This window comes from Callorhinus ursinus, unplaced genomic scaffold (genome assembly GCF_003265705.2).
Source record: "Callorhinus ursinus isolate GAN/ISIS: 27379988/994484 unplaced genomic scaffold, GSC_fseal_2.0 scaffold4, whole genome shotgun sequence".
NCBI lineage: Eukaryota > Metazoa > Chordata > Mammalia > Carnivora > Otariidae > Callorhinus > Callorhinus ursinus.
Genome location: NW_027397066.1, coordinates 154005672 through 154146447, shown reverse-complemented (window position 1 = coordinate 154146447; position 140776 = coordinate 154005672). Strand labels below are relative to the sequence as shown.

General features: G+C 48.9%; 4 protein-coding genes and 1 long non-coding RNA gene across 12 annotated transcripts in view; 4 read left to right on the top strand and 1 right to left on the bottom strand.

The window, feature by feature from the left end:
* The window catches only part of PTK2B (protein tyrosine kinase 2 beta), a 126632-nt gene extending 103168 nt beyond the window's left edge, over positions 1-23464 (top strand). The window contains exons 11-32 of one of the 4 annotated variants that reach the window (XR_003208782.2): positions 109-226; positions 778-817; positions 1271-1317; positions 2032-2082; positions 2560-2657; positions 3661-3745; positions 3995-4095; positions 4337-4452; positions 6106-6206; positions 6403-6492; positions 7358-7562; positions 10208-10316; positions 11580-11645; positions 12919-13044; positions 17309-17467; positions 17686-17721; positions 18097-18121; positions 19585-19631; positions 20288-20425; positions 20680-20760; positions 21484-21895; positions 22361-22498. Coding sequence is in view for 3 of the 4 variants with exons in the window: in XM_025873790.2 (XP_025729575.1) it covers positions 109-226; positions 778-817; positions 1271-1317; positions 2032-2082; positions 2560-2657; positions 3661-3745; positions 3995-4095; positions 4337-4452; positions 6106-6206; positions 6403-6492; positions 7358-7562; positions 10208-10316; positions 11580-11645; positions 12919-13044; positions 17309-17467; positions 17686-17721; positions 18097-18121; positions 19585-19631; positions 20288-20425; positions 20680-20760; positions 22361-22576 (2055 nt within the window). In the remaining variant the exon portion in view is untranslated. Of the gene's footprint in view, positions 1-108; positions 227-777; positions 818-1270; positions 1318-2031; positions 2083-2559; positions 2658-3660; positions 3746-3994; positions 4096-4336; positions 4453-6105; positions 6207-6402; positions 6493-7357; positions 7563-10207; positions 10317-11579; positions 11646-12918; positions 13045-17308; positions 17468-17685; positions 17722-18096; positions 18122-19584; positions 19632-20287; positions 20426-20679; positions 20761-21405; positions 21896-22360 lie in introns of those variants that run through there. The other 3 variants (XM_025873790.2, XM_025873792.2, XM_025873791.2) reach the window with 3 other exon arrangements.
* A 266-nt stretch (positions 23465-23730) lies between these two features.
* On the top strand, positions 23731-29516 carry LOC112825701 (uncharacterized). Its single transcript, XR_012378102.1, has 3 exons — positions 23731-25938; positions 26133-27663; positions 28129-29516. It is a non-coding gene; the product is annotated as an uncharacterized lncRNA (long non-coding RNA).
* Positions 25407-34861, bottom strand: CHRNA2 (cholinergic receptor nicotinic alpha 2 subunit). The gene is given in 6 exon segments (XM_025873796.2): positions 25407-25532; positions 26692-27706; positions 30466-30575; positions 34064-34108; positions 34513-34707; positions 34781-34861. Coding segments are annotated over 6 exon segments (1572 nt in total).
* Positions 34862-51742: 16881 nt separating this feature from the next.
* Positions 51743-118675, top strand: EPHX2 (epoxide hydrolase 2). 4 transcript variants are annotated; one of them, XM_073892564.1, is made up of 19 exons: positions 51745-51909; positions 65285-65369; positions 71779-71938; positions 73294-73376; positions 74850-74972; positions 78201-78275; positions 81775-81870; positions 82884-82962; positions 85829-85863; positions 90920-90946; positions 93107-93192; positions 96928-97039; positions 106767-106841; positions 108848-108881; positions 110760-110862; positions 111783-111852; positions 115834-115914; positions 117567-117625; positions 117809-118675. In XM_073892564.1, the coding sequence occupies exons 1-19, from the start codon at positions 51812-51814 to the stop codon at positions 117885-117887; spliced, it is 1560 nt and encodes a 519-aa protein (XP_073748665.1). In that variant the 5' UTR covers positions 51745-51811; the 3' UTR covers positions 117888-118675. The 4 variants fall into 4 exon arrangements, with proteins under 4 accessions (XP_073748667.1, XP_073748666.1, XP_073748665.1 ...); XM_025873789.2 differs by having other exon boundaries at positions 51746-51909; positions 73186-73376; XM_073892566.1 differs by lacking the exons at positions 106767-106841; positions 108848-108881; positions 110760-110862; ... (2 more) ...; positions 117567-117625; positions 117809-118675 and adding exons at positions 97533-97543; positions 97764-97980 and having other exon boundaries at positions 51743-51909; positions 73186-73376.
* Positions 118676-123371: 4696 nt separating this feature from the next.
* Positions 123372-140776, top strand: part of LOC112825696 (L-gulonolactone oxidase) — a 32045-nt gene continuing 14640 nt past the window's right edge. The window contains exons 1-6 of one of the 2 annotated variants that reach the window (XM_025873788.2): positions 123372-123542; positions 124463-124564; positions 126797-126922; positions 128849-128943; positions 132470-132560; positions 134791-134976. In XM_025873788.2, the coding sequence (XP_025729573.1) occupies positions 123540-123542; positions 124463-124564; positions 126797-126922; positions 128849-128943; positions 132470-132560; positions 134791-134976 (603 nt within the window). In that variant the 5' untranslated portion in view covers positions 123372-123539. Of the gene's footprint in view, positions 123543-123606; positions 123765-124462; positions 124565-126796; positions 126923-128848; positions 128944-132469; positions 132561-134790; positions 134977-140776 lie in introns of those variants that run through there. The other variant, XM_073892563.1, reaches the window with a different exon arrangement.

Below are 140776 nucleotides of genomic sequence, written 5' to 3'. Positions count from 1 at the left end.
GGTGGTGTCGTCTCCTCCTTCCGAGTATGCAGTTTCTTCTCCAGTCCTGTGGGGCAGACTCTAGCCAAGGATTTTGAGTCTCATCCTTGGCTGGTCTCTTCTCTGCAGACCTTGTCCATCAAAACCTCCTCTCTGGCAGAGGCCGAGAACATGGCTGACCTGGTGGACGGTTACTGCCGGCTGCAGGGGGAGCACAAAGGCTCTCTCATCATTCATCCCAAAAAAGGTGAGTTTCCATTTAAAGGCAAACTGGCCCAATGAGCAGATGTGGCACAAGCCCCCAGAGGCAGAGCAGGAGAAGTGAAACCACTGACCAAGATGTGAACGAAGAGCCTCGGGAAGTGGGACCAGGTGCTTGCCGAGTCCTTCCATCACAAGGATGCTCCTTGTGGACCCATCCTGGGTCCTTAGCTGCAGGCCCCGGCCAAAGGCAGTTTGGGGGCTGGCTTCTGGAGCGGAGGTGTTTGTAGCCCCAGAAAGAGCAAAGCTAGTGTTAGAACACGATTGGTCCCTCCTGTGAACATGTGTCTATTTGGGGATGGGATCAGGAAGCAGGGGTCCAGGTTGGAACATGTGGGTGGTGGCAGAAAGAAACTCGAGAATTTCTTCTACTAAGAGGACTCTATTTCAGGCCAGCTTCCACTCCGACTTTCGGAGGATACAGAATGGTGGGAAGGGATCCCCCTTGTGTTGGTTCATAGGGGAGCAGTGAGGTCAGCCATCCATCCAGGACCCTGTGTTCCTGGCTCCAGCTCCCCCTTTCTGCCCTCTCCCCAGATGGTGAGAAGCGGAACAGCCTGCCCCAGATCCCCATGCTGTGAGTACAACGGGAAGACAGGGAACAAGGTCTGCACTCAGCCTGTGTCTTCCTGGGAGGAGGCAGAACGAATAGGGAGCCCCCACCGCCATGGTTTCTGGTTTCCAGGCCCCAGGGGAGAACACAGGAACCCCAGCATTTCCTAAGTGGCAATTTCTCACCAGTAAATTTCACCCCATCAGTCCCTGCAAGGGTAGTCCCGTGTCCTAATGCCCTCTGGCCTCATCGTACGGAGAATGGCGCTGTCCCCTCTTTCCTGCCCCCCGACAGCGGGGGCCATGCTCCCAGGCTGGTGTCGCCAGGACAGGGTGTTCCTCCGCCAGGCAGGCAGAGGGACAGGGGCAGCTGGCCTCCAGGAGGGGCGGCCGGGAGAGGGTGGGCCGAGGCTGCCCCCGGGCCGTGTTGCCAGGCTCTGAGTTCACTGGGCTCCTGCCCTCTCTTCTCCTCCTACAGCAGCCTGGAGGCACAGCGGCCCCACCTCTCAGACAGCTGCAGCATAGGTGAGCCTGCCCATCTGCAGTCCTCTGCCTGTGTCCAGAGCCTCTCTTCTGCCTGCTCTTGTGCATTGCCACGGATTCCCTCAAAGTTGCAGAAAAGCACACTTCCCCTCTGACTTCTCAGTGACAGCTTAAAGCATCATGAATCCTAATAGCTAACATGTATTCACCAGTTAATACAGGGCGCCATGTTTGTCTAAGCTTGGGCCGCCATAACAAACACCACAGCGGGGGGGCGCCATACTCCTGACCTCCCCTAAGCCTAATCACTGCCCCCCAAAGGCCCCGCCTCCAAATACCTTCCCACTGGGGTGTCGGGATCTCAACATATGAATTTGGGGGAGAGACAAACATTCAGCCCCCAGCAGCGTTAAATCTATCATGGGTATTATTTTATTTGATCTTTATGACATTCCCTGGAAACATTCATTTCACAGAAAGAAAAACTGAGATTGAGGGAGAGTAACTTGCCCTAAATGATGCAACCAGGCAGTAGTGAGCAGGGATTCACGTCAAGGTGCCCTAGGCTCTGTGGCCACGCCAAAACGTGCGACGGGAGCCCCAGTTCTTGCCTGGCTCCCCTTCCCTCCATCACTCGCCTCCCCGGGATGTCAGCCTTGGTTTTGCTGGCCTGCATGTGGGAGCCCCATGCCCAGTTCCCGGTGGTGCCCGCTGAGGGCGTCTTACCCATAGGATGTTCTCTTTCTATCATTCCAGAATCAGACATCTATGCTGAGATTCCCGATGAGACCCTGCGAAGGCCCGGAGGTAGATCTCTGGCCCCACCACAATGGCCAGAGCCAGGGCCCTATGAAGCGACATTGTGGGGACACCTGTGACACCCCGGGGGGACTTTATTTCCTTCCTTCGTCCCCTCCCATGTGTGCCGCAGACAGGGACAAACCGAAGTGAAACACCTTTGATTTGAAAGCTGAGATCATTCTCTTATGCCCACACTATTGACCTTGTGTGTGCCTGTGATGTGTGTGGGGGTCCCAAGAGTGTGAATATGCGACCTGGCCTTCAGAGGGAACAGGGTGGTGGTTTTTCTCCAAGTCTGAGATGATGGAACCTTCTAGAACCCCTTTTCCAGGCCAACTCCTGCATCTTAGCTGAGATGTTGTTGAGGGGTTTGGTGATGCCTGGGCAGGAGGGGAGCAGAGCCTGGCGTTGGGGCCTACAGGTACTCAGATTCCCAGGGGCACCAGTGGATAGTGAGACTATCTGCTCTTTCCACCTGCCCAGGGCCGCGGTATGGCGTCACACGGGAAGATGTGGTCCTGAATCGGATTCTTGGTGAAGGCTTTTTTGGGGAGGTCTATGAAGGTGTCTACACAAATCACGTGAGTTCCAGACTCTTCGCGGACACTCCTCTCCCACCTTTCCATAGAACGAAAGGGGAGTTCATATATTCTGGGGTTGGAGCGGCCACCATGATATGTGGCTCTTCCTCCACTTGGCATTTGCAGTATCTATGAAATACCCAGGGAGTGATGGAAGCTAGGGTCATTTCCCAGAAGGATAGCAAGCCCGGGGAGTAAAATGGAGGCAGGACCTGGGGAAGAGTTGGCTGAATCTTGACGGGCAAGAACATGGGGAAGTGTGAGAAAACGTAGCTCTGGGAAGAGGAAGAGCAGGATCTGAGGCAGGGGCTAGTTTTGAGGCCCCAGTGGGGTGGGACCGTGCAGAAAGGGTAGAGCCAAGGAAAAGAGGCAGCAAAAATGCAAAAGCCAACAATAAAAAGAGAGAAAGAGACTGGAACACTGCGTCGGATGGCTTTGCATGCACTCCACACACACCCACGAACAAAGGGCAGAGCATTGGCCCTGAGCCTCAGTGTCCTGATCTGGACGGCCAGAGGCTTTAGTCTCAAAGGTCCTTTCTAGTCCTGACATACCCTAATCAAGAAGCAATGAAGTCAGGGGGCGCCTGGGTGACACAGTCGGTTAAGCGTCCGACTCTTGGTTTCGCCTCAGGTCCTGATCTGAAGGTCGTGGGATCGAGCCCCACGTCGGGCTCCACACTCAGCATGGAGTCTGCTTGAGATTCTCTCTCCCTCTCCCTCTGCCCCTCCTGCTCATGCACTCTCTCTCTCTCAAATAAATAAATAAATCTTAAAAAAAAAAAGGCAGTGAAGTCAGGACTTGGAGAGGAGTGGAGGAGAGTGGGGGGAAGAAGGAAGTAAGGGAGGGAGGTGCCTGGCAGAGACCGGGAGGCCCAGATGTTGCCTGTCTTCCCTCAGCTGCCAGCCAAGCCTGTGGGATGACCATGGTGGCGCCAGGGAGGGGACACTTTCCTTTGAGTCCTGGGCTGGCCCAAGGGGCTCTGAACAGACTTTCGTTGCAGAAAGGGGAGAAAATCAATGTCGCCGTAAAGACCTGTAAGAAGGACTGCACTCTGGACAACAAGGAGAAGTTCCTGAGTGAAGCAGGTACATGTTCCCTGGGAAGTGACACAGCCCCCGTGAGTGGGAAGAGACCCCCTGGGATGACATGGACCTGGATGTCCAAGATGGGAGAGGGGCCTGGAACCGGGGATGGGGAGGGTTCGCACAGTGCAGGGACCTCCATCGGGAGGAGGGGTTTCCCTCCCCGTTTCTCCCAGTTGGGACAGCCCAGCCTGTTTCCCCGTATTGGAACTTAGGGCCACTCTGGCCCATCCCTCCTACCCCCAACTTCAGTGATCATGAAGAATCTCGACCACCCACATATCGTGAAATTGATCGGTATCATTGAAGAGGAGCCCACCTGGATCATCATGGAATTGTATCCCTACGGTGAGGTGAGCTGGGGATGGCAGGGGTGGAACCCTGTTGAGCCGGGCCTCCGGGTGGGATGCATTTGGAGCATGGGCCCTTCACTCCCAGCTTCCTGCCGTCTGTATTCAGCCCAGACAACCCAGAGATTGTGTGTAGGGGAAATTTCCGGAACATCTTGCCAACCTGGGTTTGCCGGGGCAGGGCTTGGTGGCTGCCTGCGGCGTCTGTGCTGGGGTCCTGATGGCATCTTCCCTCTTCCTACAGCTGGGCCACTACCTGGAGAGAAACAAGAACTCCTTGAAGGTGCTCACTCTTGTCCTGTACTCGCTGCAGATTTGCAAGGCCATGGCCTACCTGGAGAGCATCAACTGTGTCCATAGGTGGGGCTGGGGAGGAAGCTGGGCTCCTCGACCTGACCGTTGGAGGGGTTGGGGCCATGCAGGGCTTTGGAGCCACACAGACGAGTACTGAGACCCCAGCATTAGTCCTGCCTCATGTGACGAGTCGAGCACCTGCTAGGAACCCATTGCCTCATCTGAAAGGTGGAATCGCCATACGTGCCTCATGGCATTGTTATTAAGACTAAATCTAAAGTGCGGAGCATCTGATTGTAGCTCAGCGCCGTCTAGCCCGTTTCCCGGAGGGGTCTAGGAAGTTGCTCCCCCACTTGCACGGAGCTGGCTCACCCATTTGGCGGCATGCGGCCCAGGCAGGGGGATGGGACTGGGGCAGCACCAGGAAGATCCTGGGGTCTGGGCCCTTCCCAGCCTGAGCAGCTGCCCGCCCCCGCCCCCGGTCCTCAGCAACCCAGCTGCCAAGTCCTCTCCTCCCTCTGGCTGGGGGGTGGGCCCCTTCTCCACCTGGCTTTGTTCCCAGTCCCTGAAAGGAGGTTCCAGCCACAAGGGATGTGATCCCCTGGAGGAAACAAAGGGGGTGCTCCCAGAATATTGGGGTGAGCAGATGAATTCTTCAATCCAACACCATGGACGTGGGGTATGTGGTCTTGTGGGTGATACTATGCAAAGCAATGTGTGGGGATATAAACATTCATTCATTCGTTCCATTCACTCATTCAGCACCTCTGGAACTTCCACCCTGTGTCTCCAAGTGCTGTCCTCGGCTCTGGGATAAAGTTGTAGTCAAAACAGACCCAAACTCCCTTTCCTTGTGGAGCTTACCTTCTAGCATGAGGGTAAAATTTGAGATGTAAATAGTCATGAGGGGAAGGTGGTGGGATAATAGATCTGTTTCCCTTGTTTGGGTGAAGCTGTCCTGCTTTGAGGTCAGCTTTTCAGTTATAAAGACAAATGACAGGGAATGGAGCCTGCCTGTGAGAAGCGAGCAGACGACCCTGGGTTAGAAACGATGCCAGGAACATGAGGTACACTGAGTCAGTGGGTGCTTCCCAGAGAGGGGTGAGAGCTCAGCTCTGGAGTTAGGCCGCCTGGGCTGACCCCTTTCCCCGCCCAGAGAACCTACTGGGCAAGCTCCTTCGGCTCTCTGTGCCCCCCACCCCCGTCTCCTCCTCTGTGCTGGGGCTGGTGAGGGGCATCTGAGGGTCTCTCTGTCACAAGGCAGGGTATGTACAGAATTTTGGTGGTCCTGACCATGCTAGTGCTCCTTAGAGGGTATCTGGGAGCTGTTGCTCTTAGCCACGACAGAAGCCTACAGTCCAATGGAGTTGCAGAAGCAGGGGAGAATAGTGACCAGGAAAGTTGCTAGGGCTCTCCCTTGAAGAATCAGCAGGGTGACAGCATCCCTGGCAGAGGGGAGGATATAGCCTTCAGGGCAAGTGTGCGGAGCAAGTCCTGGGAACCTGAAGTTGGCTTCACACTGGAGCCACGTGAGGAAGGGTAATGGGAGATAAAGCTCCTCGGGGAGGTAGAAGGAGGTGGCCGAGGGCCTCGTGTGGGGGGGGGACCTGGTTGGCCAGCCCAGCCTCCTGGGGCCCTGGCCGGCACTCTCCTCCTTTACCTCTCTGTCCATCTGTCTGTCAGAATGAAACATTCTGAACCTCCACATCTCTCTCCCAGGGACATCGCTGTCCGAAACGTCCTGGTGGCCTCCACTGAGTGTGTGAAGCTGGGGGACTTTGGCCTTTCCCGGTACATTGAGGATGAGGAGTATTACAAAGGTGAGGGATGTTTGGCCCCGGACTTGTCCCTGGAGGGGTCGCTGCAGCCCCACCCCACCCCAAAAAAAGAAAGGAAAAAAGGCTACAGTTGGTCAAAGCCCAGGCCAAGGGTCTCTGGAGAATAGGCTGTAATTCTGGATTTTTCTGGATCTTTCTTCACAAAATAACCCCTGTAAATCTCTTTGCCCACCCCAAGCCTCTGTGACCCGTCTCCCCATCAAGTGGATGTCCCCTGAGTCCATCAACTTCCGCCGCTTTACAACAGCCAGTGACGTCTGGATGTTTGGTCAGTGGAGTTTCAGAAGAGCATGGGAAAGGGTTCTGATTCTCCCCTCCACGACCAGGCTAAGAGGGGGTCCAGGGGGTAGAGGTCTGGCCCCCCATCCCTGGGTTGCAAGGGTTCTGTTTTGCTGTGGCCACTGAGAAGTCCCAGAAATGGGGCGGGGGGGGGGGCCGTGGTGGGTTGGGGATGATATGGGCTAAAGGCCTGCCTGGGCAGTATTGGTTAATCTTCCTGGAAAAGGCTCCTGAGGGGAGCATGCCCTCCACCAACCAGTCCCAGGGACTGACGTGATCCCCTAGAGGGGATCAAACTCTGAAGTTTGTTCTGAGAAGCAGGTATAAGGAGAGGTGAGAACGAGACCAGGTGATAGATGGACAGCCCCTTACAGAGCACACAGCCACGCAGATTATCCCTCTCAGTTCTCCATGGCCAGCCCAATAAAAGCTCATTATTATTATTCCCATTTTTCAGATAAGGAAACTGAGGCTCAAGCAGGCCAGGGGCTTGTGTTGGCAGCAAGTGTTGGTGCTAGGCTTCAAACCCCAGCTTTCCAATAGTCTGCACTCCCTCTTAAGGGAAGGCACTGGTGGTCCCAACAACATGCCCTTTGACTGGCCCCTCTTCCTTGTCCCACAAAATCTAATAACTCCATGTGGAAGGGCTCTAGGGAGGGAGCCTTAGTTCACTTGCAGATGCAGGTGATTGGTCCCTCAGTGGACCACCACACTGGGCAAGCCCTCAGGGATGCTAGAGGGGGAGGCTGGTGAACTCAGAAGGTCCCACAGTTTTTCCTGAGGAAGGTGGACTGGCCTCTCCGGGCATGCGTCCTCCCCAGTGCAGGTCCTGAGCCCTCTCTACCTGCCTTCAGCTGTCTGCATGTGGGAGATCCTGAGCTTTGGCAAGCAGCCCTTCTTCTGGCTGGAGAACAAGGACGTCATCGGGGTGCTCGAGAAAGGGGACCGGCTGCCCAAGCCCGACCTCTGCCCACCTGTCCTCTACACCCTCATGACTCGCTGCTGGGACTACGACCCCAGTGAGCGGCCCCGCTTCACCGAGCTCGTGTGCAACCTCAGGTGACCATGGAGCAGGGGTGGGGGGGCTGCAGGTGCAGGGACCCCAGATAGCAAGTCTACTCTCCAGCTGCTCTTAGGGGCTTAAAACGAACGTACTTCCCGAAACAAGATGCAGTTGGCCATGACCACCTTAAGGATGAGAGAATTCAGGCTCAGAGCTGTGGCCGTGACGGGTGGGGTTGGGACTTGCACCAGGACCTCCCCTCTGACCAACACGGAGCCATGTGTCCAGGCGGAATTGGCTGGTCCTCCCAGCAGAAGCACAGTGCCCTACATGTCACAGAGGCTCAGCAGCTCAGTCAGAGGACAGGGGACTGAAACCAAGTTCACTGTCAGACAGGAACTCACAGAGAGTGAGCCTGCGTAAGCCTCACCATCTTGGTATCTGTCAACCCCGAGCACGAGATGTTGCTCCTAGTATGCATTCCAAAAAATATTTTGCAGGTTTGAGCACAAAGTCTAAACCAGACTTTCACTGATGTGCCTAGGCTCTTTGCAGAGATTGCTCTTTACAGGAGGCCCAGCTCGGGCATGGGACCTGCATTTCCAGCAACACCCTTGAGCCTCTGTGCCTTTGATTGTTCCTCCCAGATAGTGGGGAAGAGAGTGACTGATTTTTGACCATTAAGACAGCGACCCGGGGGGTAGCCTCTCCCTTCTGAATGGAGCATTGGCAGCCTGAACGTCTGATGTTTCATCCAAGAGCCATTATTCTCTCCTGGTGAAGGGTGCTGTCAGATCACATTTTAGATTGTCCCCCTGTTTCCTGGGTGGCTTGCGTGCCAACAGCTTCTCCTTGGGTGGTCTGACTTTTTTTTTGGCCTCCTTTAGGGCAGGGATCAGCAAACGTTATGTAACAGGCCGGACAGTAAACATTTTGGGCTTTGCAAGCCGTATATGGCCTCTGTTAAAACGACTCAGCTCTGCCATAATAGCTCAAAAGCAGCCATAGAAAATACGTAAAAAATCAATGTGGGTAGCTGGGTTTCAGGAAGACTATATGGGGGAACAGAAATTTGAATTTTATATAATGTTCACATGTCATGAAGTTTCTTCTTTTTATTTTCTTCAGTCATTAAAAATGTAAAAAATATTCTTAGTTTGGAGCCATATAAAAATAGGAGAGGGCTGGATTTGGCCTGTGGGCAACAGTGTGCTGACCCCTGCGTTAGGGAATCTAGTGCTTAATTAATGTTAAAAACAACTGACTTTAAGCACTGCAGTCAATGTGTTGGCATTTTTTAGAGAAAGAAAGGTGCCCCTGGAAACTGCTTTGCAGGGAGGTACCCCAACGGGCAAGCTGGGACTGCCCATGCTGGGGCAGTGGGAATGACACTGAGTTTGCTTGTGGGGCCAGGGGTTCCAACACAGTCGCAAGGCCTCCAGCTTAAAAGACATCTCTGTTCCTGTCTATCCCTTTGTTGACACCCCTGATTAATTCTAGTCTCATCTTTTGGTCCTTCATATGGGAAATTTGAGAAGCAAAAGAGTTCCAGGAAAAGTATTTGAAAGATGTAATTTGAAAGGACCAAAGTTCTGAGGTGATGAGGGTAAGAGGGGAGATCTTAATTCATTCTGGGGGCTTAAGAACCCTGGGGAGTTGTGACAGGTGCTTCTCTGTGGGCTGAGAAGGATACCCCATTAGAGGACCCAGGCCAGCCCCCACCATGGATGGAGTTAGGAGCAGGCTTTCTGTGGAACTGGAAGGATATCCAAAGACCCCAAGGAGCCCGGGATACGCCCCTCAAGCTACAGCCTGGCAGTTCTCCATGAGAGTTAAGAAAGGATTAGATGAAAATTTCCTGATCTTGTGGGCATAAGAGGGGCCCTTTTAATGTCAAATTCTGAAAATTTCTCCCTGTAACAATAGTTACATTTTCAGAATTTATTGATTGGCAAAATGTGCTACGCTATCTAATGAATTATTTATATAATGTACAGTATAATTCATGTACACTTGAAAATACAATACAAATATTATGTATCTGGTAGCACATAATACTTGGTCTACAGACAATGAATACATGCGAATACAATGAATACAGACAATGAACATGTGAATTCAGGGACCCCCTGTGACCATTCCAGAGTCCTCTAGGATCTGTGATTCCCAAGTTGGGAAACAGTGGATTGAGTAAGAAGGGCAAGAAGCATGCACATAGCTAACCCAGGAGTTGAATCCACAGCCATTTCTCATTAGTATACACCAGGAATGTGTTGGTGGGTGGCTTAATGAAAAATAGGAGATGCAGAACACAGGCCTTGGTCATGAAGTTGGCTGGGATATCAGAAATCTGCATAGGGGGTTGGTGCCAGTAGCAAGCACAGGAAGGCAAGATGCAAGGATGAGGTGGGCGGGAGACACACTTATACTGCCCTGTAGGACTGGCTCTCCAAGGGCTTTTCCCACCATGGATCCATTCCTGTGATCCTCCCAACTTCACTGTTGGGGAAGCAGCCCCAGGGTCCATCTTCCAGCCTTCTCAGAGGGGTCTCCCCAGCCACTCTTCTGAGGAGACAGAAATGGGACCCAGAGGTCCTTCTTTGGGCCTCTCCAGGCTTCAGAGGAAGGACTGCAGAAAAGAGGCCCCAGGAGCGTCTTTAACTTTGTTCCTCTTTCTTTATCGGACCTGACTCCTTGGCAGTGACATTTATCAGATGGAGAAAGACATCGCTATAGAGCAGGAGAGGAATGCTCGCTACCGACCTCCCAAAATCTTGGAGCCCGCAGCCTACCAGGAACCCCCACCCAAGGTAAACCAAGCCCTGGTCTCATGGATCCTGTGAATCAAGCAGAGCTGGGTCTCCATCTAGCCCACTCCTGGCCTGACTGTGTAACTCCTCCCTCTTCCTCCAGCATAGGCAGGATGTGCTCCTGTGGTCCTCTTGGCCCTCAACCCAACTGTCCGCCAGCACCAAATTTAGCCCCCATCACATGGGTACCCTGGCAGGTGTGATCTGAGGCCCCAGGGGAGCACACCCCTCAGAGGGAATCTCGGGCAGGGAATCACCCTGGACACTCTTCCCTTGAGGGGCTGGAGCACTTTTGTCTCTGGTAATTTTTAGGGGCAAATTAGATGTCCCTGAGGGCATATGAATGGGGAGTGGTCTGGGTCCCTTATGTCCAGCCTCCATGTCCACACCCTCCATGGCATCTCTGGACTCAGAATCCAGTGCCCTGCTACCATGCCATTATGTGGGTGGGTTTTGAGGGACCATATCCATATTAGTCAGCTCAGACTGCCATAACAAAATACCATAGACTGAGTGTGGAGGCTGGGAAGTCCGAGATCAAGGTGCTGGCAGATTCACTGTCTGGTGAGGACTCTCTTCTTTGCTTGCAGATGGCCACCTTCCCACTGTGTCTTAGCACAACAGAGAGAGCAAGAGCTCTGGTGTCTCTTCTTATAAGGACACTAATCCCATCATGAGGGCCCCAGCCTCATGACCTCATCTAACCCGAATTATCTGGCAAAGGTCCTACATCCATATGCCATCACGCTAAGGGCTGGGGCTTCAACATATGAATCTGTGGGGGCGGGGGGCACAAACAGTCCATAACAAAGGCCTGTCTGGTCCAAGGCCTTTTCTCACTGTCCCCCCTTGCCTGGCATGCCCTGATCCTTCCCTCAGGCAGTTTTCATCTCCTCCATGAAGCCTCTGCACGTGCCTGAGCCCTCGGTAACTCGTTACCTCTGGAAGCATGTGGCTTTTGACAGCTGATTTGACAGGTGTTCCCATATCTAAAGAGGTTACACACCAGAGATCAGTAAACCCTTCAATTAGTGATGTCCCCCAGGAGGGCAGAGAGACTGGCTTCTTTGTACCTTCTCATCACTCAGCACATAATGGGTGCTCAGTAAGTGAATGCAAATGATTTTAATGATAACTTTGCCCCTCATCTCTCCTTTATTCTGAATAAGCCTGACCTGTGTCCAGCCCAATATTCCCCTTGGTGAGCTATGCTCACTCAAGGAGAGAGGCATGGACTGACTCATCTCTGTGTTTTCTCTCCAGCCCAGCCGGCCCAAGTATAGACCCCCTCCACAAACCAACCTTCTGGCTCCCAAGCTGCAGTTCCAGGTAAACATGTAACCAGAGGGCTGGGAAATTTGGGGCCATTCCTCAACTCGGACCTTCCTGAAATTCCATTCTCGTGCCTTGGAGGACTAGCAATTACCTGCTTGGGTTATGGAGTTGGCCTGCATTGACTATTCTTTGGTACCCACAAGAAAATTTGAACTCAGAGTGCCCAGAGATCAAAAGAATCAAAATGCAATTCCACCAGGCTCTCCTCAGCTAAGACTTGCCTTAAGCTCAGTCCATCTGTCCATAGTGCTTGTTGCTCTGTGTGCCTGCCTATAGCTACTTCTCTATGCCCAAGGCCTTCCTGGCCCCCTACCCAGAGCAGAGCTTTCTGAGAAGGAATTTCAGGCAGTTGGGGATAGTTGATGCTCCCAGAGGATGGAGTTGCTCCCTAGGGCTCCCCATGGAGACCTTAGGCAGAACCCAGGTGGCCAGAAGCTGAGAGCAAGGTTCCATTGGCGCTTTCCTCATGCCTCCACCATTACCAACCATGGGATCTTCCCAAGATGTCGATCCCTGTCTGAGAATGTCTCTGTCTTGTGTCTGTGTCCTGCATCTCAGTCACAGGGAGCCAAGGCCCATCTCTTTTCTTCTCTTACATCCCTCAGCTCGGAGTCACTGTTCAGCAGTGGAGCATCTCAACCAATAGAAACAATGTCTGTTTATCTAGTGCTCCTTACAGAAAGGTGGTGTCCCATGGTCATATATTTCTCAAGGAAACACTCTGGTACCAAAACAAGGCTAACCAAGAACTAACAGCTAAATCCTTGTTGTGTGAAGAAGAAAACCTTGATGCAGAAGATAGAAGCAATATTCCTAAAAAGAATCATACCTTTTTGTGATGTTTAAAATAGTGATTAAATACAAACACACATACATATTTCTGTGGGCTAATCATACCTGCGAGTTTGCGACATGTTTATGAAACAGAACTCCTTTCTGAAGAGTCCTGAAGGAGGAGACATGGACTCAGTAGGTCAGTAACATAATGTGGACCCCATTGTACGCAGAGCGTCATATGGTTGGCTGTCAGATGAATGAGGCCACAGGGGCTGCGCTGACTCCCAGCCAAGAGCCGTGTGTATCGCCCTGCCATGTCTCCCAAACAAGACCAACGAAATGCCCACACCACATTCTTAGCTCCTGAAGAGCAAGTCCGATGTCTCCTGTGGTGCCCATTATTGCTTCTTTGTGCTCACATTTGTAGCAGCTAATTGTCCACCTTCTTGTGTTGTCCCTGTGCTGGTGCTTCTTTACTTCTCCTGAATAGGTCCCTGAGGGTCTGTGTGCCAGCTCACCTACGCTCACCAGCCCTATGGAGTATCCATCTCCTGTAAACTCACTGCACACCCCACCTCTCCACCGGCACAATGTCTTCAAGCGCCACAGCATGCGGGTAAGAGGGCTCTGCATGCTGGGTCCTAGCCCGAACTCAGAAAGCTGGAAGAGGGAGGTGTCTGGGACACCAGGAACCCCACATCCTCCAGCTCAGGAGGGGCCCTCCATGCTTTAATGCACCAGTCAGTCCATCAAGGGGCTCTGTAACTTCCTCGCTTTTGCAAACACATTGGAAGCTGGGGGCCAAGTCAGGCTCTACTCCCAAGGACACAGCTGGACCTCAACCTGCCCCTGTCCATACTTTGGTGCTATGTTTCCTGAGCCCTGGGGGCAGGGGGGATAGTGTGGTGGCTTGTGGGCAGAGGGTAACCAAGCTTGATGGTGCCAGAGAATAAAAGATCCTGGAGGCTCTGCCCAGTTCTGCCCTTCCTGCCTGGTTGCTTCAGTTGCTAAATCTCTCCTCAGTCAAAGGAAAAGTTTCCTTGTGGCTATACTCCTGCTGCTTTTGTCAAAGTTGATGTTGTACAGGAAGGAGCTTGGGGGTTAGTGTGGGGCTAAGCCACCCTTCCCAGTCACGTCTTTGTGTAACCGCCAATGGGGCCCTGAGTACTTCATGGACTAGCTTCTAATCGTCAAGTTTTGTGGCGGTGGGGGGGGAAGCAGCTTTGCTTGTAAAAGAGATATGCACTTGTAACTTCTCAGCACCCATCTTCTCCTTCAATGGAGGTGTGATCATCTGGCATGAATATTTGATATACTTTACTAAACTGAGTCTTGGTATGTGACAAAACAAACCAAAGGCATTATTTTAGTTCTAACTCTGTATACATGCATGATATTTCAGGCTCAGGATACATGACTCTAAAAGTTTTTGGAAAAACTCCATGTTTATTACAACAGATTTGAAAAACATAGGAAAGTTATGTTGGTATATTCTGTACCATTATTTTTAATTTAGCAAAATTTTGAAATGCATAAGGTAACTTAGAATTCTAGGCAGTAAGATCTATTGTGGACTAAATTTTCCCCTGACCTAGCTCATTTTCCTCTTTTAAATTAATTTAACCAATTTATATCTTAACACATACTTAACAATAATAAAACTGCATTTTTAAGTATAAACTATAATTTAGGCAACGCTCAGTTCCTCCACCTTCCTGTCCTTGACTCTATTCGTAATTGAGTTTTGCTTTAAAATGTGTCCTTTTAGAAAAAAGCTATTTTGCACATTTCCGGGGTGGCACTGCCTTTGTCTAATCCCCCTTCACCATAAGACTTTGTTCAGTTCCATAAAGACATACTGTGCAGCAGGGAAGAAAAGACTTTTTGTGTTAGGGGTTTAGAAGTACTTGTCATAAGGAAGGTCTATGTAAAAGAATATAATGGATGTTTCTTTAAGTAAACAAAAAAAGTAAAAAATATAAAATCCATTTTATGATATACATCAGAAAGACTGAGAAAACCTCTTTTAGGGAGAATGCTGGAAAGGTATAATAGGCTTCCTGCAAAGCATCTGAAAGCATTTAACAAAAATCAGAGATGGTTTCCCCACAAAAACAATTTTTCTACTGACTGACTCTCTTGCCTGACTCATCTGGGAATCTGGCATTCCACACAAGAGTCAGGATGGCAGCAATCTCCCTCTTGAAGACCTCGCAATTGAGGTTTAAAATTATAATAAAATTCAATGAACTACCTTGTGCAGGAACGCTTTGCCAGGCACTGTCCTAGGTGCTGAAGGGAGAACAAGGGCGTTCTGCTTTCGGTGAGCTTCAGGCAGCCAGAAGGAATATGGCAGATGCACACTTACCTGTAATGCAAGCCATAAAGCTGTGAGTGGCACACAGAGATAATGGAAAGGTGCACTAGGAGTTTAGAGAAAAGAACAGCTCTTTCTTTTTTTTCAGCTGGGCCTTGAAGGATGGGGAAAATTTGGACAGGAAGAAACTGGGGTATGGGAGATAAAAGAGGCAGATGCATAGGTAGGATCCAAGACTGAGTAATGGGAAGCCACAGGGCAAGTGCAGGACCTGTTTGGCTAGAACACAGGAGGATGCATTTGGAGGTGGAAATAAAGCTGGCAAGATGGGAGGGGGTAGTCAAATTTGGAAGGAGTTACAGCTTGCGAGAGTCATTTTAAGACACCACGAGAGCCTGATTCCTTTTAAAAGTGACCAGCAATCTAAGTTGCTATTGCCTGATAAGAATATCTGAGGTACCTTGCAGACAAGTAAGCCCTAAAGTGATCAATTTTTTAAAATCTTATTTTCTCCTTGGGTTTCATTATGAAATTGTAAGACATAGGAACATTTTCCAATACATGTTAAAATATTTGGTGAGATGGTGGTCGGGCCTGGGACACCTAGACAGTTGAGTAGTGGGAATTTTCCTTTAACACTTACAAAACTATACAGTGTTTTCTTGAGTCTACTAACTTCCTCTACCAGTATTTAGTCTTTCTCAGTCTAGTCTAGTCTAGACTAGTCTAATCTCACCTAGAGATTCAATATTCAGAATATTTGACACTTTGTTCCTGTGTGTCACTATTTGTCAATAGCCTGGGGTAGCCATACCATTGTGTTTGTAGGTATTGACATTTAACTGCAGATATTTATAGCCTTCAAATACCCTCATTTTGGAGCATCAGTATCTGGGAAAAAAATCTTATTTTATCAATTCTGTGATTGTAAAATACTCTTATGACCTGAAATTTATTTTCTTAAAGTAAGGTCTAACTCGGTAGCCTTCAGCTGAGATGGTCTTGCCTCCGAGAGGACATTTGGAGATGTCAGGAGGCATTTTGTTACAACTGGGGAGATGCTAAAAGCATCTATTTTATGGACTTGCTGTTGAGCATCCTCCAATTTGCAGGAAATCTCCCCCAATAAAGAATGATCTCACCCCACAAATTCATGGTGCTGAGGTTGAGAAACCTGGTCTAACTGTTGCTTACTTCACCCTATGAGAACAGGGACATTGTATATTTTATTATCACTGCCCTCCCAGCACCCAGCCCTATGCCTGCCACATAGTAGCTCCTTAATAAGTAGGTGCTGAATAGAGTAACAAAGAATATTTCAGCAAGAAATCTAACTTGCGGGGGGTGTCAGGCGGGAAGTATTTTAGAAATCAAGAGCCGTGATTGAAACTCAGTGAGCACTAGGAAAAACACCAATATAACTAATCTGAAACTGTGTGGTTATATTCAAGTGTGTTTTAAAGGGTTTGGTGGGGAAAATCTTTTTTAGAGGCTTGGCAGTGATTATGGCTTGCTAAAGTAGATAGAGAATAATTTTTAGCATTCTATGCTAGTGACTTGTATGTAAAATGGCCACTTTAAAAGCAAGGATCTGAAGAGGCTGCTGGTCTGGATGTCACAGAAGTGTCCTGCTCCTGACAAAGGTCACCCTGGGCTTTCTGCAGTCAAAAGAATGACAATAGCACACATGAGTTCGGGAGGCCAAGGTGATCGTGTGGAGCAGAAAAAAGCCAGAGTTTGAAGGGACGAGAAGATACTGATATAAATGAACCCTGGGGAAGACTGAGGGGAAGGAAGGAGTAAGAAAACATGTAACACCTTCTGTTTAAGAACTCCCAAGTGAAACTATAGTTCCAGAGCCCTTCAGACGAGTTAAAAGGAGGGTTAGATTAATAAAGCTAGGGAGAGCAAGCATGTACTGCATATCTATAGATCCATATTGCTTTAAATTTTGTTCTTCACTTTTCTCTCAGCTCATGCATTTCTTTTAGCCTTTGGTTCGATAACCCAAGCTACTACTAGCTTAATAAAGAGTATGTTTTCATAAAAAGGCACAATCACATGGGTGCATACTGTCGCTCCTTCCCTCAGCCTGCATCCCTCCATGGTCAGCTTTGCAGGACTGCACACCGTGAGCCTAGAGGCGGCACCGCGCTCCTCAAAGCTCCCAGGCCCCCTGCCACAGTGTTCCGATGGTGGTGATAAGCACCCAAGGCTTTCCAGAGGGCTGGCTTTGCATTTTTAAATGTATGACATGACCACAACCATGAGAAATGCCAACTGAGAAAATATTATTAGGGCAGTAATTTGAAAATGAAATTGTACGAACAGATCCTCTAATTGTTCAAATACGATGCATGTTCAGTGCTGCGCTCTCGGGTTTGACATGACACTGCAACATAGCCAATAACTGTCTGCATCCATGGCTAAGGATTTAAGAACAAACCTTGCAAGAAACAAAGCAGCAGGCGAGGCCAAGGTCTGTGGCTCCCACAGGCTCTTCGGAGGATTGCCCTGCCTGGGTCTGGGCGCTGGACTCCTCATGTCCTCTCCTCTCTCCCAGCTGTCCTCTCAGGAGGAGGACTTCATCCGACCCAGCAGCCGAGAAGAGGCCCAGCAACTCTGGGAGGCCGAGAGGCTCAAGATGCGACAGATCCTGGACAAGCAGCAGAAGCAGATGGTGGAAGATTACCAGTGGCTGAGGCAGGAGGAGAAATCCTTGGTGAGCAGCCTCTGAGCCGTGGGTGGGAGGGGACCCCACTCTCTGCAGGGCTGCTGAACACAGTGATAAAAGTGCTTGAATGGGAGAGATATCCACACCACCGTGTCCACTTGGGTCCTCGTGCGTCACCAGCTGACCAGGAGGAATGCTCTCCATGCGTCCTTAGGGTTTTCGGTTCTAGAATCCTAAGTCGTTTGCTTCCATTTCCTCCTCTGCAGGACCCCATGGTGTACATGAACGACAAGTCCCCGCTGGTAAGTCACCGGGAGAGATCTCTGTCTTAAAGTCAAGGCCTGGGAAGGCGTTGGAGACAGCGGGACCCCAGCGCCAGGCCCCCTGCCTGCCCATTCCTTCCCTTCCTGCCTCTCCCTCTGGGAGCTCGACTCCTCCCTTCACCTTGATCATCACGAAACTCTGAAGCTCCGCTTGTGGTACCTTGGCTCCCGCTGGATCTATACCCATAGCGCATCCCCCGCCTCTGCCGCCGGGCCCTCGGGCTCTGAGACGGGAGCTCCCCGGCGGCCCCCTGCACCTCTGACCTCCGTGTGCACAGCAGGGAACAGGTCAAGGTGGGGAGCGGGGTGTGCCCAGAACCGCGCTGGTGACATGTTCTCTTTCCTCCCTTCCAGACCCCAGAGAAGGAGGCCGGCTACAGTAAGTGTTCGTGCCCTTCCTTTGGGCGGCAGCTTCCGCTTGACCTTGCGTGGGGAGCGCTCGCTCATGCTCGTTGCCCACCGCAGAGGCCGCAGAGTCTGTTCGCCGTTTTCAGAAACTCTGCCTGTTTCAATTCGGAGCGTGTCGTATCCGTTTGGGAACTGATACCTACCCTCTCCTCCATCTACCACCCCCGCCCTCTTCCTGCCTTGGCCGGTCTCTCTCGTCTCTCGCTCTTGCGGGGTCCTCAGCCCTCACTTCACTGATCTCCTCTTGCACGTATTTGGAGGCCTTGGTGGTTCTTCCGTCCTGTCTCCCCCTCACTCTGTGGGAGGCTGTCTGTGGGGGACAGTAGCTCTGCGCGCCTCTCTCAGCTGATGCCTCTCTTCGCTAGGCCCAGGGGATGGAAGGGAGAGGGCAGGCAGGGCCAGCTGAGGCCACGGGGCCTTTCCAGAAACTGCTGCTGAAGGGCGGGGGGGGGGGGGGCAGGAAGAGCCAGCAGTGAGCCAGGCTCATCATCATCCCACTAGGGAGGGTGTGGCTGGTGAGGATGGCGATGGGGATGATGACAATGATGACAATCACAGCGACCAATGACAACAGTCACTGGAAACGGAATACTAGCCAAGCGTGGGCCCAAGTTGCTTGCAAATGTCAGGTCTAACCTCACGGAAACCCTATCAGTAGATACAATGAATCATTATGTCCATTTTACAAAGGACGTGAAACTGAGGCACAGAGAGGTCAAGTAACTCATCCAAAGTCACACAGCTAGTAAATAGCAGAGCTCTGATTGGAGCCCGGGCAGTCCGGCTTCGGGGTCCCTTCTGAAAGAACCCTCCTATTTAACAGATGAAAAGTAAGGGCCAGGGAGTGTAAGTGAGCTGCCCCGGGTCACACAGCTATCTGGTGGCAGAAGGTTAGAGAGTAGAACCAACCAGTCTTCTGGCTTCCATTCCTGCTCACTCTTCCAGCAACTCCACACGCCTCGCACATGTCTTTGCTTTTCAAAGTGTGGAGTGAATAGTGTAGTTCCTCGGCTGTTTCACTTCCTGGACCCCCGAATGCTCAAGGCAGACCATCAGGGGATCCTCACAAAGCTACCCCATTAACTGCTCTGGCACCAGGCTGAAGATTCTTCCCCATGAATGTCAAGGCCAGAGTGTCTGCTCGGGGGCCAGCGTGCAACCGGCAGAATCTGGAGCACCTGCTGTAATCACTCCAACTCCACTGCAACTTTGGATTTGTCTTTCTATCACATGGACAGCAGTGCCTGACTGTGGGAGGGCCAGGGAGCCCAGAGGTTATTTTCCCAGCCACCTTCCCGGAAACACCTTCGACCTTGGCTTCCCTGAGTCTCCTGATAGCAGAGGAGAGGGGGTTGGCTTGGTTATCAGCAGGTGTGAGGGGAAGGGCCAGGGTGCCGAGACCTCCCCCTGACTCACTCTCCCTCCCCCTTGCAGCGGAGTTCACGGGCCCCCCACAGAAGCCACCACGGCTGGGTGCGCAGGTATGTGTTGGCGGTGCCAAAGCTGGTAGTGAGTTTGAGTCAGGGCTATACAAGACACAAGGCCATGGGCTGTGAAACCTTCAGAGGCCCTCAGAGAGAATCCAGTCCTGCATCATTATACAGCTGAGGCTCAGAGAGAAGAGTACCTTGTTTAAGGCCACATAGTGAATTCGTGAGAAAGCAGGGGGAAACCCAGTCTCTTCATCTCCTGTGCCCCGCTCCCTGACTTGGAAGAAAGCTCATTGACCCAGGCCTAGGAGCAGGAAGTGTGGACCCCCTTCCTCTCTCAAGCTGCCCCCTTGGCTTCCTGCACGCACACTGTTCTCACAGTAGCCTGGGGCCAGGTGCTCGCTTTCCTCACTCTGGAACAGTGGTTATGAGCCTTGGCTCCTGTTAGAATCATCCGAGGAGCTTAGAAAACCACCCGGCCCCCAAACCCAGGCTGATTCTTATCTGAGAACCACTGCCCTGAAAGCAGAAAGGGGGGATGCACCCCCCAAGGACGGGGCACCATTATTCTGGAAGAGTCTTTTCAAATTGGACTAGAGGCTGTGTTGGCACAATAGTGCCTGCCAAAGAAAGAATCACAGTGTCCCCCAGACTCACGACCCTCCCCTCTGGCCACTTGCTTCCACTCCCCCCCCCGCCGCCCACAGTCCATCCAGCCCACAGCCAACCTGGACCGGACCGATGATCTGGTATACCTCAATGTCATGGAGCTAGTGCGGGCTGTGCTGGACCTCAAGAATGAGATCTGTCAGCTCCCTCCCGAGGGCTACGTGGTGGTGGTCAAGGTGAGAGCCGTGGACAGGGCAGGTGGAGGCTGCTCATTCTGGCCCTGGGTGGAAGGGGGTGGAGGTGGGCTTCCTTGTCTGCCCAACAGGTGCCTTTCCCAGAAAGACTCCCTTTAGTGCAAAGTGGTTGGTGGGAATTTAGTGCCAGGGAGTCGTGGAGGACAGATGCCATCCCAGGAGGGCTCTTCCCCAGGGAAACACGGCTTTCTCCAAAAAGCAAGGGGTGATAGTCACCCTACCCCTCTCTCTCGCAGAACGTGGGCCTGACCCTGCGGAAGCTCATTGGGAGTGTGGATGATCTCCTGCCCTCCTTGCCGTCGTCCTCCCGGACAGAGGTGGGTATACTCCTGAAGCTGAAGACAGTTCATCAGCTGTCACTTCTGCCCTTCACCTTCACCCATCCAAAGCTGCGCTTCACACAGGAGACTCAGAAGGACCACATGGGCAGCCTCATGTCTGTCTGCTGAGCCTTCCACATGTGGCTCTCCACAACAGATCTGAGCGGGACCACAGGGGGGCTGAGTGGGTGCCCAGGGACCCGACCAGCCTCCTAGGGGGAGTCTCCCCGTTTAAGTCTTAGAGAGTTGCGGTGATTTCATAATGCACGAGGGTGTGCAAGGGAGGACAGACCTTCCTTTTCCCTTTCCCTTTCCCTTTTCCCTCCCCGTGACTCTTTATCTAATTACCTGCCACACTAAGGCTAAGTGTACTAAAGTACTGTGGTACCGTACTTTGCAGGTGTGATTAAGTTAAGGATCTTGAGATGGGGCGATTGTGCTGCATTATCCAAGTGGGTGCAATGAGGCACAAGGGTCCTTGTAAGAGGGTGTTGGAAGCAGACATCCTGTAAGAGTCAGAGAAGGAGATGGGATGACAGAAGCAGAGGTTGGGATAATGTCACTGCTGGAAGGATCCAGAAGCCAAGGAAGGCAGCAGCCTCTAGAAGCTGGAAAAGGCAGGGAACAGATTCTCTCCCCTAGAGCCTGTAGAAGGAGCATGGCCCGGCTGTCGCCTTGACTTTAGCCCCAGAGGACCCATTCCAGCCTTCTGACCTCCAGGAGTGGAAGAGACTACTCTGTTGTTTCGAGCCACCACCACCCCTCCCCGCCCTGGTCCTGGGTTGTTACCGCAGCTGTGGGAGACGCTGAACATAGTCGGACGTTGAACAGTGTGTTGAGCCTCTGAAAGTGTGTTGGTTGTCTGCCTGCAAACCAGCCATGGAGCTCAGCAGAACCCCATGCCCCCCACCAGGCTGTGAGCCAGCAACACAGCACAGGGACGGCCGCCTCACACCGCTGTCCCCACAGCCTGTGACTGTTGGAGACAAGACAATGCAGGAGGGCTTGGGCATTTCCCAGCCTCCCTCTGGGTGGCAGCAACAGCCCATAGAGGAGCCCCAGCTGGAGCTGTCCCTTCTGATGTGAGAGGTCCTTACCCTCCACGTGAAGGCTCCGTCATTCATTTCACTTGGTAAATATCTCGAGGGCCGAGTATGCGCTCAGCGTTGTGCTAGGCACTGGGATATGGTGGTCAAACAAACCTTACAGCTCAAGCCATGGTCCCTGGTCTCTTGATTTGAAGGTAGACAGTTAACACATGAATGAGCGCCCTTGTCCCCTGACCATTCACTCTGACCTTGGGCCAGCACGAGGGATGCAGCCGTGAAGGGGACAGTCTGTGGGGCTGCGTCAGACTGAGCTAACATGGGATGGGCTGGGGTCCGCAGCGTCTGCAATGTGTGTCCTTGCTGACCTGGCTCCAGCCCCCATGGGGCCTTAGGCTCAGTCCAGGCTTGGATCAGATCTGTCCCCCAAGAGAATTTCCGCCTGCCTCGGCCAACACCAAAGGGGATACTTGCACGGCTTCCCCAATTCTCCAGGCTTAAACTTTGCAGCCCCTCAGGCTCCCAGCCTCTCCTGTGTGCTTTTCTTACAGATCGAGGGGACCCAGAAACTGCTCAACAAGGACCTAGCAGAGCTCATCAATAAGATGCGCCTGGCCCAGCAAAACGCCGTGACCTCCCTGAGTGAGGAGTGCAAGCGGCAGATGCTCACAGCCTCCCACACCCTGGCGGTGGACGCCAAGAACCTGCTCGATGCCGTAGACCAGGCCAAAGTTCTGGCCAATCTGGCCCACCCGCCTGCAGAGTGATGGAGGGTGGGCGCCACCTGCCTGTGTCTTCTGCCCCTGCCTGTAGTGTTCCCTCCCCTGCCCCCCCCGGCCCCTGCCTTGTCTTCGGTCATGTGGGTCTTCTCAGGGGGAAGGCTGCGGGGAGTCCTTCTTCCCTTGCCACTTTGCACGACCCCCTCTCCCCACCCCAACCCCCGGACTGTGCTGCTCAGGCTGCAGCTGGACAGAGGGGACTCAGGGCTATAGATGCCAGGGGGTGACCAAGAGGGCTCAGAGGGAGCCCTGCTGCTGCTGGCCGCTCCCTCCTCACACCTGCCTGCCCCACTGGGGAGAGGGGGGGGGTCACACTGGTGCCCCTAGTGGTCACGATGGCTTTATGCGTGGACATGGCAGGCCTCTCTATTGGAGCCAAGCTATTCCTTCTTCTTCCGCCCATGGAGGTCCCCTGATGCACAGAGGGGCTGGGGAGGGGCTTTCCTTTTGGGGGTGGGCGGCTGGTGAGATGAGGGATGGGCCTGGCTTTCTTGTACAGTGTATATTGGAATTTATTTAATGTGAGTGTGGGCTGGACTGACAGCCATGTGCCCCCCTGAGGGGGGACCTGGGACCCAGTCCAGGAACAAGCTACTGGGAGTCCGGGCACAAGACGCTGTGTTGTCAACACACCAAGCGTCAGGGAGAAGGGGAGAGAGGAGGCCAAAACAGGACTTGGACCACAATCTGCTCTCTTCCCTGTGCCCTTTCTCTCTCTTCCCTGACTCTGCCCCTTCCTTCTCTCCCTCTTTTCTTACTTCTCCTTTTCTCCGCCCCCCTTTCCCATCTGCCCCACCCCTCCCTTGTGTTTGTGCAAAACACTCTTTTACCTTCTTTCTATTTGACTTGTGGATGAATTAAAATTGTACCATTTGCTTTGTGGTTTGATTGTTTTGTTTGCTTGACCTGCTCTTTGTAGGGAGGGCGACACTGACCTCGGGCCACCGCCCTGGAAGAAATCGATTGTGCTCTGGTGCGTGTAGATCAAGAGCCGACGCCAGGCTCGAGCATGAGCACAGAGCAGTGTGTGGTGACACCGGGGCAGTAGGGTGAGGTGCGTGCTCCAGCCCCTTCACCCCTGCGCCTGACCCAAGGGTGACTTTCCAGCAGGGACCCAGGGCAGCCCCCTCCTGCGCCACATGAGCAACGCCAATGGCACTCTCCCAGCTGTTGTGCAAGCAACTGGGGCTCCAGTGGAGCTTCAGTGGTCCTGGGGCTGCTGAGGAGGGGTCGTACAGCTGAATGAACACTGGCCATAGCTTTATTTCATCTCTTTACTCACATGCGAGGTGGATGGGAGATGGAATAGCATGAGGGAACATCACTGCACCAGAATGGACGGAGAAGGGAGGCTGGGAGGCTGCCCCCACACAGGAGCCGGGGGAAGCCAGAAACCAGATGGGCCGCCGAGTGGGGGTTCTTGGGAAGAACTGAGGAGTGAGGGTCTGGGCCGGGGTGTTGCAGGTTTCCTCTGTGATCGTCAGAGAGAGGTGAGTGGGGTACCTCAAAGGCCAAAGGGAAACCGGAAGTTCGCCCTGCTCAACTTCCTATCCAGTGTCCCCATATGGTCCGGAGAGCCGGTGTCCACTTCTGTTAGCTGCTGAGGTTCTGCCCTCTGAGGGCTGGACAGGCAGGGGGAGGCCTGACCCTGGGGCAGGAGCTCCTCCGGGCTCCAGCATGCGGCTGAGGGCTGTGGATTGCTGGATTGTGAGGTGCGAGGATTCTCGGGCTGCACAGAGTGGCTCAGAAGCCATTGCGGGGCTTCAGGAAGGACCAGGAGGCCAGGCTGGGAAGGGAAGCTGTCCTGCAGCTTCTGCATTTCCACAGCAGTCGAAGTGCAAAGCAACCCAGCTCACTCCTGTCAGTCACTCTGAGCAAACTGTCCTGCGGGCTGCCCACCACTTGCCCCGCCAATGGGTGGGAGGAGCAAGCTGCAAGCTTGAGTTGAGTCAAGGATGGCCCAGGATACCTTCCCGGTTTGTCAAGGTGCATTCAAGGACAGATGGCAGGAACTGCAGTGCGGCCAAGCCTCCTGGGGCTGGCTGGTGCTGAGCCAGTTTGCAGCAGGAAGGTGAGGGGGTGTTGCTAAAGGTGAGGGGAAGCCAGGGGTTCAAATGAGCTTCCAGGTGGGTGGGATGGCCCAGCTACCTGCATCCAACCACACATCCCCCTGCCACCCAGAAGGTCTGACCCGTACCTTTACCCCACCCATGGCCCTGCTTCCCCCTTTCTCTCCTTCCAGGAGAGTCTTGGCCATCGTTAGACCTGTAGGATCAGACTCAAGACACCCTAACCTGCCTTTCCAACCTCCTCCCACAGCTCCCACACTGAAGCCCCATCTCAGTCTGCCTGTTCTCCTAGACAGCTTGGGCTCATTCCTGAATGCAAAATATTGTTCACAACCCTTCCACCCCCTAAAACACCCTCTCCCCTCTCCACCACAAACCCATCCTTTGAGGTCTGTGCCTCTACCCGCTGGATTGCCCCTCCTGTTGCTCAGTGTCTTCATGGCTCCTACAGGAAAATCTTACATGGCTTCGCATTGTCACCACCATATTATAACCTTCTGCAGAGCAAGATCCTTAATTCTGAGTTCCTCAGCATCCAAAACCGGGCTCTGTGCCCAGCAGAGTCTCAGCACACAGTACAATAACGTCCAATGAATTGACCCAAGGAGCCTTCGATGATCAGGCCCGTGTAGGGACTTGACGGAGAGTGACTGCAGTCGGATGGCGTTGACCCCAAAGGTGTACTAGATGGGGCAGTGGTTAAAGATGGTCAGCAGTGCCACCACTGGGTGAAAGCAAGGGACAGGAAGTCAGATCATCCCAGCCAGGAACGGAGGAAGAAAGAGTCCAATGGTCCCCAGAAAGCAGACGATGACAAACAACCAGAGGAATATCCTATCAATGACCATGGCCACATACTTCCAGTCTTCCTTCACCTGCAGGTGGAAATGGGCTCACTGTGACAGAGGCCAGGCCTTGGGAGAGGGGAAGTGTCCCACCCATGAACAGCCTCTGTACGGATGACATGGGGCAGCCGTGACCCCACTGAGACCTGGGGAAGTTAAGGTTGTCTCAAGACTCAAACAAGCCTCTTCTAGTGATCCCAACCCTATCCCACCCCTATGGCATGACCCAGAGCCTTTCCATCGACTCTCAATTTCCAGATAAGGGAGACTAGATCGTTCTAGAACCACCAAGGGGCATGGACCTTCCCAGGGGGCTGCAGTGATTTAAACCCGACACCCGGCAGTTACAAAATGGTGAAGACCGTGCTGCCCCCATGTTGCCTCCCCACCCAACCCCCCACCCGCTGCACGAGGTGGAGAGGAGGAGCTAGGTGAGGTAGGTGTGGCCCAGGGAAAGGTGGGAGGGTCATGGGGGAGGGTGGGGGGCAGAGCTTTGTGGAATTTGGGCTTTCAGCCCAAGCAAGCAGGTCTGGATTCCCACCTGCTCTCAGATTAGATAATGATTAATTTTTCTAATCCACTCAACAAGGCCACCCCCTAATAACCACCTGGCCTTTCATCCTTCCCTAGGCTGGTAAGAAGTCTGTGATCCCGAGCAGTGGCCTGCTGACCTACTAATGCTGAGCATGGCAGGGGCGGGGAGGGGAGCCCACCTGGTACAACCAAGGTTCCTCAAGGTTTGTGGGTGAATAGTGAATTCCACAACATGCCCAGAGCCCACGAAACAAATAGAACTGGGAGGAAACCACCAGGACAAAGGAGGAAGGCTGAGGAAGCAGCAGCCTGATTTATCTGATTTATCATCTGATGATATCCACTTTGCCTCCCTCTGTCTCCTTCCTCCACCACCTACAGGGTAATGGTGACAAGGATGGTATGGGGAATTTCAGCATCTGAGGTGCCTCCCCCTCTGGCTTGCTGTCTTCCAGTTAGCCTTAGCTGGGGCATTCTTGATTGCTACTCTGCCACCAGCCAGCCAGACATTCTTTATCACACTTTAGTCCAGACTCCCAAGGGCCACAACTGAAGGAAATGGGTCCTCGTGGAGGAGACTAGGTGGTCTAAACGAACACCTTGGGATGAGGGGTAGTCACCCAGAGGAAGAGCCCCTCTCCCGGCCCCAACTCACCGAAGAGTCAGCATCCTCAGATCGCAGGTGATCAGCAATATAGTGCACACCTTCCAGTGCCTTCTGTATGCGAGGTGACAGCAGAAGCCCACCCTCCTGCAACCCGGCCTCCGCCTTGGGACCTGAGGCCCCTTGGTGCAGACCACCATGGCTGCAGAGGACACCCAGGGAGGGGGACGACTGAGCCGCCCACACCCATCTGTCTTCTTCCTCCTCTTCCTCTTCCCTCTCCTCCGCATCCACGTTAGTCTCCAGCCAGTGGCAAGAGGAGCTGGGCTTCAGATCTGGGGGGTCATGGGGCTCCAGGGAGGGCAGGGGCCGGTTCATCAGAAGCCACCGGGGCACACAGCCCAGAAAGGCCACCCGCACCCAGTGGGGCATCGTGTGGGTGCTGGGGGAGCGGTGGTGGACGTTGAGGACAAAGACCGTGATGACGATGGAGAGCGTGACGAAGATCATGGTGAAGAGCAGGTACTCGCCGATGAGCGGGATGACCAGGGAGGTGGAGGGGATGATGTCGGTGATGAGCAGGAGGAAGACGGTGAGCGAGAGCAGTACGGAGATGCAGAGCGTGATCTTCTCGCCGCAGTCTGAGGGCAGGTAGAAGACGAGCACGGTGAGGCAGGAGATGAGCAGGCAGGGGATGATGAGGTTGATGGTGTAGAAGAGGGGCAGGCGCCGGATGACGAAGTAGTAGGTGACGTCGGGGTAGATCTCGGCACAGCAGTCATACTTCTTGGTGTTGTAGGTGCCCGTGGCCTTGATGATGGCCCACTCGCCGCTCTCCCAGTAGTCCTTCAGGTCCACCGTCGGCTCCATCTGCTCCAGGTCGATCTTGGCCTTGTCGTAGGTCCAGGAGCCAAACTTCATCTTGCAGTTCTGCTGGTCGAAGGGGAAGAAGGTAACGTCGATGCTGCAGGAGCTCTTGTAGATGGCGGGGGGCACCCAGTGCACGGTGCCCGTGGAGAAGAGGTGGGCCTTGGTCATGTGGGTCACCGCAAACTCGCCATCTGCACTGGGGAGAGGAGAGGAGCTGGGGGACCCGGCTCAGCCCACCTGCCATGCCAGGCTGCTCCAGACAGCCTGCAATAGGGAACCCCAGTAACAAAGCCGGGCCTGGCTCAGTTGCTGGGATCTATGCAAGTGTGCGAGAGACTCCCCCAGCACACCTACATTTAGAGCTACCCGAGTTGTCTTTCAGACACTATCTTTTTAATGACAAAAGTAGGAATACTGAAGAATATAGGACAAGACCAAGAATTTTAAAAACAATCACTATTAACCTTCTGATGTTATATATATCATACATATTTGATTGACGTACAGATCATATATATAACTTTTTACATATTTATAAACACATGGGACAGACAGTCTTACGGCCTGTTTGTGTTTATTTAATATTTTAGGGTGATTATTTATATTTTCTCCCCACAGCAGATGGTGAGCAAGGCCCTCATCTAGGGTCACGTCTTTTCCACCCGGGATCCTTAGTTCCTGGCTCAGAAGAGACCTAACACCTTTGCTGGTGCTGGAAGATACCTCCTTGGCCCCGTCCATGTACTGGGCATTTCTGCACTCAGCCCCAACCGCTAGGCCCTTTAGAGGAGCTGTGGGGGATGGAATGTGACATAGGCCTGCCCTTAAGGAACCGTGAGGAACCACAAGGAAATGCGATGCAGCCCTAAACACCTATAACACAAGGGAGGTGGTTTGGCAACAGCATCACAGGGGTAGCCCACTGGGGGTGGGCGGGGAGGATGGGCCTCCCTTCTGGCTGGAGTGAGCAGGTTCACCCTGAAGGTTGCCAGTAGGATTGGTGGAGAGTTGGGGTGGAGAGCATACTAGCGGAATAAAGGTGGGGAACAAGGAACAGAGGAAGGGAAGGACAAAACTCACAGTGTGTGCTCAGGCTGGGGGGGCAGGGCATAAGAAAGGGTGGTGGGAAATGACCCCTGTGGCATCATGGGGCTAGGCATCCAAGGGCCCACCAGGGCTCTGGGAACAGTGGAGGAACAGTGACCATTTGCTGGGGCTTCCTGAGAGCCTGAGTCCCTGACTCCTCTGGGGGGATGGTGCTGTGGGCTCTGTGCCCTGGTGTTCAAGGAGCCTTCCTTCTCCCTCCAATTCCTTAAAGTCAAGGGAACCAGAAGAATACACAGGAAGACAGACTTCTTTCCTATGGAGAAATCCCAGGCTAGGGATTGGAAAACGGGAGACTTAGAAGGTTGGAAACAGGAACTTTGATAAACAATAACGACCAGATCAGTCCGAAGTTTAACTTTTTTTTAAAGGCATTTTTGTCACCACACAGAACTACCACTAGATGGCAACATGTGCCCCATTTGGAGGAAGGAAAGGCGCAATTTCCTCCATCCTCCTGTTTCACCTGGAGTGGAATGTCTGGCTAGAGGAGACCCTTCTTTAAATGTCTGCAAGAATCTGGTTTGGACTTTCGTCCTATCCAAAGAATTTCCTGTTATTATCAAGGACCACTGGTTGGAGCTTTATTGACGATCCCAAACTTCAGGTCATATCTGATGCTAGGACCTTTCGCCTGACTTTTCTGCCAGGTGCAAAGGGAGCAGTAACTAGAAGGATCTTGAGTGCTGGCTCCGGGGCATAAAGATATGGAGGAAGGGGCCCATGAGTCCAGTGACAGCCGCCAACACCAGGCACCTGCAGTTAGACCTTGCGGTAATCTGTGCTGAATGTGTGTTTATGGACATGGCTCAGGGACAAGGGCTTTGGGTCTGACCAGGACGGGGTGGTATAAAGGAGTCATTTGTCATGACTTTCTCTGAAGACACCAAAACTCAAAAATGGATCTGTCTCCTTTTATTTTATGTTTAAAGATAGTTCTTCCCAATTCGGGTCAAATGATTTGGGAAAACCTAGACTACATGGGTTTCTTGGCCGCGCAACTTCCAACAACACGGAAAATGCTGCCTTGTGCTAACATTTTCCTAAGGACTGGGCCAGGGTGGGGGAGTTAACAACATACAGAGTTATCCAAGATTATTTGACTGCATGACTGCCTTTCATACTTATTCATATCTCCGAGAACGGGTGCTCCTTAGAGCCCCACATTAGAAAACACCGTCAGACAAGCATAATGCCGAACATCTTTTAAGTTTTGATTTCTAAGTGAAGAATTACCTGACACCAAGCACACAGATAAAAAACTAGATCTATCTTCTTTTTTAAAAAATTGCCTTGTTGGTGTTCACTGGGACTCTCTTTCAACTCCCCTGCCTTTTATTAGCTTCTTGTCATTATGCTCAAAGATGGCTCCTTTTTTGGTCTTGAATGCAAGGCAACTATAAATAATGTGAGTTTTACAAAATGCCCATGCCAAGTGAGTGTGCCCCCTTGAGGGTGCTCCCCGGGGATGCCGCTTACCGGTTCCAAGAGTCCCGCCATCCTGCAAACTGCCAACTCTTCGGCATTGTTTTCAGAGCCTACATCAGCCAATTTTTCAAATACTGTTCGGTATTGGTAAATCGTGTCCCATGCACACAGCACCATGCACGATTTTAGAGTGGGTGCTCAGTGAGTTTTGGTGTACAAGTGAGAGAACAAAGTGAAAGAAAAGAAAGAATCAAGAGGAAAGGTGGAGGGGTGAGAATGAGCAAAGCAGGAGGAGTTGAGAGGAAGGCAAGGCAGCTGAGACACAAGGGGGACTTCCCAAGTCCAACCCAGGTGAGCCTCACTGTACCCGCCCCTCCCAGGGGCTCCCAGGGGCCTCCAGGACCGCTCCCCCCGGCTTCCTACTTGTTGTAGAGGACAATGTCAGGAATCCAGATCATCTCCGAAGGGACCCGGAGGGATGTGATGTTGCTGAAATCAGCCGGGTTCCAGTGCAACTTGTAGTCATTCCACTCCTGTGCACAGGGAGGGGCGTCGCATCACCCGGCACTGCCCGGGGAGGGGCCTGGGGACGCCCCAGCAGCTGGCCTCGGGAGCACCCCCAAGTGCCTCCCCTAAGCCCCAGAAGAGAAAGGGCTGTGAGGCTGGGACAGGGCTCTGAGCTGAGGGTCGGGAGTCCAGCCTGTGATAACCAACGCTGCTTTGCCCCAGCTCTAGTACTCAAAGTCCTGGGCACAGCTGGACGATAGGTCACCCTAGTCCCTCCTCTGATCTCATTTCGCCCCCCCTAGCGAGATGACCCTGGAGAGCCACCTCACTCATCTGTAGGAACAACATTGTCAGCGCCTCACAGTTTACCAAGGATCTGTACGCCTTCTGTCTAGGAAGAGCCTCCGTGGGAGAGCTGGGGAAGTGAAAGAATTTCCCCATTTTAACTGGTAAGGAAACTGAGAACCAGGGAAGTGAAAACGTCGCACCAGGGTTATGCTGCTGAGACCAGGGAGTCCACAGTGACCTCCAAACCGTGCTCCAGAGCGCCGCCCCTTGGGAGTCCCAGCAGGGAGGGGATGCTCTGGGCCCCAACTTTGATTCCAGGAGCAGGGCCAAGTGAATCTTCCTCCCCAGAACAAGGTTAGTATTATTCACTTGCTGAAATTCTCCTCTTGAGCATCATCACAAGTGGTGATCAATGTGGATTTGCATATGTATTTATTTAATGCCTATGTAAGTTCTACAGGCCAGGGAAGACCACTGGTTCACTCTGGCTCCCTAACACCAAGCCCCGGGGAAATGCTCAGTAAATGTGTAGCTGAGCAATGAAAACAATGCCTCCTCCCTCTGAAGTTGTCTGGTTCCATTTCTGGGAGGGCTGGCCACATCCCTTCTGGACCTGAAAGAAACAACCACCCCCAACAGATAATGACTTGGGTCTACCCACAAGGCTGTCCTTTGCCTCCCGGGGGCTTTTCATAATTAAAATAATAGCCACTACCATTTAGAAACCCAGTTTTTTTTACAGGGCCTTTAGATGGTTCTTTCTAATCTTCCCAACAAGCTTATGGGTTAGGGTGAAGAAAGTGAGGTGTGGAGGGCACGTTGCTAGTAGGTGGCAGCACTGGTACTTGAATCCTGGCCTCCCCGACTCTGAGCCTGCCCTCATTCCAGGGGCCATTTTGCTTTTGCACATCTTCACTAAAATAGTGCAGTAATGCACCATTGGAAAGGGTCCCATGAATGATGCCTTTTCCCCTCTAAGGATAGTTGTGTAACGTTTACACAAAGCATCCGGCTGGTAGAGATCCAGGAAGGAGTGAAGGGAAATAGCATTTTCAGGAAGCAGGTACATGAGAAGAAGAGCACTGGTCTAGCTCAGTGGTCCCCAAACTTCAAGCACCCAAGTCCCAATTTCATAATTTTTGCCAATATACCTGTATACTGCCTGTATCATCATGTACTTAGTATTTTCCTCTAAACTAGTTCACTATTTTTAAAATTACCTAAATTTTGAAACTTTACATCGCTGACTTAACTAGAAAATCAAGAGCATTTGAGAATATCCACTAACATATAAATATAAGACTATTACAAGAATATTAGCAAGGCAAGTAAAATCATTTCACGAAACACCGCTGTTGATGCCCAACCCACGCTTGAAGAGAAGACACTGGCCTCCTGGAGATATTGACTGCTCACCTGGAGGGGGAGGCTTAGGTGAACAAAGGAGCCAGGCCATGCAAAATAAGGAAGGTTAAAAAAATTCGTAAAATTGTCAGGACTTCTCAGGACATTGATGAACAATTTTGAAAGGGATTGGTACTCATTAATTTAGCCCCCTCCCCCTAGTCCATCATTTCTCAAGCTTTCGGGCTCAACCAACATTTGGAGGGCATCTACACCCATGGGTTATAGTAACTGGCAATCAGTTGCCAATGCAGGCAACAGATGATACTATCCCCATTTAACAGGTGAGGAAATAAGACTCTGATAGGTTAAGTAACCTGCAGAGTATCACAGGTTAGTCAGAGGCAGTGCTGGTCGGCCGGACTCCTGCTCTGGCACCCCTTGCTCCGATCCCCACCCCAGCCCCTGAAGCCAAGGAGACCGGCTCATGGGGACAGTGATGGTAACCCAGGTCCTAGAGCTGGTCCCTGCACTGCAGGACTGTGTGGTTTCCCAAGTCCCTCACCGCTCTGGGCCTCAATTTGTACATCTGTAAAGAGGAGCTGCATGACCCCCTGGCAGCTGCAGGATGAACAGTGTCAGAGGGGTCTGCTCTATGCCTCTCACCTCAGCATTCAGTTATAAACTAAATGGCCCGTATACAGCCCTGGGGTCATGCAAAGTGAGACATTCATTCAAAAGACTCAAAATAGAGTTGCCAATCACAATGCTGATTGTCGTGGTTTTTCTGAGTGCCAACCTCTGAGATAGGAGATGGTCAGGTTACCAGTGGGGCAGGAAAAGGGAGTAGCGGGAGGAAAGGAGGCAGAGGGCTAGGTCCTCTTTCTCATGTTCTCCACCATCTCCACTTCTGGGCCTGGGGAGGGGCTGGGCAGAGCAGGAAGGGGTGAAGTGGAAAGGAATCTATTCAGGCTCTAATAAAGCCTGTGCCCCCAAGTGCTGCCCCCAAGAAGGGTACATCAAAATGGGCCACACATTCTTTGCCAGAAGTGATGCTGGGCCAGTTTCCAGACCTTAAGAAACCAGCAGCTTCATTTCCTGTCTCTTGGGGACCCTTACTCAGGGGTCTCTGAACCTCCAGGTAAGGCAACCAACTCCCCTGCTAGAGAAAGACCCTGAGGTGGGCCCAGCTTCCAGAAACTTCCAGAACCTTCCAGAGCCTTCCAGACATCCCTGCTAAGGAATGGACATGAGTGAAGCTCTCTTAGACCCTCCAGAGCAAACCAGCCACAGGTTAAATAGCACCAAGTAACACCAGTAGTTGCCATGCAAAGCAGAAGAAACCACCCAAACTCCTGGCCATAAAACTATGAAGTATGATAAACTGCTGCTTTAGGCCATTAAGTATTGGGGTCGTTTGTTAAGCAGCATAGATGTGGAACACCCAGCATTCTCCTGCAGAAGGAGCCTGGGGTTCTGAGTTGAGCACACCTGGGTTCCCCCTTTCTAGCTGAACTGCACTCTGCTTCAGGCTTTCCTCAGCTGTAAAATGGGCAGAATGAAACCTCCCCTGGGTTTTCAGTGACTACTCAGAATGAGCTGATCTGCAAACAATGGCCGGCATGCAGGAAATGCCCACTCCCAGAAAGGGGATGACTAGGTTCTTGTAGGCGACCTTCTCGAGGACTGGACTCAGAATCTCAGAGCACAGCCCCTCCGAGAAGCAGCCCACAATTGGCCAGCTTTGGGAATATCACCAGTGGCAACTCTCCTGTGAAATGTGAATTCAGAATCCCTCTGTTTGTGAGAGAGTCCTGGGAGGGGTCTGGGGTCAGTGGGTTCCCACCTTCACTCTTGCCTCAGCCAGGGAAGAGGCTCTCACCTGCTTAAGCCAGACGTTGGTGGTCATCATTTGGTTCTTCTCATCCTGACCGGTGGAGAGAGTAAGAACAATAGAGTGATGGAGCCAGCCCCCCAAAACAGAGTGGAGTGGGATGGGCTAATACAGACCCCCTACTCCCCAGAAGAACCTCTCACATGGCACCCCAAGCCCAGCCTAACCTTCCATCCCCTCCTGACACTGTCACCCTTCCTCAGATCCTTCAGGAGCACACTGGCTACTTGGGTCCTCTGGGTTTGTGTCTAGTAAAACAAACAGGGCACCTAGACAACCCATTGCTGCCGATCAGTGCCCTCTCAGGGGCTCCAGGGCTGGCAGAGTGGAACGGAGAAGGGCTGGAGCTGGGAAGGGAGGGAAGAAGGACCCCGGGAAAGGGACCCGTGATCTGGGGGCTGATCCCAAGGGGGAGAAGCATGGGGGGACAGGCGCACCACATCGATGAGCTGGGCAATAGACAGCCCGAAGCGCACGATCACCACGTCCGAGGTGTTGGGCACTGGCCGTGCCCAGCGGTTGTAGCCCCTAAAGAGGTGTTTGAAGAGGCGGTCCTCAGCTTGGGTATGTGGGGCTCGCTGTGCCAACCCTGTGGACGGGAAGGAAAGTGGTTGGGGTCAATGACCCGCCGGCTAATGCTAACCACAAAATCTTCCATGCTGCATGGGAGCCTACAGGTGTGACATGATGTCGTAGTGATGACACCCACTCACCTGCTGGGATCAGAAGGAGCCACCACAGACTGAGCTTTGTCATGGACAGGACCGCAGAGTGGGAGGGGCCCATGGCTTCAGAGGACGGGGGCTGGCTTCCCCTGGACATCAGAAGGAGGGCAGGCCAGGGCTGTGCTGTGGCTGGAGGCTCGGATCTGCTTCCCCAGGAAGGCTTCCAGGTGCTGACGTGGCAGAGCTCCCACTGGATTCCACACAGCCCCTCTCACTGTGGAACCTGAGCAAGCCATGGAAAGGGTCTTGGGGTCGTGCATCCTTGACACACATGTGCTTTTGTTCCTCATACTTTACAGAGCCGAGAAAGGTGAGCAAACAGGCCTCCCAGGAGTCGAGGGCTTTGGGCTCTCCCTGGCTTCACTGAGGAACTAGCATCTTCTCTTCCTCTGGTGTCAACCGGTCACTCTGCCCTGACCCACTGGACAGAGGAGGGTGCAAGGTGGGAATGAAGTCCCCTTTGTTCTGGCCTCAGCGCTACATCTCTAGAAGAGAGATGATCATACCACAGAGGGTGGTCAAGAGAAGAATGCCGGTGCTATTCACAATAGCCCAAATGTGGAAGCACCCAAATGCCGGTCAGCTGATGAACACACACAAAACAGACGGTATGTTCATACAATGGAAGCCTAGGTCATAAAAAGGAACAAAGTGCTGTCACCTGCTACAGCATGGATGAACCCTGAAAACATGCAAAACGAAAGACGCCAGACACACAAAAACTACACATTGTGGGATTCGATATATATGAAATATCCAGAATAGGTAAATCTGTGGGGGCAGAGAGCAGATTAACGGTTGTTGGGGGGGATGGGGGGAAGGGAGAAGAGGGAGTGATCGTTAATGGTACAGGGTTTCTTTTTGGGGTGCTCAAAATGTTCTGCAGTGATGTTGCAGTGTTCGTTGTACAACTCTGCGAATATACTAAAATTCACCAAAATGAACATTTTCAAAGGATGAATTTTATAGTAATGAGTACTATATCTCAAAAGAGCTGTTATTAAAAAAATAAACAGACACCTTGTGGATTAGTAAAAAAAAATAAATAAATAGCCAACTTTTCAGACAATGATAAAGGCCAGAACATGGATATGGTTCCAGTGGTGAGAAGGACGCTGAAGCCAAAGATGGGAGTGAAGTGTTGAATGTTTTGTCACAGGGGGAGTCGGAGAAAAGGGTGGTGCCTTCATGAATGGGATCAGTGCTCTTACAAAAGAGATCCTAGAGTGCTCTCTCTCCCCTTCCACCGTGTGAGGACACAGCAAGAAAGCATCATCTGTGAACCTGGAAGCAGATTCCTATCAGACACCAAACCTGCCAGCACCTTGGTGTTGGACTTTCCAGGCTCCAAAACTGTGAGAAATAAATGTCTGTTGTTTACAAGCCACCCAATCTGTGGTGTTTTTGTTATGGCACCCCCGTGGACTAAGAAAACAAAATTGCTCTTTTCCAATCTTTTTTTCTGTATATATACAGATCACCCGTGTTATCTCTGGGTACAGAAATTAGAGGTAATTTTTACTTCTTTTTGACACTTTGCTATATTTTCCAAATTTCCTACCATAAGTATGTACTAGCTATTGAATATTATAAAGTACTCTGAATTGGGTGGTGACGTCTGCTGGGTGTTTTATGTGCCCTCCCCCCATCTCATGGGAGGGAGTGGGGAAGTGACTCTCATCCCCAAAATATGTGTAGAGTTAAGACTCCATTTCTCTAGCACTACTGTTAACTACCTAAAATTTAAATTAAAAAAAAAAGACTCCATTCCTCCATCTGAATGGAGTGCAAGTCATCAAAGTCATCTATGAAAAATGTGGAAGCAACCCAAATGTCGATCTGTGGATGGATGGATAAATGACTATGTTGTATACATACAGTGAAGTATTATTTAGCCTTAAAAAAGAAAAAAAATCTGACATGTCTATGGACATGGATGAACCTTGAAAATGTTAGGCTAAGTGAAATAAGCCAAATGCCAAAGGACAAATATCGTATGATTCACTTATTTGACTTACCTAGAGGAGTGAAATTGATAGAGCAGCTGGGAAGAGGCGGGGAGTGGGGAGCTACTGTTTAATGGGGGCAGAGTTTCAGTTGAGGAAGATGGAAAGCTGTGGAGATGGATGGTGATGATGATTGCACAATGAAGTGAATGTTCTTCATGACACTGAACCGTACACTTAAACATGGTTAAAACAATAAATTACGCATATTTTGCCACAATAAAAAAATACTTGGGGAAGAAAAACAGGTAATAAATACTCAAAACTCATAAAAAAAAAAAAAGAGTCAGCTGTGTTCCTGGGAATCACCTTAGGGCTGAGACAAAAAACGAGAACAGGAAATAGATCCTAGCACTGAACTCCTACAATGGGCTCCGAAGGTGAAACAAAAGCTGACAGGGGCTTGGGAAGAGAAGCAGAAGTCACTATTATGAGCTCCTTGTGGATGCAAACTGTGTCTCATTCACCGGCTATCTCAGCCCCAAGCACAGCCCTTATAACACGGGTTTGCTTTGTGCGTTCTAGGTATGTCGGGTCACCCATGAATGGGACCCAGGAGTGGAAGAGGGTTCTGGAAGAATCTATGAAGGAGACCCAGGCTTATGGCTTAGTTTAGGGAGCAAGATAACATTGAACACTTCCTCCATAATCTGATTATTTATTCTTCTCTTTACTCATTCATCTTTCCACTTCCTCTTCCATGATGGGGCCAAAAATGTGTCAGGCATTAGGGATGAAGAATCAAGAATGTGTGGCCCTGAGGGGGACACAGTAGAGAAGAAAGGACAGAAGAAAAATTCTGGAATCTCATCTGCTCATCCACCCCTGCTGTAAGTCATGACTTTATTCATTTAGTCCCATTGGTTTCAAAGCCATGCGGAGAGACCTCAAATTCCCCGAGATGTTCCTTCGGAGCTCTTTACAACTCCTCACACTGGGAAGCTCTTCCCTGAGTCTGATGTTGTGTAAGCACCTGAGAAATGCTTGAGTTGCGTTGAGTTGAGTTGATTTTAGAGATCCTGGTGTTGCCAACAGAGACAAATTTCATTGACATCCAGGGGAAACTGCAGAGCACATTGGTTTCTTTGTTTTTTGTTGTTGGTGGTGGTGGGTGGTTGGTTTTTTATCCTTCTACACTCATTCAAAACCTGACAATCACAGGGCTCCTTTTCTGGTTCCTTTTCTCTTTCATTCTCTACCCCAGATGCTTTAGGATTCTCATGTGTCCCATGTCTCCCTAATTGACCTGGGTTGTCAGTGACAAATTATTACCTGACACCATCTCTACCATTGAGAAGTTTCATTTGCTTGTTAAAATGAAGGGGAGCTAGAAAATGGAATTGTTCCTCTCCACCAGGACATATCCATGAAGATGCACTGCTTTGTTTTCAGTTAGCTATGAGAGAACAGGGCGGACAAGCACAGGGAAAGAGGTTGCCAGGGTCCCCTTTGATGTTAACGCCTAGATCTTTCTAAGAACAATTTACACTTGTGTAGTTTTAAGGCTTACAAGGCACTTTCACACCTTTGACCTCATTTGAGCCTCATATCATCTCTAGAAGGGAAAGGGGGAGAGATTTTATTATCTCTTTTATATAAATAAAAGAAATACTGATGCTTAGAAAAGATTTGCTCAGGGATGTGTAGTTCAGAATCGATACATTTGGGATTCATACTCAGGTCTTCAGCTTCTAAACTATAATCTGGTAAAGTGCTACCCAGTGCCACTGACTAGAAGGGCAATTTGTATGGGCAACTTATGCCTATACCTACATTTGCAGATCCTCGCTCTATTGACTGTCACTGCTGAGCCACTGTCAGGACTGAGGTCGGTGGCAGATGGGTGATGAGAAGAGAAAGGTGTCCCACCCCACAGCCATGTTTGCCTGGATCCAGGGTTCTAGGAGTTTCCACTATGTGCAGATTCATTCACTCCTCCTACCAACCCCTACCATGGCCACAAATCCCAAGGCTATGACCTGTTTCACCTTTCAACCAAGCGCACTAAATAAAAGGTTTTTTTCCCCATTAGTGACAATAGGAGGAAAAAAAATCCAGGCATGCTGAAATTGCATCATATAAAGAACCAACCAGAGATCGGCTGGACCCTCCGGAAGAATGTGCAAATAAAAGTCAATCGATCCTAGAGGATATAGTCCTACAAGAACCCTCAAGTTTGCATCCTTTGTAATTAGCCTGCGAAGATAATTTCCTTACTCTGTCACTGGAAACCAAAGGAGAATTATCCCAGGTAATTGACATAATTGGAGTTACCTTCTGCCTAAGGAAGATATTAAAAGCGAAAGAGCCCTGGACCCTTTGATCTTTAAGCGGCTGGATTGGCAGCTTTGGGGGAGGGAATGGCTGTGGGGTGACGTCCCTGCTTGTAAAGTGGGTCTGGGTGAATGGGACGCACAGGGAAATCTACATAAAGGACACTGTGTATGTAAAAGGCTCAGACACCAAGATCCCCACTATTGCTGCTGACGCACTTGGATGACCAGACCACCCCCCACCCCCATGCCGACCTCCTGAGTCCTGGTTCCCTGAAGTCAAGGTAATTTGGCCTCTTTGTCCATCTTCCTACTGCAGCTGATTTTCGGCTTCCCGCCCACCAGGTCACTTTCTAGTCTTTTCACAAACATCACCTTCTTCTGGAAGCCTGCTTAGATTCCACCAGCTCCTCTCTGCCATCCAGCACCCCATCTCCCCACATGAGAGTCCCATCTCTCTCCCAACTGTCAATACCCCAAAGAAAGCCCCTTGATTAGAGGAAATGATATTGTTTCTTCTTCCAAATAATTTCATGCCAGGTGCTTAGGGGAGAGAGCCTATATTTCTAGCTTGTATATCTGCTCTGCTCCATACCCTGCTCAATCAGAGAAGCCTAATATCTCAAGGTCAGAAGGACTCTTAAAGGTCATCTGGATTAGCCCATCAGCTGATGTAGGAAACCTCTCTGACAAATTCCAGCCTCAGAAAAACCCCGGCAATGAAGAACTTGCTAACCTTCCAAGTCAGTGAATACCATTGATGTCTGTCAGTCTTTACTAAAAGATATAGAATATTTACTTCATGAGTAAATAAATGAAAGAATAGTACACAGAAGCAGATTTGATATAGGAACGCCACTAACGCCTGAGACTGAGCTACCCCAGTAGAAGGGGTTGACTGTCACTGGGCTTTGAACAGCCCTCGCAGGGACAACCAGAAGATGAAAATTCTTCTAGGAGCAGGTGACTTCCAGCATTCTGACATACTCCCTTCCCAAAGTACCCAGAAGCCACTAATCTGCCGATATCCCCCTTGTCCCCACCCCCACAATGCCCCTACCCCCACATCCCCCGACGCAAGCTTTGGAGGCACCTTTCTTACCTGTGGCGACAGAAGAAGAAAGGCCTTCGAGAGAACACGGAAGCAGCCTGGCTTGGAAGTCCTGGTCAGCCGACAAAAGTCTCCCCCAAATGGAAAGGCAGGTGCAAAGCAGAGCGGGGTGACTTCATTTTATCGTCACCCCAATGCTGGAGCAGGACACACCTTGGTGGATGAGGGCGACCTGACTCTGAGAGTCAAGTTGGCTTCCTGGAGAGGGCTGGGCAAGTTCTGCCAGCTGATCGGTTTGCCTGGGGCTCCCAGCTCTGGCGGCCAGAGAGGCTTCCTGCAGGTGCTAAGGGGGAGGGCGTCATGGAGAGCCCGGCACAAAGGCTTCTGCAGGTAACAGCCAAAGCCAGTCCACAGGAGGGACTGCTGGCTTGACCAGCACACAGACTCATGCTCGCATTCTCTCTCTCTCTCCCTCTCTAACACACACATACACACACACACACACACACACACACACCCTCTCTGGAGGGGAGAAGGAGGAGCCTGTGACTATTCAGTCTGTGTCCAGTGGGAGACAGACAACAGATTTGCTTTCCCTCTGTCCAGTTATTAAGATGCTTCTCTCTTTGCTCTGAAGGATCCTGTGTTCTGGGATCACTGCCTGGACCCCCAGACCTCACAAGTGGGAGATCTCCTGGGTCCTGGGTCCTGGGTCCTGGGTCTGGGTGTCAAGAGATCAGTATAATTGCAAGTAGAATAGGACTGAGGACAGAGCCCTCAGTCAGCCAGCCTATGATCTCTCCTTCCCCTTCTCCTCTGGAGGAAAACCCCTCTCTCCCCAGCCTGCTGTCTGCAGGACCATCAGCTCCCCCATGCTGCCAGCTGGTTTGGCTGCAGCTTGCCTGTCACCTCCTTAGCCTCCCTGCCTGTGACTTTGCCTTCAATTCCCCAGAGAAGCAAGGTCAAGGTCATCTTCCAAACTGTAAACCGACACTTGCCTCCTTCTCTCACCAGGAGTCTGGTCCTCCTCTCCTTCCTGCACGGGGAAGCTTGGCCCCTGTGATCTTGATGGAGTCCCCATCTATTCAATATCCCCAGGCTTTCTCCTATCTTCACCGCTCCTACTGCTGGAACCTTTTCCTCAGCCCATAAATAAGCTCATCCTCCATCCTAAAAACACGCTTTGAGGTCTGCCTCCCCCTCAAGCCCCTTGTTATCTCATCTCCCTTACTTTGTTTAAAAGCAAAGGGCCCTAGGGGCACCTGGGTGGCTCAGTCGGTTAAGTGCTGCCTTCGGCTCAGGTCATGTTCCCAGGGTCCTGGGATCGAGCCCCACGTCAGGCTCTCTGCTCAGTGGGGAATCTGCTTCTCCCTCTGCCTGCCACTCCCCCTGCTTGTGCTCTCTCTCTCTCTGACAAAGACGTAAATAAGATCTTTTTTTAAAAAAAGGGGGGGGACCTAAATAACCTCCAGGGTTTGATTTCTGATTTGCTTCTTAAAAGCTGTGTGGGTTTTTGCACAGTGAAGGAAACCATCAACAAAATGAAAAGGCAACTTACTGAATGAGAGAAGATATTTACAAATGATATATCTGATAAGGGTATCCAAGATATATAAAGAACTCATACAACTAATAGCAAAAAACCCCACAAATAATCTGATTAAAAATAGGCAGAGGAATCAAATAGAAATATTTTCAAAGAAGATATATAAATGGCCAACAAAGATGCTCAATATCACTCGTGATCAGGGAAATGCAAATCAAAGCCACAATGAGATACCACCTCACACCTGTCAGAATGGCTAGAATCAAAAAGACAAGAAATAAGAAGTGTTGGCACGGATGTGGAGAAAACGGAAACCTTGTGCACTGTTGGTGAGAATGTAAATTGGTGCAGCCACTGTGAAAAAGAGTATGGAGTTTTCTCAAAAAATTAAAAATAGAAATACCTTACAACCCAGCAATTCTACTTCCGGGTATTTACGGGAAAAAAATGAAAACACTAATTGGAGAAAATACATGCACCCCTATGCAGCATTATTTACGACAGCCAAGAAATGGAAGCAATCTCAGTGTCCATTAACGGATAAATGGATAAAGAAGATGTGATATATACATACGATGGAATATTACTCAGCCATAAAAAGGAATGAAATCTCGCCATTCACAACAACGTCGATGGAGCTAGAGGGTATTATGCTAAGTGAAATAAGTCAGACAGAGAAAGACAAACACCAAATGATTACACTTATATGTGGAACCTAAAATCAAAACAGATGAACAAGCAAACAGAAAACAAAACAGAAACAGACTCATAAATACAGAGAAGAAACTGGTGGTTGACGGAGGGGTGGGATGGGGGATGGGCAAAATAGGTGAAAGGCATTAAGAGGGACAAGATTCCAGAGATAAAATAAGTAAGTCACAAGGTACAACATAGGGCATATAGTCAATAATTTTGTAATACCTTTTATGGTGACAGATGGTAACTACACTTATCGTGGTGAGCACTTTAAAATGTATATAATGGTCAAATCATTATGTGCTTCACCTAAAACCAGTATAATACTATGTGTCAAATATACTTCAGAAAGATAAAGCTGTGTAGTTTTTGATAGGTCTCTAGAGCTTTCTGTGCCTCAGTTTCCTTATACGTAAAATGAGGATGTGAATATTGGTTCCCACTTCACAGGCTGGACGTGAAGAGTGAATGAGTTAGCATAAATAAAGGGCTTAGGATAGTGAAATAATGTATGCTATATATAGCTATGTGTGTAAATACATGGGACGTATATGTGTATAAATATACATATATATTTACACATATGTACATGATTGCTAGTATTATCCTCTAAGAAAATTAAAAGACATGAAATACAAAAGAATTCACTAAACATCTATATTCTCACTGCCCATAATGAACAAATGTTAATATTTCACCACATGTACTTGCTTATTGAGGGTGTGTGTGTGTGTGTGTGTGTAAGGAAGGAAAGAATCATAGCTTATATCAACTAGGGTTCTTGGCTGCAAGTAATAAAAACCTATTAATGAATTTAAGCAGAAATGGATTTTATTAAAGGACAATGGGTAGTTCATAGCAGGACTTAGAAAGCTGGAGAACCCACTCAGGGCACAGGTGAGAACAAGGGAAACATCAACCAGACCACAGCCGAGCTCACAAGCCATTCACCTGCACGATGGGCCTTGTGCTGCTGTGGGACTGGATGCAAAGCCTCACAACGTCTGTCACTAGGACTGAGGTCACTGCTGTCCCTGGAAACAAGTCTCTCCTGCTGCTGCCAGAATTAATCCTCCCCTGTCCCTGCTTCCTTGTGGCACTAGCTCCCAACACAAGGGTGGGGACAGATGCATCTGATTAAGCATGTGCCCATGAACGAGGTGCAAGGAATGTTGAGGAAGCAGGAATCTGGGGTTTTGAGCTCCTTGTGAAAAGTGGGCTCTGCCTCCTTCAAGGTGAGAACATTCCCAAAATATTTGATAGGCGTTTTAAATGCCGGAAAGCTCCCCCAAATCTAGCTTTTTGGCTCCTAACATCAGTGCACACCCAACTTTCCATAATTTCACTTCAAAAACAGAATGCCTACATCGAACTGTTCAAAAAGTTGTCCCCAGAATTTGTTTTAATTCGGTATGGCAAGACATGCAGACACAAGAATGATTGTCGTGAAGGAAGAAGTTTATACTCACGGATCCCTGGAAATAATCACAATGTGCCATGCAGGGCCACACAGGGAAGAACCAGGGCTCAGCCAGGGGGCAGAAAAGGCAAAGGAGAAAGCATGGCCCAGAGCATTTTTTAAAAAGATTTTATTTATTTATTTGTCAGAGAGAGAGAGAGCACAAGCAGGGGGAGGGGCAGGCAGAGGGAGAGCTGAGGCTCTGAGCAGGGAGCCCAATGTGGGGCTCGATCCCAGGACCCTGGGATCATGACCTGAGCTGAAGGCAGACACTCAACCGACTGAGCCGCCCAGGCGTCCCCATGGCCCAGAGTATTTATTGGAGTTTCTGCAAGAGAGGCAAGGCAGGCCAGGGTAAGTAGCTTAGAACTGGATGGTTTGAATAATTTTGGAAGGCTGTGGGTATAGGGACAAGTCTCTAGTTGTCCAGTACCTGGCCGTGGGTGCTTTTGTGCAGGGCAATGTTGGCTTGGTGTGCGAGAGATAAAGGAAGTGGTTGGAGATGTTGACTCAGGACTGTTTGGAGAGTTTGTAATATGATTTTTGTGCCTCCATGGAAACTGGATCACAGGGATGATGTGAACAAGTGTGGCCATTAGTTTGGCCTCATGAGTAATGGTTGCCAACTAGACAAACACAGAATCTAAGAAAACACATTTAGAGCGCTAGCATGAGACAGCCATTCCTTACAGAAATAAAAGTGCTCGTCCTCACCCCGTATCCCTAGGGCTCATCAGTTACTCCCTCCAACTCCATATCTAGCCTCTCTGAGCAAAGCCCAAACTTGCTCTCATCCTGACACAATGTCATCTTGAAATTCTGTCTCCAGTGGAGTAAATCATAAAGTTCATCAAAAGCGTACTGCGTATAAAGTAATGGGGTGGGCAGAAAATGAAATAAATTAACCAAGTAAGGAAGAAAATATTGGCTGGTACAGCCCTCATTGTTATCAAAGATCATTAGGTTAGAGTTGGCGTTTACAGCTTTCCCCTTCACCCATTCTCCAGAAGAAGCATCTATTCCATAAAAGACGAATTGCTACCCCCTCCATTATGGAAGGAGTTCATTGTAATCAGCTTGCCACCAGGTGGCTAATTTGAGCCTCTGGGCTCAGGCACCCTATCTAGAGCTCGGGATTTGTCACTGCTGCTGGGGAGCTGGGCATTTGGCAATGGCAGCAGTACGGATCACATAGGGAATGGCATCTGCCATTAGCATCACCTAATTAAGTTTACAACGATGAATTGACACTCTGCAAGATGCATCCATCTTAGGTAAAGTTTGGTGGTAATCAAAAGTCCCTGCATAATTCTGGTCTTTGATGGTGGTTCTAACCCTTAGGATTCTCCCAGAGACATGTTGCGGATTTTATTTATTACTTTGTTATAGAGGCTTCATCTTGGTTCTTCCTCTCTAGACTGACAATGATGTGCCATGTACTGAGAAGTTTCCTTAACTCAAGTCTTGTCACCTAAGGTCAAACCACTTCCCACGGCTCCTATAAGAAGCTAATAGTCCTCCCACACCAGTGTTTTTCTCAAGGCCTTGGAGGAGTGTCTCATGAGTTCTCACATTAGGAAGAAGGTCATACATAAAAAAAATCCATTCCAATGTTTCTGTTTCGCCAAGTCTTCCCTTCCACTATACTAATTTCTGGTATCTCATAGTAACTTTGCATGGGCTGCCATTGAACAAACTGTGAATACCACCCTGTGATGGTTAATCTTTTTTTTTTAAGATTTTATTTATTTATCTGAGAGAGAGTAAGCATGAGTGGGGGGGAAGAGGGAGAGGGAGAAGCAGACTCCCCGCTGAGCAGGGAGCCCGACATGGGGCTCTATCGCAGGACCCTGAAATCATGACCTGAGCTCAAGGCAGTCGCTGAACCTACTGAGCCCCCAGGTGCCCCTGATAATACATTTTTATGCATGATCACCAAATTGTGAATATCAGGGGTCAGAATCCTGCAGTTTTGGGGTGTGTTTGTGTCTCCTCCCAGGTTTGTCCTTGGAACCTGTCTGCTGGGACATGTGGGGACCTAAACCTGGTTCAAGTCCAGAGGCAATGAGGAGGGGTAGGGTGGGGCATGTAGAAAGTTGGCTTAGCTGGCCCGTGATAAATCCTTCAGGTGAAGTTGTTGTAGGAATTTCAGCTAAGGTAGGAACAAGTTCATCAGCTCGAGAAAGAAAGATATCTTCCCCTGCTTCCTGGCTTTTTCATGGGACTCTTCCCAGTTCTTAGAGTCTCACTTCTTTTCCATCAGTGCTATGAATTAAACTGATGCAATAATTAGGCAAATCACAGGATTTTGAAATCAAATTCTTTTGAACTTGGATTGTAGCCATCTTGTCAGTTATCCATTTATTGCCTGTCATCGCTGAATGTACCTTCAATATATGCTTTTTAAAGCATTTCTTCTTTAAAGTGTACACAATAGTAAGCTTTCTCAGTGAAGAGCTCCAGAGGGATTGCAGGAGGATGAGAGAAAGGTTTCCTGCAATTTCTAGCACATGTGGGGGCACCTTTCAGCTTCAGCCTGGCGGTCACGTCTCTGCAGCCGTTTTGACACACAAACCAGAGCCCCCGGAGGCTGCGTGGAGCCACCTGTCCAGATCCCCCTGGCAAGCCCCTGCAAGGGCTACATGCAGCTGACTGTGGCCAGAGGGTCCCATGTGAGGAAGACTGCAGGACAAATAATTTAGAGAAGGCCAGTTGAGATCAGCAAGAGAGCAGTTGTAAATAAAGAAGAGAAAGGGTCCAAGGACTGACTTTAATCTAGAGATGAGGAAAACGAGGAGGAGCTAGCAGAGGAAACCAAGCAAGAGCAGTTTGCCGAGCAAGTGAGACCACCCCCTGCAAGAGAGGGTGCCAGAGGCCAAGTACAGAGAGCGTCATCAGGAAGAGGAATGAGCAATCAGGCCAAATGCTAATGCCAAATCAGACGTGGTTAAGGTATAGAATGACCTACAGTTCTGGCAATGCAGAGGTTTTCTGTGATGCTGGGAAGAGGATTTTCAAGGAAGGGATAAAGACGAAAGCATGATTCAAATGAGTTCGCGGAAGAAGGAGCCAAGAAGGCTTAGAGTCAATGAGCCTCAACAACTCTGAAAGACTTTTGCTGGAAAAGAAGGAAAGAAGATGGTAGTGGGAGAGAAATGTGGGCTCTCCATAGATTTATTCATTTTTTTAAATAAGTGAAGTTACAGACTGTTGGTGTCTTAGTCTACTTGAGTTGCCATAACAAAATACCGAAGACTGGGTGGCTTAAAGTACAGAAATTTCTCTCTCACAGTTCTGCGGTCTGGAAGTCCAAGATCAAGGTGCCAGCAGGGGGCGGTTTCATTCTGAGGCCTCTTGGCATGTAGCCGGCCGTCATCTGGCTTTGCGCTTACATGACCTCTTCTGTGTCTGCACAGAACAAGAGAGCAAGCTTTCTGGTGTCTTTTTTTATTTTTATTTATTTTTTTAAAAGATTTTATTTATTTATTTATTTATTTATTTGAGAGAGAGAGCATGGGGGGGGAGGGTCAGAGGGAGAAGCAGACTCCCCACTGAGCAGGGAGCCCGATGCGGGACTCGATCCCGGGACTCCAGGATCATGACCTGAGCCGAAGGCAGTCGCTTAACCGACTGAGCCACCCAGGCGCCCTGGTGTCTTTTTTTATAAGGACACTAATCTCATCATGAGGCCCATCCACATGACCTCATCTAACCCCAATTTCCTCCCAAAAGCCCTACCTCCAAATACCATCATATTGGGCACTGGGGCTTCAACATACAGATCTGGGCGGGGGGGGGGGGGGGATTAGACACATAAATACATCCAGTCCATAACATTTGGCATGTGAATGGGATGATCCAGGAGAGCAGATCATGGATGATGGAGTGAGAAGTTGTCCTTCTGCCTACAAGGGTACCAAATTCAATGCCTCAGTGGAAGAGTCAAGCTTAGGCAGGAGCAGAGGCAGCTGTTCAGGGCAGCTGGAGAGAAGGTACAGGTAGATGAATCAATAGAGAGGTGGGGGTTTGTGGAAGTTTTCTGATTGCTCCAATTTTCTCAGTGAAATGGGAAGCAAAGAGACTGGCTGAGAGTAAGGATGGATGGAAAGCACTGGAGACTGAGGGGAGAAAGGAATGTGTCCTTTGGTCTCCCAGGAGATCAGGAGAGAGAGCTGACTAGGGAAGAGTAGTAGAGTCGTTCGGTCCAGGGTGGTACAATCGGCTGAGGTGAGGTTAATGTTATGGGTCTTAGGGAGGATTTGGGAGCAGCGATAAGGACTAAAAAGGTCTTCCCCCTCTCCCCCTGTCAGTGGCACACAAGGGGAGGAAGAGAGAAGAGGGAAAGTAGGTGCCTCAGAGGAGAGCAACATTTGAGATCAAGCAAGAAGAGCAAGAGAATAGAAAAGAGGTTGAGGGAAAGAGTGGATCTTGCTGATAATGACCCTGAAGTTCCAGAGGGCATGGTGAGTTCCAGAAGGTTCCAGAAGGCACAGTAAGAAGGGTTTTGGGAATTGGTAAGGGGTGAGAAGTGCCTACGCTGGCTGATTTAGGCAGAGAATATATTTAATGATAAGCTATTGGTGAGGCTCTCAGGAAGCCTGGAGAACCAAACTTGGAAAACCAGCAGTAGAGAGGGCCAATACCAAATTCACACAGCAGAACCGGCCTTGGGAACACACCGCTGTTCTGTTGCTGAATGCTGAGGCCTGCATCATTCCTGCCAGCTGGGACCCCTGGATACTGCTGCTGTCCCAAAACTGCCAACCCAACCTTCTCCTCTGTCCCTGTTCCTTTTACCAGGAAGAGGTTATAGATGTTTGGCAGTCAAAACAAAAAACCAACTAAGAAAAATGACAAGTAGCCTCGATAAATATTACTAATGTCATTCTCATTGCCCCAGAAGCAACTAGAAATTCCTTGAATTCATCATTCCACTACAATGGAAGCTTCTTAGTCCCTAATTTTGTCTGTTGTATTTTCCAATGAATCCCAAGTGCCCAGAAAATGCTTAATACATAATTTTCTGAATGAATTAAAGAAATTCATTTGCTGCACTAAAGAAAGACAAAGCATCAGGTGGAATGTGGGTTCAGAAAACTACCAGAGACAACTTTAATTTAGCTTGATTCAAACACCTACAGTAGGAGCAGCAGCAGTGTGAGATCCTTTCTCAACCAGCAGGAATTAAATAGAGTGTTAAAATAGGGTTGGAAAACCAAGGTCTAGCAGGTGGTGGGAAAGGGTGCGGTGGCAGGAAATCCAAAACAAAACCAGATATAAGTTTACTGTAAGTTCATTGTGAATCTAGTGATTAGCATGAGGTGTAACTTCTGCATTTGCACTACCACATTCGTCATGTTTTTATGATTTCATGCTATCACCTCAAATGCATTTTATAAATATTAAAATTAGCAGACAAAAGGGTTGTGATTTACATTTTAAAAAGATACCCTGTTTCCAGAGCCCAGCTGAGTGAGCTCTTACCTTCCTCTATGTTGGCTGGCAGAAAACCTAGGGGAAGTGTGACCCATGAGAAAGAGCAGAGCACAGTAAAAGGATTGAGACCACTAAACCTTGGCTAAGCAGTTCAGCCAGGAAGTTCTGCAACTCATAAGGTATTACAAAATATTCCAGACCAGATCACTTTATCAGCGTAAACGCTCCTGAATAAACAAAGGTCCCTGTAAGAGCTTCATAGTTTCCTCTTAACCCGCAATGATCCCCATCTTAAAATGGGGTCTCGTGTTCTGTGTTTCTTACTTTCCTTCTCAAAAGGGGGATTTATAAAATCCAATTCTGTTAATGTGTCCTTCCTCTTTGCTTTGTTATGTTTACAAACATATATGGATATGTATTCCTAAATGGTACACCTGTGAGGCAGCAGAAATCACTCTAGTTATTAAATAGAGAGAGCTTTAATACGGGATATTAGGAACCTACAAAACCTTTGAAAGTAGTGGAGAAGTCAGCTCCCGGGTGAGCCTTTAAGAAAGACTGCCAAAAAACACCACTGAACCTGAAGCTATTACCTTTGCCCTAATCATCCGGACATCACTGGGACTGAGTTCAAGAGCACACAGCTTAAAGGGGAACGGGGAATCCAGAGGCGACTCCAAGTTCTTTGGGCTAAGTAATTAAGTGAATGGGGGTGCCATTGAGTAAGACTAGGAACGTACTGGGGAGAACAGGTTTGAGAGGTGGGAATGCAGCAAGAGTTCTGTTTTGGTCATGATAAATTCGAGATACCTGTTGGACATTCAAGAGATGTGGAGTAGGAGGTTGGATATGCAAGTTTGGAGACCAAAGGAAAGTCTAAGTTGGAGATTTAATTTAAGAGGGTTCATACTCTACAAGCCATGTTACAATTTGTTTATTTAATTATTATTTTTTTAAGGCTCAGTTTTGCTTTTGAGATCACCAACTTCATGAGAGATTGTTGTAGTCACTTCTTTACCTCTCTCAAACCCAGGTAATCCAGCTCCTATCTCCAAAACCACTAAAAGTGTTCTGAAGGAGGTCACCCAGTGTCATCCAAATCCAAAATCGAATGGCTTTTTCCAGTTCCCTCTGCTAAATTTGGCATTGTTGACTACATACTTCCTACTTCCTACTTTGTAGGGGTGGATTTCAGAAAGCACTAATAACAGCCTCAGACAGATCCCAGATGAGGTTATAAGGCAAGAGACGTAAGCATGGTCAAAGTTCACCAGAGCAAAACACCCAAAGTGGACTCATTTTTCTTCTTCCACAGATTGATAATTGGTAGATACAAAGAATGTTGTAGATGAATACCTCTTGATTTCAGTAAGGTATCTGATGATCTTTCACAACATTCTTCCAGCTAAATGGGGCAGAATATCTTGGATAAATTCAGAGATGACACATTCAACAGAGAGGTCTCCGGTGTTTGTGTCTTGAGGCATGCTCCTGGCAAGCTGGGACACTGGGCCCAAAGCATGTTTTAATTCACAGAGCTACACTACAGGCATGAGGAGTCCAGCAATCCTCAGGCAAGTACAACTCAGACACTCTTAAGCAAAGTCCAGAAAAAAAGGAGCCAATAGTGTGGAATCTGTGATTTAAAACAAAGCTGGAACATTTTTAGGCAGCATTAGTACAAGGAGAATGTTCCAAGAGGTAATAAGTACTCCAACTTTACTTCTAAGCCTCATCCCAAAAAGAGATTGGTGTAGATGTATTCTGAGTTGGCATACGGTATCTGGAGCATATTTTATTCTTTTTTTTTTTTAAGATTTTATTTATTTATTCATGAGAGACAGAGAGAGAGAAAGAGAGAGAGAGAAGCAGAGGGAGAAGCAGGCTCCCCGCTGAGTAGGGAGCCCGATGCGGGACTCGATCCCGGGACTCCGGGATCATGACCTGAGCCGAAGGCAGACGCTTAACCATCTGAGCCACCCAGGTGCCCTGGAGCATATTTTATTCTTGAAACACATTTTGCCTCGACAGATAAGTGTGTGATGAGGGGAGCGTGGTCAGGATAGTGAGGCATCCGTAAATATATGCACCAAAAGGAGGGGCAACAAAGCTATTAGTTTAGTGGATATGCCAATGGAAAGGAACATGGAAGGATCCAAACACTGAATGAAGCGCACACACACACACACACACACACACACACACACACACACACACATATACTTTAAAGGGTCTGTGGCCCCTGGCTCTTTCTCAGACCCCTTCTCTGAGGCCTGCCCCCGACCAGTGAAAGTCTGGCAAATTCGTGTGAAGCGGTCAGCCATCACGGGACTCGAGCCCGGGAACTCGATGCCTGGAGGCGGTGGAGATAGAGCCCGGGCTCACCCCGTCGGTCGCCACCCCTGCGGGACCAGGCCAGGGGGCGGGGCGGGGCGGGGCGGGGCCCGGGTGGACCAGTGCGAGGCGAGGCCCGGCGGCCAGCCGCTCCAAGCCAGCTCCCCGCCTCCGTGCAGCTCCGGGCGCTGTCTGCCTCGGTGGGCCGCCATGGCGCTGCGTGCGGCCGTGTTCGACCTGGACGGGGTCCTGGCGCTGCCCTCGGTGGCCGGCGCGTTGGACCGCACGGAGGAGTCGGCGCTGCCCAGGTAAGGGAGCCGGCGCCGGGGTCGGAGCGGGAGAGTCGGCGCCGCAGGGGGGCGGCCGCCCCCGCTGAGAAGCTGCCTCTGGGCACTTCACATTGCTGTAGGGTGAGAGCCCTGCGAAGGTTAAAACAATTACCCGGCCCTAAAAATACCCATGTATGCGACTAGACCCATTGTCTTTCTAAATGCTAAGTAATTAGATGTCTCTAAAGACTCCAAAATTGCCCTCTATATTGGATTCTTTTCCTAAAGTGAGAGGAATTGCTCTCCGCGCTGCTGCCCCTTAATTCTGTGTAATGGAATGGGTCTTTAAAGCCGCGCTGAAGTTGGGAAAAGAAAAAAAAGTTCTGTGCCTTGCGGGTTTACTTAACTATAATAGCAAACTAGAGAAACAGCCCCAAAGCCTAATCACTGAGAAATGAACTAGGAAGCGTCACCAGTAAACCAGGAAACAGGATGAATTTTCAGATCGGGAAAGACCTGTTAATGATATTTGAAAAAAAACAAACCCACCAGAATGTAAAACAATTTATACAACATGGTTTCAATTATGGGGCGGGGGGGGGGGGGAGCTACATGTAGAAAAATGTATGGAAGAAATATCCCAGAATGTGTTTGGGATTATTAATCCCAGATGAGATTATGAATGATTGTCTTCATTTTTCTACTTTTTTGCATTTTCCAGTTTATCTGCTTATGAACATATGTTTCTTCTATAGTCAGAAGGAAGGAAAGCATATTTGTTTACAAAGTTAAGAAGGGAGCGCCAGGGTGGCTCACTTGGTTAAGCGTCTGCCTTCCATTGGCTCAGGTCCTGGGATCAAGCCCCGCAGGGAGCTCCCTGCTCATTGGGGAGTCTGCTTCTCCCTGTCCCTCTGCCCCTCCCCCCACTTGTGCGCTCGCCATCTCTGCCTCTCTCTCTCTCTAACAAATAAATAATTAAAAAAAATTAAGAAACAGGGGCGCCTGGGTGGCTCAGTTGGTTAAGCGACTGCCTTTGGCTCAGGTTTTGATTCTGGATCGAGTCCCGCATTGGGCTCCCTGCGCAGCGGGGAGTCTGCTTCTCCCTCTGACCCTCCCCCCTCTCATGTGCTCTCTTACTCTCTCTCTCTCTCAAATAAATAAAAAAGATTTAAGAAAGAAAGATAGATAGATCACCCTGGCAACACCCAAGGAAGACTAAATTCTAAACTACTGGCAAGGATAAGGAGCAGGGTGGAAGCTTTGAGAGTTTGGTCTTGTTTTGTTTCATGGCAAATTAATGCTCAGAGACTGTTTCTTTTGGCAGCAATTTCTTTAACCCAGATTCACTAGGGGTATTTCACAAGCCTGTAGCATACAGGATAATGCCCCTTCATAAACCAATACACAACATACTCCCAAACAATGGTAGATTAATCCCATTATTGTTCCAGTCAAGGGGGATCTGAAAGAAATAAAGCCCAAATTCAGTTGAGATGTACTTTCACTTATTTTTTTTAAAGATTTTATTTATTTATTTGAGAGTGAGAGAGAGAGCACACGAGCTTGGGGGGGGAGGGGCAGTGGGAGAGGGAGAAGCAGACTCCCCGCTGAGCGGGGAACCTGACCGGGGCTCGATCCCAGGGTCCTGGGATCATGACCTGAGCCGAAGGCAGACGCTTAACGACTGAGCCACCCAGGCGCCCCTGAAGTGTACTCTTTATTCCCCAGCTGGTGGCTGCTCTGGAAAGAGTAGAGTCGCCTTTACTGAAGCAAAAGCTACTTGCCCCAAGGGCTTCAGAGTGCTGTTTTAATGGGCCGAGTCCCCTCACCCATTGGATGGTGTTCTCAAACTTTCGGTATTGCTGCTCCATGTTTTTATTGATAGACACCCAGAGAGGCCCTCAGCAATTGAGCTACTGAGTATCAGGGGCGAAGGAGCAGATGACCAGATATTGACGTGCTGTTACAGTACAGTTTACCTCACTCTTCCAGCAAAACAACTACTTCTAACAACAGCTTTACTTTATTAGCCTTTGTCAAGAACAAGTGGATTTCAAATCACATCAAACCAATACAGCACATGCCCCATTCTAGAATTCTTGTGATACCAAAGGCCAACAGGCTGTCTAACCTATTATACTATATATTATAAAAGACTGGTGTCTGCAAGCATGCCGAGCCAAAAGGCGTCTCAGAATCTAGAGCCACCCTTAACTTTTACGGATACAGAAACTGAAGCCTAGCAGGAGATTAACTTGAAATTCACATAGTAATTATGGGAGCTATGGAACCAGTTTTTTTTTTTACTCCCAGTTTAGGATTATTTCCTCTCTGATTCATTGAGACTTCCCACCTCCCTTGGCTATTACTGTTCTGGGAAAGAGGTGTAATTGTGCCTGTGACCTCATCAATGTGGGGGGGAACGTGACTGTAAGAATAAAAGTCACAAGTATACAAGTTTGCAAATGTGGGGTAATTAAAAGAGCACTGGTCTCTGAGTCAGACCCAGATTAAAAATCTCAGTCCTAACACTGACTGCTGGGTAACCTCGCTTAATCCGTTTCAGTCTTAGCCAACTCATCTAAAACCGTAGTCTTCGTTTTAAAATAGGAAAATGCCTTCCCCTAGACATTTTTGTGAGGGTTACATTAGGTAACATGTAAGGTGGATGGGCAGCTGTATTCCAACACATTTCTTTCTTTATATAAGTCCCGTGCGTATGCACGAGATGCACTGGGCACACTCTGTTTATCTAGTGTTGCACAGACGATGCACTCCCTCCATGACCATGGTTAGGATTGTTCCCAGCAGCCATAAAACGGGGTCATAGTAAAGCTGGCTGATTCCAAGACCTTGACCTTGTTAGCCTTTGGAGTCTGTGAACGAACTGTGAAGGTGTTGGTTCAGCAGGTGACCCTGAAGGGCCTGCCTTGCACGGGGCATTTTCACCAGGCTTGGCATCTGGTATGTGAATTCAGGCATCCACAGATAGCCAGAGTTCAAGGTGAAGGCAGTGTCATAAAAGGAACAAAGTTCTTAGGTGGCTCAAAGGAGGGAGGGATTAGGGCTGATGGGAGAACCAGAAAAGCTTTAATGGAGGCAGAGCCTGAGAAGATGGTTAAGAGATTGGTGGGAAGAGATGTGAAGGGAGAACATTCCAGGTGAAGGGAGCAGCATGAGCAAAGGCTTGGGGTTGGAGAGCATGGAGTGCGCACTAGAACACTGACTATCCCAGTGTGGCCAGAGAGGAGGAGCGTCGTGAGACAGAAGCAGGGGGCCGGCTCCGTAATGTGACATGAAGGTGAAGAACCTAGGTAGGGGCCCAGCCGGGGAGGACAGAGGAAGCCTGTGAGCCTGGTGCTGAAGCTGTGAGGGTAGCAGGGTGTAGACAGTTGTGTGCTTCGTTTAATACCTTCTCACACAGCCTCACTGTGGAAGGTGTGCCCGGGGCCACTGGACCGAACAACAGGGATAGGCAGAGCGTCAGTTCTATCAAAAAATGTGTGCTCTAGAACCTCAGGTGCTTGTCCTATGCAAAGCTCAGTAAATGTTTTCGTAGGGAGACAGACACGCGGTCAGCAAATACAGGAAGAGTATCTGAGAATCAGGACTTCTTATCCATGTCGTGTGTACTATTTCAGGAAGTATTTACTGGATGCTTCCAGGAGCTCCTGGGGCAGTCCCCAGATTTGTAGTGGCCTTTTGCCTCTTATTTACCACCTCTGGGATTTTATATCATCTCTGAAGCCATCTTTTTTTTTTTTTTTTTTTACACATGGGTTTTAATTCCACAACTAAGACACAAATCCATTCTTACTATGAAAATATTCAAACTAACAGAATAATGTGGAATAGGAATGTCAGACCCTCTTCACCCTTCCTTCTTCCTCTCGCCACCCCACATATAATCCTGGTTGATCCAGAACCAAGGGGTATTTTAGGTTCCCCCTCCCCATAATTCTTTATAGCAAAACCTGACCTGACTTCATTTCACCACAAAATCTGACTTGACCTCATTTGGGTAGTAAACATGATCTGAACAAGTGTGGGGCTATTTGTCATCTTTATCTGTCCCACTACGGTGAGGAGTCACGCATTTCCCGAGAGAAATACGAATGGGTTTGATTAAGAGGGCTGCCCCAGACCCTCCTGGAGGTGTTACTGACTATCTGGTATAGTCCCCCTTTACCTTTACGGTCTGAACAAGCCTGACTTTTGAAACTCATTTGGTTCTGAGGCTTCAGATAAGGGATTGTCATTCTGTCACCTGCTTATAGGAATTTGCAGGCACGTTTATGCACAGTTTGGTAGGTAGGTAGTTTGAAAGATAGATTTAAAAAAAAACAATAGGATCATAGTACACATGCTATTCTAGGTCTTAATTTTTTTTTACTTCATTTACTTCATTTTAATTATTTTACTTCACTTAACAATGGGACATCTTCCTGTGTCTCTGTCTATTTATATATCTACCTTTCCTTTTTTAACCGCTCCATGGTATTCCACAACAGGATGGTGCCTGGTTTGGTACTGGATTGTTTGTCATTTTCTTCTTAATTTCTCTGAACTCTTGATTCCTACCATGATGTTTTGTGTTTTGTGTTCCTTCTTTTATTCCTCTTCTTTTTTTTTTTTTAAGATTTTATTTATTTATTTGGGGTGGGGGGCACAAGTGGAGAGGAGAGGCAGAGGGAGAAGCAGATTCTCTGCTGAGCAGGGAGCCTGACGTGGGGCTCGATCCCAGGACTCTTGAGCTGAAGGCAGATGCTTAACCGTCTGAGCCACCAGGTGCCCCTTTTATTCCTCTTCTTTTTCCTGTCTATAGTTGTATTGATCAAGTTTTCTTTTTCTCCGGTTTTCTCTTGGGGAAACATTTCTCGTCTTTGTATGGGTACATTTTGTTTCTAGTTTCTTTACGATTACCTATGATTTTTTAATGTGCATAGACAGTAACTTAGTCTATTAACACAACCTTTTCTGTCAGCATGCATAATTATTGGTATCTTTATTTTTTGTGTAATGAAGAATTTGTCTGCTGTTTGTCCTAGCACAGAGCTTCTTTTTTTTTTTTTTTAAGATTTTATTTATTTATTTGACAGAGAGAAACTGTGAGAGAGGGAACACAAGAAGGGGGGAGCTGGAGAGGGAGAAGCAGGCTCCCCATGCGGGACTCTATCCCAGGACGCTGGGATCATGACCTGAGTCGAAGGCAGACATGTAACGACTGAGCCACCCAGGCGCCCCTAGCACAGAGCTTCTAAAGACCGTTGGGATTTCCTGAGGGAGAGGAATGCCATTGTTACAGTGAGATGGCTCATGGGGGCGCTTACTAATCTTCATGATTGGGACTGGTCACCAGCAAGGCCAACTGAGTGATTAGAGGTTTGGGACTTTGGGCCAGCCAGACCTCTAGGGAGGAAGCAGAGAATTGAGTTGAATCAGATAGCCAATGATTTACTCAACCGTGCCCACATAATGAAACCCTAATAAAATCTCTGCACACTCTAGCTCACTGGAGCTTCCTATTTAGTGAACGCTGATTTGCCTGGAGGGTGACATGCTCTGATTTCACAGGGAGAGGGCACAGATGTTCCGCATGCCCTCCCAGAACTTGTCTCATGTGTCTTTCAAATAAAACTGCAGGGGCACCTGGCTGGCCCAGTCGGTAGAGTGTGTGACTCTTGATCTCAGGGTTGTGAGTTCAAACCCCACGTTGGGTGTGGAGATTACTTGAAAATAAAATCTTTAAAAAAATAAAATAAAACTGTGATCATAGTAAGTATAGCACTTTTCTGAATTCTTTGAGTTGTTCTAGTGAATTATCAGACCTAGAGGGTTGTGGGAACCTCCAAATTTATATCCAGTAGGTCAGAAGTATGGGTGGACTGGAGACCCCCCTCCCCGAGACTTGTGGCTGGTATCTGAAGTGAGCTCATTCTGTGTAGGACTTGCCCTCAACCTGTGGGGTCTGTGCAAACTCTGCGTAGTTAGCATCGGAACTCAACTGCAGTACACCCCACGCTGCCATGCCCAGGCCAGCTTAGCTGTCCTGGTGCTCACTCACACCGGAACTTTCCCCAGGCAGGTGGATCACTTCCACTCCAGTTTTATCATGGGACACATCTGCTTCCAGCTGCTCTGACTCATTCATTATTAGCTATGGATGTGTGTTTTCAGCACGTGAAGAAGAATCCCTTTGGGGGACAGCAAATGAATTCTAGACATAGTGGGAGGTTTCAAGGGTTCCATTGTATGAAAACCACTAACAAAGATTCTCGTAGTTAATGGTATAAGATTAAATTTCCTATATAGTTGATATTTTGTGGAAGATTGAGGAGGTGAGAACATATATAAAATATAATCTGGTTTAAAATGATTGCCGGGAAGGGAAATGGGGAATTATTGTTTAATGGCACAGAGTTTTGCAAAGATGGGAAGATGAAGAGGTTCTGGAGATGGATGGCCGTGGTGGTGGCACAACAATGGGAATGTACTTAATGGCACTGAACTGTACACTTAAAAATGGTTAAAATGGTCAATCTTATGTTATGTGTATTTTACTGAAACAAAGAGGATGATTGCTGAATTTCCAATGTTATTAAAAATGGGAATCATTAGGGGCGTCTGGGTGGCTCAGTCAGTTAGGCCTCTGCCTTCGGCTCAGGTCATGACCCTGGAGTCCCAGGATTGAGTCCCACGTCGGGCTCCCTGCCGAGCGGGGAGTCTGCTTCTCCCTCTGCCCCCCCTCCCGCGTGTGCGCACATACGCGCACGCTCTCTCTCTCATAGATAAAATCTTTAAAAAAAATTGGAATCAGAATTTTAAATTTAAATTGTATGTAACTATACTCATAGGGCTCTGAGTCTTCTACAGTCTCCATACAGTAGAATATTTAAATCTGGAATGGAAGCCATTATGTAATGGCCTCCCCACCACTAGCCGTGTGACTTGGGACTAGCCAGTTAAGCTCTCCCAGCCCCATCTTTAAAAATAAAGTGATTGGAATAATTGTATTTTAGTTGTTAATTAAGAGAGATGACCTTCTACCCCTAACGTTATATTTTCTAAAGACGGCCGCAGCAGTATCTCCCACCCATGTGCACTTTTTACCTGTGATTCTGACACTTCCCATTGAGGTGCACTCCTTACTCCCTCTGCTAGAAGTGGGGTGGACTTTTATGACCAACAGAGTATGGCAGAAGTGATACCCTGCCCTGTGATTTTGAGTTTCGGTTATAAATGTGTTGCAGCTTTCTCTTTGCTCACTGAAATATCACTCTTGAAGCCTTCAGCCACTGGATAAGCAGTCTGACTGCCCTGAGGCTTCCATGCTGGGAGAAATCCCCAACTAGTGCTTAAAAAAAACCCTAAATTCAACCAAGTAAATTTGAAGATCTAATTGGCTTTATTAAATGATTCATAAGTCAGGCAGCATTCCATCTACTAAGTAGAAGAGCTGTCCAAAGTAGGTTTTTAAAGGTAAAGGGGGCAGAAAAGGGGAATTTACTAGCAAGGAATGCATTTTTTCCGACAACTCACCCTCCTAAGGGGAATGGAAGTGGTCTATCAGGGGCTTACTTCCTAGTGTTGGCCAGGAAATTCCAGTTTGCCCTGTTAAAGATTACGTGGTGAGGGCGGGGCAGTGGAGGGGGGGTTTGAAACTGCAGTTAGTTAAGTGTGAAGTCTTAACTGATGTGGGGCCTTAACATAAGTGACTCCATTTTGAGATGTGGTTTTCTTTTTAATGCCAACTGACCTGGAAAGACCACATGGAGAGGCCCTGAGACTATTTGGGAGAGAAAGACATGCCTGGTCAGTCCCCAGCTGCTTCAGCTCTCCCCTTCCCCCATCCTGTTCTGGCTGCCATCTGATTGCAGACACAGGAGAGATCCTGAGTCAGAACCTGCCCAGCTGAGCCCTTCTCTAACTCCTGACCCACAGAAACCTTGAGAGATAATAAAATGACTGTGGTTGTTTTAAGCCACGGATTTTGGGTTGATGTTTTATGTAGCAATAATAACTGGAACACTGTCTCCTTTACAGATTAATTTTTCTCAATATTTCTCACTAAAATACTATATAATTTACCAGCTTATTCTTTCTCCCCCCTCTCCCCCCACTAGAATGTGAGCTCCTGAAAGAGAGCTTTGTTCAATCTTTCCTTCACATTGCCTACAACAGTGCCTGGCACATAGAAGGTGCACAATGAATGTTTGCTAATGAATAAATGAAATGGTAGAAGGAAGGGGAGAGAGCAGATCAGCTGTCGGAAGCCCCCAAGTCCACTTTCTACTTGTGGAGTTTATTGAAGTGACTTTGAACCTGCTCTTGGGCTTAGTGGAGCAAGAGCAACAGTGGACTTCTTTTCACATGTTTGGGCTCTTGTTTTCCTCCTTTCTCTCTTTTTTAAATTAATATGTTCCAGGCTACATCTGTCTTCCAAGATTTTCTCGTGTCTTTTCGTCCAATAATTTACATTTTCTTGGTTTTCTGAACTACTGAAGGTGTTTTTCTTTTTAAATCTGTTAAGGATAGCTTTTGTATGATCTCAGTGGGATTTTAGGCAGAGAGAAATAGATACATGCTCAGTGTGCTGTCCTGATATAATCCCCACTCCCTTCGTTTTGCATTTTTTGATGCTATCTTAATTGTTGCATAAAGGTGTGTGCCTTATAACTTTATTACACAAAGGTTTGTGCCCCCTGTCGATATAAAAGTGCTTAATAGAGATTGCCATTTTCTAAACTGGTATCAAATTATACTCCTACCAGGAGTAGAAGAGAGGTCCACTTTCTCCACATGGTCTTTAGTCTTTGATATTCTTAGGGTGTTTAAATGTAGTGATTCTGGTGGGTATATAGTGGCATCTCATTGTGGTTTTTAAGTTGTATTTCCCTGATGAATAATGATACTGGGCTTCTTTTTATATGCTTATAGGCCATTTGATAATTCTCTTGAGTGAAACTCTTGTTCAAGTTGTTTGCCCATTTTTCAATTGGGTTGTCTTTCTCTTATTGATATTAGGAGTTCTTTGTATATTCTTTTTTGTTTGTTTGTTTGTTTGTTTTAAAAAGATTTTATTTATTTGAAAGAGAGAGACACAGAGAGAGAGGGAACACAAGCAGGGGGAGTGGGATATTCTTGATACTAGTCCTTTGTCATATGTATTGCAGGCATATCCATGTATATGACTTAACTCATTCACTTTCTCAGTGATATCTTCGATGAACAGAAAGTCTTGATTTTTATTACAACTAAGTTATCTTTTTTGTTGTTGTTTTATGTTAGTGCTTTTTGTGTCCTTTTTTTTTTTTTTTTTTCCAAATGGGCTTGAACCCACGACCCCAAGATCAAGACCTGAACTGAGATCAAGAGTTGGATGCTTGGGACACCTGGGTGGCTCAGTCGGTTAAGCATCTGCCTTCAGCTCAGGTCATGATCCTGCGGTCCTGGGATCAAGCCCTGCATCAGGCTCCCTGCTCAGCGGGGAGTTTGCTTCTCCCTCTGCCCCTCACCCTGCTCTCATGCTCTCTCTCTCACACTCTCTCTCTCAAATAAATAAATAAGATCTTTAAAGAAAAAAAAAAGAGTCGGATGCTTAACTGACTGAGCCACCCAGGCGCCCCTGCTTTTGGTGTCCTTTTATGAAATTATTGCTTACTTAAAGGTCATGAAGATACCCCACTTTCTTCTAGAAGCTAGATTGTTTTAACTTTCACATTTAGGTGTATGATCCACTTCAAAACAAATTTTGTGTATGGTGTGAAGCCTCCCCACCCCCTATGGATATCCAGTTGCTCTAAAGTCATTTATTGAAAAAAACCTTCCCCACATTAAATTTTAGTGGTGCCTTTGTTGAAAAAATCAAATGACCATATATGTAGAGGTCTATTTCTGGACTCCCTATTATGCCTAGTTGATATGTAGGTCTGTGCAATAATACTACATTGTCTTAATTTATAGTAAATTTTAAAATCATGTAATATAAATCCTTCATATTTATTCTTAAAGATTTGTTTGGCTATTCTGTGTCCTTTAGTTTCCAGATAAATTTTGTAATCGGTGTGTCAATTTTCACACTTACACACAAAATCTGCTGGGATTACGATTGGAGTGAATTAAATCTTTATATCAGTTTGGTGAGAATTTTTGCCCAAACCATATTAAGTCTCCTCATTCATAAACTTGATATAGATCTCTCCATCTATTGAGGTCTTTAATTTCTCTTAGTTTTGTAGTTTTCCAGAGAGAGGTCTTAAACCTCTTTCATTAGGTTTATTTCTGGTTTTTTCTAATGCTATGGCAAGTGGTATTTTGAGAAATTTCATTTCCAATTTCCTTTAAACCACATTTGTCCTATTCTCAACTTTCTATTTTGATCTATCTTTAAGTTGACTGGAAATCTTCCTTGAATTTTTTTTTTTTTCAGGAAATGCATGTGATGGTAAACATTAGTTTTACATGCTGGGATTTTCTGTTGCCTTCCAAAATGTATAATAAATTGTCTGGGGATAGAATTTTGGGGCCATTGTTTCTTTTTATCTCAATGTCTAGTGAATATTTTTCCACAATCTTCTGACATCGAAAGTTACAGATAAAAGACTAATGTCACTCTAAATTGTTTTTCTTTTGTGTATAATCTGTTTTTACATAAAAGGTTGTTACTCTTTCTTATTCTAGGAATTGACATAGTTCCCCCACATATGCCTATTGTGGGGGTCTTGTTTGTTTGTTTGTTTGTTATTAGTTTTGCCTTGGTAATTGGTATACTTTTGATCTAAGGACTCAAATCTTTCTTCAGTACAGAGAAGTGTTCTCCTGTTATTCCTACTGCTTCTCTGATCAATCCTAGTGGATTTTTTTTTTTAAGATTTATTTATTTGAGAGAAGGAGAGAGCGTGCGCACACACAGGCGTGCGCACGTGCAGGAGGAGGGGCAGAGGGGGAGAGAGAGAATATTTCAAGCAGACTCTCCAGTGAGCAAGGAGTGTCATGCAGGGCTCAATTCCACGGCCCATGAGATCATGACCTGAGGGGATACGAAGAGTCTGACACTCAACTGACTGAGCCATCCAGGCACCCCAATCCTTCTGGAATTCTTATTGTTTGCTTATTAAAGGAATTTGGCCCCCCTAGGTCTTTTCGTTTTGCTCATTAACTTCAGTTGCTTCATCGTTTTACTCTTTGTTCTTGAAAACTGTATCGTGTCTTTTTATTCACTAATTTCACTTTGTGTGATGGCCATTTCACTGTTCACTGCTTTTATTAGCCATCCTTAAAATTTGGAATTCATGTTTTCCAATCCAACAATGTTCATATTTCAAATTGCTTCCTTTATTATTATTACTGCCTGATTTGTCTTATAGATACATTGGTATCTCCTTTCTCTATAGTTAGATTCTTCCCTCAGCTCCTGTTCTTCTATCAGCCCCCATTCTCCAGGCAGAAAAAATAATTTTCCCTTTGCTTTCCATCCTACTCATCCAGTGTGTTATAGTTACTTGCTTATATGTTGACTCCCTTGTCTCCTGTGAGCTCCCTAAGAATGCAGTCACACTTTTCCATTTTTATATCACAGCACCCAGCACAATGTCTTGCATGCCTAGGTGCTCAATACAAGATAGTTGAGTTGAATTGTGTATTGATTCTTCAAACTGGAGGTCAGCTGCAGAAAGGTATGAGGGATCCTTTGAGGTGATGAATGTTCTAAAACTGGCATGTGCTGATGTTTGCACAACTGTAAATTTACTACAAATCATTGAATCATACTCTTAAAACATGGATTTGATGGTATGTAATTACAATTTAATAACTCTGTTAAAAAAAAAAAAAAAGACAACTGGCAGGGCAGTGCCTGGCTGGCTCAGTCAATGGAACATGTGGCTCTTGATCTCAGGGTTGTAAGCTCGAGCCCTACATTGGGTGTAGAGATTACTTAAAGATAAAAATCTTTCAAATAAATAAATAAATAACAACTGGTGGCAAAGGTGTGGCAAAGCCATTGCTGTTACTGGAAAGTTGAGCAAGGCTACTATAGTAGGAATATATCTTTCCACATTTCGTGCGAAGTCGGTCATTGTTACCTGCAAGACGGTTAGTGGGATAGAAGGGAGTTGACTGTTTTCAGAAATGAAACTCCCAGGTCAGAGATATTTATTGTCTTACTTGGGAACGGTAAATAATTTTAACTGGCTCACCAATTCCCGTGCATTGTAAATATTTGCCTGGGGCACTGTATTAAGGATTGCCCGTGAGCATCTAGGCTCAGGGGAATAGGATGTGGTGATGGATTATCAACATCTGCGGGGGGTGCAAGGGGGTGGAGGGGTGTGTGTGTGTGTGTGTGTGCGCGCCACATACGTACCACCCTTTATCTGTCCGATGACACCCAGCTGGCCATGTGAAGGTAGCAGATCCACCACGGGGGTGGGGGTGGGGGGACATTATCAAGAGAATGGAATGGAAACTTGTATTTCCTAATGTAAGGAGGTGAGAGGGTAATGAGCTGGTCTCTCTCCCTCTGTGTCTGCTCCTCCTTGGGTCTGTGTACAAGGGATGAATATGAGCTGAGGCGTGTTAGATGGCTAGGGCTGCCGTAACCAAGCACCACAGACTGGGTGGCTTCGACAGTAGTTCCAGAGGCTAGAGGTCCAAGATCAAGATGGCGGCAGGGTTGGTTTTTCCTGAGGCCTCTCTCCTTGGCTTGTAGACGGCCGCCTTCTACCTGTGTCCTCACGTGGTCTTCCCTCTGTTCAGGTCTGAGTCCTGATTTCCTCCTCGGGACGGCACTCATTACACAGGGCCCACCTTAATGACCTCATTTTAATGTAATCACCTCTTTAAAGGCCCTGTCTCCAAATACAGTCGCATTCTGAAGTGCTGGGGATTAGGACTTCGACATATGAATTGGAGGTGGGGGGGTACAATTTAGCTCATAACATGGGAAACTTTTTAAAAATTAAATAAAATTACAATGAAATAGAAACTATATGTTCAGAATCAAAACGAGAAAAAGGTATTTCATTCCCTTTGAAGAATATGTATTAATAAAGCAGTCCTTTGGAGCAGTGCCTTGTGCAAATGAGCTGAAGATGGGAGTGAATGCATACCCAGTCTTGAGTTTGTCGCTTAAGTGGCAAGCCAGAAGTACTAACAGTTGAAGAGTCTCTGCTAGGTGGTCCCCTGTGAGCTGCTTCACCTGCCAGCATGGTCGTCATTTAGTTTATGGTCTCACGTCCCGGTTAGATTGCTCTTTCAGGCTAAGCTCCCAACTTGAACATTGCCTTTCCCCCTCCACGGCAGAATGCCTTTCTAACAGCAGTTTGTCTATGGATAGGGATAGTGTCTGAACCCTACATGCTGCTGTGATGAAGTCTTCTGAACATCCATGCTGTTGTTCCTTTGTGTCTTCCAGAGGCTTTCTGAAAGAAGCTTTCAGGAGAGGAGGCCCAGATGGCTCCGGTGCCCGCCTCATGAGGGGAGAGATCACGTTTTCCCAGGTAAGGGGACACTTCATAGACCCCCTCAAGAAGGCATTCTATGCCCACGTGCCCATCTCCCACACTGACTAGAAGCTCTCTGAGGGCAGACCCATGTTTGCTTCACCCATGGACCCCACCTAGCACTTCCATCGTAGGACTGGGATGGGGGCTTAGAGACCCACAGGGAGATGGTTAAGACTGCTTTATTGTCTCTTTGCAGGATCCACCCCATGAGTGGAAAATTGCCAACCCCTTGAAAAATCTAGGCCAGGCAGAGTAGCTTTTTTTTTTCTTCTTCTTAAATGGTGGTAAAATACACGTCACACAAAATTTGTCACCTTGATCACTTTCAAGTATATAGTTGTGTAATGTAAAGTATATTCACATTGTGAGGCCATCATCACCATCCATTTCTAGAACTCTCCATCTTGCAAAACTGAAATCCTGTACCCCTTAAACAAAAACTCCATGCTTCTTTTCTCCCAGCCCTTGGCAACCTTCCTGTCTCCATGTGTGTGGCTACTCTAGCCACATTAGAGAGGTAGGATCATGCCATATTTGTCCTTTTGTGCCTTGCTTATTTCCCTTGGCATGATGTCTTCAAAGTTCATCCATGTTGTGGCATGTGAAAGGCTTTCTTTCCTTTTTAAGGATGGATAGTTTTCCATTATATGGATAGACCACATTTTGTTTTTCCATTCGTCTGTCCATGGACACCGGGGTGGCTTCCATCTTTTGGTTATTGTGAATAATACCACTGTGAATATGGGTGTGCGAATATCTGCGTGACACCTCGCTTTCAGTTCTTCTGGGTATAGACCCAGAAGTGGGTTTGCTGGATCATAGGGTAGTTCTGTTTTCAGTTTTTTTTTTAAGGACCCTCCATCCTGTTGTCCAGAGTGGCTACTCCAGTTTGCATTCCTCTGAGCAGTGCACAGGATTTCCAGTTCATCCACATCTTCGCCAATCCTCGTTAGTCTTTGTTTTGTTGTTTATTTGTTCTGTTGTTGTTGATAATTGTCATCTTTAGAGTAGCTGTTTTCAGACGGGGCCAATCGCGGGGAGAGGTTGTTACCTGGATAATGGGTGGGCTTTGGAGTCAGAGAGCAGGATTTGAATCACAGCTCCCACTTACAGACCGTGTCCCTCCAGCAAGTTGCTTAACCTCCGAGAGGCCCAGTCTTGCCATCTGTAAAATGAGGGTGGTCTACTATCTACTTCATGGATTGTTAGGAAGCTAGGAAAGTGTCTCACAAGGTGCCTGGCGCATAGCAAGTGCTCAATAAATAACAGTTACCATTGTGACTACAACCTCCACTGGCTTTTAACAAAGTAATCAGGATCTGAACCATTTTAATTCTCAGTGTCTGGAAGAAGAAAGGCTATTGAGAATCTATAAGCGCACAGAGAACATGGTCTATATGTTAACACTTTTTATGAATTACAGCCACCTATCAGTCTGTCAGAGAACTTAGGGCCCACTGTAGGAGAAAGCAGGAGTCCGCCTTTTCTGTGAAGACACAGTGGCTGCTGGTGAATGAAAAACTAATGATACTGCTGAGAATAAATGTGAAGTCAATAAGAAATCTGCAGTAATATTGTTGGAAGAGAAGGAAAGAAGGAAGTACGATGTGTTTTCAATGAACATAGGATTATAGAGTGAAATTCTAGTAATTGCTATGAAAACCCTGCACCCATTCTGACTTCTTTCGTCCGTATGTGTAGCTTCTAGGTAACTTGAATGGTTAGCAGATGAGGTCTGAAATAGCAAATTGCAGTTGATCCTTGAACAACATGAATTTGAACTCACAGGTCCACCTATCCATGGATTTTTTTTTTCAATAAATGCACATACAGTGCTGTAAATGCATTTTCCTCTTCCATTTGATTTTCTTAATAACATTTTCTTTTCTCTGGCTTACTTTATTATGAAAACACAGTGTATAATACATATAACATATAAAATATATATTAACTCTGATCGGTAAGGCTTCTGGTCAACAGTAGGCTATTAATAGTTAAGCTTTTGGGGAGTCAAAAATTATATGTGGATTTTCAACAATGTGGGGGTTAGGGCTCTCAACCCCCACATTATTCAAGGGCCAACTATATATTATGACAAAGGCTACTTAGGTTCAATTTGTCTTCAGAAATCATATCTTAAAAATGAATGTCTTTTAATTTTTCATTTGTGTATATGGGCACCTGGGTGAGAAATTTTTTCTCACTTGCGTATACGATACAAACAGAAAAGTACACAAAGTATACAGTTTAATGAATTTTCACACAAACTGAATGCACCCATGTCACCGGCACCCAGATTAAGACATAAAACATAATCAGCACCATGGGCACCCCACTTATGCACCTTCTAACACCACCCCTCCAAGAGTAACTAACCATCCTGACTTCCAACCTTAGAGATCACTTTTATCTATTTTGTACTTTATGCGAATGGAACCACACCGATAAATCTTTTGTATCTGGCATCTTTTCCTCAACATTGTATTTGTGAGAATCATAGATGTCATTGTGTGCAGGCATAGATAGTTTTATTCTCATTGCTGCATGATATTCCATTGTATGAAGATACTCTGATCTGTTTATCCATTTTTTTTTTCACCCTGAGATGGAAAGGCATTGGGAGGTTTGGAGCAGTGAAGTGACATTATGTATATATATTTGCAGCAAGGAAAAGTTTATTTTATTTTATTTTATTTATTTATTTGTCAGGGGGAGAGAGAGAGCGCACGCACGAGCAAGCACAAGCAAGCACAAGTGGGGGAGTAGCAGGCAATGGGAGAAGCAGGCTTCCTGCTGAGCAAGGAGCCCCATGCAGGACTCAATCCCAGGACCCTGGGATCATGACCCGAGCCAAAGGCAGACGCTCAACCCACTGAGCCACCCATGCATCCCAAGGAAAAGGTTTATTTGAGAGGCAGCCAGACAAGGAGATGGAAAGGCAAGCCTCAAATCCAGCTCCTGACTGATATTTTTAAAACCTCATTCTTGCTGCTGCATAAATAGACCAAAAGGGCAAGGATCATTATAGACTAATTAAGGAAGCTATTGGAAGATCTGGGTGAGAGATGGTGGTAGCTTGGACTAAGGTAATATTGGTGGAAGCGGTAAAAAGTGATCCAAGTCTGGAATATTTTGACAGTAGATTCCATAGGCTTTCCTGATGGATTGAGTATGAGTATGAGAGAGGAATGAAGGATAACGAAGGTTTCTGACCAGAACCAACTGACAGTTATCAGTTGCTGTTCGCTGCTCTGGGGCTGGGAAATCAGGTGCCCGATTTGGGATATTTTAATTTGAAATGCCTATTGATCTCCAAATAGAGCGTGCGAGAGGCAGTTGCATATACAAACCCAGAGTTGAAGGAAGATGTCCAGGCTGAATACAGACACACACACACACACAGCATATAGATGGCATTTTTAATGCCATTGGACTCAGTGTGATCACTGAGAAAGGGAGTATAAATGGAGAACCCAGAATCCCAGGTACTCTAGTATTAAAGGTCAGGTTGATGAGGGGGCCCAGGATTGAGAGATGGAGAATGAATCTCCACCGATAAGAGAAAAATTAGGAGGGTGTGGAGTCCTGAAAGCCAAGGATTTATTAAGTTTCAGATGAAGAGAGTGGCCATCCGTGCTGATGCAGCTGATGAGTCAGGCAAAATGGAGGCTGGCAAGTGCCCATTAGATACAACAACACAACGTGGAGGTCACTGATAACCTTGACGAGAGATGGTAGAATGTGGAATGTAGAGGTGAAAAGCCTGATCAGACTATGTTCAAGAAAGAATGAGAGAAACAGTTTGAAGACTATGTGAAGTTTTGATACGAAGTGGGGTAGAAAAATGGGACAGTAGAAGGAGGGGACAGGGTCAAGAAAGAGGTATTCTTTATGGTAACAATATGCTTGCATGCTGATGGCGATGATCCCGTAGGGAGGGGGATTGCTGATAAAGGAATAAGGAAGGGAGACCCACTGGAGCCACGTCCTTGAAACACACAGGGATGGAATCTGGTTGGAGGGGTGAGCTTTGATAAGAGCAATGGACCATTATCCATGGCAACAGAAGGGAAGATAGAGTTCTTGGCCACTAATGCTGGTAGGTGGATAGTGATGGTGAGAACTTGTGAAAATTCTCTTCTAATTATTCTCCCTTCCTCCACTCCTCCTCGCTGTTTCTGGGATGACCTCCCTAAAATGCAAATCTACTTATGTAACTCTCCCACTTAACTATATATATATATATATATATATTTTTTTTTTTTTTTTTTTACTTTTGTAACAGTCTAAGGCTGCAAGAGTTGTATTATTTTTATGGAAAGGTGAAGACTTCCATTATTTTTCCAATCTCATTAACGGTTTTAGTCTACTCACATTTTATATTTTATCTTGCATCAGTTTTGGCATTTGTATCTTTTTTTTTTTCTTTTTATCTTTTGGCCCCCTTCACCCTTTTCTCCCACCCCGTCCTCCACCACCTGCCTCTGGCGACCACATTCTCTGTATCTATGAGTTTGGCTTTTTTTGTGTTTTTTGTTTTTGTTTCCGTTTTTAATTTAATTTCCACATATAAGAGAGATCAGGCAGTATTTGTCTTTCTCTGTCAGACTTATTTCACTTGGCATAATGCCTTCGATGTTCATCTAGATTGTCACAAATGGCAAGATTTTGTTCTTTTTTATGGCTGAATAATATTCCGTTAAAGTTATATACAACATTTTCTTTATCCACTCATTCATCCATGGATGGGCACCTAGGTTGTTTCCACATCTTGGCTATTATAAATAATGCTGCAGTGAACATGGTGGGGGGGTGCAGATATCTTTTCGAGTTAGTGTTGTTTTCTTTGGATAAATACCAAAGTGGAATTACTGGATCATAGGGTAGTTCTAGTTTTAATTTTTTGAGGAACCTCCAAACTGTTTTCCCTAGTGGCTGCACCAAATTACATTCCCACCAACAGTGTGCGAGTGTTCCCTTTTCCCTACGTCTTCACCAACATTTGTTATTTCTTGTCTTTTTGATAACAGCCTTTCTAATAGGTGTGAGGTGATACCTCACGGTGGTTTTGATTTGCATTTCCCTGACGATTAGTCATGTTTTCATCTTTTCATGTGTCTGTTGGCCACCTATATGTCTTCTTTGGAAAAAATGTCTTTTCAGGTCTTCTGTACATTTTTTAGTCAGGTTGTTTGCTTTTTTTGCCGTTGGGTTGTATGAGTTCTTTATATATTTTGGATATCAGCCCCTTATCGGATATATCATTTGCAAATATCTTCTCCCGTTCAGCAGGTTGCCTTTTTGTTTTGTTGATGGCTTCCATCGCTGTGCAGAATCTTTTTATTTTGATGTAGTCCTAATAGTTTATTTTTGCTTTTGTTGCTTTGCTTTTGTTGTCAGATTCAAAAAATCATCACCAAAACCTATGTCAAGGAACTTACTACCTACGTTTTCTTTTAGGGATTTTATGGTGTCAGGTCTTGTGTTGAAGTCTTTCATCCATTTTCAGCTGATTTTTGTGTATGGTGAAGCGGTCAAGTTTCATTGTTTTGCATGTGGCTGTCCAGATTTCCCAACACCATTTATTGAAGAGATTGTCCTTTCCCCATTGTATATTCTTGGTTTCTTTGTCATAGATTAATTGACCATATATGTATGCATGGGTTTATTTATGAGCTCTCTATCATTCTGCTATTGGGGTTTGGGTAGTTTTCAGTTTGAACTATTACAAATAGTGTTGCTATGATAGTGTGTAAACATATCACAATCCATTCTGCTGCTAACAAGTGTTATTAGTTACCCAGGGCCGCCATAACAAAATACCACAGACTGGGTGGTTTAAACAATAGAAATTTATTTTCTCATAGCTCTGGAGCCTAGAAGCCCAAGATCAAAGTATTGGCAGGGTTGGTTTTTTTCTGAGGTCTCTCTTCTTGTCTTGTAGTGGCCATCTTCGGTGTCTTTGCAGTCTTTCCTCTGTGTGTGTGTGTATGTGTGTCCTCATCTCCTGTTCTTACAAGGACACCAGTCAGATTAGATTAGGGCCCACTCATGACCTCATTTTACCTTAATCACCTCTTTAAAGACCCTACCTTCAGGGACAATCACTTTCTGAGGTGTGAGGGCTTAAGACTTCAACACGAATTTTGGGGGAACCCCATTCAGCCCATAAACAGGGGCATTTGTGTAGCTTGTAGTTTGGGGGCTCTTGGAAATAATGCTGCTGTAAGTGCATACACAAACATGTCTTTTTTGGTGAACATATGTAGACATTTCCATTGGGTGTGGGTCTAGGAGCGGAATTGCTGGCTCAGAATGCATACGGTCAGATTTAGTAAATGCTGCCAAAAGCTTTCCAAAGGATGGTACCTATTGATTGTCTGTCATCAATTCACTCTTACAGTGGGTGCCACTCATGGAAGAAGACTGCAGGAAGTGTTCTGAGGACTCTGGAATCCGCCTCCCTGAGAATTTCTCTGTAAGTCAGATCTTTGGCAAGGTGGCTGCAGCAAGAAAGATCAACCACCCCATGCTTCAGGCAGCTCTTGCCCTCAGAAAGAAGGGTAAGGATCCAATACTTGCCATTCTCTGAACCAACCACACTAGAGCCCTTGGGAGGGTTAGGTCAGAATACATCTGTATGTGTTCCAAGAGCACAGATCTGCTGGACCTTGATGGAAAGCCATTCTTAAAAATATAGCCCTGAAGTAAGTTTTATCAAATGGCAAAAAAATAGCACTATCAGAATAGCTGGGGGAAAGAAATGAAAGCACTTTATTTAATAAAGCAATGTGTGCCAGAGACTGCCTTGTGAGCAAGGTTCTCTCCCTCCAGTGACACTAGTAGTGACCAGAATGACCCAACCTCTTGTCACAGTGATTGAAAATCAAGGCCTTTTAAGCAACTGTGATTGTCTCAGCCTCTGAATGTCAAAGTGACTGAGTTCTGAGCTGGCTGACATGAATTCAGATGGTATCCAATGGTCTGGGACATGAGATCATGTTCATCCAGTAGGGATTTATGTAGTTTTGGAGCCCAGCTCTTCTTCACAGGTATATTCGAAATCATTCTATCCACTTCTCAGCAGACTTACCTGGTCACGGCTAAACCATCCCATGTCCATGTTTCTCACTCATGTTCCATGGAAAGGGTCTCACCACTGACTCATCAGTGCCTTGTTTCCAGCACCCCCTGCTTCTTGCCCTTCTTGGTTAGGGAGAGAAAGCCAGGGATAATGCCATTTCTGCTGACATTCCTCTAGTTTTGAAAGGGGAATGCAGTCTCCGACAGCCAAGGCAAGAATTTTGAAAGATAGTCGAGCAGAGCTTTCAGTAAGATAGACTTGGAAGGAGCACTGGGGGGGCAGTCCAAAGGCAGGATTCTGGGCCTGGCCCAGTTCTGCCTTCACTGTGTGGCTCTGGGAAGCTTCACATTTGTCTGAGCTTCTGTTTGCTCATCTGGTAAGATCTGTTCTGCCTATTCCAGAAGTGGTGGGGATCACATGAGCTGATGAAGATCACAACCTCTTGCTCTACAATTGCAAGGAATTAAGGGATGTAGTGTTTTATATCAGTGCTTCTGAAAGCCCTTCATGTACCCGGTTTGCTTACTCTCCTGTCTCTGTGCCAGGAGGTGCTTATGGGTAAAGATGATTCTTGTACCATCTGTCAATTTAGAAGCTGGGCATCAAGAGATTGATGCAAAGAAGAACCCTGCGTGGCCCCTTCTTTGGGGTTCCCTGTGGGGTTACCCTGAGCTTCTTGGAGCAAAGTTCTGTATCTGGTCTGGTCACTGGTGACTTCTCACTCAGGATATACAACCTGCATCCTCACCAACAACTGGCTGGATGACAGTGCTAAGAGGGGCAGCCTGGCCCAGCTGCTGTGTCAGCTGAGGCCGCACTTCGACTTCCTGATAGAGTCGTGCAGGATCAGAATGGCCAAGCCTGATCCACAGATCTACAGGTTCGTGCTGGACACCATGGAGGCCAGCCCCAGTGAGGTATGTAGACACTTCCTTTAGTGAAAAAGAATGTTCTAGAGATATTGCAAATAAGAAAAATTGAGAAGGAGTGAGCAGATGGAGGACATCTGGGGCCTGGTGGTTTGATTCTAGGTCCAGTGGCAGGTTCCCATTATCCCAGGCCAGGACTTCTGAAGGACTTTACCTGTCCCTTCAGTCTAGAACATTCTACAAGAGATGGGCATGTGGCCCCTCTCTGTGGCTTTTATAGGTCAAAACAGGTATTGTCAAAACTGCTAGACCAGCTGCCTCAGTTTGCCTATAAAGAAATATAGACCCTGGGAGGATTTTCCCAAGACCACAAGGCTCATAAGGGTCACGGTCACCCTACCAAAGGGTGAGCGGAAGTGGGCTCCAATATTAGAGCCATCTCCTCTAGGAACCCCTAAATTCTGTCTTCATACTGTCTCTAAGTATCTATTCTAAAATTCTGTTTCCCTTGTATTCCCCACCTCTAATTTTCAAAAAGGCAATTAGAGCAAGATTAAATACCTTTCCCTGATTTTTGACCCTTCCTTGTTGGCCCCACCTCATCCACAAGCTGATCAGATGAAACCCTGAACCTCCTCACAGGGAATCCTTACCAGGCTCAATCCCAGAACCCTTCCTCTTCCTCTTAAACTTTGCTCCTGCCCCTTTCAACCCCTGGATCAAGCCTTGTAATAGTGCTCTGAATTTGAGTGTACCTATAAATAAATGTCTTCTCATTTCTGGCTTTTGGGTTGGATGAGCTGCTTAGAAGTCTGGGCCTGCCCTAATCCAAGATGATAATGCGCTTATGCTTTCTTCAACAACTTTAAAGATTTTTTTTATTTTAAAATTTAAATATTTGATCCATTCAGAATTTATTTTGGGCAAAGATGTGAAGGAAGCATCCACTGTTTTCCCCCAAACAGTTAAAATAATTATATAATCTTTTAAGTACTATTTTTCCTCACGAGGTGAACAACACAAATTGTCATTTATATTTGGGTTCATTCCTCGACTCTCTTCTATTTCATTTGATATCGTCTATATCTCTTCTAGCTCCCCACTTTTTTTTTATTTTACCTTTTGTAGCTTCATAATTTGTTTTAGTATCTGCCCTTATTACAGTTCTTTTCCAGATTTTTTTAAATCTATTCATACATGCTGATTTCCTAGATGAATTTTAATATCACCCTGTAACTTTATATCCTTCCTTAATTTTCTTAAGTTTCAGAATTCAGGCTGAAACCCACAAGTGTCTGTGGGAATCTGTACATTTCTGCATGTTTATGGGTATGCTGATGTAATTCAATATTTTTAATTTTAAGGGTAAACAAATATGTGGAGGAAAACATAATTCTTCACCTTGTCGTCATAAAATAACCACTATTCATGTTTTAATGTGTGTCTTTCCGATGCTGTCCCTCATGGATGAGTTTTGCTTTGGATTAAAGTGATGCTAGTGTCTCTGCTATTTGGATTCAGGTTGTGTTCTTGGATGACGTCGGGACTAATCTGAAGCCGGCCCGTGACTTGGGGATGGTCACCATCCTCGTCCGTGACACAGACACAGCTCTGGCAGAACTGGAGAAAGTAACTGGGGTGCAGGTAACTCTCTGGGCTGCGCTGGGTCGGGTTTCCTGCCCCTTCTCTGTGTTAGGGCTGCAGGAGACACAGCAGGTGAGAGGGCGACCGGTTCAGGGAGTTCCCTGCTCCCCGCTCGGCCGTCAGCATGCTGTCCTTGAAGAACTTCTTGTTTCTTTCTCTGCCGTCATGAGCAGAGAAATGATGCTCTGAGAGCAAGAATCCATACCATTCAGAGTTGGAGGAACCAAGACCCAAGGCAGGAGCGAAGCTTTCAAAGCCACCAGATTTCACTGTATGTATGTATGTATGTATGTATGTATGTATGTATGTATTTTAATTTTTTAAGTTAAAAAATATTTTTATTTTTAGACTTGACTTTTTAGAGTAAATATCGAGAATTTAGCTATTAGGTCTGCCCCAGTGGGGGTAGGGAGCACAGTCCTCACCTGGTCTGCCTGGTTATACTGCTGGGACTCAGTAGGGTAGTTTAAACCATCCCTCAGAGAGGATGGGATGCCCTTAATAATGCCCCAAGGGGGCTGCCTGGGGGCTGCCTGGGGATTAGCCTGTGGTGCCAGAGCTGAGGTCCCTTTTGTTATTTTGAGTTTACCTAAGATCTCCATCCCACTGAGCCCCAGAGTCCCAGGGCCAGTTACACAAGGCTTTTGCAGGAATGCAATGCTTGTGTTGGGGTGGCGGGGGGCGGGGGGGCCATACACCTGACTGAGCTAGCTGGACGGCACAGCCATTCCAACCTTTTCTCAAAGGGCACTGTGTCCATTTCCCTGAGCTGCCATAAAATACACAGACTGGATGGTCGAGACAACAGTCTTACCAGGAGGCCAGAAGTCCAAGATTAAGGTGTTGGCAAGGGCGGTTCCTTCCAAGACCTCTCTCCTTGGCTTGTAGATGGCCACATTCTCCCTGTGTCTCCACATGGTCTTCCCCTGGGTGTGTCCAAATGTCCTCTTCTTTTACAAGGACACCGGCCAGATTGGATTCTGACTCCAGTGACCTCCTCTAACCATAATGACCTCTTTAAAGACCTTATCTCCAAACACAGTCACATTCTGAGGCCCTGGAGGTTAAGACTTCAACCGATGAATTTGGAGGGGACACAATTTAGCCCCCCACGATAGGGACAATTGACTTTTCACCTTTTTTATTTAGTTTTATTTTATTATGTTAGTCACCATACAATACATCATTAGGTTTTGATGTAGTGATCCACGATTCATTGTTTTCATATAACACCCAGTGCTCCATGCAATATGTGCCCTCATTAATACCCATCAGTGGGCTAACCCATCTCATCTTTTTTTTTTTTAAGATTTTATTTATTTGAGAGAGAGTGAGCATGAGTGGGGGGAGGGACAGAAGGAGAGGGAGAAGCAGACTCCCCGCTGAGCAGGGAGCCCAATGCAGGGCTCGATCCCAGGACCCTGAGATCATGACCTGAGCTGAAGGCAGACGCTTAACCGGCTGAGTCACCCAGGTGCCCCTGGCTTTCCATCTTTAATGAATAAATAAAATCTATCTAATGACTCCACAGCCATAACCTGTCTTGCCCAAACTTGAGCTGTCCTGCAGCAAGCCTGGAAGTCTCATGCAGCAGAGGGGAAAACACCCAGACTTGGAATCCCAGCATCCACCTGCTTGTCCCACTTACTAGTTGTCCCCTTGTCACATACAAGTCACAGAAAACTGTCCCGTAATCGGGAAAGTAAGCCATGCCTCCCCTGTCTTCTCCGGAGTAGGAGGAAGATACAGGGAAGAATGGGAACTATTCCTTTTTAAATGGAGGAGACTTACCTCTTCTCTCTCAGGAAGGCTATGGGACTCAGTCCTGAACAGGGTTTGTAAATTGTAAAAACAGCAGAACGGTGAGAGCAGGAAACCCCCACCCCCTCACCCCTGGAAAGAGTAGCACATCCCCTATGAAGCCAGGGATACCTCAGCAGAAGGGCCCCAAGGGACCCTGGTCCTTGGTCAGCGTCTTGGCTCCCTCAGGCCAGGCAAGGCTCATTGCCATCAGAGGGCACCCAGCTGCCCATCCCTCCCACCACACCTTGAATCCTCTCCAGGTGCGATGGGGATGGGGGGCTTGCCTTCTGGTTCCCCCGCTGAGGACACCCAGGCAGACTCTTCCATGTTTAAAAAAGGAAGATAAATTTCGTGGTTTACTTCTCCCACTTTCGAGGTCGGAGCCACTTCTTCCTTAGGTCGCACATTTGGGACTAAAGATGAGTGATCTAGCAGTAGGAGTCGCTAATATGTCTCTTCCTGTGAATAAGTTCACTTACATGTGTCAGCATCCAGTCCTTTGTCATTTCCGTCTCAAGAAACCTGACATGAATAGGTAAAGAAGCCCCTTAAAGACCATGTGAGGGCCCAGGGCGGAGGTGCAAAGCCAAAGAGAGGACTCAGGAGGAGCCAAGCCTGAACCAACCAAGGTGTTGGACTCCCAGCTTCCAGAACTGAGAGACATAAATGTCTGTTGTGTCAGTCACCCAGTCTGTGGCACATGGTAATGGCAGCTGGAGCAGACGAATCCAAAGGCCCAGAGAATCTGATTTTGGCCAGCGTGAAGGAGAGACCCCTCAGCGGAGCCATACAGTGATGGGATGGCTGCTGTGTGAACTTGGCATTCCTGGTGGTATCCAACGTGAGCCTGGGTGACCACCTGAGGAACTGCCATAGAGAAGGATTGTAGTCCTTGAAGTACGAAAGCTCAGCGTTTTAGAGCAGGTGGTATTTCTTTCCTGCTGATGTTAAGTTCAGGTGGTGGTGGCCAGGGGCTTTGCTTCATGCAGCCATTCAAGGACCTGGGTTTGACAGAGGACCCACCGTCTTAACCAACTGAGCCACCCAGGCGCCCGAGGACCCACCGTCTTTCCCCGCTGTGTTCTCCCCAGTCACACCAGGCTCTCAGCTGGAAGCGGGGCGGCGGGGGGGGGGGGCAGTAGAGAATGTAGAGAATGGCGTGGGGATTTTAAGGGGTCAGCCTGACAGGCCACGCTCTTCTGTCCGAAGGACCCGGTCATGGGCTGCACTGAACTGAAACAGAGGAGGAGATGAGTACAACTCTGTGCTTGCAGGAGAGGGACGGGGCTGGGCAGTCCCCTGGAGGACTCAGGAGCCCCTGACACGGGTGCCTGGAGCCAGCACTCTGGACTTTGGGAAACTCTGTGTGAGAACTTTTCACAGAAGGAGGCTGCTCCCTCTCTTCCTGTCCCCTTTTCCTTCCAGCTTCTCGGAGGCACAGCCCCTCTGTCAGTCCCGTGCAATCTGAGCGATGCAAGCCACGGATACGTGCCGATAAAGGTATGTGAGCACTCCCTCCCAGTCAGCCGAGTCCTCCCTGACCAGCCCACCTACAATGGCCTGCAGAGACATTTGTTAAATATCAAGGGTAGCTGAACATCCGCTGTTCATAGGGAAATAATATTTCTCCATATAATCATTCCTCCAAAATCACAAGACATGGATCATGCCTTAGGATATACAAAGCAGTGTACAGATGTGGTCAGACTCCCATGGAAAAACAGGTCACACGGGGCCTTGAGTAGCCCGGGGGTGCTAATGTGCATCTGTGTCTGGCCTGGGTGATCTGGGGAGAACCTGTTTTCATCCAACAGGTATTTATCAAGCACTGCCTTGGTGTCAGCCATGGGCCAGATACAAGGGATGCAGTGAGGAACAAGACAGACCCATCCTCAGGATGAGGATAAAGAGACAGAATTAGTCATTAAAACAGCTGTGGTCAGGGCTACAGCAAGGCCAAGGCCATGTGCAGAGTGGCCCCGACTCCCGAGCCAGCCAGGATACAGAGCAGGGTGTTAGGATGTCTTCATGGATTCATTTGTCATTGGTCCCATTTAAATGGGAAGAGACCTAGAGCTACGGGTCAGCTTATAAGCAAACAAGATGGGACAGTTGCTTTGGGCCAGACAGAACCAATGTGAATCCTGGCTTCGGCACTAAGTTTGCAAATTTAGGTACTTTTTTTTATCACTCTGAATCTCAGTGTACACAGCTTTATGATGAGGTGATGCTAATACCTCCCTTCAGTGGTCATGTATGGATTACACTTGACCCTTGAACAATATGGGTTTGAACAGTGTGGGTCCACTTATCTGAGGATTTTGTACGGTACAGTGCTATAGATGTATTTTCTCTTCCTTAGGGTTGTCTTAAGAACATTTTCTTTTCTCTTATCTCACTTTATAAGATTATAGTATATAATATACATAATGCAAAATAGGTGTTCATCAACTGCTATTGGTAAGGCTTCCAGTCAATAGGAAGCTAGTAGGAGTTAAGTTTTGAGAGGAGTCAAAAGTTATATGCTATTTTTGACTATGCGGGTGGGGGTCAGTGCCCCTTATCCCCACATTGTGCAAGGGTCAACTGTCATTGAAATACTGTATGCAGACCATGGGGCATTGTACCTGGCACCTCCGTGCTCCATAAACTGTAGCTAATGAAGAGGAGAGCTGGTGGCACGAATGGGGCAGGTCTGCAGACCCAGGGGAAGTCCTGCTGCTTGGAGGACAGCCCCTCAAGGATTTATTGAGTATTTGTTGTTTTCGGGGCACAGAGAGAAATACCGAGATGAATGGAGTGTCTTCTAAGACTTAAGGAATTTTTTTTTAATTTTTTTTATTGTTATGTTAATCACCATATATTACATCATTAGTTTTTGATGCAGTGTTCCATGATTAATTGTTTGTTCATAACACCCAGTGCACCATGCAAAACGTGCCCTCCTCACTACCCATCACCAGGCTAACCCATCCCCCCACCCCCCTACCCTCTAGAACCTAAGACTTAAGGAATTTTGCAGTCTAGTGAGATACACATCCCCAGCCCCTGCAGTTACAACCCAGGATGGGGTCCTTGTCTGATGGTGGTGCCCCAGCACACTGGGGATGGGCTCTGTGAGGGTGGAGGCTGCATCGGGGAATGTTTAGCGGTGATGGTGAAGTGGGCATGAAAGGATGAGTGTGAGCTGGGTAGTAAGAAAGGGCTAAAGTTACTGTGAGGGTCAACCCAGCCCCTCCGGTAACCCTGGGTGCTCCTGAAGGGGTGAATGCTTCATGAGGTCCCTTCAGACCTTGTCTCCAGTATCAATGAGGAGCGAGGGGCTCTCGGCCTGGGATCTGGGCTGTGACCTGGTGTATTCAACCCCATGGACAGGGTTATTCTCATAATCCTCTTGAGGCTCACAGGTCCAGTCAGTTTCAATACCTTTCTCATTTGACCTTGAAGGAGGGTGATCAGAACTGCTTTATCACCCCCTCTGTCTTCATCCCAAATTAAAGGCCTGGGGCAGCGACCTCTGGGGAGTCCCAGCCGAGCCCCACTCTGCGGGGCGCTACTCCATCGATCTCCACTAAATACTAATGCCACCCAAGCTGGGTTAGGTCTTTCTGGTTTCTGGCTTTATGGCAATTTTATTAACATATCATTTAAAGGATGGGAAAGTATATGCATATGCTGAGCAGCAAAAGGGAGACTCTTAGTTTAGGATCCATTTAGATCTGGGGCAGGTTAGGATCATTTCCCTGGACATCAGTACTGCAACACTTTTCAATATAAGGAATAGAATTTCAAGTTAAATCCCTTCCTTTGCCAAGTATTAATGAGAAGACTGTGGGACATATTCTGATAAGATTGTAGACCATGAAAGAGTTTGTGAAATGTCAGCCTAATGTTTTCTTGAGCAGAATAACTCGCTGGGAATCATGAATGAAACTTCTGGTTTAGAACACGAGCTTGGAGTAATCTGAGATGCAGCTACATAGAATTGTTCCAAGTGAATTTCCATACGTAAAGCTTATTTTTCCCATTTATCTCCATTAGAAAGTTGAAGATACATACTTTTGAGGGAAATGGAGCACTCTGATTGGATATTGCTTTAGTTCATGTGCTTAGACCACATGGTAATAATTGGAATAGGTTAAGTACCAAAACAAACCATCCCAAGCTTCCGGTGGCTCAACATCAGGTTTATTCCTTGCTTGCCAGACAGTCCAGTGTGGGGTAGGAGTGGGCTCTCTCCATGCAGTCATCAAGTAACCCATCTCCTTTCTGCTGGCTCTACCTCGCCCAAGGCCCAAACTGTTCAGGGGCAGATAGGGAAAGAGGGAGGACCACGCGAGGGAGGTTTCTATGGGCCCAGGATGTAGCACACATTTCTTCATTCTCCTAGGCCATTTGGCCAGAACTCGGTCCCATGGCTGCACCCATTGCAAGGAAGTGTTGGGGGGAGGTCTGGAAAATGTTGTCATGTGCCAAGGAGAGAACACAGACATGGAGCTCTAGCAGGCTCTGACACAGCCCAGAAAGCACTCGGAAGTGTAGGAAAGCTTGGAAAAGATTTTGCATTCAAGAGAGAAACAATTTTTAACATAATAATCCTGGTATTCTGCATGTTAACATGAATATTATGCTGTGCACAAAATCAGCCCCAGTTTAAAATATGGAACACAGACCAGTCAGACAGTACCGGAAACTCTGACACTATTAGGGCCTCTTAGGGAGGAAGGCAAAGTTGTTTTGCTTTTGTTTTTTGGGGTTTTTTTTCCAACATTATAACCTTCTTTTCAGGCCTCCTATGTTCCTATAGAAGCTGCCAGTTTTATTGCAGTTTGGCCAGTTGTGTCTTCTTGAACATCTCCTCCTGGCATCGGGGTCTTGGGCTGAGAAATTGTGAGGTCCGGCAGTACCCAGAGATGGCCCAGCGCGGTCTGCAGAAGACGAGCTGGTTCTGTCCAGCCTGGCGCTGTGGTCACTTTCTGTTCACCTCTCTTTTCTACAGCCTGGGGTGCGTCTGCATTTTGTGGAGCTGGGCTCCGGACCTGCTGTGTGTCTCTGCCATGGATTTCCCGAGAGCTGGTTCTCTTGGCGGTACCAGGTAAAGGAAACTGGGGGGAGGTCTGCCCCAGTCAAGTTGAAGGGAGAGGGAGGTCTAAATGTTGTGTCCCAGTGTAGAATGCCATTAAGAAGCTGAAACCTTGGGTCTCCTGGGTGGCTCAGTCCGTTAAGTGTCTGCCTTCGGCTCAGGTCATGATCCCGGGGTCCTGGGATCAAGACCCGCATTGGGCTCCTTGCTCAGCAGGGAAGCCTACTTCTCCCTCTCCCTCTGCCCTTCGCCCCGCTCATGCTCACTGTCTCTCATGCCCTCTGTCTCTCTCTCTCTCTCTCTCTCTCAAATAAATAAATAAATAAATAAATAAATAAATCTATCTATCTATCTATCTTTTTTTTTTAAAGATTTTATTTATTTATTAGAGAGAGAGAATGAGAGATAGAGAGCACGAGAGGGAAGAGGGTCAGAGGGAGAAGCAGACTCCCTGCTGAGCAGGGAGCCCGATGCGGGACTCGATCCCAGGACTCCAGGATCATGACCTGAGCCGAAGGCAGTCGCTTAACCAACTGAGCCACCCAGGCGCCCTATCTATCTATCTATCTTAAAAAGAAGCTGAAACCTTATAGTGGAGCATTGTCTCCAACGATGACCATGATACCTCAGCAGTGTTGGAGCCAGAGATGGGTGCAGGCCTCAGGGCTGTGCTAGCCCACATAGCATCTTTGCAGATTAGAAGAAGACAGATTCTTCAGGACACTTTATGCCACCTGCTGGGAGGTCTTTGTAATGAATATAGAAATCTGCAAAGTCTTTGCTAGGAAAAGTGCTGTCTTAGATGTAGTATTAGATGCAGTACACAGACCCTACCACTGTCCGTGGCAGCCCTATCCAGATGGGCTCATTCCAGCCTCATGGCAAGGATCCCAGATAGTGCCACATGGCACTTTGAGTTGAACCATTTATAAGAACGTGGATAGAAGGAAGCGAAGCGAAGAAGGAGTATCTGCAAAAGACTGTTGAGACCACACTTGAGTGTTCCCGAACTGTTTGTTTTCCAGATCCCTGCTCTGGCTCAGGCAGGTTTCCGGGTACTAGCTCTGGACATGAAAGGCTATGGAGAGTCATCTGCTCCTCCTGGTAGGTTAGCTGTCTCACAGCTGTCAATGCCTTCTGACTGCCTGAGCTCTCCCAACTGCACCGTCTCCCCCTGGTCCCAGGTCAGAGCAGACAGCCCTTGAGGGGGGTCTGACTTTGCCCTTCCCCTCTCCTGCAGTGACCCTTGTCTATACACTTTGGGCTCAGATGTCTCTGCTCCCCATACTCTGAATGAATACAAGAAACCCAGTGGCCTGAGGAAGTCTCGTGCTGGATGTAGGGTATAGGAAGTACCATCCAGCTACAGAACTTTTTCTATCTTGCAGAACTCTGTACCATTAAGCACTAATTCCCCGTTCTCCCTTCCCTAGCCTCTGGCAACTACCCTTCTGCTCTCTATCTATGAATTTGACTACTCCAGGCATCTCTAAGTGGATCATACAATATTTATCCTTCAGTGACTGGCTGATTTCACTTAGCATAACGTCTTCAAGATTCCTTCGTGTTGTAGCATATATCACAGTTTCTTCCTTTTTAAAGCTGAATAGTGTTTCATTGTATGTATAGACCACGGTTTGTTTATCCATCCATCCATTGATGGACATTTGGGTTTCCTCCACCTTCTGGTTAATGTGAATAATGCTCTGTGAACGTGGGTGTGCAAATATCTGCTTGAGTTCCTCCTTTCAATTCTTTGGGGTGTATACCCAGAAGTGGAGTTGCTGGATCGTATGGTAATTGGTAGGCCAGATTCTTAAGCCAGTGTCTGTGGATCCCATTTGGCATCTATCCAAGGATGGGCATTGGGGGCCTATGAACACAAGTCCATGCGTGGGTTTATGAGCGCCTTCCTGGGGCGAGGGAGTCTACTGCTTTTATGGGTTTCAGAGGGGTTCTCAAGTCCCACACTGTTCAGCTCCCCAGGTAGAGATAGGAACGTGATGCAGTCAGACATGTAGCAGAATCCCTGTCCCTCCTAGTGTCAGCCATGCTGCTGACAGCAGTGGCTCAGTGAGCCAAACCAGCTGCTCACCACCCTTCTCTGAGCTGCTTCCCCATGTTCACATCAAGCCTGTCGAGTTTGAAGCCAGCTGACATGAACTATCACTCAGGTGACCACCAACGAGGCCATCCAGCCTGTCATGACTAGGGAGTGCCGCCATGATTGTTCCCTAAATGTCATGGTACCGACTCAGCGGCTGCTTACTACCTCTTGCATGGTCTACCTTTTAGACAAAAAGAAAACTTCTAGTCCAGACATCTCGGAAAGACATTGAAGGGTTTTTTTTTTTTCCAATTTAATTATTAAAATGTCTATTTTCATTCATCTAGACTATGATCTTCCCTGAATTCCCTAGGGATAACTTAGTAATTAATTTATCATTCATACTAGAACACCTTTGAAAGTAAAAGAAACACTATTAGTAATAACACACATAAACAGAACTGTTCTGGACGAACTGGGACTTATGGTTATACATACTCTGATTATAACTACTTTTTAAGAAAACAATAATTTACGGGGTGCCTGGGTGCCTCAGTCGGTTGAGCGACTGACTCTTGGTTTCGGCTAAGGTCATGATCTCAGGGTTGTGAGATCAAGCCCCGTGTCAGGTTCCATGCTCAGCGCAGAGTCTGCTTGAGATTCTCATTCTCCCTCTCCCTCTGCGCCTCCACCCACCCCGTGCTCGAGTTCTCTCTCCCTCTCCCCCTTGCTAAAATAAATAAATAAAATCTTCAAAAAAAGAGAAAACAATAATTTACATGTTAACTATTGCTGAAGATTATATATAACATGAGTTCTAAAGCCAAGCATGATGATTTGGAATCATACATACACATTGCAAATCATTTGTGTATAAATTTCATACATTTGGCAATAGATTTTAAGTAACAAATTGTTTTCCCTTAAAACTGTGAAGCTGTTGTCCCACTATTTTCTATCTTCCCTTGTTGCTATTAAAAAATCCCATGCCATTCAGATCCACGAGGCTTTCTATGTGCCTGTTTTTTTTTTCTCTTACCCTTAATAACCTTTAGGATCTTTATCTTCTTGTGTTATAAAATTTTATGATATTGTGCCATGATGTGGGTCTCTTTTCATCCACTTTTCTGGGTACATTTATCTTTTAGTTCTTGGAAGTTTCTTGAATTATTTCTTTGATAATTTTTTTCTTCTGTTTTCTCTTTTCTTTTTTGCCCCCTGGAATTGCTGTTTTTGTTAAAATTTTCATACTACCCAAAGTGATCTTTGGTATGATTCAGTGCAATCCCTATCAAAATCCCAATGATGTTTTTTTTTACAGAAACAGAAAAAACAATTCTATAATTAATATGGACCCACAAAAGACCCCAGGTAGTCAAATCAATCTTTAGAAAGAGCAAAGCTGGAAGGACTCACACTTCCTGATTTCAAAATATATTACAAAGCCACAGTAATCAAAACAATGTGGTATTGGTATAAAGGCAGACATATAGCCAATAGAACAGAATAGAGAGCCCAGAAATAAATCCACACATGTATGGTCAGCTGATCTTTGACATAGGTGCCTAGGACATACACTAGGGAAAGGACAGTCTCTTCAATAAATGATGCTAGGGAAATTGGATATCCACATGCAAAAGGATAAAAGTGGACCCTTACCTTGCACCATACCCAAAAATCAACTCAAAATGGATTAAAGACATATAAGACCTGAAACTAAAACTTTTAGAAGAAAACATACTGATTTTGGCGATGATTTCATGGACATGATACCAAAAGCATAGGCAACAAAAACAAAAATAAACAAGTAGACTACATCAATCTAAAGATTTAATAAGATATCTATTTTGGGGCAAAGGGGCCCTTTTAGTTTGTTGGTAATTTTCAGTCATGTGAATTAACTGTATTTCTTTTTAATTGCAGAAATAAAAGAATATTCCATGGAAGTGTTATGCCAGGTAAGAAAGATCTTTGGGTAACATTTGTAACATTTTTTCCATCCTGGTGTTTTTACTGATACAAGACAGAAGTATGGGTATTCATTTAAAATCCTAGGAAAGCATTTCACAGCATTTGGGTATAAAAATCTTACTGAAAGTTAAGATGGTATTTTAAAAATGATAGCCAACATTTACTGTCTATCAGTTACTGTTCTAAACCATTTGATAGAAGAGGAAACTGAGTCATGAGGAGGTAAAGTAATTGCTGGAGGTCAGCAGCGGGTAGAGCCAAGTCTGAACCCTGAAATAGCTCCCACGTCCCTCCTCGTGGCCACTCCACCATCTCGCCTTTCTGTCCTGAGAATTTAAAAAAAAATCACCTTATTTTGGTAGAGATGTTGTTGGCCAGACCGAGGGAGTCAGTGTGTGGCTTGGCGGATGTAATGGTGCTCCTATTCTAAGTGAAGCATGAGCACCATCGGGGAGGGGCCCTCATCTCAGACCTTGCCAAGGCTGAGGTGAGGAGACTGGGTACCAAGCCTCCATCAGCCCTAGGGCAGAAACCAAGGCTGGAGGGGCCGAGGGAAAGAAACAGCGTCCTGGTTGGCCATAAAACAGGCGACGCTAGGGACGGCTGGGTGGCTCAGTTGGGCATCTGCCCTCGGCTCCGGTCATGATCCGAGGGTCCTGGGATCGAGTCCTGTGTCGGACTCCCTGCTCAGTGCAGAGCCTGCTTCTCCCTCTCCCACTCGCCCTGCTTGTGCTCTCTCTCTCTGTCAAATAAATAAGTTTTGAAAAAATCTAAAAAAAAAACTGGCGATGCTGCTAATTATGCTAAATTTACAAAAAGGCTCCATGTAGGAGTCACAGCTCTGCTCGGACTGCCCTCCAGCCAGGCTCGCACGCAGGCTTTGGCGACTCATGAGAGGAGCCTTGATAAAACCGGACTTTCCAGTTAGGGTTGTCCTTCCTTCCTCGGTGTCCAAGTCTTTACTTCTTCCACTCTGCCACTTCTGATCTTGCTCATGTCCCCCCCGCCCCCGCCAAAATCCTACCAAGATCTCACTAGCGACCCTGTGGGGGGCCTCTCCCCATCCCCCTAATGTCCCTTCACTGGACCCCTGCTTGTTTCTGTCGAAATCGGTTCTCAAGACAGATAAATCGGGTCACTTGACCTAACTGCCCTTGTGAAGAAGGTCCTTTTACTAAGACAAGCAAGATAAAATGTGATGCTCCAGTCCTCCAACTCTACCCTTTAAGGTCATTAGTACATCTGCTACTAGGTCTTCACCTAAAAGAATTTTAAAAAGTATGTCCACCAAAAACTGGGACATGAATGTTCACAGCAGCATTATTCACAAAAGCCAAAAAGTGGAAACTATCCCAGTGTTCATCAAGTGATAAATGGATTAAAAATGTGCGGCATATCCATACAATGGAATATTATTCACCATAAGCAGGCATGAAATCATGGTGCATGCTTCAACATGAATGAACCTTGCAAACCTTATGCTAAAATAAGCCAGTCTCAAAGGGCCACACATTGTATAATTGCATTGATACGAAGTTTCCAGAAGAGGTCAATCCATAGAGACAGAAATGAAATTAGTGGTTGCCAAGGGCTAGGGGTAATGGGGAACAGGAGACACTGTTAATGGGTATAGGGTTTCTTTTTGGCGTGATGAAATGTTCTCTAACCATGTAACAGTGATGACCTCACAGTCTGACCACACTAAAAATCCTCTGAATTATACATTTTTCAAGGGTGAGTTTTATGGTATGTGAATCATATCTCAGTAGAGCTGTCATTTGAAAAATTAGCACAATACTTTTAGTGTAAAATTTTATTTAAAATACCCTGCATAATCTTTAAAAAAAAATAACCTGTGTAATCTTGAAATAGAGGATTATAGGAAACTGAATGAAGATCCATAATACTGCTTACCCTCAGTGCCCACAAAAACCCTTTTCTCAACTACATCCCCCCAAATATATTGAAACCTCTTTTTTCTCAACCACAGTTCCTTAACGTTGTGTGCCAGTTCATCATACAACTGTTATTTGTTTTAGAATAGGTACCTTTAAGGAACCATGAACCTGTTCTCTGTATGTCTATAGTCTTAGGATTCCAAATTAGGGGTGTTGGAATGCAACGTAGCAATAATGGTATCTTCTCAAGTTCATTAGCGTAGGGAGGCTTATTTACACCCAGTTGTCTCTGTCATTGAGTGTGACCTTGGTAAGTCATTTAACCTTTTCAGGTCATGCCATCAAGTATCAGATGCAGCAGGTGGATGGATGGACTTAGTGTTCTCCTAGACCCCTCCAGCCCTGAGTGTGAAAATTCAAGCAAGTAAATTGTAAAGATCTAAATGGTTTTATCAATCAGTTCATAAATCGGGCAACATCCCATCTAGCAATAGAGGGGAGCTCCAAAGGGCTGCAGAAAAGGGAAGGGTTTTAAAGGTAGAAAGGGAGTAGAAAGAAGGGAATGATCAGCAGAGAATCCATTGTTTTAGGCAAAGTCGCCCTTCTGAGGGGAATGGAGGGGCCCCCTCAGTGATTTTCTCGTGCTGACCAGGAAATTCCCACGTTGACTGCTTAGAGGTTACGTTTGTGGGGGCCTGAAAACTGCACTCAGGTTGGGTACTGAGTGTTGGTTTACTGATTGGGGCCTTCACCTGAGTGATGTCATTTTGGGCCGGCGGCTTTCTTTTTTAACAGTAGGATGTGGAAATCACACTGAGCTAATCTTCAGTCTCTGTGGTTAATTGCAAAGTGAAAAGCAACTCTCTGGTGTCTCTTCTAAGGAAGGGACACTAATCCTATCTGATCGCGACCCCACCCTCATGACCTCATTGAACCTTAATGACTTCTGCAAAGACCCTGTCTTCAAATGCAGTCACACTGGGGATTAGGGCTTTGACCTGTGAATTTTGAGGGACAAAGACATTCAGTCCAGAACAAGACTTCCTGATACCATCCAGTGATTGTCACCCTATCTTTGGGTGGAAAGGTCTTCCTGACACCATCTGGTAATTTTCTCCCTATCTTTGGGGGGAAGAGTGAAAATAAAAACTGCTAAAATAATAAACTAGGTAATTACATCAATACTGTGTATCTACATCTTGGAAAAATAATAGATGGTGTGTATTTTAACCAGTGGAACTTGTCATCTGCTCTTGCCTTCTCATGTTCTACTGGGGAGCAGTGGGGAGCCGGGGTAGCAAAAGGAATCAGAACACCTTTACAATTCTTTCTCTGTGAAGCTGGCACTGGCTATAGGCAGAACTCTGTGTCCCCCCCTGGCACCCCCAGAAAAGGGTGCCCATATTTGGTGGGTTTCCCCAGCAGAACTGAGACCAGAGGGGAGAACATCCGAACACTTTTTAATGCTCTTAGGGCAGTGAATACAAGGGCTGTGGGAAGCCCTGTGTCTTCTCCCTGCCCCCTACTGTCCTGAAATTTCCATCTCCTTGCTTAATGTAGAACAAGAAATAGGCCCAGCCTAGAGAAGGAGAAGAAAGTCGCCTTTCATTTTGGAAACACAAGAGTAGATGTTGGAAATACAATCACGTATATTTTTTAAGTCTTCGGCGTCTCATGGTGCAATCTCTGCAGCCCCCAATGAAGGCATTGGTCTGGGCAATCGAAAGGAAATTAGGATTACTTCTCAATTGGTAGCCCGAGGGGAGGAGTCAAGGGACTGGAAACGATTTAAAATAACACTGTTGGTCTACGTGGTGAAAGAGAATGGCTTTGAATGTTCCGATGTTGAATTTCCGAAATCAGACAGACCTGGAATCAGTCCCAGTTCTGCCACTACTAGCTACCTGGCCGTGGCCCCATCATTTGACCCGTGTGAGCCTCAGTTTACTCATCTGTAAAGTGGAGCTACCCCTTCCTCCCCGCAGGCCCGCGTGAGGGAAAAGGAAGTGATGAGTGTGAGGGGCATCGCACTACACCTAGGGCCAAGCTAGGGCTCCACAGATGAGCAGCTCCATAGACTTCTTTATTACAGCACGCAGAAGCTTCTCACACGGGCTCAGGTGAATAGGGGAAGTGTCGACAAATGAGACGCGATCGTTCAGGAGGCGTGAGGCTGGGAAACAGGAAGCCAATGTGGCTTTCTGGAGGGCCTGAATGGCCTGTCGCGTCTCTGGTTCATTTTCTCCACACCTCTGCTCTGCCCTCCCCGCCACCCCGTTCCCAGCAGGACTCCCCTACTTGCTCATTTTGTACCTCGCCCAGTATGATAGCCCCAGCCCCGATTCTGGAGGACCCTCATCTCCAACACCTCCACACATTTTAGACACCTTTTCTAGACCCCATGCTTGCTGACGAGTGTGGCCAGGCATCCGTGTCTGTGCTGCGGATCAAGGGGCAGGTGCTTGCTGTCCTGGGGCAAGAAAGCAGCCAGACCTCTCCATAGCAGTTTTCTTCCCCTCTTTGTCCCAGGAAGAAGCCACGATTTCTGTCTTACAATGGATCTGGCCCAGTTAGGGATGTGCAGTGACAGACCCTGGAAAATTTCCTGTGTGTGCCTGGGGTCTACCTGGTTCCTGAGAGGGTGCTGGAAAGGGAAGGGAGAGAGCTCACGAGCTCGGGAAATGACTGGACACTGTATTAGTGCGCTCGGGCCCCCATAACAGAGGACCACAGACTGGGGGGCTTCAGCAACAGGTATTTCTTCTCTCACAGTTCTGGAGGCGGAAGTCCGAGATCAAGGTGACAGCAGTTTCATCTGAGGCTTGTAGATGGCCATTTCTCCCTGTTCCCTGTGTCTTCACATGGGTTTCCCTCTATGTGGGTCTGTGTCCAAATCTTTTGTTCTCATAAGGACTCTAGTCAGCTTGGATCCTGGCCCACTCTAATGACCTCATTTTAACTTGATCACCTTTAAGGACCCTACCTCCAAATACAGCCAGATTCCAAGGTCCTGGAGGGGAGAGGTTAGGGCTTGAGCATGTGAATACAGTGCAGCCCCTAACAAAGCGGACACAGGAATTCTCAACTGGAAGCAGCTGAGGTGGGTGCGTACAATTTCTGATTTTTGGTGTGTCTTCTTTCTTAGGAGATGGCAACCTTCCTGGATAAGTTGGTAAGTAATTATTTTGAACTGATCCTTGGAGACTTCCGTTTGGGTGGGCAGTTAAAGATGCAGCCTTTGAAGGTTTCCACTGTTAGAGCCCCCGAGGAGAGTGGCGAGGGCAGGAACGGCCCACTTTGGGGCCGTGGGAGGCAGGGTCAGTGGTCAGGAGGAATTACAAGCACAGAGGTGGCAAAGTGTGTGGAGAACAGTGTAGAGCCAAGTTTGTTTTGGTTTTGTTTGTTTGTTTGTTTGTTTCACGGAAAGCATTTTCCAGGGAACAGGATCCCTGTGTTGGCTTTAAGTCAGGGTAAAGAGCTTTGCTTGCATCAGGAAGTTTGGAAACTATCCTGTAGGCTAACATTTTACAACTTTTTAAGATTGACATCCCTTTAGAAATACCTCGAATCAAGTGCCTTCAGGTAACCTTGTTTGGAATGGCAATGCCAAACAAAAAGCAGATCAGCGATGGTGATCAGAGACTATACTTTTGCTTTTTACTTACAGAAGTTTGAGATTGCAATTAGGTAATACCCTTCTCCCACCCTGAGCTAGGTCACACAGCCTGGACTGAGGGGGAGAAGGGTTAAGCCAGGACAGTGACAGGGGAGGGACAGCTGAGAGAGAATCTGAAAACAGCGCTTTAGTGCCTGTTCGTTGGATATGAGAGTCGGGAGGAGAATTTGGGATGACTGGCGGCAGACCCCGTAGGAAATGAGGCAAAGATGTCACGGTCCCTGCCCTCTCGAAATTCTCAGTCCCACAGAATTCGCTTTGGACCTTTTGAGAATGATAGGGACATCTAAGAGGACATGGCCCAATGTGGCCACCCCAGTTCTGACTCTAGAGTGACCTCCTATCTAGAAGATTTCTAGCTGGCTGAGACAGTCTCTGACTCTGTTGAAAGAGAGCCCCTGTGGGGTTGCTGGCGGGCTAGGTGTCCCTCCCTGGCCCCGTCATTCCTGGGTTGCAGGGGAAGGAAGCTGGGCCCATTGCAGGTGAGGTGGTCGTCTTCCACCTGGAGGTGGTGGCTGAAACCATAGGAGCAGAGGAGTTCCCCAGACAGGACTGAGGACTGAGCCGTGAAGCACTTCCGTGTGACAAAAGAGGAAGGAGTAGACTCCATGACGTGAGAAAACAGTCTAGAAAGCATAGTGTCACAGAAGCCCAGGGAAGAACATTTCAAAGGAAATGTCTGATGCCGCAGAAGAGTCATAAGAGTGAGAGCCAAGAGGAAAAAAAAAAGACTATTAGAAGTGATTAAATAGCCTTTAAGAGGGAAGTTTCAGTGGACTCAGTGGTCACAGGGAAGAAGTCAGCATGCAGGGACTTAGAAGGTTGCCAGGGAGGCCACTGGGGTAGATCATTGTGAGAAGCTGGACACAGTGAAGACAGAAGCGTGGCAGGGAGCTGAGTCAGGGAGCCACTTTTCACGGGAGTGGCGAAGAATGTGGCCAGCAGGGGGTATAGGGGGGGAGAGTCCTATTTTAAGTTGGGGAGGCCTGGGTCTGGATGACCATCTATGTGGCCTTGGGCAGGTCGCCTAACCACTGTGGGCCTGTCTCCCTATTGTGCATGAGAAGGTTATGGAGGAGTTCCAGACAAGAGGTGTAGGCACTTAGCACAGTGCCTTTGACATAGTAGGTCCTCCACAAAAGGGAGCTGCTGTCATTCACTGTCGGTAGCAGCAGAAGGAAGGAAGCTGCCGGTAGAGAGGGAGGGATTAAAGATGACTTTGAGGTTTCAGTGGTTAGTTAAGGGAGGAAAGATCCCAAAAGAGTGGGGAGTAGAATCATAATCACTCAATGAAAGATGAACATGGAGCACAGGGAGGTGAGTCATACTAACTTTAAGACAAAAAGTAAAAAAGAGGTGAAACAAATTTCAATTTGAGGGGAAGTAGAGAGGGAGAGGGAATTTGGAGCCTGTGGCCTTAGGCTTCTGAGAAAATATAAAAGATCAGTCAGCTGTGGAGGTTCTGTGGGGCCGTTATGTGTGGGAAGGGAGGCTTGAAGAGGGTGGACGTTGGAGTAGACACTGTGGGGTCAGTGGAGGGGGAGTCCCTGCCAGCACTGAGGGTTTTTTGGGCCTGCAGGGAGCACAAGGCCTCAGGGCTCTCAGCACCCCAACCCGGTAGCCCACTCACATTCAGCTCCCATCTTTGTCCTCTAGGGCATCCCTCAAGCGGTGTTCATCGGCCACGACTGGGGAGGCATGCTGGTGTGGAACATGGCTCTCTTCTACCCAGAGAGAGTGAGGTAATTAGGCCTCAGGCACCTAGAATTTGGATTTGAATTCCCATTAGAATCCTTCCTCAGGTCTTGAACTCCAGTAGACTTTGTGAAAACAGATAGGTTGTCTGGGAAGGCACCAAACATCTAGCTTCCTAGTGCCCATTGACCCATTAATAAGGAGGACTTAAGGAGCTCATGTCTTAGGAAGCAAGGCCTGTCCCAGGACAGCTAACTCAGGGCCTGGGTAGCCCAGTGGGAATGCAGGAGAATGGTGGTAGACTTCGGGGGGAGTGGGTGAGGCATCGAGGGTGGCAGGGTCACAGAACAGAGTGTCAGAAGAAACTTCAGTCCTGGACTGGGAGTTAGGAAACATGGCTTTCAATTTTGCCCTGTGAACTGGCTGTGTGACAAATCACTTCACTTGTTAGGCCTTGGTTTCCTCAACCACAGAGCAGTAATGGTAACTCCTTTTGACTCTACAACCTGCAAAATGCTGTGCGGGTGTCAGGTTAGAATGGCACTTGGTGACGACCATCACATCACTCATAATCATTCTTAGAATGGCATCAGGGCTCTGGCAGCAGCTTTCGGAGGACAGGTTTTGAACCCAGAGAGGCAGGTGGTCTTTGTGGCCACGCCCCTGTTGAGCTGGCAACTGTAGTGAAAGCCTGCGTGGCCTCCCATTTCAGCCTGGGATCTTAGCAAATTAAATAAACACCATCTTTCACAGCCACCTGTATCTCCCTAACTAATCTGGTCACTTTTTCTTTGGTGGCATTTATAAGAACGGAAACACTGGAGAACTTTGTGCGGCCCAACATCAGCTCAAATGGCAGGATGATATCAGAGACCAAAAAGACTCAAACACTTCCTGAAATATCTTTTTAAGATTTTACTTATTTATTTGACAGAGAGAGAGACAGCGAGAGAGGGAACATAAGCAGGAGGAGCGGGAGAGGGAGAAGCAGGCTTCCTGTGGAGCAGGGAGCCCGATGCGGGGCTCGATTCCAGGACCCCGGGATCCTGACCTGAGCCCAAGGCAGACACTTAACGACTGAGCCACCCAGGCGCCCCACTGCCTGAAATATTGTAAAAGTTGTTGCACTCTTGTGTATCTGATCTCTTTAGCTTCTCTCTCTGTCCTCTCATTCAGAGTTGAAATAAGAGCTCAGCTCTTAGGAATCGGGTCACTAGAAAGTTACTGTACAGACTGTAGTAGATGCTTCTTAAAGGGGACAGAAGGAAATAGAGCAACAGGCTTATGATCTCTACCTTGAAGGAAGTGAAACGCCTTCTTGCTGTTTTATTAAACTTAGTCTCTCTCTCTCCCGCGAGAATTTGAGAATATTTAACATGAGCCCAGTGAAGTTGTAGCCAGAATAACATTAGGTCTGAGACAGGCAAGCATGCTGTGCATTCCCATCCCTCCTCTCATTGTTCTGCTTCCATCCCATCTGGCGTTGGTTCGGTAGTAGTTGCTCTTTCTGTGCTCATCAAAACGGGCCCTATTACTCGCTTCCTGCGGGGCAGGAGGAAGCCAAGACCCCCTTCCAAGGGCTGTCCGTGGTGGGACACAGCATATCTGGGCCTGGGCAAAGCTGATTTTAAGAATATTGTTGACATTGATCTTCACCTTTCTGGCTAGAAAATGAAGGAAAGGGGGTTGGGGGAAGCCCACCTTTAAAATGAAATACCTCTTTAAATCCTTGGTTTTGGCATTCTATTGAGATAAACTGCAGGGACCTATTTAACGTAAGGGTCTACTCACGTGTTTGACCAAGAATACCTTTTTATATCCTTTCTTTGATAATCATCTAGAGATTCTGTACCCAAAAGGAGGCTGTGGTTTAGCGTTTTCCAATCTTAATGTGGTTGGCAGCAGCATTGATATGCTAACATCTCATGTGGTGATGATAATTTTCTTATATATGGAATAAACTGTGTGTCAAGGCGATTGAAAAGAAAACTTTAGTCGGCTCAGAATATTTAGAAAAAGCTAGAATTTCTTGACTTGTGATTTAAGTAATGCTTAAAATAGGTTCACTCTGGTAACATTAGAAACCTTTCGACTTTGGTATAACTTATTTTATAGCCTAAGCTGCAGTGTCTCATGGTGGCCACTGGACATTTGAAATGTGGCCGGTTCAAACTGAGATGACTGTAAGTGGGAAATACCTTCCAGATTTCAAAGACTTAATACCAAAAAAAAAGTAAAATATCTTATTAATAATTTTTTAATTTATTACTTGTTGAAATTATTAATATTTTAGATATATCATGTTGGATATTAAATTATTTAAATCAACATTAGATTGTAAGTTAATATTAATTAACATATAATTGATATTAAGTACTATTTTAGATTAATCTCACGTGTTTCTTTTTACTTGTTTTAATTGGCTGATAGAAAACTTTAAATGGTATGTGTGGCTCTCATTATGCTTGGTTGGCACTAATTAAACCTCAGCTCTGCTTTCCCTGATAATTTCATTTGTCCTAGTTACCCCCTTCCTCCTAGTTTAACTCTCCCCCAGATATTCTCTTCTCCATATTTCTCTTTTGGGAAGGAGTTTCCCTAGGATCAGAGTGGGCATGGGATCCCTTACTGATGAACCAAGCTCACCGTGGTCCTGCTGCCTTCTGTCAGCCCTGCCTTCGTGTGGTTGCTCAGATCTACCCCTCTCTGTTTTTCCTCTCGCTGCCATCCTGCTGCTCTTGGGTGACTAATGCAGTGGTGTGCTGGCCCTCTCCCTGCTCTTGGGTGACTAAATGCAGTAGTGTGCTGGCCCTCTCCCTGCTTCTGGTGTCCTTCTCTGCCCCCATGTCATGTATCGCTGCTTGATACATCACTTCCTGACTGCAACTTCATTCTGTTCCTCCCTTCTTCTCAGAAGCCCTCATGGTTTCCTTGGTTGTCTGCCTCATCGGATCTACTCGGGGCCCTTCATGTCCAGGCTCCCACTTGCCTTGCTGGCTTTATTTCACAAGAGGCCCCATTAAACACTTGGCCTCTGGCCACATAGATTCTTTGTTACATCAAACTCAGCCACAAGCTCTGCCCCCTTCTAGAATTTGCTCATACGACCCCATGATGTTGCCCTTACATATCGTCTCTCCTTCCGTACACTCTTCCACTCCTAAAAGCCAAGTTCACATGCTCTCTTTTCCATGATGCCCAAATCTAGAAACTCTTTGTCTCTTTGAACTCCCATGGTGCTTATGCTATTCTTATGGCTCATATCATAGTCTGTCTTGTCATGGGTATATTTGTCTAGCCTTTTTAAATTATAATAAGCTCTTTGAGTATGATTTTATATCCTCTCTCCCCTAGAATATAGCATGGAATTAACTCAACACAGAGTTAAATGAGGGAGGGAGGGAGGGAAGGAAGGAAGGAAGGAGGGAAGGAAGGAAGGAAGGAAAGAAGGAAGGAAGGAAGGAAGGAAAAAAATGAATGCATTTTTAGAAACTATAATCTAATTAAGGTTGATATACTGTACATAATGTGTATGTGTGTGTCCGTATGTCTTTGTCTCTGGCAAGAAGGTGAGAAATACTGCAGTTTCGTGGGGAAAAAACCACTGGGCTGGGAGTCAAGAAATCAGAGTGCTGACCCCATTCTCACACACATGGCTAATGTGAGATCTTGTGCACATCCCTTTCCTGCTCTGAGGTTCCGTTTTGATGTGTAAGGTCCTTTCTGGTTCTTACGGACTATCTTCTTACAGGGTCTGTATCTTGGTGTCTTTTTTTCCACAGGGCAGTGGCCAGCTTGAATACTCCCTTCATACCGGCAAATCCCAATGTGTCCCCAATGGAGAGGATCAAAGCCAATCCTGTTTTTGATTACCAGCTCTACTTCCAAGAACCAGTAAGTTTGGGACCCTGAGAGCAATGATCCCAGCAAGGTTTTTGTTCTTCTTTCTCCTTTGTCTCCCCTCCTCCCCATTGGCTTGATTTTCTCTCTGCCCTTTAATTTTCCATGGCATTAGTCAGAAATGATTTTATACATAGGCTCAGGTGAAACTGGCTCTGTAGCTCAGCTGGTCCTTCCCAGGTGACAACACGTTTCTGTGGGTGCGTATTTGGGGTGGTGAGGGGAAGGGAGTGGGAGTGATGGTGCAGTGGATTCTCCTGTTTCTCCAAAATTATGGAGTGGGGTGGGGCTGAGTGCTGGTTTGGAGCTGCCCTCTCTCAGTTCTGTGGCTGAGAGGCTGGTGAAGCCCACTTCTGGTTGGGGACCGCGCCTCGGCTCTTGCTAGGGACCTAGTCCCTCACTTGCTGAGGAATGTGGTTTGTGATTACAGGAGCACCAGAGCCTAAAAGCCCTACAACAGGCCCCAAGTGTGCTTTGAGATATGTAGGAGGTTTCTGGGTATCACCTCATACGCCACAAAGCCAAAGGTGCCCTTCAAAGATGCCCCTTGGACCTTGGGTTGACACCAGTGATGGGGTGTCACTGCCACCTTCAGGGGGAGTCACTGAGAGCAGCACTGTGAGTCAGCATCATCTGGCCTCATCTGTAAGGGGCACCTGCCACTCGTCCATTCGTGGACTCTGGACCCCAGTGTCCAGCTACATCTGGGTAATTCCAGGGAGGATAAGAGATGTTTCCTTAGCACTCCCAAGAGAGAAGGATGGATTGAATTAATAACACAAGAACATCCCCCCACTTCTCTCACCCAGACCTTGCCCTTGCTGCTCACAGGTGTGTCCCCCCATGGCATTTCCTCTGTGCCTGTGTGTTTCTGTGTCCAAATTTCCTCTTCTTATAAGGACACCAGTCATAGTGGATGAGGGTCTACTCTAAAGACCTTATTTTAATTACCTCTTTAAAGACCTCATCTCCGAATATCATTACATTCTGAGGTCCTAGGGGTTAGGACTTCCTAGGAATTAGGAGGACACACAGTTCAGCCTGTAACAGGTGGGTAAGGAGGAAAGGAAAGTGCCCCTGGTGAGAGAAATGGGAGGATGGGGACAGTGAGGGGAGAGGGTAGGGACGATGAGAAGTGGCCTCCTTGGAAGGCTTGGGCAAGTGGGAGAGGAAGGAGGTAAGCGTCCCTGTGGCCTGGACACTAAGCCCTGCGCCTGTAGTTGATGTCAAAAGTAGGAGAGAAGAATCCTTGTAGGCTCATTGCCCGGTCAAAGATGGCCCCATGAAAATTCTTCCAGCTGGATTGGAAGTCAGAATCCCAATGTCAGGTGTGACGTACTGCCTGCCACCCTTTCCCAGGTGTTTGCTTCGCCCCTGTGCGTCTCACACTGGAGAAGGCTCTGGTGGTGGGGAGAGAAACAAAGTCTTGGTGGCAGGTGTCTTGGTGGCAGCTGCCTTGGCCTTTGGGAATTGGGGAGGGAATAGGGCCCCACCCAAAGCTGGGAAGCTGGTGTCTGGATTCCTCTCACCTCTTATCTGGCCCTTTCTCAATCTCTGGCTCTGCTTGGCCCCCACCCTCCAAGAGCCCAACGCCCTCCCGCCGCACGCTGTGCCCAGAGTACGCCCTTGCAGAGGACGCCCCCTCCGACCGCCACAGACCTTTCCATCACTGGTGCCCCGTGCTTCATAGTTATCTCTCACCCTCTTCCCTCCACCCTCACCAAGCCCCCATGCCCCAGGCATGGGCAACAGGCCCTCCACACTCAGGCCCCAGCTGCCAGGCTGCACCAGATGGGGGACGCAGAGCGCGAGGGAGGCCATGCACTTTCATGCCCACTCCTTTCTCTTCCACCTTTCTTCCTTTTTCTTTCTCATCCCTTTGGATTCCCCATTCATAAGAACGGAGGTGCCCCCTGATGGGGGAGAGGGGTTGAGCATTACAAATACATTTAAATGTCAGAATGTTTTGACTGGTGTTTCTTAGGAAGAATTAATATCCATGAATTCATCTAGCAAATGCTTCTGCATCTTCTCTTGTGTGCCAGTGTCAGGGCTGAGTAACAACATATACGGGTTGAAACAGTTCTTGGAGGGGGCGCCTGGGTGGCTCAGTCGTTAAGCGTCTGCCTTCGGCTCAGGTCAGGATCCCAGGGTCCTGGGATCGAGCCCCGCATCGGGCTCCCTGCTCGGCAGGGTGCCTGCTTCTCCCTCTCCCACTCCCCCTGCTTGTGTTCCCTCTCTCGCTGTGTCTCTCCCTGTCAAATACATAAATAAAATCTTAAAAAAAAAAAAAGTATTGAAACAGTTCTTGGAGAAGCAAGCAGGTGACACCTGCCTGGATAATAAGGCAGCCATGCAGGACCGGCCTGAAGACACAGCTTACTCTGGGAGCTCGTAAGAAAACACAGGTCACTCTTACCAGAGGAGAGACATTTGAACTGACCCTCGGAAGATGAATAATAGGATCTGTGTGGGTGACTAGGAGAGGGAAGGGCATTCCAGCCTGAGGGGACAAATGGCTGAAAACGCATAGGAAACTTGCTTCACGCAGACAAGTTATTTATCTCCCATAAATATCATGGGACATAAGAGAGTTCCAAACAAAATACTCAGTGATCCTGAAGGTGGGTTTCAGAAGGTCTGGAACATCTTGAAATTGCCTGCACAATGTACTGTATGCATGCATTTTCCCAGGGCAGGAGTTCCTTCCTCATTTCTATTACAACTGTGAGAATTCAGTACAAGCTAGGAGCAGTTGGAGCTGAGGGTCAGGACCTCAAAGAGCTTTAGTTAATGTGGGTTATGTCTACTGGTATTTACCATACTAGATATTAAATTTTTTAAATATTTATTATTTCACTTAATAATGTGCCCATGTTAATGTAAATAACACATTTTTTTTAGATAATATTTTCCTTAAAAAATTTAATGAGGGGGCACCTGGGTAGCTTAGTCAGTTAAGCGTCCAACTCTTGGTTTCAGCTCAGGTCATCATAATCTCAGGGTTGTGAGATCGAGTCCCGTGTCGGGCTCTGCGCTGAGTGTGGAGCCTGCCTGAGATTCTCTCTCTCCCTCTCCCCCAGGCATATTCTCTCTCTCCTTCTTTCTCTCTCAGTAGGTAAGTAAATAAATAAATAAAAAAGAAAAGAAAAGAAAAAGAAAGCCACGGGCCCAAAATGGCATCACTTAGGTGAAGGCCCCAAATCAGTAAACCAACAGTCAGTCCCCAACCTGAGTGCAGTTTCAGCCCCACAAACATAACCTCTAAGCAGTCAACATGGGAATTTCCTGGTCAGCACAAGGAAATCACTGAGAGGCCCCCTCCGTTCCCCTCAGAAGGGTGACCTTGCCTAAAACAATGGATTCTCTGCTGATCATTTCCTTATTTCCGCTCTCTCTACCCTTAAAAACCTTTCCTTTTCTGCAGCCCTTTTTGAGCGCCCTCTACTGGCCAAACGGGATGCTGTCTGATTCATAAAGCCAAATAGATCTTCAAAACATACTTGGTTGAATTTTTGTTGTTTAACAACACACATAACATAAAATTTACCATGTGAACCATTTTTAAGACTACAGTTCAGTGGCATTAAGTACATTCACTTTACCATACAGCCATCACCACCATCTGTCCCCAGAACTTTTTCATCATGCAGATCCAAAACTGTGCCCAGTAAACACGAACTCCCCATTGCCTCTTTCCTCCAGCCCCTGGCACCCAGCGTGCCACTTTCCATCTCTGAATCCGACTACGCCAGGAACCTCATAGAAGTGGAGTCATACAGGATTTGTCTTTTTGGGTCTGGATTATTTCACTTTATACAACATCCTCAGGGCTATTCCATGTTGTAGCATGTGTCTGAATTTACATCCTTTTTAGGACTGAATGATATTCCATTGTACGTGTAGAACATATTTGGTTTATCTGGCCATCCTTCATGGACACTTGGGTTGTAGCTACTACTTTATTTTCTTTTTAAAGATTATTTATCTATTTATTTGACAAAGGGAGAGAGAACACAAGCAGAGGGAGTGGCAGGGAGAGGGAGAAGCAGGCTCCTCACTGAGCTGAGAGGCTGATCGCAGGGCTTGATCCCAGCACCCTGGGATCAGGACCTGAGCCAAAGGCAGACATTTAATGGACTAAGCCACCCAGGCGCCCTGTAGCTACTACTTTTTTTTTGAGCATGGTATGCCAAGTGGCTCTATTCATGAGCGCACTCTGGTGTTCTCCTGTCTTTCAACTGAGCAGACAGGGGCTCTGGGGGGTTCACTCACTGGCCCAAGACCAGGTACTGACTGGGTTTGACCTAGCGTTGACTTCAAAGCCTACGTGCCTCCCTCCAAGCCCCGCTGGGAGGGAGCTTGGACTTTGTTGTGTGTGCTCATCCAAACAGGGTAGGCAGGAGCAAACCAAGATAAGCTCAAAGCCCCATGGACAAAAGTGACCTGGGGGGGGGGGATATGCTTATTAACTGCCCCCCCAGCAAGGCAACGTTTTTTGGTTTCAAAGGTTATTATAGTCACTGTGGAAAAACCAGTGCCCCTATTGTTATGTTGTAGCTGCTGTGTTTTAAATCACAGGAAGAGTTTGGAGACCGGTTTTGTTCTCAAAAAAGAAGAAGAAGAAGAACAAAGCCTCTTGGTAGGGAAATGTTAAATATTCAAATGAGTGAAGGCTTGGTGGGGGGTGTGGGTCTGGGGCGAATTCAGCTGCTGAGGCTGGTCTGGATGGGCACAGAGCTGGGTCTCGAGGAGAAACCATGCACAGGGGTCCTGCCAGCATGTCTGCTCCTCACTCAGCAACAGGGAAGTCCCTTCCTACCTTGGGCCCGCAGTTTCCTCCACTGCAAGAGGGTGGTCTAGTTGGATGATTTTCAAAATAGGTAACTGCTTCAAACTGAAGCCGAATTCAGGCCAGTAAATAAAGCATAACGAGGAGAGCACCTGTTTCATTCAGGGGTGGGTGCTGGAACCCCCTCCCTCCTGCCTCTCTCCTTCCAAACTTGCCCCCACCACGCCCCAGCCAGGAGGAGTCACCATGAGCACTCAAGGTCACAGTGGATGCCTTCAGCCTGAGAAAGGCTTCAGACTGGGCCCCGGTGCCCATCCGTCCTACCTCTCGTTCACATTTGCTGAGCCAGACAGGGTGTGGCTTAGGTAAACCCCAAGTTTAGATTCAGTTCCTCCAGCTCTTTGAACCCTGAGCCAATGTATTTACTGTCTCATCCTGCAAATTTGCCAAGTCTGGTGGAAACTAAAATTAAAAGGTTTGTGTGGGGGTTTTTTTTTTGTTGTTCTCAGTGAAGAGATGGCAGGCTTTGCATGTGTATAGTAAGAAAGAGGGGGAGGCAGCCCCGGGCAGCAAAGGTAAATAGAATCGGCTGGGCAATTTGAAAGTGACAAGTTCCATGTTTTAATTCTTAAGATTCTTCACGTCCTTGCTTAGCCTGGGGATATTTAATAGCCCCTCTGCCCCAGAAATCAGAACACGGTTAGTGCATGCCCTCTTCCTGCTGCCAACACTGGACTCTTCTTTACTCCTCCTTAATAGTATATGTGTATTTTTATTTTTTGGAAGAAGGGTGTGGGGCGTGCACCTTTGTGTGTGTGGTATGGGTGTCTGGCACCGTACAACCAGCTATAGGCTGTATATACCAGAGCAAGCCAAAGCCCACTTTTAAGTATTTAACCAGCTGAGAAACTAGATAATAGAGAGCAAATGTGGAGAAAAGAAATTATAGGTGGCAGTCAAGAAGAGACGGCTTCGCCAAGTGGAAGGGCACCCTGACATCCACAAACGATTTTCCTCCTTCTCCCTCACGGTGTTCAGAGTCTCCCTTCATCCCCAGAACACCCATAGTAATGCCCCCCCCCATCCTGTCCCCCACCAGGCACCAGGCTACGGGGACAGCTGGTGACTTGTTACTGCCTGTATTTTGTAGATGATTTATGCTTGGTACTTTAAAAAAAAAAGTACTGAGTTGTATAAAATAAAAAGTTGGCTCCGCTTTCCCTCATCTAGAAGTAGCTACTATGAATAGTTCAGTGAGTATTTCCCAGACGGTTTTTTAAAAGATGCTTTTAAGTGTGACGGGGCGGGGGGCATGCGTATGTGCATATGAGCGTACATGTAATTTTTATAGAACTGAAATCGTGCTGCTTTTTCATTTACTAGAGCGTGGACAGATCTTCCTGCCAGTACATGTAGACTTACCTCATCTGTCGCAACGGCTGCTTGGTGCTCCAGAAATGATGGTGGGCCATCATTTATTTAGCCAGGCTGCCCGAGCTTCTGCTTTGATGGACCTGCCTCTTGCTGTCCCCACTGTCTTGGCAATGAAGCCATAGACCCAATTAAGTTCATCTTCTGAGGCAGAGACCTGTTGTACATCTTGGAAGGAGCAAAGGGGAGACCACTGGGTAGGGACGCGGGAGCGTGATGTCTCCGGGAGGGGGTCTGAGTTCTTGAAGATGCTGCTATGCCCTCCCAGCTGTCGGAACCTCCCTGGCAGATGAGGTGATCGAGAGCCCCCCCCCCGTCAGCACTCTGGGTGAAGAGTGGGGACAACACTTGGTCTCCTTCATTGTATGCGATGTGTCTGGGGTTCCTCTAACAGTGAGTGAAACGTGTGCCTGGGGAGGAAGCTGGGCGGGGGGCCACGTGCTGAGCTCTTGGGAGCCAGATCCCGCGCCCTGTGCTCAGCACAACTGTCATCCTGCTGCGGGGGTGGGGTGGGCAGGTGCCCGGGCCCCCTGAACCCGGGGTTCCGTAGGCCCTAGTCCCTTTCCCTCTTCACCCACCCTCCCAATCACGAGACTTAATATTAAGTTGCTCAGTTAAGTATCAGGACAGGGGCTTGCAGCCCTGTTTGCTGGATTCCAAAGTCCATCCCCTAAGGGCTCCACTCGGGAGCACAGAGGGAGGAGCCCCGTCCCTCGGGGCAGGCAGGAATCTTGTCATTGGTCTGTGGGCCTTAAAACATGGCATCGCCTTCTAAAAACCTACAGAGTCAGATGCTACCAGCAGGGCGCATGAGCAGAGTACAAATGTTATCATTTTCTCCCCTTTCTGGCCTTCACCTTTGTCCTCATTCTCCCTGTTGATCTGATCTACTTTCATGTGGGTGGACAGACTTATTTACCTTGTTGATCCCTTTGATCTCTTTTATTTTTTACTGACCCATTTGGCATCCATCTGCTCTTCTCAGGACCGTTTGCGGGTCAAAGCCCTGTCCAGACCTCTGCGCCTGGGGAGACTGCTTCGGACCCTGGGCTCGTGAACAGCAGCAGTTTCGGGGCTGAGGACGGCTCCCAGTAAATAAAAGCGATGACCCATGTGACAGGCAGGGCTGACCGGGGCTTTTATCGATCACTTAAAATAGACTTCCTTCCATGGCTTTTTTTCTTGCCGTGGCGTTTGATCGCAGAGCAGAAAGTCACGACCGCATCTCCATCATAATTGAATCTGACAAATGGGAGGGAGGTTGTAATGAACACATCGACATTGCTCACCTGAGAAAATCTCAAACTGCAGACCCAACGCTGCGGAAGATAAATGTTTTCCTTTCGGGCCTGCTGCCTTCTCATAGATCCAGAGCCCTCACCATGTCGATGTGCAGAACAAACGAAGTGTTGTATCGTGGGGCCTCTTAATGTGTGCAGGACGGAGAGGGCCGCGGGTCGCTAGAACGCTTTAGAGACCTGGCCTATAGCACCCTCCTCTCTGAGAACATGAAGGGGAGGAGAGGAACCAACATACAGGTGCAGCCCCTGCTCTGTCCTACGACCGGTCACAGATGCTCCCAAGTGGATGCTTCCCTGCCCTCAGGGTGGCCTGAGGGGGCCACGCTAAAGCTCTGTGGGATCCAACAAGAATACAGTTGTTTTATTGGGATGGCTGAAGGCAGGACTCCGTGGACAAGGCAGTTTTGGGGACAGGTGTTGAAGGTTCTTTGAAGGCCACAGTGAGGGAACTAGGTGTCCTTTTTTTTTTTTTTTTTAAGATTCATTTATTTTAGAGAGCATGGGGGGAGGGGGAGAGGGAGAGAATCTCAAGCAGACCCCCCCACCCCCGTTGAGCGTGATGGGGGCTCAGTCTCAGGACCCCGAGATCATGACCTGAGCCAAACCCAAGAGTCTGAAGCTTTACCGACTGCGCCCCCCAGGCGCCCTGGGAGCTAGGTGTTCTTGATGGAAGTTCCAGTCTGCTAAACCAGGGAGCTGAGAAAGTAAGGGCGCCCACTCAGAAAACATTCTGTGGTCCATTTCAGCCGGTGTCTGGGTGCGTTCAGGTGAGCCCCTGGAAAGCAGGAGAAAGAAGTAGATTGGCACTGTGCCATAGACTGAATGTATCCCCCCCCAAGTGACATATTGAAATCCTGATCCTCACTGTGAGGGTGTCAGGAGATGGGACCTTTGGGGGGTGATTAGGTCATGAGAGTAGTGCCCTTGTGAATGGGAGGAGCGTCCTCTCCAGAGGAGAGCTCCCTCGCCCCTTCTGGCATGTGAAGGCACGGTCAGAAGACAGGGAGTCTGAAGGCTCCTTGATCTCAGACTTCCTAGCCTCCAGCCTGAGAAATGAATGTCTGTTTACCAGCTCCCAGATGTATAGGATTTCGTTCCAGCAGCCGGAATGGACTAAGACACGGCCATACTCATTCTCAGTGTCCTGCCATAGCGCTGGTCTCCTCAGGACTGTGTTGGGGAAGGATCTTGATTCTTTCCGAGCAGTTGCCCCTAGGGTGGGGGTGGGGGGTTCTCTGCCTCGGGGACAGCTGTCTTTCTTTGCACAGATTTTATAACAGCTTTCAGGTCCAAGGGCTTTCAATTTCCAGAAAAGAAAGACTGGATTAAAATGTTCCTTTTATGCCCTAAAAAACCACGTCCCGTGAGACTAGCCAGTAGATTAACATCCACTGATGGATTTCAAAGCCCCTTGTCACCCCGTCTTAGTGTCTGTACGTGCTCCTGGATGGAGGATTTGGGTAAGAAGAAAAGGAGGTGGGGAGCTGAGGAATCCAGACCCTGAGTTTCCAGCAAGAGAAGGGGCCCAGTTATCTATGGGATGGATGAAGCAGGTTCCAGTCAGAGACCTGGAAATGACCAAAGAACCATGTGTTAGGTTAGGCATCATATGTAACAACACTCCCATGAGCGGGGAGACCTGGTAATCTGTCACCACAAAGGATATGGGTCCCAGCTCTTCCCAAGGCAACCTTGCTGCCCTGACCTTTGGGAGACAATCCATGGGCATGGAATAGTAATCGGTCTATAATAATTTAGGCCCAACTCAAAGAGGTTGGGTTTGAAGTTACCATAGCAAAATAAGATGCGTGAATGGAACAACTTTTGGCCTTTCCACTTGGCTTCTTGGAATCCTTGGAACCGTTCCCTCACCAGCAACTACTCCTGTGCAGCCCTCCCCCAGTCCCTTAAAGGGCTTATTACAAGTAAGACATACTCACTGTAGGAATTTTGAAAAACAGAAGAAAGCAACATCCTAAACCCACTTCCCGCGGGGGACCGCTGTTAGCATCTTGTGTTTTATTTGAAGCTTTTAAAACGAGTTTTCAATGGAAAATCCAAACTAATGCACTTCTAATGAAACGTGGGCTGGATGGGACAGAGGTTGGGGGCTTCCGGCTTTTAGTCAGATCGGGGAGGGCTCTGGTTCCCAAGATTTCTGCAGAGTCCTTCCTCTTGCTTTCTTCATTTGTTTTAGGGAGTGGCTGAGGCCGAACTGGAACAGAACCTGAGTCGGACTTTCAAAAGCTTCTTCAGAGCAAGTGATGACATGGTGAGTGTTGCAGGGGGTGGGAAGGCGGGGTGGGGGGGCGGGAGGGGAGGAATGGGAGCTGCAGAGGTTTGAAGGCCTCTGGAAGGCTTCCCTGAGAGGGAAGGGTCCTGGCGTGTGGCAGGGTCTGGAAATGAGCAACATGGCCTTCTTTTCTTTGACTTCTGTAGTCAGGGTCATCGAGGTCCTCCACTCGACCGCTCCCCTCGTCATGGGGAAAGGTTACAGCCTCCCTGCCCCACACCAGTAGGGCTTTGGAATGAAGATCAGAGAAGGATTACAAAGGATTTTAATAGCAACAGTTGAGAAGTTGTGCCATGACTGCCGCTACCATTTTCACACGCAGAATTGTTCGTCCAAGTCCCAAATCAATTGATATCACTAACCCTTGTCTTGAAAAGGAGCCTAGAACACTTTTAACTCCATAACCCTAGGCGGCTGTCTTTTTTTTTTTTTAAGATTTTATTTATTTGAGAGGGAGGGAGAGCACAGAGAGGGAGAAGCAGACTCCCCACTGAGCAGGGAGCCCGATGCAGGGCTCGATCCCAGGACCCTGGGATCATGACCTGAGCTGCTTAACCGACTGAGCCACCCACGCGCCCCACCCCCACCCCAGCCCACTATCTTGTGTGTGGGTCGTCCTGTCACTGCCGTTGTTCATATAGTCAGTGCTGCTGAGACGTTCCCGTGTTTGCCAGCGCCTTTGCTGGTCGCCCCTGGCATTTCGCTTTCTATTTCGTGCAATTTCTTCCTCCCCGAAGTACCTTCTTTGGTAGTTCTCTCCCTAAGAGTCTGTTAATAATAAACTTATAATTTTTGGCCTGAGAATATTTTTATTTTGATCTTCAGTCCTGTAGACTAGTTCATCCAAGGATGGAATTCTAGGTAGAAGCTTCTGTCGTTGCTTATTAAAAATCAGCCCGAGCTCTGCCCTCCTTTCTGTCGTGATGTCTAATCGGCAGTTGAATACATCTTCGAAGTTTTCTTTTTAATTTCCACAAACAGGGTTTTTGTTTCTGTATGAAAGTTGTATTTGGCTCTTCTTCAAATTGTTCTAATCTTTGGTGAGAGAGTCTTGTTGTATTCTTGTGTTCTAGTTCCTTCTTTTATGTCTTTAATCAAGTTAAGCATACTTATTTTTTTCATTCTCTCTCTCTCTTTCTCTGAAAGTTCTATTACTTGATATTGTTGGAGACTCTGATTTTACTGTTTGCTGTGTTTGCTGTCTCTGCTGTCTCTTGCAAGGGGGCCTGTGTGTGTGCATGAAGGGTGTGGGGGTGTGGCAGAGTGTTCTGAAATTTTGCTTTGTGAACTCATCTTGAGCAGCACTGAAACTGCACCAATCTGCTTCCACTGGGCTTGAGAAAAGACCCTCCTGTGCTTTTAGCATTTGCTGCCTCTGCCAGGTGTCCCGGGCGCATCACCAGCCCGGGCCCACTTTTCTTGTTGTTGTTTACCTCACATCTTGGGGGTTTCCAGATCCCGTAGTTAGAGTACGTTTGAACCTGAGCACCTGTGAAGGCAGGCTTATAGCCATGAATTCCTAGGGGAGCTTTTGTGGTTTCCGCTCCATACCAAACTGAAATGGAACAAGTCCTTTGACATTGCTCCGCATGAGGGGTGGATTTTTTTCTAGCCCACCCTTTCACCAAGGACTGCAGATTTCCTGGGTGTGCGGTAGAGGGGTGGAGAGTATCTCCTGTTTTAACTTCCCACCCGCCATTGGTCTAAGGTCTCACCTCTTGTTCCCATGGGTTGCGTCAGCCCAAGTTCTTACATGACCAAGGCCTGCAAGCACCCAGGAGCAGCCTTGGTACAGAGCTTTGGTTGTTAACCACCTCGGCTCTGACCCCTGAAGATGTCTCTAGCTCTCTTGGGAGTTGAGCATGTTTGTGTGACCTGATGGCACTCGTAGGCCTTTGGTTGTGACAGGGTTTACACATGACCTGTTTCAACTTTTTCCTTTACTTCATCCATGACGACCTTTCTAACCTTCCTTTTCCCTACAGGCTTTTCTCAGCGTGAGCCGAGTCCGTGAAATGGGTAAGAGAGGTTTTTAGGAGGGAAGGGGGGCAGGAGGCTCATGGCAGGAATCAGCTGAAGGTTAAACGAGTGTCCGTCTGACTGCTCTGAGCAGAAGCATCCCTGCCCCCACCCCCCCAGCTAGCTCTGAACTGTGACTTAACATAGGCCCCCGCTGGTGAATAGTGCTCACCCTAGCTCTGGGCTGACCACACGGCCTTGGTTCCTGCCGCCCCAGGGAACTTTGGGTCCAAGATCTTAAACCACAAGAGCTTAGAGGAATCTTAGAGCTCATCAGGGCAATCCCACCCTCTGCTGATAAGGACTAAGACCTAAGATAGGGACTGACCTTTGCAGGATCACCTGGTGCACATGGAGCCCAAGTCGGCTAGACCCCAAGCCAGAACTCCTCTGGTCATAATCCACTGGCCTTTCCTCTACCCCTGTCTTGCTTTCCCGTCATTTCCAGTTCCCCCACGTGAAGACCATCTTTGTTCTCCCTCCTGGGTTGGATATAAGTGCAGAGTCGAAGCCGAGAGCAGTTAGGAGCTCATCCCTATGGTGCCCAGATCCGGCACTGCTCCCACAGAACCTTGCTTTTGCCCCCACACAGTGGCCTTGCCAGTATGCACTCGCATTAATGAAGACGATCGCTACCTCTTGTTTGAGCACCTACTGTGTGCATCAAACACGGGCCTGGCCCCCTAGAGATCTATTCTTTATCGTCAAAAATCCCATTGTTACCGCTATTCTACAGGTGAGGAAAATGGATCTCGGAAGAGTTAAGGTATTTGTTCAGAGGGGTGCGGCTGGTCTTAAACTCCTCCTACCCTAAAGGCCATACTCCTCTCACTGGTCAAGAACGCCTTCTCCCTCCTTCCCTCCCTCTCTCCCTCCCTCCCTGTCTTTCCTCTTTCATGCGTCACTTGTTCATTCCTTCATTCCCTGAGCATGTGGAGCCCGCACTTGATGCGAGGCAGGGGCAGATAGCTAGATGCACAAAGCACAGCCGCTGCCTTAGGGTGGCAGACAGCAGTGGTCACAGGAGGAGAGCAGGTGGGGGCTCTTACAGAGGCGCTGAGCGAGCCAGGAGCCCCACGCCAGGTCAGGGAGGCGCCCTGATCACATACCCCATTGATACATCTCACAAAATCTGCATCACCCAGTTCCTATGCTTCTGAGCTTTCAAGAGCCTGAAAATGGTGAGTCAGCCCTGTTCAAGCGCCAGCATTACTGGCCCTTGTGGCTGTCCCCTGTGAAATAGCAGCAGTCCCCGGGCTGCCCGGCCACCAAGGGGACTGGGGACTACCAGGACACAGGCTGCACCTCCGAGGACAAGATAGGATTCCACAGTGTGCAGAGGGTCATGAGCATCAGAAGGCAACGGAACGCGTGCTCCCTGTCCTGGATTTTCCTCCAGGCTAAGAGAAAAATCAGAGCACACACTTCTGAAAATCCTGAGAATCAGTGGAGGTATCTAAAGAGGGACGTTATTAGGCCATTTAGAAAAGGTTTAGTGGCGGGGGAGAGGGTAGCTGGAGGGCTGGTAGGACCTGGTAAATAGTAAACAGTGTCATCCTGGAATTACGTCGTGAGTTTCTGAGGAAGGGGATATGGTTTGTCCCAAAGTTTGTCCTGGAAGGGGAGGTCTGTGTGTGTGGTATTACTGGGTTCCAGAACGACAGCGAGGGCACAGATTTGCAGCTTGAGAGGAGATGGGCTCATTGTGGAGAGAAAAAGAGAATGAATGAGGGAACGCGAGACCCTTCCCTGTGAGTTCAGGTGTGACAGGAGAGGCAGTTCCCAACTGAGAGGTGCCCAGCCTCAGTTGGGAGCACGCCGGAGTTAGGACTTGGGTGCCTGGTCCCAGGCTGGGAGCAAACAAGTGGCTGTTTGCAGGAGGACTCTTAGTGAGGGCCCCAGAAGAGCCCAGCCTCAGCAGGATCGTCACCGAGGAGGACATCCGGGTCTATGTGCAGCAGTTTCAGAAGTCCGGTTTCAGGTAAAGACAACAGTGCCCCAAACACAGTAGAGAGCCCATCTGCCAAGAGGGGCTCTTCTGCTCTCAGGGTACAGGGTGAGGCCTGGCTGTCCCTCCTGTGAATGTGTGGCCAGCTTCTGCTTGAACACCTCTGGTGTCAGGAGGCTCACTCCTGGAGCTACTCGGCCTGCTCTAGGGTGGGATAACTCAGCTTGCTTCCCCCTTGTGCTGATGGGCCCCCTCAGAACAGATGGTTAAAAACATTTTTTTCAGTCATAACCCCTGAGAGGACCAGAGGACAGCTCTGGGTTCTTTCTTCAGAAAAACACAAAAGCCTACCTGAACTCAGAAGTTACATGTATTTTCAGAGGAGGGTTATCGACCTCTCTTGTTCTTGGTGTTGGTTGGTGGGTTGGTTGGTTGGTTGGTTTTGAGGACTGGGAGAGTGTTCAGGTCCCAGCCTGGCTGTCCTTACCTGTCCAGAGAGGCCTCTTTGAACCCCCTCCCTATATCCCATTGGAAAGAGGGTGCGTCCGCGCTACATCCACCTCCCAAAGTCGCTCTTCAGTAGGTTCCGGGGCCGGGGAGTGGCTTCTAGATGGTGAGGGAACGAAACAAAGCTCCCCATTATCTAACACGACCGCCCTCAGAGAACGTGGCGAGCCCTGTAGGGCCAGCTTCTGTGTGTTTCGGGAAGCCCCCTTCAGAGGCTGTCTCGGCCAAGCCCTGAATGCCTGCACCAGGCCTCGCCCGTTAAAGCCTAGCAGGTGTGTTGGGCAACCAGATGGGAACCCTGGGCTCTGTTCTCTTTCCCCCCCTGCAGCAACCTTTGCTCCCCCTGGGAAGACTGGCTCTGCGCGCAGCTGGTTCCCTGGGAGGTCTGCCGCAGAGTCCTCTACTAAGCTTTCTTGTTTTTGTTCCCTGATCTTCCCCACCCCCAGAGGTCCCCTAAACTGGTATCGAAACATGGAGCTGAACTGGCAGTGGGGCTGCAAAGCCGTGGGATGGAAGGTGAGTGCTGGTTCAGTGTGGTTCAGTGTGGTTGCGCTCCACTATGAGCCCCTCTCGGGGCTTCTCATTGGCCCAGTGAATCTGCCCTTGGGTCAGAGCTGGGGTAGGGGGGATGGGCGGGCCAGTCTGACTTGCCCTCTTTCTCCTTTCTGTCCTTTCCCTCCACTCAAGGGGGTTCTCAGAGGACTTTTGCTGATGCTTTCCTTGGAATGGTTGAGGGTGGCATTGGGGCAGGACAGGGGTCTGGCCAGGTGATCGCAGCGCCGCCATGGAAGGCCCCAGGTCTGCTGACCGTGCCCCAGCTCAGGGCAGCAGAAAGTCCAGGATGACTCCCAAAGCGGAGGGTATCTTGGAGCCCCCATTTCACAGAGGAGCGTGAGGTGCTCTCAGAGAGACAGGCTTTAGCCGCTGGCTGTGTCACCTCACCCGAGTCAACCTGAGTCTCGGTGTCCTCGTTTGCCAAGCAGAAGATGGGTTTCCAGTCTCTGGGTCTGCAAAGGGAATAGAGGTAGACCCTGCTTTTTGAAAGTTCGCTTTTACAGAAGACCTATGTTAACAGCGGGTTTTCGCGAACTGAAAGAAATCCAGAGGATTTTTGCTTTTAGAAAAAAAGGCAAAAAGCAGAAATAACATTTAGCATTTCTTTCACAGTGAGTCATTATAGAGGCGGTTCACAAGCCAGAGGGGTCCTGCCAAGCCCCTTCCCAGGAACTCCCCTCAACGTCTCCGCATCAAGCTGCCATAGCTTTGAACCATCTCTGAGCATCTGGGCTTGACATTGCTCTCTTTTGGGTATCCGTTAGCAAGATGTTTCCTAAGGTATTAGAAAAGCCGAAAAGAGGGTCTGGGAAAGTTCAAAAATTTTTTCATATAAATTAATGGTGACTGTTTCTTCACCTTACACAATTTTGGCTTACGGGAGTTCTCACAGGAATGCTCCGCTCTTGGGGAGCGGGGGAAACCTGTAACAGGTCCCCAGGTTACATTCATAATGTTAAAAAAACCTATGGGAAATTTCATTTTCGCGTTCCTCAGCTCACTCAATCGCCCTGGTTATCTCGTCGATTCACTACGACATGAGCACCCTCTATATGCCAAGCACTGTGCTAGACCTTAGGGATCCCATGGCGGTTAAAACAGATGAGGTCCTGACCTCATGGGGTGATATCTTGAGGCAATAGAACATGGAACACAGTAATTAAGAGCAGGCTGGGCAGCAACTCGGCCTGGGATCTAATCCCTGTGTGACCTTGGGTAAGGCACCTAACCACTCTGTTCTCCATTGCCGCCTCTGGACTGTGGGAATGACAAGAATAGTGCTTACCTCATAGGTGTGTGTAAGGATAAAATGGGTTGATGCCTACAAAATGCTTAAACCAGCGCCTAGCACGTACGAGTGGTTCCGTTAAGGCTCATTATCTTCGTCTCTCTCATCTGTGACTGACCAAAATGACAAAACCACGGTTATAGGCAAAAATCTCTCCCAGCATGGAGGGACATAATGACAGAGTCTTTGGGAAGGTGACACCAGGGGTGCCAACGTTGGAAACCCCATTCTTCTGCAGCTGCCTCCCGGATCTTCCTCCTCCCCACCTCTTCTCATGCCCCCACAACCAGTTTACATTGTGACTTGGAATATTCTAGAGTCTACAACAGCCTCAGGATGAGTTTCTGCAACAACATCACCCTTGAGCATCCCCTGGCTCTTCTGGTCTGGTGGAGGGGATGCAGTGAGAAGCCCATGGTTTTGCACATAGGGAAGAAACAGTTGGGCGAGTCCCTTAGGCAGGGACAAACCGATGCTGTTTGAAAATTATAACGGTGGAGGGAGAACCAAGAGGCTAGAGGAGGCTTTCTCCAGCCCACAGTGTCGTATATGTCAGCAGGCGAAAGCAAAGTCATTTCTGCCGCCGCTAACATTGATAATGAATGGGCTGACCCATTCATTCTGGAATCCTGGCTGACCTTTTTAAGCATTCATTGAATTCGAAGAAAAGGAATATTGATCTCCATCCAAGGGCATCTTTCCTTCTTCCTGGTGTCATCTCTTCCGTTCTGTTAACAACCAAAATTCAACTGAGTAAATTTGAAGATCTAATTGGCTTTATTAAATGATTCCTGGATCGGGCAGCATCCCATCTAGCACGGAGAGGGGCGCTGAGGAGCTGTACCAAGGGGAAGGTTTTTATAGGTAGGAGGGGGTGGCTAGAAAGTTCTAAGCGGAAGAAAAGAGAGGATTGTTTCAGGCAAGGTCACCTTCCCTTAGGGGGAAGGGCAGGGGTCTTAAGCACATTCCCTCACCTTCGTATGGGGTGGGGAATAGAGAGGGCCCGTGTGATGGATGACCTCATCAGTGCTAATCAAAAAATTCCTGCCTCAAGGCTCCTGGGTGGCTCAGTCGATTAAGCGCCTGCCTTCGGCTCAGGTCATGATCCCAGGGTGCTGGGATCGAGCCCCATGTCAGACTCGCTGCTCAGTGGGGAGCCTGCTTCTCCCTCTGCCCCTCCCCCTGCTCGTGCTCGCTCGCGCGCTCTCTCTCTCTCGATCACTCTTTCTCTCTCAAATACATAAATAAAATCTTAAAAAAAAAAAATTCCTGCCTTACCAGTTAAGACATTTCTGGGGGAAGTTGGAAGTGCAATTAGGTTAGGTATTAAGCTCCAGTTTAGTAATTTGGCCTGCCCCAAGTGACATCATTTGGGGCCTACGGGTTTCTTTTTCACAGTTCTGTGAGTATCAGTCACACAGGGTGGGCCAGCACGCATGTTCTTACGTACACACACACGCACACAAAACCCGCATTGGTCACTATACTGTTGACTCCATCTGTATTAGAAAAACCCAGTCTTGTCCTCGTGTGTGTCTCCTTTACTTTTACACAAAACGCTTCACCCTGCTGACATTTCTGGTCACCAGATATATGGGGGTTCCCCCCCACCAAGCAATTCTCTGCCACACCAGTTTGGTGTCCTACAATTCAAATCCATTCTGACACCGTCTCCCCAGAGGTAGTGCCGGATCCCGCAGGCAAGGGTCCCCCAAGACTGCCCCCACTTCAGATGCCAGTCACAAGTCCAGCTTGTCACCTGTGCTTCTCGCTGATCGGCGGTACATCTGAGGTTCCCACAACTCCCTCCTCAGTTTCGGCTAATTTGCTAGGGCGGCTCACAGAACTCAGGGAGCACAGTTGCCAGTTTACTAAAGGAGATGACAAAGGATAGAGATGAATAGCCAGAGGAAGGGATACATTAGGGTGAAGTCTGGGAGGGTCCCAAGCAGAGGGGCTTCTGTGCCCGCAGGAGTTGGGGGTGCATCTCCCTCCCAGTGTGGATGTGTTCGCCAACGTGGAAGCTTCCCGAACCCCATCCTGTTGGTATTTGGGGGGGCTTTATGGAGGCTAACTCATGTAGGCACAATCAATTATTAACTCCATTTCCAGCCCCTCTGCCCTCTCTAGAGAATGGGGGGTGGGGCTGAAAATTCCAAGCTTCTAATCATGGCTTGGTCCTTCTGGTGACCAGCCCCCATCCAGGAGCCCGCCCAGAGATGCCTCAGTAGAACAAACGATACTCCCGGTGCTCTATCTCTTTGGAATTTACAAGGGTTTTGGGAGCCCCGTGTCAGGCAGGGATGGGGTCAAAAGCCCAAATATTAGCACAAGATGCTCACAATGTCCTTCTCACTTAGGAAATCACAAGGGTTTCAGGAGCTCTGTTCCAGGAACCGGGGCAGACACAAATATATATATTTTCTCTCCTCTCGCACTGTCCTTGTCAGATCTCCAGTAATAGCGATGCCTCCTCCCTTCAAAGCCTGGGGAAGCAAAATCAGGGCCCCACCGGCAGAACCATAGTGGGTCTTTGTGGGGTGGAGGGGGGCAGTGTTAGTTAGGGAGGAAGGCACGAAGCATGAACACGAAGTACTGTGTCCTTGCCCCGGGAGAGGGGCACAAGAAGGGAACGTTTCCTCCCTCCTCCCCAGATCCTGGTTCCGGCCCTGATGGTAACCGCGGAGAAGGACCCCGTGCTCGTTCCTGAGATGTCCAAGCATATGGAGGACTGGGTAAGGGAACGGTCCTGCCCTGGGGTCATCGGCACTTCCCAGCAGAAGGCATGGGCGGCCAAGGAAAGATGACAGCTGAGGCCACAGAGCGGGAGATCTCCTTGAACCACTTGCTCGACAAGGTTCTCCGGCCGTAGCATCGCTGTCATCTCTTGGGAGCTGCTGTCATGACCGATGCTGCCTTCCCCTGCACCGGTGTGGCCTGTCACTCACTCACTCACTCATGCATTCGTTCGTTCATTCATTCATTCATTCATTTCATGGGCTTTTACCGTGCACGTAAGTGTGTTGGCACAGTGCTAGATTCTGGGACGGGAAGGATGAATAAGATACAGAGCCCATCCTTGGGGAGCCCACTGTCGGCATTTAATCCCGAACCCAGGAGGGAGTGATGGAGAGGGCACACGGTTGGGAATGAGGTCTTTGCACAGGTGCTGACCTTGGCGAACATCTGGCCTTGGTGAACAACTAAGGCTTGCCTGGCAGAGAGAATGGAGACAGGATGAGAGGCAGGGAACATTCAGGGCATGCTGGGAGAATGGCAGGAATTCCAGAAGGCTGGAGGATTCTGCTGAGCCCACGGGGCCAGGCTGAGCTTTGTACATCCATCCATGAGCATAAGCCACTGAAGGGGATTGACAGGTGACCGCCTTGTGGGTTGGAAGCTCACTCTGCTACAAACGTGGAGGTTGGTAGGAAGTGGGGAGGTTTGCAAGTGGGGTGACCATGGGCTGGCTCATTTATCCTCCCTAGCTGCTGGGAGCAGTCCGTGCACACTTGGCTGTGGCTTTGTGAGCATCATCAGACACAGTAGACAGTGTGTTAAGTGGGATGTGGTGTGGGCTCTAGAACTCACTGACAGAGGGCTACGGAAAGCCATGAGCCCGTTGGGGGGCTGGGTGGGGCTCATTCTCTCTGGCCCTACCCTCCGAAGGTTTCTGTAGAATTTCCAGTTCTTCAGCTGGCCCTTTCCAGCCCTGACAACTGACTGCTAACCTTGCTGAGGTATGTGCTTGGAAGGGGCCGCACTTGCCTCTGGGAGGAAAGCCACGTTTTTTTCCCCAGCATTTTCTCCATCGTGTTGCTCAGTTCAAGGCTTGTGTCAGGAGGGAGCCCGCATGTGCCGAGTGCAGTGCTGCTCCCTCTCCATCCTTGGGGCTCGTTGCTCTGACCCGCTGTGGGGATTCAGGGTCCAAAAAGGGAGGCTGAACAACCCTGCGTGCAGACCACCAGGGAGAAGGGAGGCAGCCTGAGAGGGGGGCACTCAGTCATGTCTGCATGGCAGGAGCCACACAACAACCAGGCATTTTCCAGCTGGTGAACAAGCCGTGTCCTAATAATTCTAAAGAGAAGCAATTTGTGGTGATCAGTATAAGGCAGCCCTGAATTTGAATCTTAGCTCCACCACGCGCTGTGTGGCCTCGGGCAGGTTACCTAACTTCTCTGAGCCTTCATCTTACCCCATAGGATTACAGTCAAGGTTAGAGAAGGCAGTGCACGTAGAGTACCTGGCACATAGTAGGAACTCAACAAATGCCCGTTCCTTTCCTAAATAATGGAGGGTCTTCGGGGGTGGCCTGTGGGGAGCACTAACCAAAAGCCAGATCATTTGCATTCTGCCATTGACTTTTCTGGGTGGGGTTTTCTTGCAGATCCCCTACCTGAAAAGGGGACACATTAAGGATTGTGGACACTGGACACAGATGGAGAAGTAAGGAGATGTGGCAGGGTAGCGGGGTTGGGGGGGGGGAATCCCCTGGTTGGAGGAGATCAGGACTTCCTGTTCACCTCCAATAAGGCCTTTCCTGGCTTGGCCATTCCCCTCTTCACCTCTGCTTTCGCGTGGGGTGAGTGGGTCCGGACAGGTGTGAATTGCCCTTTCTTCCCTTTCCAGGCCCACGGAGTTGAATCAGATCCTCACTGAGTGGCTGGAGACTGATGCCAGGGACCCACCGGTGGTCTTGAAGCTTTAGGGTGTGGCTCGTGCCAGCCCCCAGCAGGCCTTCAAGCCCTTCTTCTGTTGGGCGCTCCTCTTGGAACCCATCATTTAATTTTAGTTAATATAAATCTGAATGGTCCTGTCTGGCAGGCAATAGCTGCCAGGTAGCTCAGGGCAGACCCAAACCTTCCCTCTAGCCGTTCCTTCCCCAGCCACGTCCAGAAGCCACGTCTCCTCCAGGTGTGGCCCCCTCCCCGAGGCTTCAAGCCCTCATCATCTGCCCAGAGCCGCACAGCACTTGGGTGGGAAATACCCATGCCTCACTGCTCAGAGGAATCCACCTAGCCACACATGATAAAATATTTTCTTAGCAGCTGTAGAAGTTTCTCCCGAGTGTTGGCTACCGCACCCGGTTGTTAACTGTCTGCCCTGCGAGACGGTAAGGCCCGTGAGATTGGCGGCCGCCTGTCTAGGTGATCCATCCTTGATCCTAAGCCAGCAGATGCCTGGCATTTTGCAGATGCTCATTAGATGTTTGCTGGATGAATCAGAGAATGGAAGCATGGGTGGATGGATAGATAAATGGGTTCATTTCAAATTCTTGATTTTGATGTCCTACCGGGTGAGGTAGGTGGCCAATCGCATGACTGTGTCCACCATACAAAGCCTTGATGGAACAAGACTCTTGGGGCACCCGGCTGGCTCAGTCGGTAGAGCGTGCAACCCTTGATCTCAGGGTTGAGTTCAAGCCCCATGTTGGACGTGGAGCCTACTTTAACATGAATGAATGAATAAACAAATAAATAAAGTGTAGAAAAAAGACTCTTATTAAAATGACTCCCAGCATATCTGTGAATGGAGCTAAATTCAGAAGAAGACCTCCAGATGCTAGTCCTCTACGAATCTTAGCATTAATTGGATACGGTGCATTAGTGGGTTTCTGCTGCATAGAATAGAAAGGCAATAATTTTTGTAATAACACAGGCTGAAGTATTTATGGCTACTGTAGATGCTTACAGTTTTAGTATTTATGAGTGGGATCACTTTGTCAGTTTACCTAAATATGCTTTGTCATATTTACATACAAGGGTTTTGAGGCTGGTACCTACTTTTGAAAGAATATCAGTGATGTTTGTACTCCTATAAGCGCTCTTTTTTTTCACTGTGGTAAAATATACATACAATTTACCATTTTACCTGTTTTCAAGTGTACAAGTTCAGTGGCATGAAGGACACTCACTTTGTTGTGCAACCATCACACCATTTGCCTCCAGAACATTGCCATTGTCCCAAACATAGACCATACCCATTAAACACTAACTCCACGTTCCCCCTCTCCCTAACCTGCACAACCCCCATTCTGCTTTCTGTCTCTATGAATATGACTATTCTAGCTAATTCACACAAATGGAATCATACAGTATTTGTCTTTTTGAGACTGGCTTATTTCACTTACTATAAGATCCTTTTTTTGTATGGTTTTTTTTTTTTTAATTTTGTATGTTTATTTGTCAGAGAGAGCACACAAGCAGGGAGAAGCAGAGGGAGAGGGAGAAGCTGGCTCCCCGCTGAGCAAGGAGCCCGAAGTGGGACTCCATCCCAGGACCCTGGGATCATGACCTGAGCCGAAGGCAGACGCTTAACTGACTGAGCCACCCAGGTGTCCCACTATAAGATCCTTAAGGGTCATTTATGTTGTAGCCTGTGTTAGATATTCCTTCCTTTTTAAGGCTGAATAATATTCCATTGTCTGGATATGCCACATTTTGTTGATCCATTCATCTCTTGGTTGACACGAGTTGCTTCTACATTTTGGCTGCTATGAATATGATGTACAAATACCTCTTGGAGTCCCTGCTTTCAGTTCTTCTGAGTATATACCCAGAGGTGGAATTGCTGGATCATGTGGTAATTCTGTGTTCAATTTTTTGAGAACGCACCATACTGTTTTTCCAGAGTGGCTGCATCATTTTTCATTCCCATCAGCAATGCAGAGGGTTTCATTTTTTTCACATCATCACCAACACTTGTTATTTTCTGAGTTTTTGATAATAGCCATCCTCATGGAGGTGAAAGGATATCTCACTAGAGTTTTGATTTGCATTTCCCTAATACTTGGTGTTCTTGAGCATCTTTTCATGTGCTTGTTGGCCATTTGTGTATCTCCTTTGGAGAAATGTCTATTCAAGTCCTTTGCCCATTTTAATTCGTGTTTGTTTTCATGTTGAGTTGTAGGAGTTCTTTATATATTGTGGATATTAATCCCTTGTAAGATACACGATTTACAAATATTTTCTCCCATTCCATGGGTCATAGACCCATTTTTAATCAATTATAAAATAACTCCCATATCTAAAAGGCCTTGGTTAAGACCTAACTTGTGTTTCTTCTGCAGTTCATCACTGTTTTCCATGATGTTTGTGCCAACCCCCCCCAGAATGGGGCTGGATATATCAGCATTGGAGAGTAGGTGTGACCATTTGGCTTATGTCAGAATTTCAAAGACAGAAACAGTTCTTGGCTTATGCAACTCAGAAAGTTCCAGAGAAAGTCCCCAAATAGTAGTCTTTTTTGCCATTTGAATAGATTGAGGAGATGGATATTTGGTCTTTTCATCGATCAGTTATCCTGGATTCGAGTGGGAAAAAGGACTCAGAAGCAGGGGACATTTTAGACAGTGCCATTCCTCTTTGTCTTATGTATTGAGTGAACTTTATGCCTTACATCACATTTTAAAGAGAATGAGTGGGACAAGGAAGTAATATTTGCAGGTCAGAAATCTAATAAACACTCTTCCAAATGTTCACACTGTTTCAAAGAAGTGTTCAGTTACCACGTACAAATTGTATATTAAGGAGCTCATTCAGATCGATGAACAAGTATGAGAGGAGAAAAGGTCACAAAACAAGCTGCAGTGACCATTGAAGCAGTCACATTAATTTCCCTTGCCAACAAAGGTTTGAAAAAATTAAGACTCAGCAATTATTGAACTAGCTGAGCCCTTCAGGCAAGAGGAAATAAGCAATAAACCATCACCCTCAACCCCAGGATGGTGGCAGCGCAGATTGAATTAATTGATACACACACTGTTTTTTGCTGATTTTTGTATTCCTTTCATGTCATTTTATGCTTCTCAATAAAGGCAGTTTTTAAGATTGATGTGACTGGCTTGCGGGCTGGGGGGAAAAGCGTTCCATCCAAGGGCAGTAGCAGGAGGTGAAGAAAGAAAACAGTGCGTGACTCCAGGCTCTGGGAAATCTCCACAGGGGAGGGACGGGAGCCCCTCGGGCAGTTCAGGGGCATAGCCCAGGCCCACCCGCTCCCCACAGCACCGGGCTTCCAGAATGTCTCAGCGCAGAATGCATTCACCAAAAGGAGAAACCGTGAGTCTGACTGTGGTTGAATGGGGCATTTGCGGTGGGGACAGGACATACATGGCCTTGAGTTGTGGGGACAAGGCTTAACGGTGGGAAATGAGTTGTTATTTATGTGGGGAGACACCAGGCTGACCGTCAGCCCTCCCCTCTCCTCCCTGCCATGGACCTCTCTGCGCCCCCCCCCCCAGGCTTGATAGTCACCCCATCTGTGGGCCACAGTTCCGGGGCCTCCTTCCAGGGCTTTGGGACAGTAGCCAAGGCAACCAGGAGCTTTCTCCACCCCTCAGTCCCAAGGCCTCCAACCACTGTGTCCCTCACCAGGCCCTGCCTTTCCCAGGCAGGGAGTCTGAGGTTCTGTGGGGATGGGGAGCTCCCTCCCCATCTCTTTTCCCTCCAGACAATGGAGCCTCCGCACTAGAGGGCACAGGCCCTACCTCTTCCATCAGGGACCGTCCAAGAGCCAGGCCTTGCTCTTCTGTCTCGTGAAGGTCTCGGTGGAGACCCCCCAGCCTCAGGAGCTAGTAGCCACCAGGCATTAATTTGCTTGGACTGCCCTAACAAAGTACCACAGACTGAGTGACTTCAGCAGCAGAGATTTATGTTCTCACAGTCCTGGAGGCTGGAAGTTCGAGACCAAGCTGTCAGCAGGGTTGGGGTCTCCTGAGGCCTCTCTCCTTGGCTTGCAGACGGCCGCCTTTTCCCAGAGTCCTTACGTGGTCTTCCCTCTGTGTGCCTACGTCCTACTCTCCTTATAAGGACACCAGTCCTATTAGATCAGGGCCCATCCTAGAGACCTCATTTTAACTTAAGAACCTCTTTAGAGGCCTGATCTCCAGATACAGTCACATTCTAAGGTGCTGGGGGTTAAGGCTTCACCATGGGAATTTGGGAGGAACACAGTTCAGCCTCTAACAGCCCTTCCCCGGAAGTCAGCTCTGTTCTGTGGCCCCAGGACTCCCCGTTCTATAACCGAGTGCTGAGCTACCATAGAAAGCAGCACGTCCTGGGCTGGGTGGGCTTTCCCTGTGGTGAGCTCATGGCTGCCACCCCACCTCCTACACAGACATTTGTATCTGGGGTTGGGGTGCATCGTTCACGCCCATGTGCACTCGCCGGCTTGGTGGGAATCCTGGTTTGGGGGGGTACAGATGTGACTCTGACACTCCCCCTTTCCAGGACTTTTCTCCCGTATCTCTGACCCCAGTTCCACTCCTTCAGCCCAGCCTTTCCTCCACTCCCAACTCCAGAGCTGTTGGTCATGCTTCCCGCTACACACCAGCCCTTGGCTTGGGGGGATCTGATAAGCCGAGATCCTCAGTGGCTGATTTGTTTATTCATGGCACAAACGTGCTTTGGGCGCTGGCTCTGTGCCAGACACTAGCTAAGGGTTGGCAAGAGGAGGGTAGTGTCCCCAGAATCCTGCCACCAGCAAGCTCACCGCTGGGGCAGATGCAAGAGCTTGCTGCCATTTCAAGCCCCCATGGTGTCCCGATGCTCCTCACCCATCTGCTCTAAACTTTATGTGGACCCAGAGAATTAGGCAAAAGTGCCCCACATTTGTTGAGGAGGAAAATGAGATTCGCAGAGGTTAACAGGCAAAGCGTGGATGAGGACCCCGGGTCTGTCTGCCTTAAAGCCTGGGGAAGGGAAGGCCTCTGCCAGAATACTGCCTGGGCTGAGTGTCCCTTGTCTCCCCTCCCCGACCCTGGGCTAAGCCACCAGCCTCCTGTCCTGTCTCCCTGAAGCGATGGGCGGCTTGCTGTATCCATGCCCCAAGCCTGACAAATGAGCTAACTAACAGATGCGGAGTCTATCTGTACCAGCATGCCACATGGCCCCTCCTCCAAGCAGGCACCGAGGGAGCCCTTACGTTAAGACCCCCACGGGCCTCCCACATCACAGCCTCCCCTGACCTATGGAATGAAGGACCCAGGTTTGAAGCGGCGGGGTCCTTCGGTTCCAGAATGCCTAGAGTTGGGGTCAGAGGTCCAGCAGCTTCCAACAACAAAGCAGCCACCTCTTAAACTCTGCTCTTCCACCTCGCAGGCTGAGAAGGGCCCCTGAGGCAGGGGGCAGGCCTGAGCTGCTATTTGTCTGGGTGGAGCTTGTCGCAACACTGTTTATCCACCTTTGCCAGGATCCCAAATCCCCTTGGTGTACAGTGGATACGGAGCCAGCTGTGAGCTCAGAGGTCGCCGTGCTGCCTGCTCCAGACCCTCGCTCCACCTCACCTCTGCACCCTGACGCCCAGTGCTCGGCTCCCAGAGGAAGCCACAGTCAGCCGAGGCCACCGACCCACCACTGGAGCCATGGTAGGGTAACAGGGCACAGCCGGTCAGCCCAGCAGGCTGGGCCCGTGAACCAGGCATGGGAGGACAAAATTAGGTCACGTCTGGGGCTTCGGGGAGGCCTCGGGGACCCTCTTGAATTGGACTTGAGGCTCTAAGGGTGGCCCTGGGGTGTTGGGGAAAGCATGGGAGAGGAACGCCTGGGTTGGACTCCAGTGTCTTCACTTGATTGTTGTGTGTGCTTGGGTAAGTTACTTCACCTCTCTCAGCTTCCGTTTCTGCTCCTGAATATGGGAGGAATATTACCTATTTTGTGACATTATTATAAGGTCTGTAAGATACGATGTATAGAGGGTCTCAATACAGTGCTCCGTACACAGGGCCTCATCCAGCAAATGGGAGGCTTATCCCCGGGGCTCCCTGCTCTGGTCTAGAGGCCAGGAAGGCTGCTGTGGAGTCTCCCAGCCTCGGCCCTTCCTGGCAGGAGGAGCCTGGTGGGAGAGCTGAAGGCCGGCTCCGAGTCCTTCTGGAGCCACCAGGCCAGCTCGGGCCACCCCTTCCCCAGTCGCCCTGCTCAGCCGGAGTCCACCTGCTGGGTCCCTCCGAGAGGTGCCCCAGACGGAGGGGGGACAGGAGCCCTACTTTCCCAGCTCCACCCCCGACCCCATCCCTTCTACTGAGAGCGGACGTTTCCCGTGTGATCCGCCACTGTGGCCTCGAGGGGTCAAGGGAGATCACAGGAAGCCCCGCACGTAGCTGCTCAGCTTCAGAGCTTCCGACGTGTGTTGCATCTTCCCACTGGCCCTGAGAGGTGACCAGGGCAGAGGAGCCTGGCTGGGCGCCCGGGCCCCAGCCTCCCATCCGACGATGGCAGGAGCGTGGGAGGGCGTCCGGGCAGCCTGCAGCCACGTATCTGTGGCCACCCAGCTCTCTCGCCCTCACAGGTCCATGGGTACAAAGGAGTCAAGTTCCAGAACTGGGCTAAGACCTATGGCTGTTGCCCAGAAATATACTATCAGCCCACATCCGTGGAGGAGGTCAGAGAGGTGAGTGTGCATCTACGGCTGGAGACCAGGCCCTGCCCCGGAGAGGAGGCAGGAACTGGGGACGTGCCCGGCTAGGACCCCCCACCCCCACGGACCCCCCACCCCATAACCGCTGGCTAGGCGAGAGCTCCACGAAGCCGGCTGCAATCCGGGCCCTGGCCTCCCCTGCTTCAGCGCCCCATTACAACTGTCTGGGCCACCAGCGATGGCCGGCCTTGCACTTCCAGCTCAGACCTCTCCTCCGGGCGCTCTCCTTGTGTGCCTCAAGGTCATCACAGACTTCCATGCCCCAAGGTACACTTCCAGTGTTCTGAGTCTCTCTCTGTTTTTGACTTAAACCCTTCTATGCCTGTCTCTGCGTGGGGCACCTGCTTGCTCAAACTGGAGGCCAGGAAGTGGGGCATTACCCTTATCTGGCATCAGCAAGTCTTGCCCCAGAAGCTTCCAGAGTCCTTCCCCTTCTCTTCGGCACCATTGCCGCTCTCCATGCCCAGTGCGCCATCCCTTCCTCACCCACCATGACCTGTGGTGGCCGTGTCCCTGGTCTCCCTGCTTCAGTTCTTACACCCTTGGAATGTAATTTCCACATCAGTAGAAGTAGTTTTCTTAAAATGTAATCTGGATGGGGCTACTCCCCTGCCTCAAGCCCTTTCAGAGGCTCCCTATTGTTTGTGGAGTAAAACTGTAACTGGACTCCCAAGGCCATGTATCACCTGGCCTTGGTTCACCCTTTGTTCGTAAGACAAACCAAACCTTTTCCTACCTCGGGGCCTTTGTACTTGCTATTCCCACTGCCAGGAATGCCTGTCCCTTCACTTTTCACACAACTAACTCCTTTTCATCCTTTGGGTCTCGGGGTAAACTTCAGCTCCTCAGTGGATTCCCACACCACCTTATCTGCATGCAGTATGGCCCCAGTGTTCTCTGTCCCTGTCCCTTGTATGTTTCCTTCACTGCATATTTATAATCACTTACAATTATGCTCTTTCACAGATGGGTAAACTGAGACTAATAGAGGCTTTGTTATTTTCCCGTATTAGTAAGTGTCAGAGCCGGGATTCACACAGGGAGTGTCTGATTCAAAGCCCCCACCTTCTTAGGCAGGAAAAGCTACACACTGGAAAAGTGGTTGAGCTGGGCCCAGGAGAATGAATAAAAGCTCCACAGGGGGCTGGGGAAGGGCACCGTGAGCAAGGGAAAGTGAGGAGCATGCCTGGGGACGCAGTGGCCGGGTCGGGTGGGGACAGACATGCCTGGAGGGGATGAGTGAGCAGAGGGCAGAAGAGGGAGGCTGGGAAGGTAGCATCAGAGGGCTTCCTTTCGGCTTCCTTCTGAGCTGAGGGAAAAGTTAGAGGTATGCTGAGATGGCTGTAGGCCAAGGCCGCCCCTCAGCCATGCTGGCCTGCACAATTGTGAGTTCCTGATAGGCTGAGTCCACTGAGGGCCGACATCTCCCCGGAGGCCTAGTAGGGTCCTAAAACGGGGTTGTGTGGTCAAGGGGGCTCACGGAAGATGATGATAAACAGATTTCTTTGTTGTAGAGCCTGTAGCCTTAAACATGCCACAGGCATTGTGGGTGGAGAAAGGAGCTAGTGAAGACAGAGCACTTCCCAATCTCACTTGCTCATGGAACCCCTTGTGGTACCTGCTGTCAAACCACCTGGACCACGTGTGAGGTTTTTTGAGCAGGGACGTGAGGGTGAAAGGGAATGCATTTGTTTAAGTGATACCAGGCATGTATTTATGCATTCATTCAGTGATCACTAGAGACTAGTAGGGCTGGGCAGACACAGGTACCAAGTCAAATTAAGCCACTGTCACCCCCAGGAGCCTTCATTCCAGCTCAGGAGGCAGCTGAGCCCAAGTAGGCCAAGAGGAGGAGCCGGGACCTTATTCTGAAGGCACTCGGGGGCCCTTGGAAGGTTTTGTGCTGGAGAAGAATGCGGTCGGGTGTGCCCAGCCACAGTGGGGAGAGCACACGGGAGCCCCACCTTAGGATGATCCCTTGGTTCTCCATCCCGCTCACTTCCTGGCCCTGCAGTCTGGTTCCTTTCCCAGAGTGGACTGCACAGCAGCCTCCAGCCGGGCAGGGGCCTTGGAGGCCTGGGGGTGCAAAGCCTGGGCTGCCCACCCCCCTGGGCGGCCCACCCCCCTGCGGGCCCTGCAAGGTCTCCGGCTGCCTCAGGGAGAGAAAGGCCTGAGCTGGGGCTGACTCTGGTATGGTCTTGGCAGGTGCTGGCCCTGGCCAGGCAGCAGAACAAGCGGGTGAAGGTGGTGGGCGGTGGCCACTCGCCCTCCGACATCGCCTGCACCGATGGCTTCATGATCCACATGGGCAAGATGAACCGTGTTCTCCAGGTACTCAGGGCCCTCAGCTCCCCGCCTCTGCTGGCCCCCAGCCTGGCAGGCTCAGCCTCCACCCCAGGCCCCAGGAAATGCCTCAGCCTTTGCCCTCAGGCCTCATCCTATTCCCTGCCCCTGAATCCAAAGTGACACCCCAATTCCTGATGGCCCCATGATCTCACCCTCCCCAGAGCCCTCTGTGGGCCTCCTCGGGCTGCTTGTCAGGTGTGGGTGCTTCCTTGTGGCCACAGGATGTTCACCCCCTCCTGCCAGGGCCCCCCTCTGCTTCTCTAGAAAAATGACAAGCCAGACCCCCAAAGATGCACTCGCAATGACAAATCCAGAAGGCCTGACGCTTATCTCGTTTTACATATGGGGAAACAAGATCAGAGAGGGTGAGTGACTTGCCTAGGGTTGCACAGCCAATCAGTAGCAGAGCTGGGCACAAACTCAGGAGTCGGACACCAGCACGGTGCTGAGATGGTGTCCGTGCAATTCAGCTAGCACTCGGTGAAGGCACCTGCCAGGGCGTAGAGGTCAGACAGGGGCCCTGCACATTGGGAGCACTCCTATTCTCCCCTCACAGGGCCAGCTCCCCCGAGCTATAGTTTTTGCCGGATAAACTCCTCTCCCCCGCAGCCCTGCTAGCAGAGGTTCTGGGTTCCTCTCTATTATTTCCTTCTTTGCTCAGGCTGACAGTCTCCATGCCGTAGAAAATATTCTGGTCAAGATGTCGGTCATGGCAGTAATGAACTCTGATGGCTAATTAGTGAGGATTGGCTCCCACAATTGATTTTGCCCAGCTCTGTGCTCAGGGTCAGTGCAATGAGCTGATGAGGATGGGATTTGGAGTCACACAGATGGGGATGCTCCTCTCCGTTCCACCCCCGGTGCTCGTGTGACCTTCGGCGAGTGACTTCAAGTCCCTGAACTTGAGATTCCTCCCTGTGAAAGAAGAGAATCTGCCTCTACCTCCCTGGGCTGCAGGGAATCTTCTAGGGCCCTTCTTGCACATGGTGGGAATCTCCCGTCCCCTTCCAGGCCCCCGTCTTCACCCTAGACTTCCCCGGGTGAGAACAAGTGGAGAATTTGGACTCCATCTAGCAAACCCAAGCCCCTGCAGGATTAGACCCTCCTTAGTTGGTGACTTTGCATAGCGCTGTAGGAATCCCACTTTCCTAGTCTGGGGGGCCGTGGGATTGGGGGGAGCACAGTGGTGGCAGTTGGGAGACCTGAATGCTAGTCCAGCCCTGCCAGTGACTTTGAGCGAACCCCTTCTCTTCCTACCTCATTTCCTTCCCTTTCAGGAAGAAGGGGTTCCACAGAAAACACTAGTCCCCCCTTACCTACGGTTTTGCTCTCTGTGGTTTCAATGACCCGCTGTAAACCACCATCTGAAAGCAGATGATCAGAAGGATCATAGGACAAGAAGACTATCATCAGAAGGTCAACAGTAGCCTAACCCACAACTCCCACATCCTTCACCTCACTTCAGCTCATCACATGGGTATTTTATCATTCACATGCTTGCAAGACAAAAAAGGCTGATCACAGTATGATATCTTAAGAGAGACCACATTGATGTAACATTAGTTTATTGTTATAATTGTTCTATTTTATTTTTAGTTATGGTTGTTCCTCTGTGCATAATTTATAAATTAAACGATCACAGGTATGTGTATATAGGGAAAAACATGGTATATGTAAAGGTCAGTGTTACCTGTGGTTTCAGGCATCCACTGGGGGTCTTGGAACGTATCCCCTGTAGATAAGGGGGGATGACTGTATGCCCAAAACTCAAGCAAATCCAGGGCTCTGCCCACACTCGGCTTGAGCTGACCACAGGCTGGGACAGACACGTTCATATTCGTGGGACTGTGGCTGCCGGGTGGGGGCTGGGTGAGAGCCTAGCTGATCCCAGCCTATGCTGGTCTCTTGCAGGTGGACACGGAGAAGAAGCAGGTGACTGTGGAGGCCGGCATCCTCCTGGCTGACCTGCACCCACAGCTGGGCAAGCACGGCCTGGCCTTGTCCAAGTAAGAACCACCTCTCCCGTTCCTGGTGGGCCAATACTGCCCACCTCCCCTTGCCCTGGCCTCGGCTGGACACTCAAAGATCTGGCAGGAGAGAGAGAAGCACTTCCCAGGGCACATCCCCTTTCTCTGGACCCCTGTACTTTCCCCATGGGGTACCTGTCTCCCATCCCCCATGAGTTCAGGGACTGTTCTGTGAGAATAAAAAGAAACAGGCCAGAGATGGGCCAAGCCTTAAGTAAAGTTCTTGTAAAGGGGCGGAAAAACTATGGATTAAATTTTTCTTCAAACGTGCAGTAACCAACTGCATGGACCCAGACAGAAGGGCATGCAAAACGCCCGGGTGGCTCAGTTGGTTAAGCGACTGCCTTCGGCTCGGGTCATGATCCTGGAGTCCCGGGATCGAGTCCCGCATGGGGCTCCCTGCTCGGCGGGGAGTCTGCTTCTCCCTCCCTCTGGCCCTCCCCCCACTCATGTGCTCTCTCTCTCTCTCATTCTCTCTCTCACATAAATAAATAAAATCTTAAAAAAAAAAAGGGTGTGCAAAACAAGCACAGAGGAAGAGAAGGGCATGCTGACTGAGCCACAGGACTTGGGGGTGTACTTACCTATGACTGTACCCGTCTCTCTGGCCAAACGTGTCAGTGATTGCTCAGGTTTAAATATCAGGGGATTTCTGTTGAAATAAGCATCAGATATAGCCAAAGGATTGAATGTCCAACTGTAGAATTTCAACCATTGGAAAAAGGAGATGGGTGTTTTGGATAGTTGGGTAGCAATCTCTTTGCAGCTGGAAACTGCACCCATGGAAGCCTGTCGTTTGCTTTTGAGTGTGAGTGGTCCGTTTGCCTTTGCTCTCTTAGCACAGGCCCAGAGGTATTGCTGCGCCTTTTTACTCTGGGAACCCTCCTATCTTGTTCCTACTTCTCTAAAGATCATGGCAACTCAAACATTTATGAGGTGTCTGCCATGTGTAGGTCTTGTTCAGGCCCTTAAGAGGCAAAGACGAATAAAGCCCAAGGAACTCCTGGCAACGGGCAGACCAACCTCCAAAATGATAAGCCTAATGTAAGACAACAGGTTCAATGTCAGACAAGTGTTCAGGGCACTGTGGGGCTCTCAGGAAGCCCCCGGGTTCAGCCTTGGCAGGCAGGGGACCATGTGAGGGGCTAGGAATCCGGGAGCCCACAGAAGGGGGCTTCTGGATTGAGTCCTAAACCAGAAAAAAAAAAGAGGAAAGAAGGGATTCAGGCAGAGGGACCAGCACGAGTAAAAGTCCAGGATGGGGAGAGAGTGGGGGGCATCCGGGGGCCAATGAACAGATCGTGGGACAGAATCTGTGACCAGTGACAACAGGAAGAGACATGTTCTATTAACGACAGGCATTAGCTTCTGGACTCGGGCATCTCTGTGCCCTGTTTATGGTGTGTCTCCCCCCCCGGGGACCCAGTCCTCCTCACGCGGCTGCCTGCATGGGGCCCTTCTGCTACTCAGAGGGAGTTAGGATGTCCTGTCCTGTGTATAGTAGAGGAGCCTGGGTGGATAGATAGCTCCAAGGATGCTCTGGGGACTCCAGGAGCGTCTGTGGCTGGGGCTGCTGAAGAGAAGAACAGAGCTGAGGCAGGCCCCATGCTGGTTGCTTGGCAGGTGAGGAATAGAAGCCTAGTTACAGAGGAAGAAACGAGGGTCTCAAGCTAAGTGGCTTGCCAAAGTCACACAGCTGGAAAGTTCTGGAACACTCCACCATGTGGTGGACCAGAGGAGGCAGGACAGCAGCGTGGTGTGAACCCCAGCTCCAGGAGCAGACGGCCTGGGTGCAAATCTTGCTATTCGCTGTTAGTCAAGTTCCTTGACCCGTCTGGGCCTCAGGCCTGGAAAATGGGTCTTAAAACAGGGCGCGCAGAGGCCTGGAGGAGTTAAAGATGGCCCACAGAACTGCTCAGTAAATGTCCGTGCTCGTTGACCTTTTGGTGAGGCACCTGCGGAGTGCCTCGCTCCGCAGGTTTTGGAGATGACCTTTCCCCTGACCATGTTATTTCCAGCCTCTTGGAGGCCAGTGTAATCCTTCCTTCTTTGACTTTTCTCCCTCAGGGCCTCGCCGTAATCATTTGTTTCTTTGAACACGGGTGGTCACAAGCCTGTTTCCATATTGCTTCTGAGTCTGGGAGGCTGTGTGGAAAGGAGGAGACATATTGCAGTTCCATTAACCACCCCTTTGTGGGCACTGAGGTCCTTCTCAGGTTGTCAGGATTCTACATAATGCGACAAACATCTTCGTGCTTTGCCTTCCCTCAAGTTGGAGAATTTCCCTAGGGCAGGATTCCATGATCCTCTTTTAACATTCTGGTATTTTCCAGGTGCCTGAGTGTCTCAGTCAGTTAAGCGAATGATTTTGGCCCAGGTCATGATCTCAGGGTCCCGGGATGGAGCCCCGTGTTGGGCTCTGCACTCATTGGGGAGCCTGCTTCTCCCTCTGCCCCTCCCCCTGCCCCTCCCCCCTGCTCCTGCTCTGTCTCTCTCAAATAAGTAAATAAAATCTTTATTTAAAAAAAAAATGAAGTAAACCAACTCATGTGGACAGAGAGACAAGACAAGACACAAAGGTGGTAGCGGGGTGAGTAAGGGGAGGCTGGAGAGGCTTGGGTTTCTCCGTTCTTCTGTTCTGCCAGGACGGCCCCCATGTCCCACCGCCTCCACAGGAAGGTCTGAGGCTGAACTTCTACTCAGGGGCCCTCGGTCCGTGCTGGGAGCCAGGGTGTGTGAGGGGGTGGGCGCTCGGCGTCAGTTGCTGAGCCCATTTCTCAAGTGGGCTGGGCTACGGTGAAGATACTGTGTAGCACATGATGCTCCCACCCCCTGGGCACCCCGGGGGGCCTTTAGTAAAATACCAGTTTCCTTCTCCTTTAAGCTAGGCCTAGGATGTCTCAGAGGACTCAACTAAGAAGTAAGTTTTGTTTTTTGTTTTTTGTTTTTTTAGATTTTATTTATTTGTCAGAGAGAGGGAGAGAGCACAAGCAGGGAGAGTGGCAGGCAGAGAGAGAGGGAAAAGCGCTCCCTGAGGCGGGACTCGATCCCAGGACACTGGGATCATGACCTGAGCCGAAGGCAGACGCTTAACCGACTGAGCCACCCAGGTGTGCCAGGAAGTAAGATTTTTGATCACTCTTTTCCCTTGACCCTGAGTTCTGGGCACATCTTTCTAATTCCTGCCCCCAGAGCACACCTCTAGGGGGACCCCTGTTCCCCTCGGGACTCTGGTTCTCCTGTGCACACACAGGCCCCCCTCAGAGCTGAACCATGCCCCCCACCAGGCCACTGAAATAAGGCTGAGAGGCTCAGAGAGGAGAAGGGCCACCAAGTCAGACAAGCTAAGTCATGGTACCTGCAGGGTCAGAACCGAGGCAAGAGATGAATCTATTACTCTGCTCTGAGGGGCCTCGTCCTGCAGCCCAGTGGAGGGGGTGGGTATGCTCCCAGGGAAGCCTAACCGGTCCCTTGTGTCCCTATCCCTCCCTCCTGTTGAGCCCAGCCTGGGCGCTGTGTCAGACGTGACTGCAGGGGGTGTCATCGGGTCCGGAACGCACAACACAGGGATCAAACACGGCATCCTGGCCACCCAGGTGAGTCCCCCTGCTTGGCTGCTCCACGACTGCCAGGGGGTGGGGGATGGGACGGACACCACCTCCCGGAAGCTCCCGGGAAATCGGGGGCTCCATGGGCAGTGTCGGCTCAGCTCCACGTACGCCTCAAAGCCAACCCTTGTTCCTGCCTCTCACAGACACTTGGCAGGTGCCGTCCAGCCACTCTCCTCTAAGCCTCATCGTCCGCAACGGACACAAGTGATAAGACACCCCTGCCTCTCAGGAGCGTCCTGGCCACCCTGTGGAAAAGGGCAAGCAGGGTGAAAGATTCCAGCCCCTTTGAAAGGTCTGAGCCAGGAGCCAGACAGGGCAAGAGGTCTTCCCAGGGTAGCAAGTCGGGGAGGGGCCAGGACCGGAGCGGGGGCCACCTGGAGTGGAGTCCGGCCTATGTGGGCCCGGATCTGCCCTTGATCGCCACTGAAAAGCATTTCTTAAACTTTATGAGAGTCCCAGTCTGGGAAACCGGTTATGAACACAGATTCTGGACTCGGATCTGGGTTCAAAACTGCCTCCAACGTGTAGTAGGCATGAGCCTGTAGGCAAGTTTTTAACTCCTCTGGACCTCCGTGTTTTCATCTGTAACTTGGAGGGAACAATCCTCAACCCAGGTGGAGCGAAGGAGCTGGCGTATGTTACTTCCGTGGCTGAGCAAAGGGCAGTGCGTGATTTCTGTGTCGGGAGCCTCCCTTTGGAGGGGCTTCCTAACAGGCCCGGCTGTGCACACGGGGAGCCTGGCTGCTCACCATCAGGGCCAGGAGAGAGCCCCTGTGCCCGGGCGGCACCACACAGCTCGCCTTGTGTTTCCACCTGCAGGGGCTCATCTGCACTGTGGGCCGTGGGACCTCTGGCCCCTGGAGCATTACGGCTAAGCACCGGGGCCTGGGTTTTGCATCCCGGCTCTACCAGTATGGTCTGTGTGACCTGGGGAAAGTCTCTACCTCTGGCTACCCCAGTTTGCTCACCCAGAAAATGGGGATGGTCACAACAGCAATGCATCTGGGGTGCTTAGAAGAGCGTACACAGTTAGTGCTCAATAAACACTCATGATGGGTTTTGCCTATAAGAAGACAGGGCCCTTTCCGGAGCTCGCACTCTGTGCTGTAAGGGGAAACTGACCTAGGGCACCTGTGTTCATCATGCTAGACCCCACCCATAGGCAAGAGCTGCGGCAGCAGATCATGCTGCGCTTTGTGGGACCCGATTCCCAGGTACTTGGAGCCCTCTGTGGACATGCCATGACCCCTTCAAAGCTGGCTTCACTGCCCAAGAGAGCCCCGTGGTAACTGGGGGTGATGGACAACACAATAGCCGCCCCCCAAGATTAGGCCACAGTCCTGGTCTACTATCCAGGGCTGAGGGCAGTTGCTACAAAAATGTTCAGCAGAGTATGGGATAATTCTGAGGGGCCACAAATCAAAATGCGCCTGAGATTTACTGGCCCCTTTTCTTGGGAAGTTCAGCTGAGCAGGACCAGCACCTGGAAAGGAGTTGGAGAGCTCCGCTGTTTTGTTTTACATACTATACCAATGGCTGGGAGCGAGGGGAGGGGACCGACATTTCAATGTCCACTGTACACCAGAGACTCAGCTGGATACTGCACACACTGTCTCTGAGACGGTTATTGTCCTCATTTTACAGATGAGGAATCAGAGAGGTTGGGTAACGTGCCCAAGGTCACACAGCGAATAAAGCAGTGCCTACCTATATTTGTTGCTGGACCCTGCTGAGGGGTTTCACTGGCCAATTCTCAATGGCTCTGGATCATGGACAGAATCTGGTTTCTGTAAAAACCATTCTGATGCCCTCACTCCTACAGATGGCCATGGTGCCCCATTTCTGCCAATTTCTCCCCTCTGGTCTTGGTCGCTGTAAATTGGAATTTGTTCAGCTGTGTCTGTTCTCTCACCCGAGCCCCCAGCCGCCAACTACACATGTCAAAAGCGATTTGCATCCGAATTAGCAGGTAGCAGAATGTGGAGAAGTACTGACACAGGTCCTAAAAGAGGATTCCTCCAGAAATGGGGGCCAAGGCTAAGAGACGGGGGGCTGATGCTGCCCAGACAGACCCTTCTTACCCTGTAGCGCTGTGGCCAGATGGCATTGATCTTCGGGGATAGGCACCACGTGGCCTCATTTCCCAGGATAAAGAGAGCAGGGCGTCTACAGGAAATGCCCCCTGGGGTTCTGAGTGCTCTTCTCCCATGGCTAGGTGGTGGCGCTGACCCTGCTGACGGCCGACGGGACCATTCTTGAGTGCTCCGAGTCCAGCAACGCAGAGGTGTTCCAGGCGGCGCGGGTGCACCTGGGCTGCCTGGGAGTGATCCTCACCATCACCCTGCAGTGTGTGCCCCAGTTCCACTTGCAGGAGATCTCCTTCCCCTCAACCCTGGAAGAGGTACAGGTGTCTTGTTCGCCACCGCTCAACCTCAGAAAGTAAATGGAGGATGCTGACAAATAGGCCATGCTCCACTGATGGCCCCGGGGGAGGGGGGGGGGCGCTCTGTAGGCCCCCTGAATAAGGGAGTGGGCTGACCTCTGTAGGTCTTCCTTGGCCCAAGGATCCTGTGGCCAGGTCCCTTTCTGAGCAGGTCAGTGAAGCTCAGAGGAACTGCAAGGGGTTGGCAGACGTCTGGGCGAGAAGGGAGGTTGGGTAGAGACTTGCCGGGGGAGATCCGGTCCTGGCATGAGCTGACTGCTCCCGAGAAGGCATTAACTCTCAACTGCACTGAGACATACAAGGTACCTAGGATTCTCTTTACAGTGGCTTCTTCACAGCCAAGTGGGTGAGCTAACTTTCCGTCTGGCTGGCTGCCTAAGGTCACATGCAGTGTATGTGGATCTAGATGATGGAGGGCAGAAAGGATGACTTCAGACTCATAGCAATGTTTTGGGAATGAATGAAAAGCATGTTTGTTGGTTGGCTGGATGACTGGATGACTGGATAGATGGATGCATGCATGGATGGATGGATAATTGGATGCATGGATGCACAGATGCATGGATGGGTGCATGGATGGATGGGTAGCAGGCAGCAGTCCTGAAATGCCTGGTAATCACTAAGCTATGGGACTCATATCTATGGTTCCAAGTTCCTTGGTCTTTGAGTTCCTCCATGGTCACCTCATCATTCAAGTTGAGGAGACCCTGTGCACAGTTGGAAGAGTCAATGATGTAAGCAGTACTGACCCAGTACCTTACCCTTAAATGGGTAAGGTGGGGTCGGCGATCCAACTGATCTGGCCTTGAATGCTGGCTCTGCCACTTTTCAGCTGTGACTGTGAGCTCGTCATTTAACCTTGTTAAGCCCTAGTTTCCTCATCCAAAACAAGAGTTTAAAAATATCTACCTTAAAGTAGTGAATCTGAGGATGAAATCAGATAATACCCATAAATTATCTAGTTCAGTATTAAAATATGCCCCCAGTGGCACCTAGTCAATGATAAAAAGAAAATACTGTTACTTAGAACCAGGTCTAAAATCCTTACCTCAAAATTTCTAATGCATGAAGCCACAAGGCAAAGGCCTTAAATCCAGACGGTCCCCTACTAAGAGGCATGGTGTTTGGTGGGAATTTATCCCCAGAACTCCCAGTTGGTGGTAAGAAAGTGATTCCGTGGCTCTAGGGGAGGCAGCATCGATCCCTGGAGTACCAACAGCGAGCCTAATGGGACAGTAATTGGCAAGCAAACTGCCTGATGCCTTGGCCCAAGAAAGTAGGACTAGTTTGGGACAAGGACATTTCATGGAATTGTTTGGCAGGGACAGGGTGTGGCTAGGGCATCCCATAAGGGTCTGGCTGGAGGCCCACATGACGCTGCCTGGAACCAGACTCTGAGCTCTTTGGGGCCACCTAGGCCCACCTCAAACCAGCTACAATCTTCCGGACCAGTATTAGAGGGCAGGTCTAGGCCCCTTGTTCACTCCAAGTAGGGTTCAAAAAGCATCCTACATTCTGTTCAGTTCCAGACATACTATTGAGGCCTCCTGTGGGGTCAGCATTTGAGACTCATGGGACTCTAGGGCTAATTCCTACGGCCATGGAATAACATTCTGAGCACCCACTGCAAAGATCAATTTTCCCTTCAGCCCTCATGCCTCTAATATTCTCAGTCTTTCCCTTCTGTACTTCTTAGAGGGGTGACCCCTCCATCCTGGTCATGCAGCAAGATGTGGCAGGGACCCCCACTGAGATAAAATCCACACATCCTCCTCAGGCTTCAGCTGGGAAGCCTTGGTACCCCTTCCTATGGACCCAGGGGCCGTCTGCTTCTCCCCCCACCCTTGGCATTTGCCACCATCCATCCTCTGTACCCTCCAGGTTGTCTTGCCCCTGGACTGGCTGCAGAGGAGATCACGGATGCTCCAACTTCCCTCTTCTGATGCTGCTTCTGAACCAAGCATTCCAGTCTCCTCAGCCAAAGCATTTTTAACAGGGAATTACAGAAGTGTGTGCAGGGGGATGTTACAAAGATAGATCATCTTGGTCCCCACTCTGAGATTAACCATATATGCTGACATGGCTAGCAAAGATACAGTAGTGTTGGACGTGGGGCTCCAGGGCCAACAGACTAGGTAGCCTGCTCTAGGGCTTGAAACTGAAGACAGTAGTGCAGATGGCCCGGCCAGGAGCTAAAGAAATGGTTCATAACAACTGTCAAGTCCCAAGGGAGCCTGGCAGAGAGCGCTTTGACCAAAGTGAGCTCTGGGAGGGAGATTTGGAAGAGAATGAGGTAGAGTGGGTATAGACTGGAGAGGTACTCAAGGGGCTGAAATACAGAGCCAAGCCCACTTTTTTTAGGGCACAAGTTCGAGAGATACTTAAGATGAAGAACCAGTAAGACTTGGCAGCTGAGTGTGGGTTTGAGGGAGTCAGAGGCAGGAGGCAGAAATGGCGCTACCACCGAGGTGGAGCATCCAGGAGGCACAACAGGTGTGGGGAGAGAGATGATTTTAGTTTGGGAACTCGGGTTTGAGGTGCCTCGAGTGGAGGTATGGGAAGGCAGCTGGCTTTGCACGTTTGGAACTCAGGAGGCAGAGGCTGGAGGTAGAGATTGGGGGGTTGTATTAGTCTGCTAGGGCTGCAGTAACAAATAGCACAGACTGATCAAGGTGTCTACAGCATTGGTTCCTTGTGGGGACTCTGCCCTTGGCTTATAGATGGCCGTCGTCTTGCGTGTCCTCGCATGGTTTCCTGTCCGTCCGTGCATATCTGTGTCCTAATCTCTTCTTATCAGTACACTAGTCATGCTGGATTAGGGCTCACCCAATGACCTCATTTAACCTTGATTACCTCTTTAAAGTCCTTGTCTCCAAATATAGTCCATTATGAGGTAGTGGAGGTTAGGATTTCAATATATGAATGTGGGATGGATACACCTGAAGCCAAAGTAGGGGTCTTCAGCCTCCTAGGTGGTCACAGGCTAGGCAAGATCACCCAGAGAGAGTGAGTGTGGGTGATAAGGGAGCAGAGAAGAAGATGGAAAAGGTGTCAAGGAGGAGACCGAGGAGGACAGGTTATAGAGGAATGAAGCCAGTGAGGAGATGACCACCAAGGCAAGGAATGCCCGGTGTCTGGGATGGAGCAGTCAACAGGGTCCAAGGCCGTGGGGAATTGGAGTGTTGACTGGTCTGGTCATCGGGAGGCTGTAGCTGACCTTGGTGAGGATGGTTTCAGTGGGGAGCCTGGGGCAGGTTAAGGGATGGATGAGCATCACCAACGAGGAAGGGAGATGGGCAGCACGGACCACTTGCAAGCACAAAGGGGCTGTAATGTCCTCTACTGTTGAATCTGTTTTCCTACTTCTCACATAGGTTAGCACTTGTTAATTGTTAAGCTGAGGGTTTTGACCCAGAGATGATAAAAAAAAAAAAAAACAACTTCTTTTTGCCAGTAGGACTGGCCCCCAGGTTCCTACTAGGATATGGTAGCTGAGTGGATGGGTGGTCTCCTGATAACCTGGTCCTCCTCTGACCCAGCTGAGATTGACTAAGATTGATTACAGCCAAGTCCTGGTTCTAGTGGGGCCTATCTCAGAACGTCCTCCCCTACCCCAACACACTCACACACACACACGCACACACACACACACACACACACAGTTACACAGCAATAAACACTCAACAGGATGTAATGAAAGGTCTCCAGGGAGGGAGACAGGGCCCCTGAGTCTGGCTGTGCTGCTACCCTGTTTGAATAGGGTCCCCTGCCATCCTGACTGAGCAAATCCCTCACATTTGGGGTCCTCAATTTCTTTACCTTTTAAAGCAGGGTCAAAGCAGATGGCCCCTGAGGTCTTTCTCAGCTCCGACACTCTGTAAGTCGGAGCAATGCTTGGATGTGAAGCTGTTCCCCGCATCCGCTTGCCACACCCTAGAGGCAAGGGTCACCTCTGGCATTGTTTCTCTGCTTTGGAGCAAGTGCTTGGGCCCTACCCCCAGGGAGAGGCATGAGCCCCGTGAGGAACACCCCCACGGGTCCCGCATAGACCCCAGCTCACCCCAAGAGGGCTCGTGGAGCAGGAGTCTGTGAGGCAGCAAGCCCTCTGTGGATCTCCCCCTTTCTGTGAACCACAGGGCTGCAGAGCCAGCCTGGCCCTCTGAGAAACCCATCATCAGCTTCCATCAAACCCCGCCCACAGCCTTCCCCACACTCGCAGGCCAGAAACAAGGACTGCCACAGAAGGTCAGTGGCATTTACAGCCTTGTAATTTATTCCAAGGGGTGTGTGCAATAAATGGCCCCATATTCAATTTGTTTTTGCTCTCTCCACGCAAAGCAGCCTTTAAAGGGCACCTTCGAGAGGCTTTGAATGTTTAGGAAGAAGAGCTAGGTGGATATGGAGAGCCACACAACACGGGCCTTGCTCCCCTGAAAGGAAACAAACCCATACCCGTGATTTCTGGCCATTTAGGTTCCCAGGAAACTGTCGCACCTCCACTGGGGCGGCAGACTGCTGCCCTGAGTATTTACCTCTATGTCTGGGCAGCTCCCCAGCACCATGTCCTCTCTGGGCACGGGCTTGTCCCTGATGGCCAAGGCCCCAGTTTGGCTGGTCCTGAGCTACAGGAGGAGCATTTGAGGAGCGGGAGGACAGGAAGCCAGGACAAAGAAGAATGATAATTGCGTCTTGCGCATAAAGTTAGGTTTGAAGAGCTAGCTGCTCCACCATTTTTCCTTCCCTTTTCTCCTCCTTCCCTGCCTTCCATCCAGCACGTGTCTATAAAATAGAACCTACCATGGGTCTTCCAGCCTTGAACTTCCGAAGAGCCCAAGCAGACCCATCATGAGGGGTGCGGTGTAGAGTTTGGGAATCTTCTCTCCAAGTCACACCAACAGGTTTGAAGCCCGGTGTCTCCATTGACCCTGTCTGGGTCTGGAGAAGTCCCCTCACTTCCCTGAGCTTGGATTCCACAGCTGTGTGGTGCGGATAAGAGCTCCATTGTCCCCGGGTGCCTGGGTGGCTCGGGTGGTTAAGCGCCTGCCTTCGGCTCAGGTCAGGATCCCAGAGTCCTGGGATCGGGTCCCGCATCGGGCTCCCTGCTCCTTGGGAGCCTGCTTCTCCCTCTGCCTCTCTCTCTCTCTCTCTCTCTCTCTCTCTCTCTGTCTGTCATGAATAAATAAATAAAAAAAAAAATCTTTAAAAAAAAAAAAAGAGCTCCATTGTCCCCATGGGATGTTGTCAGGACTCAAGGAAACATAGCAGGTGAACCCTCTGCCCTTGCTTTTCTTCAGCGTGCCAGAGAGAGGCAACCCCAATGCCTCCTCTCTCTGACTTTACTCATAGAGAATATTACCCAGAGACACCTGCTGTGTGGGTAGAGCCCAGAATCCCAATCAATGCTGCACTTTCGAGGCTAGGGGTGTTGGTCACTCTGCTTTGTTCATGGACATTGTCACCGCTTCTTGAAATGTCCCTCTGCGCCTTCTGCTGCTCGGTGATTCATTTCTGGAGGGCGGGGATTTTATCTGAGGCCTCTGGTTCCCAGCATCCACAAAATACATGGCAGTGCTCAGTACAAGGTAACTCAAGGTCAGCTGATTAGCAGTTTATTAAAAATCCATCCTTCCTGGGATTTTCCCCATCTCCTCCCACCCATGCTGTGTGGTGGTCCATCTCAGATACAACATTACTGAGTCCCTTAAATACATTACAACATGATTTCTGAATGCTGCTCAAAGCTATATGAGGGGAAACA

Bases quoted from the DNA above. Each gene is read 5' to 3' on its own strand.
- EPHX2 (XM_025873789.2), top strand. From the start codon at position 51,812: ATGGCGCTGCGTGCGGCCGTGTTCGACCTGGACGGGGTCCTGGCGCTG. The intron at 81,871-82,883 runs GTAAAGGAAACT...TTTGTTTTCCAG, and splicing joins GGTTCTCTTGGCGGTACCAG to ATCCCTGCTCTGGCTCAGGC. The intron at 90,947-93,106 runs GTAAGTAATTAT...TTTGTCCTCTAG, and splicing joins CAACCTTCCTGGATAAGTTG to GGCATCCCTCAAGCGGTGTT.